Here is a 109,208-nt window from a genome sequence, read left to right on the forward strand (position 1 = left end):
CGGTCCCGCAGGGTCACTCCATTTGTAGTCCTCCCCTGCCCCGTACCTCCCTATTCAGACGAACCCAAATGCTCTTTCCTCCGCCGCCCATTTCAGCAACTGTTGTTCCTTCAGGGCTAAGTTCTGTTAAACTTGTTTCCCCTACAGCCTGGGAGGGGCCCGACTGCAGGTTCTTCTCCTCAGGTGTCAACTCTGCCCTGCTCCACCCTTATATAGCTTTTTCCTTATCAATCCTTTTACCTTCCTCCATATGTCCCCACTTTGACTTAGTTTAATATCCAGCAGTACCCCTGGAACCAGGAAGGAGGGAGGAGGTAAATATTGGTGATTACCTCTTACACTAGGCAGCATGTCCCATTTAAAAAACAAAACTAAAGCCGGGCACGGTGGCTCAGGCCTGTAATCCCAGCACTTTGGGAGGCCAAGGCGGGTGGATCACGAGGTCAGGAGTTCAAGACCAACCTGGCCAAGACGGTGAACCCCCGTCTCTACTAAAAATACAAAATATTAGCCGGGCATGGTGGCGGGCGCCTGTAATCTCAGCTACTCGGGAGGCTGAGGCAGAGAATTTCTTGAACCCAGGAGGCGGAGGTTGCAGTGAGCCGAGATCGCGCCACTGCACTCCAGCCTGGAGGACAGAGTGAGACTCCGTCTAGGACCTTTATAAGACAAATTAGGCCTCAGAAGTTTTCTGGGGGCTGCAGCTTGCCTTCCTTCCCATCCTCCATCTCCTTGACTTCCACTAGAGGCCAATTCAGAATGTCTAGGGGTGGGGAGCGGGAGCTCATTTAAAAAGTATTTCCAGGCGGGGCGCGGTGGCTCATGCCTGTAATCCCAGCACTTTGGGAGGCCGAGGTGGGCGGATCACTGGAGGTCAGGAGTTCGAGACCAGCCATGGCCAAGATGGTGAAACCCCGTCTCTACTAAAAATACAAAAATTAGCTGGGTGTAGTGGTGCGTGCCTGTAATCCCAGCTTCTTGGGAGGCTGAGGCAGGAGAATCACTTGAACCCGGGAGGCGGAGGTTGCAGTGAGCCAAGATCATGCCACTGCACTCCAGCCTGTATGATAGAGCAAGACTCAGTCTCAAAATAAGTAAATAAAAAGTATTTGCATACAATACACAGTTATTGCAAGTGTTCTGACACTGTGGTCTTAAACCCTTGCTCTCCTTTCACCAGTTGTGCTTCAGACCCTGCAGGGTCTAACATCTTGTCCTTAACCTTGTTACGATTAGACCATTAGACGAGAGAGTGTGGGAAGAAGCGTCTACAAACTAATGGGATACGTTGGTCTTGACTGAACTACCTTAGGAGTGGTCTCTGCAGCTTCCAGAGGCTGCTCAATAAACCCTTCTGCAGGAGGGAAACCTAAAGTGGCCCCTGTTCACTACCAACCCTAGGCCCCCTTCCCACCCCCAGACATCCTGCCTCAGCACTGGGGTTGACAGGAAGTGAAACTCAATTGTCTGCTTAGTAGACCTGCCTGGGACCCAACCCTGGGCCCCGGATGTGGCCCCCCACCCTGAGGAGGAACGGGGCAAAAAAGGCCGGGGAGAACAGGCTGTTGTTTTTTCCTTTCCCTTTGTTCATTGCGGTTTCTTTCTTTCTGATTTTTATGATGTGGTTGATAAAGAAATGAGCACCTGGAACTGTAGGCATTAAACGCCTCCTTAGATGTTTCTTGGCTTTTCTTCCCCCACCCACACCCCCCAGTAACTGACTTGGGGTATGATGGAGCATAGATCCTAAAGAAGACACAAAGAAGTCTAGAGTAAGACTGATTCCACCTTATTCCTTATTCGAGAGAGATAGCATTACAGCCCACTTTGAAGTACCAAAAACTATCTTAAAAGGAGTGTCTTCAACTTTATTTAGGAACATATCTAAAGACGATAGAGTGAGAAACACAGGTAATACGTAGGGTGGCATTACTTTACGCATTATTTGCAAGGCAAGCTGAGTGCCTTAGAGATTAATATCGTTCCAAGATTTCTAAATGAAAGATCCAGGGACAGAAAACTGATAGGCAGAGGTGTCAGGGGACCTATTCTTATATTGTATGTTTGTTTAAAGTAGCTCAGAGTGGAGAGGCTTTACACACATTGCACCACTCATTGGTATAGTCCCTAAACGGGACTATATTTTTGCTTGTATTGCAGAACTAAGTACAGGACTTGGTGTATAAAAGGCCTTCAGAAAAGTTTGTTTACTATGACTAAGGAGGTCATAGAGGAAGGAGAGATGAAGCTTTGCTAACAGTGAAGAGAATACTGTAAAGACAAAGGATGGGGAGTGTCAAGGGCCTTGTCTTCTTTTTTTTTTTTTTTTTTTGAGACAGAGTTTCGCTCGTGTTGCCCAGACTGGAGTGCAGTGGCATGATCTCAGCTCACCGCAACCTCCACCTCCCGGGTTGAAGTGATTCTCCTGCCTCAGCCTCCCAAGTAGCTGGGACTACAGGCACGTGCCACCACGCCCGGCTAATTTTTTGTATTTTTAGCAGAGACAGGTTTTCACCGTGTTAGCCAGGATTGTCTCGATCTCCTGACCTCATGATCCGCCTGCCTCAGCCTCCCAAAGTGCTGGGATTACAGGTGTGAGCCACTGCGCCCGGCTTTTGGCCCTTGTCTTTTTATGATTGGGGGTGAGAGGGTGAGACCTGGAGGGGCACAGGAGCAAGAGACCCTCTTCAACCTATGCCCGAAATCTCCAGTTTAGATACAACAACAATACTCCCAAACCCTATTACTCAGCAGCTATATTTCTGGCAAATGTGGAGGAGTCTGTTCCAACAAGCCTGTCTTGAAACAATCAAGAACTGCTTAGATACCCCTGTTTCCACTAGAGGGCCTCATGTATTAATTCCCTTTCCTCTCCAACTCCCACCAAAAATATGTCTATATCAGGTGTGTGTATGTATGCATCCACAATACCCACACATGCATATACCCTTCTAGTCAGAGGTCTCCCCTCCCCCTTCTTCCCACCCCCAGGTGTAAGAAGGAGATTCCAGGAACTTAAGGCTTTGTTACTCTGCCCCATTTTCAATGAAAGGTAGGAGGGAGTTAGACAGGGGTTAGGGCGGGGCCAGTAAGCAGGATGCCTGGGTCTCCAGTTCCTGCCAGTAAGTCCCTAGGCCTCCATCTCTCTCCCTTGCTGTACCACCTTCACCACCAGCCATGCGACCCCAAGAGCCTTAATGACTCTAGAAGAGACTCCAGGCAGGAGAAGCTGAAAGGACCTTTGACTCCCTACTTTTGGCCAGGGCCTTCTGTGCTACCTGCCAAGGCCAGCAGGTAAAGTGGGAGGATGAGGGTGTGGAGAAAGGGTGGATACAGACCAGAGTGCAAATCTCCACCCTAGAATTAAGGAGAGGACATGAGTCTTGACAGGAGGTGTTCTTAGACTGGAGAAAATAAGTCTAAAAGGGAGGAGAGGAACGTGGAGAAGGTGGGCAGATTGTCTCAAGCAGGGTGGAGCCCGGGACAGGAGAGAGGTGTTTGGTCAGGTTGTGGGGTCTGGGACTCTGGCCTTGCCCCCGTGGGATCTCCTGAGTGTGAAGTCAGTGGTGGATGGAAGGGAAGTTCAGGATGGCAGCAATCAGAAGAGAGTGAGACTAGTTGGTTGGGTGCCCAGCTGCCGAGCTGTTCTGCTAGCGGCCCGCCCGGTATCTTGGCCTCCCAGGTTTGGGGTGAAGGGAGAGGCTGTGAGTGATTAGAAAGAGAAAATAGAAGCAGAGCTGCCGCCGGCGCGGGAAGAAGATGAGGAGCGCAGCAAATGGAGAAAATGTGTCCAAAGCCCAGGACATATTCAAGGGAGGGAGGAGCAGGTTATGGTGAACTGGAAACCTACAAACGGGCCTCTCCAACTTCGAAGTTCCCAGAGTTGGGGGCGCCGGGTGCGGGCGCGGCGGGCAGGCTGGGGTGGGGGGCGGGCAGCTGTGTCGTCAGGAGCGGGGCGGCCCCGCTGCGGCCGCGTCTGCCTGGCCCGTCCCCTCCAGCCCAGCTCGGGCTCCAGCTCCAGCGCCGGCGCTTCAGCTACGACCGCGAGCCCTCCCAAGCAAGGTAGAGACCCCGCGAGCCCCCCAGCGCCCCGCCCTCCCCCATTGGAACAGGACAGGGGTAGGGAGGGCCAGGACCCACGGGCTGCGTTCGTGGTGCTCGGTCGGGAAGGAGGAAGCGTGACAGCTGGAGCGGGTATCGAGAAGGGTCTGCGCTGGGACGCGGGGGTGCAGCGGGAGGGCTGGGCCAGAACCTGGGGGGTAACGTCTCCCAGGCCTTCCCTCCATCCCTCCAGCTCATTCGGAGGGATGGTCAAGCCTGGTTCCTGGGACCCGACTCTGAGGGAAGTGCTTTTCGGAACCTCCACACTGCCGCACGGGTGGAGAAGGGTTCTTGTTTGGCCTCCAGGTCTCCAACTTCCCACCCCCATCCTCTCCCCACCTGTCACTGGGAAGTTTCTGAAAATACCTGAGTCTGAATCTCACTTTTCACCTTTAGATAGGAGAAATAAGCCTTCCTGAGGAAGAAAGGCAAATATATTATTGGGCATCTCTTCAGCCTCAGCACAGACAAGCCCACATCCCCCAACCATGCCAGTATCGTAACTTCCTCCTGTACTACGCAATGACACCCTCTACACACACACACATGCACACACACACACAACCCCCTCAGCCAGGCAGCACTGCAGTCTTCAGTGTTTGTGGAGGCTTAATAAGTTTTGAGGCTTCAAGCAAATCATTCCCTCTTGGGGGCTACCTACTAGCAGCAGCGGTCCAGGAGAGGAGGAGGATACAGTCTATGATATGATTAAGGAATTCAGAAGTCCAGGTAATCAATCTTGGGCCCTCAAATTCGGAGCTCCTGCCCCCTGGGGCAGCCTCAATATTCTGGGGACATAGCTATTTCCTGAGTAATGGTCGACTTAAAAGACTTGGAATGTGAGCAATGAATGCTTAAGTGAAAAAAGGAAACTTTAAATATTAACACAGGCTTTGGAAATAATATTTATCTCTTGGTTAAAATTTTAGTATTTGATGTTTAAAATTAGATCCAGAGACCCATGAGCTCTAAGATTTAGTGGAATCTACTAAGGATAGGTGTCTAGAGTCTGTGCCCTTAAGAGAGTAATTCTCTCTCTATGCCTTAATTTCCTCCTCTGTAAAATACAAGGGTTGGTGACTCTAAGCTCTGTGGATGTTCTAAGATTCTCTGCCTCCAAGTCAACTTCTTTCTTTCTCACCCCAAGTGGGTAGGGGTGGGCAGGGAAACCAGAGGAGGGAAGGGAAGGGTGAGTCACAAATAGCTGGCAGGCTGGCAGCAGACCCCACCCTCCCAGCCCTGGCATTTGCCTAGACTAGCCCAGGTTATAGCCTCAGGGTTGGGAGGGACCTGGAGGAAAAAAGTGGACTTGTTCCAGGTCTTTAAGTTCCCAGGATCCCATAGTTTGCTGCCCTTCAGCTCCAGGGATAGCTAAATTTTCAGTAAGAGAGGTCAAGAGAACCACTGACAAGATCCCAGGAGCACTCATGTCGAAGATTCCAGCCCAGGGGTGTCCTTGAACGCTGAGAGTCTAGTTCTAGCTACCTCATCATCCTCCCAGAGGCAAAGTTCACGGTCCTGATACTACATGTTTGCACCTGACAGATATATTAATAACAAGGGGTAAGATGTACAACTGGGCTTCACTGATGCTGGAAGTCCCTGAAATTTATGCCTTCCTGGTTCAAAGACATCGGTTTTCCTAATCTCCAGAAATGTTTCTCTAGGTACTACCCTTGTGTAAGAATGATAATAGCTGATGATCATTGAGTTCCTATTCTGTGCCATGATGTTTGCTAAGTACATTGCATATATCATCTTATTTAATGCCCACATTTCAACTGATTTCTGTAGGTGCCCACTTTACTAATGAGAAAACTGAGGCTCAGGGAGATGAAATGACCTCTCAAAGAGCTAGGATTCTGATCCTTGCCTGTCCAATTTGCAAGTCCATTCTCTTAACTTCTACTCTATACTACTTCTCCAGGTTTAAGACCTGTGGAGCTAGAAGGGAGCAAGAAAGAGTTAGATCATTGTAAAAAGAGAGGCAGAGAAGAAGCCTGTCCTCTCTCCTATGCACTGTAACTTGTTTGCTCCCTCCCTGTCACTTTCTCCCTCAGATTCCATTTCCTAGAACTTTGGAGTCATCTTAGAATTCCCAGAGGTAATCAGAGAGGCCAATTAAGCTATAGAGGCCCCATTAGGCATAAGACTATTAGTATTCATTAGATCTGTTGGCAGCAGAAGTTGGACTACAGTCATTGAAAAGTGCCAGATGGGTAGAGTCCTTTCTCTAGGATGTCAGTATCCCAGAACCTTCTTCTGAGTGTTCCCAGAGAGCTGCTGGAACAGGAATGGTGTGCTGCATAAAAGTAGGCAGCAGAGATGTCCCAAGGGTAGAGGCTGCAGAGAAGGTTCTTGCATCATCAGAAAGGAAAGGGGCTGGGCTGTTCTTGAACACCCAAACTGCTTCCCTAACCCAACAAGCCCTAAATTAGTGGGTGGAGATCAGGGTGTTTGATGGGGTAGTCAATGAGTGCTTTTCAGGATCATTCATTCATTCATTTAACAAATATTTATTTAGCACCTATTCTATGTACCACAAATTATCTCCTTTCCTCTGACTGTCAGGTGGACACTCTGGCATCCCATTCCCATGTAACCATATTTGGATTAATAGCCCCAAATTATGAATCCCCAGCTTTACACAATCACTTGTACAACCACTATTGAGCACCCACTACAAACTGGGAAGGGTGTCCCGCAGACAGAACAGTAAGTCTCATCACTCTGAGCGGGGGAGAGCTTGGCATGCCTGACGAACAGAAAGGAGTGCAGTTAAACCAGAGGGCCCGCTGTGAGGAGATAGTGGAACAAGTGGAGGGCAGAGTAACAAGCAGAGGCACTACCACATGGCCTTGGGCTGGAGCCTTGGATTTTCCATCTATCAACTGCCTTAGGAAATCCAAGCTTCTCTGAGCTCCAGTTTCCTCATCTGTAGAATGGTTATGCCAACAGTTTCCTATGTCTCAGGATTTGATTCTAATTGTTAATACAATAATAACTAGCATTTCTTGTAGGCCTTCTAAATGTCAGGCATTATACAAGCCACTTTTCATATATTGCTTTACTTAAGCCACACAACTGTGAAAAATGGGTTCTCATTCTCCCCATTTTACAGATATAACTTCTCCAAGTCACATAGTGGTATCAGAGCTAAGAATGGGACCCAAATATGACCAATCCTAGTTCTGTTCCAAAACCCTGCTGTGTTATATTCACATAAGATATATTATTATCATTATTGAATCAAGGCAAGTCACTCACTGCACCTTGGTTCCTGGGTCCAGTAGCCAAAACTTAGGGCTCCCTAAGCACTGCTGACCTAGCGGAGTGGAAGGAAGTTCCCAGTAGTCGAGACACTAGCACTCGGCTCCACTGTCCCGGGACTGGGAAACACTAGATCTGTTGGCAGCAGAAGTTGGACTATAGTCATTGAAAACTGCCAGATGGGTGAGTCCTTTCTCTAGGATGTCAGTATCCCAGAACCCTCTTCTGAGGAAGAGACTCTGTGGATACCCAGAGTCTCTTCCCCTGCCTCTTCCCTACCCCGCGCCTAGGTCCCCATCCTTCCCTAGTGGAGCTCCGCGGAACGCAGTCCAGGCGGGGCCGGGTCTAGGGACCTTGCCAGAGCTGGTTCTATGTCGCGCGTCAGAAGCGCTAGAGGTCGTTGCGGGGCGTGGGTGGCTCGGGGAGTGGGTGGCTGAGCGGAGCTGGGGTCCCGGGCCAGAGGCGGAACAAAATGGGGTCATGGCCAGGAAGACGCGCTAACGCAGTAAGAGTCACCCAGAGGGCGGGAACTGCCGAGGACCCGAGACGGGAGAGAGCGCAGGCTGGGGAGAGTCTGCAGAGATTGACGATGGCGGGAGGAAACGCCGAAACAGACAAGGGACACACCCACAGAAACATATATAGACTGAGAAAGCCGGGTGCGGTTGGGAAGGTGAGGGTAGTCAGATGAATCAAGATAGGTTGGGGGAGAAGGAGAAGGATCCAGAAATGGAGAGACAAGATGAGTCAGAGAAACAGAGACAGAGGACAGACATTGTCAGGGAGGGTAGAGGCACAGGGAAGAGGGACACAGGGAAAGGAAGATATTTAGGGAGGGACTAGGAGAGAAGGAAAGAACAAAAATAATAGTGGGAGTAGAGACAGAATGAAACAGACAGAAGAAAAGACACCCAGACAGCTGGCTTTTCCCACTGTACAGTCTGTCACCTTTCCCCAGGCCTACCCTCTGAAGAGGTCCAAGCAACGGAAGTACTACTACGAAGCTGCCTTTGTGGCCATCCTTGAGAAAAACAGACAGATGGCCAAGGAGAGGGGCCTAATAAGCCCCAGTGATTTTGCCCAGCTGCAAAAATACATGGAATGTGAGTCTTCCTGTCAGGCCTTCAGTTCTAGAGACCCTGCCCCAGAGAATCCCTCCTCCCCCTCATTACACCTCCTGCCCTCCAGCTTCCTCAGTGGGTTTGAGCAGTGTGCTGCTTAGATGTGCCCCTGACTGGGAACGGGAGGAGCGGGAGATGGGGAGATGCGCAAGGTCTCGGCTCTCTACCCACCTTCGCTGTACCTGGACTGCTTGCTCCAGCTCTCAGAGAAGAGGAGTAAAGAGTGGTACTGTTTTGGGGATCTGAAATATTTTTTCCTCTGTATTTCTTTGTTTCTTCTTGGAATTTCTTCATGTTATTTGACTCTTTTTTCCTGCTGGATTTCTCTGGCAGGAGAACTCAGCTGGACTAATAATGCTGTTCTCTTACTCTCTCCACACCCTAGACTCCACCAAAAAGGTCAGTGATGTCCTAAAGCTCTTCGAGGATGGTGAGATGGCTAAATATGTCCAAGGAGATGTGAGTGGCAGCGGGGAAATTCTCTCCTTGATCAACTCTTCCCATCTTTGTTTTTGATCCCCAATTTCCAGGAATTATTCTGGACCTGTCCCTCGCTGTCCCCTCTAGAGATACCCTAGTGTCCATTGTCACTCCGACTATTGCTTTAGGACAAAACAGGAGATTCTATTAACTCAGGACTTAATCAAAGAAACCATACTCCTGCCTCAGATGCTTCTCAGCTCTGCACTTATTATCCCTGTCCCCACTACTCCCAATTCTTCAGCCCCAGCTCCGACCTTGCAGACTCCCTGGGATAATGCTCACTCTCATTATAGGCCATTGGGTACGAGGGATTCCAGCAATTCCTGAAAATCTATCTGGAAGTGGATAATGTTCCCAGACACCTAAGCCTGGCACTGTTTCAATCCTTTAAGACTGATCACTGCTTAAATGAGGCAAATGTGACAAAAGGTATGGTCAAGCAGGTAGGACTGGGCTGAGCCTCTGGAAGAAAAATCAAACTTACGGATTTGGGGATGAGAATTGACTTGAGTCACATGTTGTGCAGGTTGGGGGAAATTGGTGGAGAATAGTCAGGCTGGTCTAGGAGCTAAGGGGAGGAAAGGTAAAGGGGAGAGGTAAGCTGAGGGCAGTGGCTCACACCTGTAGTCCCAGCACTTTGGGAGGCTGAGGTGGGAGGATTGCTTGAGGCCAGGAGTTCAAAGTGCAGTGAGCAGTAATCATGCCACTGCACTCCAGCCTCAGTGACAGAGCGAGACCTTGTCTCTTAAAAAAATTAGTAAATTTTTTTTTTTTTTTTAAAAAGGAAGAGGTGGAACAGACAAAGGATAAAACATGAGCCAAAGTGAAGGGAGCCCTGACTTCTGATCTGCTTTTTTGTAACCAGATGTGGTGTGTCTCAATGATGTTTCCTGCTACTTTTCCCTTCTGGAGGGTGGTCGGCCAGAAGACAAGTTAGAATGTGAGTTGCCCTTCTGGAGTGAGGTGGTGGGGCAGTGAAGGGAGAGAGAGGTGTTTCCCAGCCTCCTTTCCCTTATTCCTTCAGGATTCCTAAAGGCTGACAGGTCTAGACAAAGGTGGGGCCAGAGAATGAGCCCATTTCCTCTGTTCTTCCAGACTATTTATACCTAATACCCTTCACCATAGTCACCCCAGTACCCATGTCTTGTACATTCCCATGTAGGCAGCCTAGGATGTCCTTGGGATATGGATTGTATATTGTCTCCCCTGACACATTCACTGAGGGGGATTCCATGCTTGTTTTCCCTTCCTTTTTGTCTCTTTCTCAGTCCCATCCCAGGCTCTAGGCTTCTCACCCAAAAGCTCTCTCCCTGTCTCTTTGTTTCCCCCATATTCTGGTATGAATTCTTTGAGTATCTCTCACAAACTGACCCTGGCCCCCCAAAACACCCCACAGTCACCTTCAAGCTGTACGACACGGACAGAAATGGGATCCTGGACAGCTCAGTGAGTTGGGGACCCTGTATGCTGGGCAAGGGAATATGTGTTCATTTGTCTGCACCCTCCTGCCCCTACTTTTCCAGGGTCTTAAGAAACAGAAGAGGATGGGGGGAGAGGTTGAGTCCTGTAGGACTAAATTTGAAAGTAAGTCCCAAGCTCTTGACCCCTCAAAGAGAATGCTGGAGACATGAATTGGGTCTGCCTTACAAGCATACAAACACATTTATTTACTTGGCAGACGTACCTGAGAATGAGAGGTGTGAATCTGGTGTGGAACCCCGAAACACTGATTTCTGGAAAAGAATTTGGATGGTGATAGTAAGGGGGATATGACTGCGGCTCTTGCCTTTTTTGCTCCAGGAAGTGGACAAAATTATCCTACAGATGATGCGAGTGGCTGAATACCTGGATTGGGATGTGTCTGAGCTGAGGCCGGTAAGGCAGCTCTTCCTTCTTGTCCCTTCTTGTATCTTCTTCCCTAATGAGTCCTGCATCTGCCTTACCTCATCTCTGACAGGCAACCTGGTTCCCTTGGCTAAGATGACTGGGCTGGGTATCCTAAGAGGCAGTGGAGAGGTGTTGGGTCTGAAGACCCACTCACACTGAAAGTCCCTTTCCACTCTGTGCTCAGATCCTTCAGGAGATGATGAAAGAGATTGACTATGATGGTAGTGGCTCTGTCTCTCAAGCTGAGTGGGTCCGGGCTGGGGCCACCACTGTGCCACTGCTAGTGCTGCTGGGTCTGGAGATGGTGAGTGGAGAGACTTTGGAGGATGAGTAAGACAGCCTTGGGTTATGCTTGCCAGGATTGGTCCTGTAAGGGCTTTGACACTCCCTAGCATCTACTGTGCCTCCCTAGACTCTGAAGGACGATGGACAGCACATGTGGAGGCCTAAGAGGTTCCCCAGGCCAGTTTACTGCAATCTGTGCGAGTCAAGCATTGGTCTTGGCAAACAGGGGCTGAGCTGTAACCGTGAGTAATGGGACCTGGGAGGTAGGGGAAGAGGGTCAGCGCAGCTATCTGTGGAAGCTTGGCTGTCTGAACTTAGAAAGACCTAGGTTTGAATCCTGGGCTCTGCCACTGACTAGTTATGTGACCTTGGGAAAGCCACATCACTTCTTTAAGCCTTAGTTTCCTCAACTGAAAATGAGGTAATTGTGAGCATTAAAAAAGTTGGTGCAAGAAAAGTGCTTCAGATGGTGCATGCACATACTATATCATACAATAAAAAAATATCTAGTATGATTACTATTGCTGTTAGACCTGAGCCTCCCAAGCATCATCCAGCTCAGTTCCTGCCTGGCATATGGATGGTGTGGGGCAGGTATGGGGTAGCAGCTGATCTTTTAGGAGGAAGAGTAAGGAAAAGGCATGGCTTTTGGAAGCGGGCACTTCACCCCAAACTTTTATTCTGGTACACCCTGAAGCAAGGGATCACATATCTGATCCTGCCTCACCCCCAGGTAAGAAGGAAATAGGGGGAGGGGCTCAGCTAAGCCTCCCAACTTCTTCCTTCTCCCTCAGTCTGTAAGTACACTGTTCACGACCAGTGTGCCATGAAAGCCCTGCCTTGTGAAGTCAGCACCTATGCCAAGTCTCGGAAGGACATTGGTGTGAGTGACCTCAAGCCCCTGCTCCCAACATCACCTCCATCCTGGCCCTGGCCCTCGGCCCATTGCTGCCCTCAGCTCCTCCCTCCCCTAGGTCCTGCTCAGACCCTCCCAGACAAGGGACTGCCTTTCTCCCCAAGGTCCAATCACATGTGTGGGTGCGAGGAGGCTGTGAGTCCGGGCGCTGCGACCGCTGTCAGAAAAAGATCCGGATCTACCACAGTCTAACCGGGCTGCATTGTGTATGGTGCCACCTAGAGGTCAGTTTGGGAGCCATCCCTCCTGGCTGCGTCTTAGGGCCCCGCAGAGCTGCCCTCTCCACGGGCCTCCCAGCCACACCTCACTTACAGCCACAGTTGCCCCAGGGGCTCTTTCCAGCCCAGACTGCCAGGTTGAGAGGAGACAGGGTTCCCTTCGTGATCTCTCTGTGCCCACCTCGTCTTTCAGATCCACGATGACTGCCTGCAAGCTGTGGGCCATGAGTGTGACTGTGGGCTGCTCCGAGATCACATCCTGCCTCCATCTTCCATCTATCCTAGTGTCCTGGTGAGACCCTCCGCTGCAGTGGGGAAGGGACAGGAGTGCCTCCCCGATTTCCCACACTCACTGAGTGGCATTTAGAATAGAGAGCTCATACTTTTAGGATTCAAGTCAGACCCCTCTGTTTAGGGATTCGTGCACAATACAGCTTTCCTTCCCTCTGCTTTCTTTCCCTCCCAGGCCTCTGGACCGGATCGTAAAAATAGCAAAACAAGCCAGAAGACCATGGATGATTTAAATTTGAGCACCTCTGAGGCTCTGCGGGTACAGGGCTAAGAGTCTGGGGCTTCATGATGGGGGCCGATTTTTCACTGGATCCCTCATGGGTGGGAATGAAGTGGGAGTGCCTGGTGGGGGGCGGTTGATGCTCACTCTCCAGAAACTCCACCATGGTGGGGGAGGGAAGGGGAGGGAAACAGGAGGGAGGAGGAAAATATCTTGGTGGAATGCCAGCCCTCTGCCCCTGTCTCCAGGGCCCACCTTAACTCTGACAAAATCCTGCTTTCTTTATCCTTACTTTCTTCCCCCAATGCAGATTGACCCTGTTCCTAACACTCACCCACTTCTTGTCTTTGTCAATCCTAAGAGTGGCGGGAAGCAGGGGCAGAGGTGAGGAGAGATATATTGGGCCTTCTAAGATGAGAGGGAGGGCCTGCCTGCAGCACTTGGAAGGTGGAAGGGGATGTGTGTGTCTGGAGGGGCATACCTTGAGGAACACATCAAGAGGGTGAGGTTCAGAAGATCACCCCCTACCCCCGCGCCTGCCATGAGCTTTTCTTTTTCCCACACACAGGGTGCTCTGGAAGTTCCAGTATATATTAAACCCTCGACAGGTGTTCAACCTCCTGAAGGATGGTCCTGAGATAGGGTGAGCACAGGTTAGGGGCTGTATCACAGTGTTTTCGTTGGTCTGTGTATCTGTATATGTTAGGAGAGTGCAGGAAAGAGCGCAGTTGGGAGAGGAGGGCTAGAGATCCCCAAGAGGCCAGAATTCGGAATGTTTCCTTCCCTAGGATCACTGGGTATCCCATCCTCCGAGCTCTCTGGCCCATCTCTATACTGCTCTCCAAGAATGAAGATACCAATTTTTCCCTAACCACTGAGGAGTGGCTATAACTTTCCCCATTGTTCTTTTCTCTGACCTTCATAGAAACTCAAGTCTTTTGACAAAAAGGAGGAGGGTCCTAAGGAATGAGAGACAAGAAGCAATGTGCCTGCCCAGGAGTTGGGTAACCTCAGTCCTGTTATCCTTCATCTTCTCTCTCCCCTTTGTCTCAGGCTCCGATTGTTCAAGGATGTTCCTGATGGCCGGATTTTGGTGTGTGGTGGAGATGGCACAGTAGGCTGGATTCTAGAGACCATTGGTCAGTGCAGGGAGGGGCTCTAGGAAGAGACTGGAGTCGTAGTCTTGCAGAGCTAACTCACTCCATCCTTCTCTTCACCTGCCTCCGCAGACAAAGCTAACTTGCCGGTTTTGCCTCCTGTTGCTGTGTTGCCCCTGGGTACTGGAAATGATCTGGCTCGATGCCTAAGATGGGGAGGAGGTAAGTGGTTAGAAATTGTTTTGCTGTAGGATGTGGGGAGTTGTGTAGGATGGGAAAGGCACTTGGAGAAGAAACTAGGCATCTGGTATAGAAAGAGGATTGGGGAAGAAGAGGGGCACAGACAGGTGGTTACAAAAGTGGAATGTCCAAAAAGAAGACAGCTTTGGAAGAAGCAGGGACCACATTCTGAACCTAGAAGGGTCAAGGGTGATAGTCCCCTTTCCTGTAAATATTTTTATGTTTCTCCCAACCAACTCTTATGGCTCAGAGAATCAAGGAATATGGGGGTGGGGAACAATGTGAGAATAAGGAAGGTTGTATCAGCTAAGCCAGATGCTGACTGATGGAGCTAGCAGGGAGCTTGGTCATGTCTCATTCACTCATTCAAACAATTAACCAGGTAGTCATTAATTAATTCACTATGACTTTTTTCCGAGTATTGCAATAGTCTCCTAACTGCTCTCCCCTTTCTAATCTCTTGTGCCTTTCAAACAGAAAGAGTTTGAGGGATAGCATTGGTAGATAAAGAGGTCAGTGTAGGGCAGATTGTGTTTGAGGAATCTTGGAGTTGAGGTTATTGGGTTCAGAGTCCAGCTCTAAGATCTTGCTGGAGATCTTATGGAATAGAGATCTGCTAAGGGCAGCGGAAGGCATTCTAGATGGAGGAAGTAGTGTAAGGCCAGAGGAGCCACCAAACAACATGGTGGTGCATTGGGGGAACTGTAAGTCATTCATCATGATTGGGACATAGGGTGCAAGGTGGAAAACGTGGAGAGGGAAGACTAGTTGAGCAGAGTCCAGATTATGGAGGGTTATGAATACTGTGCCGGGGAGTTTTAAATTTTATCCTGCCAGAGATTGCAAGCTGACAGCCCACAGTAATTATTTTGTGTTGTTTTGTATTGGTTGCCTTGCAGTGTTTTCAATTTCTTTGTACTTGATTATTTCTTTTTTTTTTTTGAGACGGAGTCTCGCTCTGTCGCCCGGGCTGGAGTGCAGTGGCCGGATCTCAGCTCACTGCAAGCTCCGCCTCCGGGGTTTACGCCATTCTCCTGCCTCAGCCTCCCGAGTAGCTGGGACTACAGGCGCCCGCCATCTCGCCCGGCTAGTTTTTTGTATTTTTTAGTAGAGACGGGGTTTCACTGTGTTCGCCAGGATGGTCTCGATCTCTTGACCTCGTGATCCACCCATCTCGGCCTCCCAAAGTGCTGGGATTACAGGCTTGAGCCACCGCGCCCGGCCGTACTTGATTATTTCTAAGTGGGACATGTATTCTTCAGTTTGTCACAATCCCGTTGGCTCCCTGCTAGTCCCTTATTCACTGTACCTTTCTTTTTTTTTTTTTTTTTTTTTTTTTTTTTTTTTTTTTTTCCTTAAGATGGAGTCTCGCTCTGTTGCCCAGGCTGGAGTGCAGTGGTGCCACCTCAGCTCACTGCATGCAACCTCTGCCTCCCAGGTTCAAGTGATTCTCCTGTCTCAGCCTCCCGAGTAGCTGGGATTACAGGTGTGCACCATCATGCCCAGCTAATTTTTGTATTTTTTAGTAGAGACGAGGTTTCACCATGTTGGCCAGGCTGGTCTCAAACTCCTGACCTCAAGTGATCCGCCCACCTAGGCCTCCCAAAGTGTTGGCATTACAGGCATGAGCCACCACGCCCAACCCACTTTACCATTCATGTCACTCAGGTATTTGAGTGTGCAATCCTTGCACTATGGGCGAACTCTTTTTTTTCTTTTCTTTTTTTTTTAACCCAATCAAACAAGCAGCAGTCAGAGGGAACTCGATGTCAAGTAAAAGATGTAACTAAAAGAAAAATTAGGAAGAAAGATCTCTGAGCGCTTATTATAATTTAAGTTTTATATGTAGACATATAACCAATTCTTTGACCAATTTTCAGATCCTCAACATCTGACTTTTTCATTTATAATATTAGACATTTTGAAATTACATGTTTTATGTCTTCCCTGTATTCTGCAAACAAGAATCAAGTTAGCATAACCAAGCAAACAAGTTAGCAGAAAACATTGCAGTTTTCTGGTAACTCAACCTGAATCAGGACAATAAGGACATAAGTATAGCACTAATGAAAATGTATGTTGGGCTGGGCACAGTGGTTCCTTCCTGTAATCCCAACACTTTAGGAGGCTGAGATCAGAAGATCACTTTAAGCCAGGAGCTGGAGACCAGCCTGGACAACAAAGTGAGACCAAGTCTCTACAAAATATTTTTAAAAAAATTAACTGGGCATGGTGGCACATGCCTGTAGTCCCAACAACTCAGGAGGTAGAGACTGGAGGATTCCTTGAGCACAGGAGTTTCAGGTTGCAATGAGCTATGATTGGGCCACTGCACTCAATCCTGAGTGACACAGTAAGAACCCATCTCTAAAAATAAGCAAACACACAAATAAATAGCCAGGCATGGTGGTGCATGCCTATAGTCCCAGCTGAGGTTGAGGTGGGAGGATTGCTTCAGCTAAAAAGATCAAGGTTGTAGTGAGCCATGATTGCACCACTGCACTCCAGCCTGGGCAACAGTGTGAGACTTTAAACTTAAAAATAAGAAGGAAAACATGTTGACACTGAAAAAATCATGAGGTTTGAAGAGAGGGGATTGAAAACAGTATCACTATGGGAGCTCTGTGGAAGATGGATTGTAGGAAGGAGACTCTGTGGAAGATGGATTGTAGGAAATTACCTGTTTTGCAGTAGTCCAGACAAGAGATGATGAACACAGAAGCCAAGGCAGCAGCAGTGGAGTTAATGAGGTAGAAGCCACAGCTCTGGATAACTGACAGGTTGTGGAGGAGGAGGTAGAGACAAGTCTAGGACATTTCCTAGGTTTGTGGACTCAGCAGATGGGGGTGGCATTTATTTATTCATTTATTCATTTATTTATTTATTTATTTTGAGACAGAGTCTTGCTCTCTTGCCTAGACTGGAGTGCAGTGGCACAATCTCAGCTCACTGCAACCTCCACCTCCCAGGTTCCGACGATTCTCCTGCCTCAGCCTCCTGAGTAGCTGGGATTACAGGCGTCCACCACCACATCCAGCTAATTTTTGTATTTTAAGTGGAGATGAGATTTCACCATGCTGGCCAGGCTGGTCTCGAACTTCTGACCTCAGGTGATCCACCTGCCTCTGACTCCCAAAGTGCTGGGATTATATGCATAAGCCACCGCACCCAGCCTCGGGGTGGATTTATTAAGATAGGAAATACAGGAGGAAGATCAGTTTAAGGAAGAAAAATTCAGTTTGGGGCAGGTGGAGATGTTATGGTGGGTGGTTAGAAATACGTATCAGGAATTTAGGAGAGAAGTCAAATATTTTAGGAGATACGTGTTTAAGAGTCCTCTGCGCCTAGGTGGTAATTGACATTCTGAGAGTAGCTGCGATTACCCAGGCAAAGAGGTAAGAGAAGGTGAACAAGGACAGCAAGATCCTGGTAAACACCCTATTTAACAGTTGAGCAGAGGAAGAGGAGTTATTAAAGGAGTCTGCATTAGTGTCCCATTGCTGCTGTCACTAATTACCACAAACAGCAGCTTAAAGCAACACAAATTTATTATCTTACAGTTCTGGATGACAGAAGTCCAAAATGGGTCTCACTAGGCTAAAATCAAGGTGTTAGCAGAGCTGAGTTCTTTTCTAGAGGCTCTAGGGAAGAATCCTTTGCTTTTTCTAGTTTCAACAAGCTATCTGCATTCCTCGGCTCAAGGTCCCCCTTCCAACCAGTGAGTGGTCTTATCACCCCAACCCCTGCTTCCATGGTCACATCTCCTTTTACAACTCTTTTCTCCTGCCTTCCTCTTTCACTTATAAGGACCCCTGTGATTATGCTGGTACCACCCGGACAATCCAGTATGATCTCCCATCTGAAAATCCTCGTTTCTTTGTTTGTTTGTTTGTTTGTTTGTTTGTTTTTAGACAGAGTCTACCTCTGTTGCCCAGGCTGGAGTGCAGTGGCACAATCTTGGCTCATTGCAACCTTGGCCTCCCTGGTTCAAGCGATTCTCATGTCTCAGCCTCCCAGGTAGCTGGGATTACAAGCCTGTGCCAACACGCCTGCTAATTTTTGTATTTTTAGTAGAGACAGGTTTTACTGTGTTGCCCATGCTGGTCTCGAACTCCTGACCTCAAGTGAACTGCCTGCCTCAGCCTCCCACAGCCTCCCAAAGTGCTGGGATTACAGGTGTGAGCCACTGCGCCTGGCCTATGGAGACATTTTTAAAACCTTTTTTCTCCCCTGACTACAATTATAATACACGCTGGTGGTAAAAAAAAATAGCTCAAACATTTCATATATATGTGCCAAGAAAGTGAAAGCTCCCTATAATCTATGCCCTACAGTTTTGGGGGCTGTTCCTCCATGTTTTACTTCCTAGACACAAACTAACATATATTTAAACAATGAGATCATTTTATAGATGTTTTTCTTCTTTTTCTAACTTAACAGTTCATATTGGTTATCATTATATTTCTATACAGTCAGGTTTGCTTCATCCATTTTAGGACTGAATAGTGTTCCATTGTGTGAATGTGTAATCATTTATAAACAGTTCCCTATTGGTAGCATTCAGTTTTTTAATCTTACAAACCATGGTGCAGTGAACACTCATACATCTATCTCTGCGCACAGATATGAACATTTCTCTAGGAGAGATTTCTAGAAGTAGAATTGCTGACTTGGAGAATATGAACATTTTTATTTTATTTTATTTATTTTTTTGAGACAGAGTTCCACTCTTGTTGCCCAGGCTGGAGTGCAATAACACAATCTTGGCTCACTGCAACCTCTACCTCCTGGTTCAAGCGATTCTTGTGCCTCAGCCTCCCCAGTAGCTGGGACTAAAGGCATGCGCCACCATACCTGGCTAATTTTTTGTATTTTCAGTAGAGATGAGGTTTCACCATGTTGGTCAGGCTGATCTCGAACTTTGACCTCAGGTGATCCTCCTGCTTTGGCCTCCCAAAGTCCTGGGATTACAAGTGTGAGCCACCACACCCAGCCAAAAATAAATATATATATATATATATATATATATATATATATATATATATTTTTTTTTTTTTAGGCAGAGTCTCGCTCTGTTGCCCAGGCTGGAGTGCAGTGGCGCGATCTCGGCTCACTACAAGCTCTGCCTCCCGGGTTCACACCATTCTCCTGCCTCAGCCTCCCGAGTAACCGGGACTACAGGCGCCAGCCGCCATGCCCGGCTAATTCTTTTGTATTTTTAGTAGAGATGACATTTCACCATCTTGGCCAGGCTGATCTTGAAGTCCTGACCTCATGATCCACCCGCCTCGGCCTCCCAAAGTGCTGGGATTACAGGCGTGAGCCACCGCGTCTGGCCTGAAAATAACTATTAATAGTAAAATGTTCATGCCGGACGTGGTGGCTCATGCCTGTAATCCCAGCACTTTGGGAGGCCAAGGTGGGTGGATCATGAGGTCAGGACTTCAAGACCAGCCTGGCCAAGATGGTGAAACGTCATCTCTACTAAAAATACAAAAATTAGCTGGGTGTGGTGGCAGGCACCTGTAATCCCAGCTACTCAGGAGGCTGAGGCAGGAGAAACATGGAGGTTGCAATGAGCTGAGATCATGCCGCTGCACTCCAGCCTTGGTGACAAACCTAGACTCCATCTTGGGAAAAAACCAACAATGGTATTTTCTTTTTAAAAAACTATTCAAATAGCCGAACATAGTGGCTCACACCTGTAATCCCAGCACTTTGGGAGGCCAAGGCTGGAGGATCACTTGAGCCCAGGAGTTTCAGACCATCCTGGGCTCCATAGTGAGACCTCATCTTTATGAAAAATAAAATAATTAGCCAGGCATGGTGGCACAAGCTTGTGGTTCCAGATACTCAGGAGGCTGAGGCAGGAGGATAGTTTGAGCCTGGCAGGTTGAGGCTGCAGTGAGCCAGTGCACTCCAGCTTGGGCAAGAGAGCAAGATCCCGTCTCAGAAAAAAAAAAAAAATTACACAAATAGGCTGGGGGAGGTGGCTCACGCCTGTAATCCCAGCACTTTGAGAGGCCGAGGTGGGCGGGTCACGAGGTCAGGAGATCAAGACCATCCTGGCTAACATGGTGAAACCCCGTCTCTACTAAAAATACAAAAAATTAGTCAGGTATGGTGGCACACGCCTGCAATCCCAGCTACTTGGGAGGCTGAGCAGGAGCATAGCTTGAATCAGAGAGGCGGAGGTTGCAGTGAGCCGAGATCATGCCACTGCACTCCAGCCTGGGCAACAGAGCTGGACTCTATCTCAAAAAAAAAAACTGACATAAATAATCAGTATGTTGTCACCATAAAGATTTAAAGACTCCCCACAAAATTCCATGTACCTCCTCAGAGATAAACACTGTTTCCTATTTACACTCATTTTTCTGTTTTTACATGCATGCGCACACACACACACACACACACGTATGCATAAACACACAACTTTTTTTTTTTTTTTTTTTTTTTTGAGACGGAGTCTCACTCTGTCACCCAGGCTGGAGTACAGTGGCGCAATCTCAGCTCACTGCAACGTCTGCCTCCCAGGTTCAAGCGATTCTCCCTGCCTCAGCCTCCTGAGTAGCTGGGATTACAGGCGCCCAACACCATGCCCAGCTAATTTTTGTATTTTTAATAGAGACAGGGTTTCACCATGTTGGCCAGGCTGATCTCGAACTCCTGACCTTAGGTGATCTGCCCACCTCGGCCTCCCAAATTGCTGGGATTACAGGCGTGAGCCATTGCACCCAGCAAATATTATGTTTTGATAAAATCCAATAACATTTTGATAAAAATTGCCAAAATGCTTTCCAAAAATGAATTATCAAGTCATGCCGTAGCTAACAGCAAATGAGAATGCCAATTTATTCATAAACTCATTAGCACTTGGTTTTCTGAATCTCCTTATACTTTGCCAACCTGATAGGCAACAAAAGTTAGCTAATTGTTTTAATTATGGTTCTTGAAATTGTTAGTAATACTGAGCACCTTTCCTATGCATATTGGCCATTTGTATTTTTTCTTCTATTATAGACTTGTTTGTATTATTTGCCCATTTTTCCTTTTTTGTTTTTTGTTTCTTTCTTTGTTTTGAGATAGTCTTGCTCTGCTGCCCATGCTGGAGTACAGTGGTGAGATCACAGCTCACCACAACCTCAAACTCCTAGGCTTATGCAATCCTCCCACCTCAGAGTAGCCAGGACTGCAGTCACATGCCACCACACCTGGCTAATTTTTTTTTTTGAGAGAGTTTCACTCTTGTTGCCGAGGCTGGAGTGCAGTGGCGTGATCTCGGCTCACTGCAACCTCCGCCTCCTGGGTTCAAGCGATTCTCCTGCCTCAGCCTCCCAAGTAGCTGGGATTACAGGTGTCTGCCACCACGCCTTGCTAATTTTTTGTATTTTTAGTAGAGTTGGGGTTTCACCATGTTGGCCAGGCTGGTCTGAAACTCCTGACCTCGTGATCTGCCTGCCTCAGCCTCCCAAAATGCCGGGATTACAGGCGTGAGTCATCACGCCCAGCCTACATCTAGCTAATTTTTTTTTTTTTTTTTGAGACAAAGTCTCGTTCTGTCACCCAGGCTGGGGTGCAGTGGCACGATCTCGGCTCACTGCAAGCTCTGCCTCCTGGGTTCACGCCGTTCTCCTGCCTCAACCTCCTGAGTAGCTGGGACTACAGGCACTTGCCATCACACCTGGCTAATTTTTTGTATTTTTAGTAGAGATAAAATTTCATCATGTTAGCCAGGATGGTCTTGATCTCCTGACCTCGTGATCCGCCCGCCTCAGCCTCCCAAAGTGCTGGGATTACAGGTGTGAGCCACCAACACCTGGCTAATTTTTATATTTTTTGTAGAGATGAGGTTTTCCCATGTTGTCCAGGATGGTCTCGAACTCCTGGCCTCAAGTGATCACCTGCCTCAGCCTCCCAAAGTGCTGGGGCTACAGGAGTGAACCACTGCGCCTGGCCTTGTTTGTTTTCTGAGATGGGGGTCTCACTATGTTGACCAGGCTGGTCTCGAACTCCTGGGTTCGAGCAATCCTCCTGCCATGTAGCTGGGATTATAGGCACTACCATGTCCATCTAGTTTTAAATTTTAACATAATTATATTTATCTATCTTTTTCTTTTGGGCTTCTAGTGTTGTGTCCATTCAAAGATTATAAAAACATTTACTAATGTTTTCTTCTAGTACAAATTCTGGCCGGGCGCAGGTAGCCTATAATCCCAGCACTTTGGGAGGTTTGGGGTATGGATGGTCACGTCGTGCAGGTAGCGAGCATAGAACCCAGTAGGTAGTTTTTCATTCTGCTCCTCCCTTTCCCCAGCACCATTTATTGAATAATCTATCTTTTCCCCATTTATTTGAAATCACATCACATACTAAATTTCCATATATACTTGAGTCTATTTGGGGGCTCTCTATTCTTTACTATTGAACCTTTTATTCCATTCACTCTGCCTGTATAACACCGTTTACACATGGTTGCTTTATACTGTGGTCTGTCTGAATGGGGAGTGAAAGCATCAGGGGTCGAGTGTGAGAGAGGATTATCCCTATTTGTCACCCATCTTTTTCAGCATTCCCCTAGCTATTCTCTCCAACCTTCCAGATGACTGTTGGTGCCATCTTTGCATATCCACACACATTGGAAACATTCACCCTCCACACAGTATAGAGGAAAGGTCCATAGGAGCTGTGACCATGCACTCTGCCCTGTCACTGGCTAGGGCTGGGAGGCTCTGCAGAAACAGGGCAGAAGGCCCCTGGGAATTTGTGGAGCTGGGAGCTGAGAAGAGGCCTCTCTGGGACCCAGAGCTCAGTGCTAACCTATCTTCTCCACTCCTAGGATATGAAGGACAGAATCTGGCAAAGATCCTCAAGGATTTAGAGACGAGTAAAGTGGTACATATGGATCGATGGTCCGTGGAGGTGATACCTCAACAAACCGAAGAAAAGAGTGACCCCGTCCCCTTTCAAATCATCAATAACTACTTCTCCATTGGTGTGGTCAGTGGAATGGGGCTTGGGGAGAAGGAAGAAAGCGGGGGCCAAGCAGTCAGAGGCTGGAGGAGAGCAGAAAGGGAGGGGGGAGGTTAAGTGACCTGTGACACAGGGAAATCGGGAGTGCAGTACAGTGGTGTGAGTTGCAAGAGAAGATCTTGGGACACGCTATGGGGAGCAACATGGGGACTTGGGAGAGAGGCGAGACGGGGAGGGAGATAGCGAGCTCTGTACTGACCTTCATGTCCTGAACTCTCCAGGATGCCTCTATTGCTCATCGATTCCACATCATGCGAGAGAAATATCCTGAGAAGTTCAACAGCAGGTGAGGGAAAGGAGAGGGGGGTGTGGGCATACAGTGTCAGGAGCCAGGTTGTGACCAAGTTTGACTCAGATTGCTTAGAAGAGCAGTGGCACCTCTAGGAAATCCCCTAACCAAAGCTACCCTTGTTCCCCATGGGACTAAAGTTAGGAGGTTGATGCCCTTCCCTGTCACTTACCACCCCCACCAGCACTGTGTAACCTGTCCCTCCCTACTGGGCCTTGTGTTGGGGCTGACACAGAATGAAGAACAAGCTATGGTACTTCGAATTTGCCACATCTGAATCCATCTTCTCAACATGCAAAAAGCTGGAGGAGTCTTTGACAGTTGAGGTGTGTGTAATAAGATTCAACCCTACATCCTTTTCAGCTTCTTAATAGCCAAGTTTCTCCCTCCATGGCACCCTTAGGAACTTCCCATATTCTTGAACCTATACTTCTTTGACCTGCCAGCTCTCCTACTCCAATTCTCCAAGTCCTCAAGATACACTAGTCCCAATTTTCATCCCTTGCACATCTCCAAATCCTGCCTCCCCCAGTTTGTCATCTGGTGGAGGGAGTGATCACATCTATGATTATGCCATGAGGTGAGGATCTGTACCCTCCCTAACTGGGACTGTGCCCCTCCCCTCAGATATGTGGGAAACCGCTGGATCTGAGCAACCTGTCCCTAGAAGGCATCGCAGTGCTAAACATCCCTAGCATGCATGGTGGCTCCAACCTCTGGGGTGATACCAGGAAACCCCATGGGGATATCTATGGGATCAACCAGGCCTTAGGTGCTACAGCTAAAGTCATCACCGACCCTGATATCCTGAAAACCTGTGTACCAGGTGAGAGGAGCAGCCTTGGGAGCTGAGTGGGCAGGACCAAGGGAAAGTGTGACTCCCTATGGGGATACTCTATTTGTGTAAAACTTAACTCCCTACTTCCTCCCCAGACCTAAGTGACAAGAGACTGGAAGTAGTCGGGCTGGAGGGTGCAATTGAGATGGGCCAAATCTATACCAAGCTCAAGAATGCGGGACGTCGGCTGGCCAAGTGCTCTGAGATCACCTTCCAGTAAGGAAGACTCCACCAGGGTCCCTGAGGGAAGGTGTGGGGCTGGGGCAGCAGAAGGGTCATGGGAATGGTGGGGAGGAACTTTACTAGATCTCCCTCAGTGACAGAAGGTCTCAAAGTCAACCTGAGAAGCAGAGTTTTGGTATTCAATTAGTAAGGAAATCACCAATGTTCCTTGGTCTCCCATAGCACCACAAAAACCCTTCCCATGCAAATTGATGGAGAACCCTGGATGCAGACGCCCTGTACAGTGAGTATTGACGATCCCAGCCAAAAACTAAACCCTTGGACTCCATGGATCCTAAATCCCCATTCCACAGCTTCTTTACACCCTTCTAATGCCTGAACTTCCCCTGCACATCATTCATTCTAAACCTTGATTTCTCAGCCCCTGGTTTCCCTATTGTGGCCTCTCTAGGAACCTAGAAACCCACCCCAAACCCCACAGATTTCCCTCCAAATCTCTGAAGCCACAGCCCCAAAGCATCAGGTCCTGCCTCTGAATGTGCTCCCTTCCCTTCCAGATCAAGATCACCCACAAGAACCAGATGCCCATGCTCATGGGCCCACCCCCCCGCTCTACCAATTTCTTTGGCTTCTTGAGCTAAAGGGGACACCCTTGGCCTCCAAGCCAGCCGTGAACCCACCTCCCTATTCCTGGACTCTACTCCTGAGGCTCTGTACATTGCTGCCACACGCTCCTGCCAGCTTGGGGGAGTGTTCCTTCACCCTTACAGTATTTATTATCCTGCACCACCTCACTGTTCCCCCTGCGCACACACATACACACACCCCAAAACACATACATTGAAAGTGCCTCATCTGAATAAAATGACTTGTGTTTCCCCTTTGGGATCTGCTAAGTAAGTGGTACACATCCTTCTTTTATACCTTCACTCCTTAAATGACATAGATTCTCCCAAGAAGCGACCAAAAAACCAGCATCAGGCTCTGAGTATTTATTTCGGTTAATAGTAGTCTCCCAGGGAAGACTGGGGGAAATATAGGTGTTTCTGTCAACCCAGGAAAATCACAGCATCATATGAGAGTACTCAGACCTCCTGCCCACTGAGGAGTGGGCTGTTCTCACCAATGGGGCAAGAGCGGAAGATGCGGGGTAGACGCAGCCAGTGACTGCTGCTATGCGGCAGCTGGGGAATGGAGAAGGCTTGCTTCATAAGTCTGCGCCTGATATTGGGAGAAGGGGTAAACTGGTTAGCAATGGACAAAAGCAGCTTGTCTGTGTGCTTCTCCAAAGAAGGGAACACACCTATATCCCAGTCTGCTTAGCCTTGATCCTAGCTCCCTCCCCTTCTCCTCAACTCCAGGGTTTACCCTCTCTTATTTCTGTGGTAACCTCTGTCCATTCCTCCCTCACCCCATAAGCTTCCCTGCCTGAGGATCATGCCACCCCAGGCCTGGGGGATCTGCCCTTCTTGCAGGTAGAAAACTCAGTTTACCCCAGGCTGGGCATGGTGGCTCACTCCTGTAATCCCAGCACTTTGGGAGGCCGAGGCAGGCAAATCACGAGGAGGTCAGGAGTTTGAGACCAGCCTGGCCAACATGGTGAAACCCTGTCTCTACTAAAAATACAAAAATTAGCCAGGTGTGGTGGCAGGTGCCTGAAATCCCAGCTACTTGGGAGGCTGAAGGAGGAGAATCGCTTGAAACTGGAAGGTGGAGGTTGCAGTGAGCCGAGATTATGCCACTATACTCCAGCCTGGGCAAAAAGAGTGAAACTCCGTCTCAAAAAAAAAAAGAAAAAGAAAAAGAAAACTCAGTTTACCCAAACTGCCCCCACTCTTCACATTATTAACAACAGTCACGAATATCAATTATTGCACTCTTGCTTCAGAGCCAGGTGCTTTACTCATTGTTTCTAATCTTTACAGCAGCTCCACAGGGCAAGTATTAGTTTACCTACTTTTCAGAGGCTTAGACAGGTTAAGCTACTTCCCCAGGTCCCACAAACAAGACTGCAGCCCAGGTCTGGCCAACGTACAAGACTAGGCTCTTTCCTGGACACCATGCTTCCTTAAAGGGAGAGATGGTTTCTTCTCCCTTGAGGAGGAGTGACTAGTGCTAACAAGGGATAAGGGGGTCTGAGCTGTGTGATTAGGCTCTTACCTATATATCAGAGATGCAAGGACCACAGCCATCAACACCAGCAAGATACCCACGAACAGGGGAGCCTGCCCAAGGCCTGCTTCTTGACCTGTGAGAAGAATCCCAGGCACTGCTTCACTCAGTGTCTGCTCCTTGCCAGCTACCCTCTATCCACTCCCTTCGTCATCTTAGCTCTTGTCCAAGGACCTACCAGGCATGATAAGCTGGGTGCTGACCACTGCCAGGCTGTTGGCATCAGCCAGAGACACATTGAGGCAGTATGTCCCCAAGCCACCCTTCAGTATCTGGTACAGAACCAGCTGGCAGGCTGGGCTGGGTGGCACAGGCTGGCACAGCTGCTGGGCAGGGGGCTGGCACCCTGGCGATGAGATCTCCATGCAGGCTTCCGTGGGCAGCCTGGAAGAGGTGTCACAATATATAAGGGAATCTGGGAAGGGACACTAAATGCCAGAGAGCAGAGAAACAGTCAACCCAAGAGTTATCAGCACACTAGTGGGACACTCACCCGCCTTGGCAGGACACAGTCAGCTCAAATGCATCTCCCTCACTGGATGGCACAACCTGCAGGATCTCAGCACTTTCAATACCCTCTGCAGAGTTGCAAGATTATCAAGTTAGGATTCCTCTACCTGGCCTCCCCAAAAGCCCATAGACAGGAAAGCCCCAGGGCTGCTCCACCAATCTCATCCCTGTGCTTTCAAATGAGGACTCTGGCATTTGGGTATTCTTCCTATGTAGGTGAGTAATTCCTCCCAAGGTGTGCTTCCACTGACCAGCCCTAGGCAGCACATAGCTGCCTCCATCAGCCCCCAAAGTAGGCAGGACTCACGGACGATGTCCAGGGTGACAGAAAAGGAACCATATCGATACAGAACACAGTCCAGGGGGACTTGTCTCTTCTCCAGCCTTAAGGTAGCCGTACCATCCAGCAGGGGGCCCAGGGAACCTGGCAGGAGAGGATTGAGGAGGCAAGATCAAGAGACAGATGACTCATCTGGAGGCAGAGGCCAAGCAGGCATTTTTTCAGGTTGAACCAGAGTTACTGGATTCTGGAGTCACTGGCTTGGAATCAGATAAGACCTGGGAAACTTTATTCTATAGGTAAGGAAACTGAAGCCTAGAAGAAGAAAATGACTCCTCCAGAATCACAGTTAGGGGTGGCACTGGAGTTTTAAAAAATTCTCAAATGTTTATCACATCTCACACTATGCCAGGTCCTAGGCTAGACATTCAACATGTGTTAACTCATTCAAGCATCACTATTTCATTCCTCCCTTTTTGCTTTGGGATGGGAATCCAGGGTTGGGAAATGGAAGGATCAGGATCTCGGAATCTGGGAAGGATTTCCGTGCAATTATGCTTGAACAGAAAATGAGCTATAAATATTATGTAAATGATCACAGTCTGTTCCCTGGTCTCGCCAACCATTCTCAGCAGTAGAGAAAGCAACAAGCTCTTCTCTCATGGCCTAGGGGAAGACTTTGGTTTCCTGAACTCCAGATCTATTCCGTGTCATTAATAGAGACTGGAGGGCTTTATAGCCAGGCCAGTGAGAGCTCTGAGGGGACCATAGTGCTAAGCAAAGGATTAGGTAATGTCTGAGTCCTGGGTAAGACTTACAGAGTAGAGTAGGGTACCCCACCTCCATGAACCTCATTCACACTGGTCCTCTTACCTGTAATACTTTCCGTAGACATGATTGAGCTGGTATCTGGACCCTCAGGCTCAGGGGTAGGTAGCTCTCCAGCTGTGGTCTCCACCCACTCTGTAGTTGTTACCTGTGCAGCTGTGGTTCCAGAAGGCACTACAATTGACACCTCTGCAGGTGTCATACCTATAGCCTCTGGAGTTGACATCTCTGCCAGTGTGGTACCCATGACCTCTGAAACTGGCACCTTCTCAGGTGTCGTACCTGTGATCTCTGCAGTTGGCATCTGCACAGGTGTAGTGCTTATGACTTCAGTGGTTGGCACCTGCACAGATGTGGTTCCAGAGGGCTGTGTAGTTGGCACCTGACCAGGTGTAGTACCCACGACTTCTGTAGTAGGCCCTCGGCCAGCTGTGGTGTCAGGGGCCTCTGCAGTTGGCCTGTGCCCATCTGTGGTGCCTGGAACTGGGGAGGAGCCACAGGAGGTAAGAGGAATGGCAGCTTGCAGGACCACCTGGGCAGTGACTGGGCCAGGCTCCAGATAAGTATGAGTGACCACAAGTGCCCGAGAGATCAGCGTTCCACTACTGTCTCCAAAGTCCCAGGTGTAGGAGAGGTCAGCTTCAGCCAGATAGCCACTGGGGTCATGGAGCTGGAGGGCAAAAGTCAGAGGCTGATTTCTCAGGAAGTGCTTGTTCCCTCCATCCAAGGCCCGCAGCTGGGACACGCTCACGGAGAAAGGCACCTGGTCTGGGATTGGAGCCAGAAAAGGTGAGAACTAGGCCTGAGCCACAACTTCTCCCTTCACAGCCACACTCTCCAACCCCAAGCTGACTGGCTGGCCCTTCACTGGCACTAAGCCTCACATTTCTCTGCCTAGGTCTTCCTGGCCCTTCTACTTTAAGTTTGCACAGCATTTCACCTTTCCCCTTTCCAGTCCCTCCAAGCCTCCCTGCCTTCTCTTGCCCTGTGACTGGCCTTGCCCCTTCCTAAACCCTTACCAGTAATGGTGAAGGCCGAGCTGGAATGAGCAAGAGGCACATAGCTCCGGGATCCCCGGCGATGGTAGACAGTCACTTCCATGGTGTGTGTGCCCAGCATTGCTCTGCCTGTTCCAATGCTCAGCCCAGACACTGGGCCCCCTAGAACTTGCCAGTATTGGCCTGAAGTTTTTGGAATGAAAAGAAAGGAAGAAGAGATTACTGGTCAAAGGGGACTGAGGGACAGGCTTAGAAACAGGGCACTGGAGATGGGAGGTCAGGAGGTATGATTACTTCTGAGGGTGTTTGGAAGGCTGTGATATGGGGGGACAGGGAAGGGGTCCTAATGAGGCATTCCATGGGGTAGGACTATAATTGAGGAAAAGCTGCCAGAAAGAATTATGATAGAGTTCAAGGGGGCTAGGTGCTATGGAAGAGAAAAGATGTAAGAGGAAAATGAAGATTAGAGAAAATCACAGAAGTTAAGGTGGAAGGGGCGGGCAAAAGAAAGGTGATCAGGTACAAAGAAGTAAACACAAGTGTAGATGACAGGCTGAGAAGGGAGTCCCTCACCCCAGGTCTTCCAGACGTAAACAAAGCTTCTCTTCTGAGACCAAGGACCAGATGGGCAAGGTCCACCATCAGGGAAGATGCAGGCATCGTCAGTTTCCTGGGGATACACTGGCTGTCCTCCCCACACCTGGCTCCCTGAAAGGTAAATACAGAGTCACTCTCAAACCCTGGCATTCTTTTTTATATACCAAAACCCCTAAAATTGTTCCCAGGGTATCAGAGAGGGGCTCTGGGAATATTCCCTAGCTAGAAAGTACATTCTCCATGGTATAACCATTTCAGGTGGCAGTCGGGGGCTAAGGGTGTGGAAACTACATTTTTCTTTTGGAGACAGGGTCTTCCTCTGATGCCTAGGCTGGAGTGCAGTGGTGTGATCACAGCTCACTGCAGTGTCAACCTCCCAGAGTCAAGCAATCCTCCTGAGTAGCTGGGACTACAGGTATGCACCACCATACCCAGCTAATTTTATTTTGTTGTAGAGACATGGTCTTGCTATGTTGCCAGGGCTGGTCTTGAACTCCTGGGCTTAAGCAATCCTCCCGCCTCAGCCTCCCGAAGTGCTGGGTTTATAGGCATGCACCACTGTGCCTGGCCGGAAGCTATAATTTAATTGGCCAGGTGTGGTGTCTCATGGCTGTAAACCCAGCACTTTGGGAAGCTGAGGTGGGAGGATTGCTTGAGGCAAGGAATTCAAGACCAGCCTGATCAACATAGCGAGACCCTGTCTCTACAAAATACATTTTTTAAAAAGTAGCCAGGTGTGGTGGTATGCACCTGTAGTTCCAGCTACGCCAGGGGCTGAGGAAGGAGGATCACTTGAGCCCAGGAGGTTGAGGCTGCAATTAGCTATGATTGCACCACTGTACTCCAGCCTGGGAGAGAGAGAAGGACCCTGACTCTAAAATAAATAAATAAAATAAGAAGAAAGAAAGAAAACAAAAAGAAGATATATGTGTATGTGTATATATGTATATACATAGCCACATATCAAAATATTTAGAGTGATTTGCTCTAGCTAGTGGAATAAAAATAACAGCACTGGGGGCCAGGCGCAGTGGCTCATGCCTGTAATCCTAGCACTTTGGGAGGCTGAAGCGGTTAAATCACCTGAGGTCAGGAGTTCGAGACCAGCCTGGCCAACGTGGTAAAACCCTGTCTCTACTAAAGATACAAAAATTAGCCAGGCGTGCTGGTGGGAGCCTGTAATCCCAGCTACCCAGGAGGCTGAGGCAGGAGAATTGGTGGAACCTGGGAGGTGAAGGCTGCAGTGAGCCAAGATTGCACCACTGCACTCCAGCCTGAGCAACAGAGCGAGACTCTGTCTCAAAAATAAATACATAAATAAATAACAGCACTAGATAACATTTATTTAGCCTTTACTGTAGGCTGCAGCAGACACTACATTAAATACTTTACACATATTATCACATTCTAATCCTTACAACAATCCTTTTTTCTTCGGAAATGGAAACACAATGAGGTGGGCAGATCACTTGAGTTCAGGAGTTTGAGACCAGCCTGGGTAACACGGTGAAACCCCATCTCTACTTAAAATATAAAAGAATTAGCCAGGCATGGTGGCATGCGCCTGTACCAGCTACTCAGGAGGCTACCCCCAGCTACTCAGGAGACTAAGGAGGGAGGATCACTTGAACCCAGTAGGCGGAGGTTGCAGTGAGCTGAGATCCTACCACTGCACTCTAGCCTGAGTGACACAGCCAGACTCTGTCTCAAAGAACAAAAAAAAAAAAAAAAGGAAACACAAAACAAGTAACTTGCCCAAGGTCACATATCAAGGACAAGTTTAAATATAGGTCTGTTCAACTTCTAGGTCCCCTGAATTCTGCTGTCCTCCACTTTAGGGACTCTAATTTTCTTTTCTTTTTGCTTTCTGAGACAGGGTCTCACTCTGTCACCCAGGCTGAAGTGCAGTGGCGTGATCATGCAGTTTCGACCTCCCAGGCTCATGATCCTCCCACCTGAGACTCCTGAGTAGCAGGGACTACAGCTGTAATTTTCTTTTCTTTTTGCTTTCTCTGTTTTTTTTTTTTTTTTTTTTTTTTTTGAGATGGAGTCTTGCTCTGTCGCCCAGGCTGGAGTGCAGCGGCGCAACCTTGGCTTACTGCAAGCTCCGCCTCCTGGGTTCACACCATTCTCCTGCCTCAGCCTCCCCAATAGCTGGGACTACAGGCGCCTGCTACCATGCCTGGCTAGTTTTTTTTGGATTTTTAGTAGAGATGGGGTTTCACCGTGTTAGCCAGGATGGTCTCGATCTCCTGACCTCGTGATCTGCCTGCCTTGGCCTCCCGAAGTGCTGCAATTACAGGTGTGAACCACCGCGCCCGGCCTTCTCTGTGTTTTTAAATTTTAACTACAATGAGTATGTATTACATTTATAACTTGTTTTAAAAAGTAGAGGAGGAGGCTGGGCGTGGTGGCTCACACCTGTAATCCCAGCACTTTGGGAGGCCGAGGCAGGCGGATCACAAGGTCAGGAGATCAAGACCATCGTGGCTAACACGGTGAAACCCCGTCTCTACTAAAAATACAAAAAAAAGTAGCCGGACATGGTGGTGGGCGCCTGTAGTCCCAGCTACTCGGGAGGCTGAGGCAGGAGGATGGTGTGAACCTGGGAGGTGGAGCTTGCAGTGAGCCGAGATCACACCACTGCACTCCAATCTGGGTGACAGAGTGAGACTCCGTCTCGAAAACAAAAACAAAAACAAAAAAGTAGAGGAGGAAGGGGCATTCCCTGAGCTCACTGGGCATACCAGGGAACCTGAGCCCTAGGAATAAGGACCTAGAATAGAGAAGTACTCACCATTGATGATGGTATTGTTGACCCAGATAACCTGCCCATCTGGCAATACCTTTTGGCTTCCAGGGAAGTTCAAGGCAATAGAGAAGGAGGCATTTGCACCAATCAGCGTAGGCCCATCATTACTGACCTTGAGAGACACTTGACCACCTGGGAAGGAAAGCTACATTAGCTGGGAGTCCTGGGCTTCCCCTCCCTGTATATGTTTCCCCTCCTTTTCTTCCCAAGCTACACTCAGTGCAGGTCATCTTGCTTTTTTCCTCATCCCATTCCTACCATGCCCTCCCCTGGAACTTCGAAGTTCCTACCTCTCCAGCAGTCAAGTCTCTGGGCTTCTGTCCACTCTGGATACAGCTGCCTGTTCCAGGCTTTGGTTCTGAGTTGCCTTGAGACACCAAGCCAGTCCTGGTTTCTGGGTCCTAAAAGGAATGTGCCATGAAGGGCCCTAGGATCCTTTCAGTCCCTTCTCAGGGATAATACTCTATTCATGTCACCCAATTCGTTCTCACATTCGAAGTGCTTTTTTTTTGGGGGGGGATGGAGTTTCACTCTTATTGCCCAGGCTGGAGTGCAATGGCACGATCTCAGCTCATTGCAACCTCTGCCTCCCAGGTTCAAGCAATTCTCCTGCCTCAGCCTCCTGAGTAGTTGGGATTACAGGCATGTGCCACCACGCCCGGCTAATTTTGTATTTTTAGTAGAGATAGGGTTTCTCCATGTTGGTCAGGCTGGTCTCGAACTCCCGACCTTAGGTGATCTCCCTGCCTCGGCCTCCCAAAGTGCTGGGATTACAGGCATGAGCCACTGCGCCTGGCCAAAGTGCATTTTTAAAACTCATTTATTCGGCTGGGCATGGTGGTTCACACCTGTAATCCCAGCACTTTGGGAGGCTGAGGTGGGCAGATCACGAGGTCAAGAGATCAAGACTATCCTGACCAACATGGTAAAACTCTGTTTCTACTAAAAATATAAAAATTAGCCGGGTGTGGTGGTGTGCGTCTGTAGTTCCAGCTACTCGGGAGGCTAAGGCAGGAGAATCGCTTGAATCCGGGAGGTGGAGGTTGCAATGAGCCGAGATTGCCCCAATGTACTCCAGCCTGGCGACAGAGTAAGACTTCATCTCAAAAAAAAAAAAAAAACCCAAAAACAAAAACACCCGTATTTACTTATTATTATTATTATTATTATTATTATTATTATTATTATTTGAGATGAAGTCTTGCTCTACCCCTAGGCTGGAATACAGTGGCGTGATCTTGGCTCATTACAGCCTCCGCTTTCTGGGTTCAAGCAATTCTCGTTCCTCAGCCTCCCAAGTAGCTGGGACTGCAGGCGCCCATCACCACACCCGGCTAATTTTTGTATTTTTAGTTTTGCCATGTTTCATGCTTTCGCCATTTGGCCAGGCTTGTCTCGAACTCCTGACCTCAAGTGATCCATCTGCTTTGGCCTCCCAAAGTGCTGGGATTATAGGTGTGAGCCACTGTGCCTGACCTATTTTGTTTTAAATCAATATATAATTCACATGCCATAAAATTTACTTTTAGCCAGGCACTGTGACTCACGCTTATAATCCCAGCACTTTGAGAGGCCAAGGCAGGTGGATCACAAGGTCAGGAGTTCAAGACTAGCCTGGCCAAGTGAAACCCTGTCTCTACTAAAAATACAAAAATTAGTTGGGCGTGGTGGCAGGCACCTGTAGTTCCAGCTACTAAGGAGGCTGAGGCAGGAGAATTGCTTGAACCCGGGAGACGGAGGTGGAAGTGAGCCGAGATCACGCCACTGCACTCCAGCCTGGGCGACAGAGCAAGATTCCGTCTCAAAAAAAAAAATTTACTTTTGAATATGATCAAATTTGTGTTTTAGAAAGATCATGATGGCAAGCAGTGAGGAGGATGGATTAGAGGCTGGCAGAGATTGGGCATGGGGACAGGGTAGACAAAATTATTGTAACTGACCAAGAGAAGTCTGAGAAGAAAAGGATATGCTGGACCTCCATCTGCCCTACCCAGGTCCAACAACTATCGACACCTTGCCACATTTGCTTTGTTTATCCTTACTAGTTGTTGTTTTTGTTTTGGCTAAAGTATGTAAAAGCAAATCCCAAACATTGTATTAACCCTACAAATTTAAAAAATATGAGTATTTTCTTGCATAAGTACAATGTCATTTCATGCTAGACAAAATTATCAAACTCAGTCCATATAAAATTTCATTAATATCTAGAAAAATGTCTTATGATTTTTAAAATCAGGATCTGAAATATAAGCACAATCTTTTTTTAAGAGCCTTGGGTGGGTGGGTGTGAACAGACTCTTTCCAGGATACATTAAGGAATGTAGTAAAAGAAAAAGACTTGAAACTGCAGCACAGCGAGGAAAGTCAGATCAAGAACTTCCTAGAAATCTGTGAGACTAAGCATCTAGGGAGAAAGCGGGGCTGGGATATAATGCATATATTTCAGCACAGCAGAAACTACTTTCACCCCATTTTCCCCTTTCCTGCAGAAACCTCTCTCCCCTCCCCTCCTATCTGTATATATTTCAGGACAGCAAAAACTACCCTCACCCCATTTTTCCCTTTCCTGCAGAAACTTCCTTCCCTTTCCCCTTTTCTTTCCCCTTTCCTTTTCCTTTTCCTTTCCTTTTGATACAGGGTTTTGCTCTCTCACCCTGAGTGCAGTGGCACATTCATCACTCACTGCACCCTCAAACTCCTGGGCTGAAGCCATCTTCCTGATTAGCCTCCCAAGTAGCTAGGACCACAGGTGCTCACTACCAGGCCCAGATAATATATTTTTTTTTCTTTTTGAGACAGAGTTTTGCTCTTGTTGCCCAGGCTGGAAGGCTGGAGTGCAATGGCGCGATCTCGGTTTACTACAACCTCCGCGTCCTGGGTTCAAGCGATTCTCCTGCCTCAGCCTCCTGAGTGGCTGGGATTACAGGCATGCGCCACCATGCCCAGCTAATTTTGTATTTTTAGTAGAGACTGGGTTTCTCTATGTTGATCGGGCTGGTCTCAAACTCCCAACTTCAGGTGATCCACCTGCCTTGGCCTTCCAAAGTGCTAGGATTACAGGCATGAGCCACCATGCCCGGCCTAGGCCTGGCTAATTTTTTTACTTTTTGTAGAGACAGGGTCTCACTATGTTGCTCAGGCTGGTCTTGAACTCCTGGGCTCAAGCAATCCTATGGCCACAGCCTCCCAAAGTGCTAGGATTACAGGTGTGAGCCTCCTCATTTCCTTTCTTTTTTATTTTTTTGAGACAGAGTCTTGCTCTTTTGCCCAGGCTGGAATGCAGTGGTGTGATCTCAGCTCACTTCAACCTCTGCCTCCCAGGTTCAAGTGATTCTCGTGCCTCAGCCTCCCAAGTAGCTGGGATTATAGGGGCGCACCACCATGCCCACCTAATTTTTGTATTTTTAGTAGAGATGGGGTTTCGCCATATTTGCCAGGCTGGTCTGACCTCAAGTGATCCAACCACCTCAGCCTCCCAAAGTGCTAGGATTACAGGCATGAGTTACTGTGCCAGGCCTCATCCCCTTTCTTTTCTTTTTTTTTTCCGAGACGAAGACTCGCTGTGTCACCCAGGCTGGAGTACAGTAGTGTGATCTTGGCTCACTGCAACTTCCACCTTCTGGGTTCCAGTGATTCTCCTGCCACAGCCTCCCGAGTAGCTGGAACTACAGGCATGTGCCACCATGCCCAGCTGATTTTTGTACTTTTAGTAGAGACGGGGTTTCACCATATTGGCGAAGCTGGTCTCGAACTCCTGACCTCGTGATCCACCCACTTCGGCCTCCCAAAGTGCTGGGATTACAGGCGTGAGCCACCACGCCCGGCCTCATCCCCTTTGTAATGTGTGCTGTAACCCTAGTTGATTCTGCTGGGGGAGGATCTGGAATCATCTCATTGAGCATCCCACCACTAGAGTAAGATAAGTCATAAGATACCCCATTCATTCTCCACTTCCAACTCTCCTCAGAGCAGCACGGGACATTCCAGACCCTCTCACCACCTCACCCCCTCCCCTTGCTCCTGTCACGAGGCCCAATCCCCCAGAGCCCTTTCATGTGATGCTCAGCTGAGACCCCTCTGCCTATCTCTCCCAGCCCCAGAACAAAAGGTCTGGGCTGTGTTCACCCGTACCCATCCCAAGGGGAGAGGATTGTATCTCCTTAGTCTTCTTACCCAATACTACATTCTCTGACTCCCCACTTTAAATCTCCTACCCCAAGAGACATTTCTTAAAAGAGTCTCCCGCACATTTCACCCCTTTGGAGCCCCTGCTCCAGCTCACTGCCAAGGAAGCCTCAGAATCAGTGCCACAGAGACCTTCTATTCTTCTGCCCCTCCAAGCATATGAGATTATTTTCAGGCTCAATCCCAAATCTCCATGTAGGGAGGGAGCCCAGGTGCCCACATTCTCACTAAATCAAATGAGTGGGAGACGCCTGAAATATTGCCGCTATCTCCCATTAGGAGGAGAGAAACCAGAGCAGGGGGAATTCATCCCCAAGTTCACACCTGCTTATGTCCATATATCCACACATACCTTTTGTAGCCCCCACAGCCAGCAAAGCACCTATCATAGCCAAATGAAGAAGCCATCTTTTTAGCACCAGATCCATTGTGTTCTTCCCTCCAGCAACCAAAGGCACTGGGGGGACTGGGATAGGCCCCTATATAAGAAAAGGGTGCTCATTTGCATAGCCCTTCCTCTTCTCCCTCAGAGAAGGCCTGGGAGGGGCCAGAGAAGAGGAAGAAGGAAAAACTGACAAAGGGATCCTGGTCCCTAGACATTGCTTTCCCATCCTGCTACTCAATGGCAGTTTCTGGTTTCACTGGGTCACTCTCATATACTCCCGGGCAAGGGCTGACTGAAAGGCAGCTGCATAACACATACCAGACACAACAGTTCATCATGGGAGAGTGAATTAAACCAGGAACTTCTCAAAAAAACAGAAACAGAAGCCTGCATCCCAAAACACAGACAGCGTCGGGGTAGGCTATGAGGCAGAGGCAATGACTCCTCTGAGGCCCAGGAATTCTTTACAACGAGATTCCTAGTTTCCTGCTTTTCAAAGGAGGCTCCTGGGCCAGGTGGAATTTAACCTTAGGTCGATACATATTTTTCCCAGGAGTGGTGAAAATAGTGAGTTAGAAATCAAGAAATCCCTACAGACTAGAGACACAGGTAGGAAACTTGGACCCAAAGTAGGTACTTGGGAAGACTGTTCAGCCGCCCCACCGAGAAAGAAATTTGTCTAGCCCCCGAAGAACCAAACTTGCCTGGGGCGGGGTCATTTGCGGGGAGGAGCGCTGCACTCGCCCCCCGGCTCTGACGTTGACCAATAGAAATGCCTGGGGGCGGAGCCAGGGAAACGCGGGAAGCAGGGGCGGGGCTTCTGGTGGCGGTCGGGAACTCGGGGGGAGGCGGCAACATTGTTTCAAGTTGGCCAAATTGACAAGAGCGAGAGGTATACTGCGTTCCATCCCGACCCGGGGGCACGATACTGGGCCCTGTTTCCCCCTCCTCGGCCCCCGAGAGCCAGGGTCCGCCTTCTGCAGGGTTCCCAGGCCCCCACTCCAGGGCCGGGCTGACCCGACTCGCTGGCGCTTCATGGAGAACTTCCAAAAGGTGGAAAAGATCGGAGAGGGCACGTACGGAGTTGTGTACAAAGCCAGAAACAAGTTGACGGGAGAAGTGGTGGCGCTTAAGAAAATCCGCCTGGACACGTGAGTGGCCTCTGTACCCGGGACTCCTAACTGGGGACCTCCTTGACTGTCCCCCCCCAATCCCCCACGGGCGGGTAGCCGTCCAGGGACCGGAAGACAACAGGGACGGACTTCTTTAGAAGTGGAGAGGTGGGTTGGGGGCCAGTAGAAGGTGGAGTGTATACTTATACTCCCTGGGGAGAGTATAGGATGGTGTGGAATCCATGGAAAACTTTCTTCCCAAACTGAGCCGGATCGTGCCCCCAAATGTGCGAACACAGAGACTCGGGGAGAGAAAGGAGGCCTCTGAGATGAGGTCCAAGACTCTCCATGGAGTGGAGTTATGTGGGAACGGGCGAGGAGCGCCTTTCTGAATGAAGAGCTCTCCTCACTGCCCCACCCTCACCTTAGAATTCTCTCCTCTTTCCAAAGAATGGCAGTTGAACCTCACTGGCCCCTCTGGAGAGACTGGGGACTAGTCCTGCTTTTTTTTTTTTTCCCCCCATTACAGCCTCCCTGCTTCACCTTCACCAGACGGCTTTACTTACCTACCCCTGGGAAAAGACAAGATAATGACCTTAATATGTGCAAAAGCCACACCCTGACTACCCAAGAATTAGCTCTTTCCAGCACCCTTTCTTTTCTCTGACTTTCCTAGGGGGTGCTGGGTGGTGTCTCCTTGGGGGAAAGAAATGACTAGGTGGGGGAAAAAGGAATATTTGTAACCATATTCCCGTCTCTGCTTTCCCAACCTCTCCAAGTGAGACTGAGGGTGTGCCCAGTACTGCCATCCGAGAGATCTCTCTGCTTAAGGAGCTTAACCATCCTAATATTGTCAAGTGAGTATGTGTCTGAGAGGCAATCCAGCTGGAAAGGAGGATGAGTTGTCTGTACAGTGTGGGCTTTTCTCTCTCTCGCACCTCCATTTCCTCAAACTTTACTTCTCTAGGCTGCTGGATGTCATTCACACAGAAAATAAACTCTACCTGGTTTTTGAATTTCTGCACCAAGATCTCAAGAAATTCATGGATGCCTCTGCTCTCACTGGCATTCCTCTTCCCCTCATCAAGGTAATGCTTCTCATCAGCTCCTCCCATCATGGGCATGTCTTGGGGTTCTGGTGGCAGGCAATTCAGGGTGATATTTTATGATCTTGGCCTCCTTCTGAGCCCTCATCTCCTACACACACACACTCCCCTTCTTTTTGTGTCTCCTTCCCTGCTCATTATATTCATTAACCCTAGGGTTGGACTGAACAATCAAAGTTGAAACTCTAGTGAGTCAACCTAGCAACTCAGGTGGGAGGTCAGATGAAACTCAGATAAATGGGATTTGAGAGCACTTGGTAAATTCCTCCAAAAAGCCCTTCTGTTTGGTGGAAGAACCAGCTAGTAAGTCTCTATTGTCTATTTTAGGGCTGGATTCTTCACTCCCAGAGCTACTTTATTAACAAACATTTGTTCAATGCACAGCATGTAGAAAAGGGAAGCAAAATTGAGTAAGACTTGGTCCTTATCCTCTCTGGGCTGACAGTCCATTGGGAGAAATAGCTTGTAAATATGTAACTATAATCCAACATATAAAGGCTTTAGTAGAGTTTTGGGGTCACAGAGCAAACCCAGTCTGCTCACTGTGATGGAGAAACACAGTCCTCTCTTTCTTCTTTGTCAGAGCTATCTGTTCCAGCTGCTCCAGGGCCTAGCTTTCTGCCATTCTCATCGGGTCCTCCACCGAGACCTTAAGCCTCAGAATCTGCTTATTAACACAGAGGGGGCTATCAAGCTAGCAGACTTTGGACTAGCCAGAGCTTTTGGAGTCCCTGTTCGTACTTACACCCATGAGGTGAGTCCCTTTATGCCTTTCTTCTCTGAGCTTCCCAAGAGGTGTTAACTAGGGTATTCACAAATTTACTAAAAATATCTGGCTAACAGTTTCTTACTAGGTAGAAATAATCTCTTGACATCTTCAAGAGTCTTAGGGCATGCATGGAATTCATACTGTGTTGCTAACTGGGCTCACGCCTGTAATACCAGTACTTTGGGAGGCTGAAGTGGGAGGATCACTTGAGCCCAGGAGTTCGAGACCATCATGGGCAACATAGCGAGACCCCATCTCTACAAATCTACAAAAAGAAAAAATTTCGAAATCAAATTATGACCATTTGTCTCAAGTTTTTCCAGGAAGATCTCAAATTGGGGGTTCAGAAAATATGGTCTCCAGAACTATGGACTGGAAATCAGTGAGAGGGGAAAGAGGGAGGGAAGGAAACTGCTTGTTAAGAGGCCATGAGTTAGCAGAGTAGTGTTGGGGAACTGAGATGTGGGAATCTCCATACCCTATAAACCACTCCACCTCTCCCTATTCCTGTCCCTCAGGTGGTGACCCTGTGGTACCGAGCTCCTGAAATCCTCCTGGGCTGCAAATACTACTCCACAGCCGTGGACATCTGGAGCCTGGGCTGCATCTTTGCTGAGATGGTATGGAGGCTTGCCCAAGTTCACCCAGCCCCCTCCTCCCCACATTCAAGAACAACAGAACTGTTTCTTGGCCCAGACCTATGGCCCTTCTATCACAGGGGTCTGTCTCTAAAGTAGCACCAAGGGGAATGGTGGGAAAGGATGCAACTGTTGCCCCAATATCAACCACAATGTTAGGATATCCTCAAACAGCCTTAGTACCTAGTATACTTCTCTTATCCCTGAAATGACATAAAGCATTTCTGCAGCCATTTTAGCTGAGTCTGCATATATTTGGGAGAATGATTCCATTTAGTGCCTCTTTTATTTCAGGCCTTCATTTCAAGGCTTGTAGACCTTATTGTGTGGTGCCAGCAATGTAGTAAAGACAATTGTGGTCACTTTATCCACACCCTTCATTTAAATTGCAGATTTAGGCAGAGTGCAGTGGCTCACACCTATAGTCCCAGCACTGTGGGAAGCTGAGGTATAGGTGGATCACCTGAGGTCAGGAGTTCGAGACCAGCCTGGCCAAAATGGTGAAACCCCATCTGTACTAAAAAAACAAAAATTAGCCAGGTGTGGTGGCACACACCTGTAATCCCAGCTACTTGGGAGGCCAAGGCAGGAGAATCGCTTGAACCCAGGAGATGGAGGTTGCAGTGAGCCAAGATCGCACCACTGCACTCCAGCCTGGGCGACAGAACGAGATTCCATCTCAAAAAAAAAAAAAAAGAAGATTTAGATCATGTCCCCCTTCAACCTCTGGCTTTTCAGATTGAAGGATCCTTGAGGCCTGGCTTTATGTAGAAGCTCCTATCTCCTTTAATACAACAGTGCAGTGCAGTAGGCTGAGGCTTCAAATCAGCAATATGTTTTATTGTCTTTTATCTGGGTTGTAACCAACAGCTTAAAGACCATTAGCCTGTACATATGTAATGTGCATTTATCCCCCAGTGCATTACCTTACAATTGTCCATATTCCTCTCTCAATTCATCCAAAAATATTTGTTAAGCACCTAGTGGGTAGCCAGCACCATGCTAGGTACTGTGGGGAACACAGAAGAAATGGAAGACAGAGCCTCTGCCCGCTGTGCTCCTATCTAGAAGTGGCTGCATCACAAGGTTGGGGGATGACTGCAGTGTCTACCCCATACCCCGTGAGTGGCTTGGGATCCCTTTGCTACATGTCAGTGGCATCGCAGACATTCAGCCCCTCCCAGACCCACCCAGCCTTGGGGATCTGCAAAGCCATGGTTGGGGGAAGGAAGGAGGGGGCGAGGAGACAGATGAAGGGACTTCATTGTCTCAGGTTCTGTGTGACTGACCCCATGAAAGGCCCTGGGGAGGGAGTCATGGGGCCCTGCTGACCTTCTACTGTCTGTGGGAACTCCTTTGTATAGAGGAGAGTTTTGACTGACTTCAACATAGGTCTTGGTATTTTCTCTTTCCCCATTTTCAGGTGACTCGCCGGGCCCTATTCCCTGGAGATTCTGAGATTGACCAGCTCTTCCGGATCTTTCGGACTCTGGGGACCCCAGATGAGGTGGTGTGGCCAGGAGTTACTTCTATGCCTGATTACAAGCCAAGTTTCCCCAAGTGGGCCCGGCAAGATTTTAGTAAAGTTGTACCTCCCCTGGATGAAGATGGACGGAGCTTGTTATCGGTGAGAGTGGGCACCTGTTTTCCCTCATTCATTTCTCCCAGGGAAGGGCTTTTCCAGGATGAAGGAAGGATGAGACCCTGAAATCTGGGCCTCAGTATTTTGTTTCCCTGGTTCCTGCTCTCCCTGTTGGCACACTGATTCAGCTATGGGAGGATGGAAGTAAGAATTCCGCCTTGGGTAGAAGGAGTTCTGGTTTCCTGATTTCTGGGAACATCTGCTGCCCATTTAGTCCACTATCACATGATTGAAGTCAACATACATCTCTCCCTCTAGCAAATGCTGCACTACGATCCTAACAAGCGGATTTCGGCCAAGGCAGCCCTGGCTCACCCTTTCTTCCAGGATGTGACCAAGCCAGTACCCCATCTTCGACTCTGATAGCCTTCTCGAAGCCTCCAGCCCTAATCTCACCCTCTGCTCCAGTGTGGGCTTGACCTGGCTTGGCCTTGGGCTATTTGGACTCAGGTGGGCCCTCTGATCTTGCCTTAAACACTCACCTTCTAGTCTTGGCCAGCCAACTCTGGGAATACAGGGGTGAAAGGGAGGAACCAGTGAAAATGAAAGGAAGTTTCAGTATTAGATGCACTTAAGTTAGCCTCCACCACCCTTTCCCCCTTCTCTTAGTTACTGCTGAAGAGGGTTGCTATTAAAAAAAAAAAAAAAGAAAAAAAAAAAAAGCCTTCCTACATGTTAGATTTGCCGTACCAATCTCTGAATGCCCCGTAATTATTATTTCCAGTGTTTGAGATGACCAGGATCCCAAGCCTCCTGCTGCCGCAATGTTTGTAAAGGCCAAATGATAGCAGGGGGCTAAGTTGGAACTTTTGAGAACCAAGTCAAACAAAACCACTGGGAGGAGTCTATTTTAAAGAATTCGGTTGAAAAAATAGATCCAATCAGTTTATACCCTAGTTAGTGTTCTGCCTCACCTAATAGGCTGGGAGACTCAAGACTCAGCCTGGGTGGGGCTGCAGAAAAATGATTGGCCCCAGTCCCCTTGTTTGTCCCTTCTACAGGCATGAGGAATTTGGGAGGCCCTGGGACAGGGATTGTGCTTCATTCCAATCTATTGCTTCACCATGGCCTTATGAGGCAGGTGAGAGATGTTTGAATTTTTCTCTTCCTTTTAGTATTCTTAGTTCTTCAGTTGCCAGGGATCCCTGATCCCGTTTTCCTCTGAAGTCCACCTCCTACCCCATAGGAGTTGGAAATTAGGGTTTAGGCATCATTTTGAGAGTACTGACACTTTTTCAGGGCTGTGATTGAGTGAGGGCATGGGCAAAAATATTTCTTTAAAAGAAGGATGAACAATTATATTTATATTTCAGGTTATATCCCATAGGAAGGTTGGCTTTTTTTTTTTTTTTTTTGGTTAGAGTGGGTGGATTTGTTGCCATGTGCACCTTCGGGTTTTGTAATGACAGTGCTTAAAAAAAAAAAAGCATTTTTTTTTGTTTATGATTTGTTTCTGTCACCCTTGTCCTTGAGTGCTCTTGCTATTAACGTTATTTGTAATTTAGTTTGTAGTTCATTAAAAAAATGTGCCTAGTTTTATAGTTCATCTCTTTCCTATTTACTGAAAGAATGGTGAGAAACAGAATATGAATATGTATATGTGATCATTGATTTCGGACCCCTTTTCCTAATCTCTCTGTGCATGGCCACCCACCCCACCCCATTTTGGCTAGTGCTGACAGTGAACAAAGTGGTTATTATCGTTCCTATTTATGGCTGGGGAAACTGAAGTCTATATACTTCCTACTTTCTCCACACACCAGCAAACTTCCTTTCCCCCAGCCAACATACCACACACACACAACACACCACATACACACCATATATGCACACACACACACCCCCATGCACATACATAGCGGCAGGAAAAGGGCTCCCGGGGAATTTGCCTCTCGACACTGCATTTCCCAGTAAGCCCGCCCTTTTTCCTTTCTGTTTCATATCACAAACAGCAAAGTTTTCCAAAGATTATTTTATTTACATTTACATACGATTCTGAAAAAGCGTCTCCAAGCTACCACTTCTTGTAGTTGCCATTGTCTCACTCCAACAAAAAACATCTCAGACCGCCCGCCGGCCACCCCAAATACTCCTGTCCCCTGAAGCCTCACTAAAGGGAGGAAGCGCTGATGTCAGGGTTACTTAAATTCCCAGGCTCCGGATCCCTAGAAGAGGTATTTCCCTTTACGCCCGCGAATTTGTCATAGAAGGCGGGGCACTAGAGCCAGCCCCGGCCAAGTCCAGGGGGAGGGGCGAAGGTCAATAGAGGCCTTCCTAAGGCTCCTGTCAACCCCTCGCCTGCCAGTCAAGTCCCGTATTTTCGTAGTACTGGTTAAAGTTTCACTTTGACCCGCCTCCTTCACTCACCTGATTAGATGTTTATGAGTCAAAAGGCGGGGTCATGGGGTGTCGAGATTTTATTGGTGGATACATACGCCTGTCGGCACTGTACCGCCCCCTGTCTTCAGGAGCTTGCTCTTTAATGGCTCCTTACCTCGTCCATCTTCGAGGTTTCTCCCTTGCTATTGGTTTGTGGCCCCGCCTGTCGAGTCCCTTGCTCGTACTTGTTGGTGACAGCGCCCAAAGAGACCCGCCTTTCTCCAGAGGATTGGTGGATGAGTGCACATATAGCCCACCCCCCGATGGTAGGCGGGTAATCGAGCTATTGGCTGGAACCCCCGCCCCAGGGCGAGGAGGAGAAGGAGGGGCAGGAGGGTTTGGTTGAGCTGCAGCTGTTTGTCTGTTCGACACAGGCTTGGGGCCGACGGGGGAGACGGAGCCCCAGGTACCGAGCTGATGGACCCCAAAGGGCAGGGGCGGAAGCGCCCAGGAGATGAGAGCAACCTGGCCTGAGAGCGGAGGCGGGTGTGGTCCTAAGCGAGGGGTTAGAGTGGCCCACCGGAGAGGGGAGCAGGGGGCCGGGCTCCGGCAGGCCTAATGGGGGCGCTGAGGAGGGGACTGGGCGGGCTGGGACCCCGAAGTTGGTGAGTCGGGAAGGCGGCTGGCTGTGGCGGCGGCCAGGCCGAGGGCCGGGCGCTGGAGGCTCGGTGCTTGAGTGAGGGGAGGGGCAGGCCTCATTAAGCAGCGCTGAAGAGGGAGGAGCTGGGGAAAGGGACAGGGCAGCGGGTGAGGTAAGCCCATTTGCTGGGAGGTGAGGAGGGGTCAGACCTGTCGCCCGAGCCCCGGGGGTGACTTGAGCTGGGTCTCTCCAGAGAGGTTCATTGGAAGGGCCTGAGAAGGGTTCTTAGTTGGAAAGAAGCGTTCTTTTCAGGGAAAGTGCCTATTGTAAAAAGAACTGAGGGTGCTATGGTGTTGAGCTGAGAGAGATTTGGGTTCAGTGAGGGAGAACTGGGGAAAATGAAGAAGGCTGTATTAATCTAGAAGACTAAGGTAGTTGAAGTAATGGAAGCAGGGCCTGAATCAGTTATGGGAGCTTCTGGGAATGCTGAAGGGTGGGCTGGAGGCTCTGGGTCTTGGGAGTACACACTCTTTTGTTCCCTTTAGTATTTAGATGTGGTAATTTGAAGCTTTTTAAAACTCCCAGGGTAGGGATGAAGATCAAAGTAATTTTTTTTTTTTCCATGACTGTTGGCTGCTCCAAACTCAGCCCCTACACTTTCTCTTGGCTTCATAACTGGTCTATATTGCGGTCTGTTTCTTAACTTACTGTTTCCTGTCCTATGAAAGAGCCAAGAGTTGGATTGGGGGCATGTTTTGTCCACTTCTTTCCCACTTAATAATGTGGTCTATAGTGAATACCGTGTCTCCTAGAACTGAGAATCTATTTCATTATCTACATGGGAAAAGGGCTTAGAGATCCTCAGCCATCAGGAAATCTTCTGATTATAGTTGGTGAAACTTTTGTGGGACTTAGACTTGACTTGGGTATTTCCCAGGCAGGTAATGGAGTTAACAGGTCCGAAACTATGAGGTGATATCACTGAGGAAGAGATTTGGGGAAGAGTGAGAAATTCCATTTCAAAAGCTTGGCATCACCCCTTGTTCTTTGTCTACTTCAAAAGCCCAGATTTCTGTGCTGTTAAAAAGTTGGGTAAACTATGAAGTATCTGGGGAAGATGGTGAGTAGAGAAAAAGATACAGAGGTGCAGTAGCCCACGTCTGTAATCCCAGCACTTTGGGAGGCTGAGACAGGAGGATCACTTGAGCCCAGGAGTTCGAGGGTACAGTGAGCCACGATCTTGCCACTGCACTCCAGCCTAGGCGACAGAATGAGACCCTGTCTCCAAAAACAAAAAAAAAAAAGAAGAGTGGAGTACCCTCCTCCCTGCATACTTTTAATGGTCTGCTAGCCTTCTTAGTCCCTCATAGATTGGAGCCTATTGGATTTTCCCTTACTGTGCTTCCTCCTTTTCCCCTTCTCTACCAATATATTTTATCACTACATTTCTTTTTTTTTGAGACGGAGTCTTACTCTCTCGCCAGGCTTGAGTGCAGTGGTGCAATCTCGGCTCACTGCAACCTCCACCTCCCAGGTTCAAGAGATTCTCCTGCCTCAGCCTCCCAAGTAGCTGGGACTACAGGCGCGCACCACCACGCCCAGCTCATTTTTGTATTTTTAGTAGAGACGGGGTTTTACCATGTTGGCCAGGATGATCTCAATCTCTTGACCTCATGATCTGCCCGCCTCGGTCTCCCAGAGTGCTGGGATTACAGGCATGAGCCACTGCACCCGGCCATCACTACATTTCTTAATTACAAAAATAATATGTTCATATTTTAAAATATGGAAGCTGTTCAGCAGTTTAAGAAGTATAAATCCTCCCGTACATACCTTACTCATATTTCATTTAGGAAGGTCAAGGATCAGAGACAGCAAATCAGACTTATCTTGCTTTGCTTTGGGGGATGTGCCACAAAAGGCAGTTCTGTTTTCATGTTCTCACCAAACTCTAGTCTTATTCTTTCTACAGTTTTCCCTTCTGGGATGATACTCTGTTATTTATTGCGTTCCTTTCACAGTTCATTTTGTCTTCTACCAAGTCCAACAAGCAGAGGGCTGTACTGTGTGTTATTCACCTTCAGTACACACACACACACACACACACACACACACACCCCAAGTTATGTGCTGGGTGTCCTAGGAAATGCCCAAAGAGATGGAACAAAACTTTATGGGGAGAAAGGATCATTTTGTTTGGGACAATTGTTGTCATCTCTGCTAAAGAAAGGAATTTCAGAGCCTTATCTCAAATTCATGGTCTCTGGATGTTCATGGTCTCTGCATGTTCACATTACTTGACTATCTCTTTCTTATCCATGATGATGATGGTTCTCCTAAGAGCCCCCTGTATTTGTCTTTCTTTTCTTTTCTTCTATTTTTAGAGACAGAGTCTTGCTCTGTCGCTCAGGCTGGAGTACAGTGTGTGTCTTTCTGTGGGGATCCAAGAAGCTCCAAGCTTATCTGGATTTGAAATCGGTTTTCCTCTAAATCTCAAGAGTCAGAGTACAGCTGGGGCATTTCATATTACCATCTTTTTTTTTTTTTTTTTTTGAGACGAGTCTCGCTCTGTCACCCAGGCTGGAGTACAGTGGTACGATCTCGGCTCACTGCAAGCTCCGCCTCCCAGGTTCACACCATTCTCCTGCCTCAGCCTCCCAAGTAGCTGGGACTACAAGCGCCTGCCACCACGCCCGGCTGATTTTTTGTATTTTTATTAGAGGCAAGGGTTTCACCGTGTTAGCCAGGATGGTCTCGATCTCCTGACTTCGTGATCTGTCCGCCTCGTGCTCTCAAAGTGCTGGGATTACAGGCGTGAGCCACCACGCCCGGCCAACTACCACCTTATTAATTGAATTTGTCCTTACTAGCTTTAAAAGCCCTCTGTTGTACCCAGCCTTTGTATAGTGCCCATCGGAAACCTCAGTTGTTTCCCCCAAGGAACTTTCTTACCTATCCTAGAGACAGTGTGTAGGGGTGTGTGTGTGTGTGTTTTTAGATTTTCACTCTTGTCACCCAGGCTGGAGTGCAATGGCATGATCTCGGCTCACTGCAACATCTGCTTCCTAGGTTCAAGCGATTTTCCTGCCTCGGCCTCTGGAGTAGCTGGGATTACAGGTGTGCGCCACCACGACCAGCTAATTTTTGTATTATTAGTAGAGACGGGATTTTGCCATGCCAGGCTAGACTCAAACTCCTGACCTCAGGTGATCCATGCGCCTCAGCCTCCCAAAGTGCTGGGATTACAGGAGTGAGCCACTGCGCCTGGCCGTGTGTGTGTGTGTGTGTGTGTGTGTGTTTTAATCCTATCTAATTTTTCCAACAGTTTTTTGTGTCTTAAGAGGGAGTTTAGGAGTAGAATTATCAATAAGGAATTTCATACATAGACCTGGATTTGCAAAAATATATTTGGAGAAGAGAACTTTCCCATTGCCCTTCAAGTCAAATTTTAAAAAGACCTTACATCTTTTTAAAATTTTTTCTTGGACAATCCGTACTGCATAACATACCTTGTATACTTCTCTTACTTTAACTGGAAGCAAATATTGCTCATTGATATGAATTTTACTTCTGAGAAGCAGGCAAAGGGTAGAAGAAGCAAGCATATAGATTGCTCCCTAATCCTAAAGCATTTCAGATTGGAAGGTAACCAAAGTGTGAGACAGTGAACTTACAATAAGGAAATGCAGCAGCCCTCTTTGAGGAAGGATACCATAAAACCCTACATGTTATACTCCCACTTCCCACAAGTCTTTTGGGAAAGATTTAGTCATTGACTGAACAGTCACTGAACTGAAGAAGGAGCTACCCAGGTGAACAAAGTGTGTGTACATTTCTGGGCAAGGTTGTAGCTTTTGTTCGGGGACAGTGGGTACATTTTCAGAGTGTCTCCTGGTTCTGTGGTGTTAATGGCTCCTTTTTTTAAACTTGTGTTTCTCAAGTCAGGAATTAATAGACAGTGGCCCAAAACTTTTGACCATTCAGCATCAACTGAAAATTTAGCGAACTTTGTTTTTAGCTACAGTTGCCTCAGTGTAGGGCCACATATTGGGTGTGATTAGGCCATCTGAGGCATAGTAACGGGTGACAGGAAAAGCAGTTAGCCCATGTGAGTTGCAATAGTACCTTGTGGGCAAGATCCCAAGGGGGCCCTCCATCCAAGGGAGATCACAGAGGGGTCAGGGAGAGAATTGATTCTCTGAGGCCTATTAAAAACATTCCCAAATGGGGCCATGTGCGGTGGCACACGACTGTAATCCCAGCACTTTGAGAGGCTGAGGCGGGTGGATCACGAGGTCAGGAGATCAAGACCATCCTGGCTAACACAGTGAAACCCTGTCTCAACTAAACAAAATATAAAAAATTAGCTGGGCATGGTGACGGGCGCCTGTAGTCCCAGCTACTCAGGAGGCTGAGGCAGGAGAATGGCGTGAACCTGGGAGGCAGAGCTTGTAGTGAGCCAAGATTGCACCACTGCACTCCAGCCTGGGCGACAAGAGTGAGACTCCGTCTCAGGAAAAAAAAAAAAAAATCCCAAATGGAATTGAATAAGATCTGTCCAGATGGTACAGAAAAGGAGGAGTTGTTTGGGGGAGAGAAGTAGAATTACTTAGCCTTAATTTAGGGAGCATTTAATGAGTACCTACTAGGGATCAGGCAGCATGCTGTGCTCTGAAGAAACTCCCTCTTTTAAAGAAGTTCATTGGCCAGGCGCGGTGGCTCACGCCTGTAATCCCAGCACTTTGGGAGGCCGAGGCGGGCGGATCACGAGGTCAGGAAATCGAGACCATCCTGGCTAACACGGTGAAACCCCGTCTCTACTGAAAATACAAAAAACTAGCCGGGCGAGATGGCGGACGCCTGTAGTCCCAGCTACTCGGGAGGCTGAGGCAGGAGAATGGCGTGAACTCGGGAGGCGGAGCTTGCAGTGAGCCTAGATCGCGCCACTGCACTCCAGCCTGGGCGACAGAGCAAGACTCTGTCTCAAAAAAAAAAAAAAAAAAAGAAGTTCATAGTGTAGCAGAGCAGACAGATACAATTCATATACTGTGATAATGTGACACATACTATTATAGAAATACAGCAGTCTTTATTTATTTTTTTTTTTTGAGACAGAGTCTTGCTTTGTTGCCCAAGCTGGTGTGCAGTGGCTCAATCTGTGCTCACTGCAACCTCCGCCTCCCGGGTTCAAGCAATTCTCATGTCTCAGCCTCCTGGGTAACTGGGATTACAAGCCTGTGCCAACATGCCCAGCTAAGTTTTGTATTTTTAGTACAGATGGGGTTTCACCATGTTGACCAGGCTGGTCTCGAACTCCTGACCTCCAGTAATCCACCTGCGTTGGCCTCTCACAGTGCTGGGATTACAGGCGTGCACCACCATGCCTGGCCAGAAATACAGTCTTAATACTGTGGGACCCTACGGGCCTCTAGAGAATGATTGATTCTGTGGGGGAGAGGGTGATTATGTAATTTCACTGAAGTAACATTTGAGCTTGGTCTTATGAGATATATAGAATTTTGATAGGCAGACAAGTAGGGATGGGCATTCCAATCTTACCTAGGTCAATAATAGGGAGTTTGTACTACCATGTTGATAAAAGGTAAGTATGCTTTTTGCCTCTTGGAGAAATATAAGGGAAAAGGTGGGGGATGTGGAAGGAATCTCATTTAATCCAGTGACTCATTGGGTAACATTGGATCAACAAAATGAAGAGCTGAGCCAAGTGGTAGAACTCTCGTTTCAAGATTTTGGTGACTTGGGTTTAAACAAAGTTGGAGAGGGAGATGAAGGTATTTACTGGTTTCTGCTCTATCTTCCCTACTTAGTAAACCTCTCACATTAATTGCAGGGCCCACCAAATCTTGCAAAAGTTACTACTTGTTTTCTTACTGCCTCCCATTGAATTACTTCTATTTGAACTGTCCTGGCAAGGGCTGGTCAAAGACCTTCTAGAAAAGAGTAGTGATGAATTAATTCTTACGTCAGAAGGATATGGGACTGGATCCCAGTTACCAGGGAAGACCTGGGTCTTCTTAATTTGTTTTTAGTCCCAAAGCAAGTAGTTACCTAAACTGAATAGAGGCAGGAACTCTATCCAGTCTAAGCTCTTGATCCTGTCGTGGTGTTCTCTTCACAGTTCAGCATTTCCTGCTTCCTTAAAAAGTATAGTGGTTCCCAGCACTTTGGGAGGCCAAGGCGGGTGGATCACGAGGTCAGGAGATCGAGACCATCCTGGCTAACACGGTGAAACCCCGTCTCTACTAAAAATACAAAAAATTAGTCAGGCGTGGTGGCGGGCGCCTGTAGTCCCAGCTACTTGGGAGGCTGAGGTAGGAGAATGGCGTGAACCCAGGAGGCGGAGCTTGCAGTGAGCCGAGATCGCACCGCTGCATTCCATCTCAAAAAAAAAAAAAAAGCCGGGCGCGGTGGCTCAAGCCTGTAATCCCAGCACTTTGGGAGGCCGAGATGGGCGGATCACGAGGTCAGGAGATCGAGACCATCCTGGCTAACACGGTGAAACCCCGTCTCTACTAAAAAATACAAAAAATTAGCCGGGCGAGGTGGCGGGCGCCTGTAGTCCCAGCTACTCTGGAGGCTGAGGCCGGAGAATGGCGTGAACCCGGGAGGCGGAGCTTGCAGTGAGCTGAGATCCGGCCACTGCACTCCAGCCTGGGCTACAGAGCGAGACTCCGTCTCAAAAAAAAAAAAAAAAAAAAAAAAAAAAAAAAAAAAGTATAGTGGTATAAAAGAGGGAGGAGTACCTGACTAGGAGTCCTACATTTAGTACTTAGCAGTTGGCTGTATGGTAACACTTGACAAGTTGACTAATTTTATTTTATTATTTATTTATTTATTTTTGAGACAGAATTTTGTTCTGTGTCCAGGCTGGAGTGCAGTCTCGTGATCTCGGCTCACTGCTACATCTGCCTCCCAGGTTCAAGCGATTCTCGTGCCTCAGCCTCCTGAGTAGCTGGGATTACAGGCGCGCACCACCACACCCAGCTAATTTTTGTAGTTTTAGTAGAGACAGGTTTTCACCATGTTGGCCAGGCTGGTCTCGAACTCCTGACCTCAGGTGATCCGCCCGCCTTGCCCTCCCAAAGTGCTAGGATTACAGGCGTAAGCCACCGTGCCTAGCCCAAATTGACTAATTTTGTGTGTCTCAGTTTCCTCACCTGTAAAATACAGAGACTGGACTAAATGACATCTAGACTGGCTCTGATCTGCCTGACTGACCTTAAGGCTGACAACTGGTACTGGGTTGGACTCCAGTGGCTATATATACCGAGAACTCTGTCTCCGTTGATAGGTGATAGACTTCTGGAGGCTTCATAAGTATTTGGTTTAGGGACTCAAAGCTAACAAGTGGAAGGGGGCTTGAGGAATGGAGTGTTATTCTAGCTGACACTGCTAAGACACCTTTACTGTTATGCCTACTTTGCTGCACTGCTTGGGAGAGCTGCCCACATTAAAGAACATCCTCCATCCCCATCTCCTGCCCCCAGTGGGCTAACCCATGGTCAGGCCTCAATCCTCCCTAGTTAATGGGTCTTTTTTTGGTTTGTTTTTGAGATGGAGTCTTGCTCCGTCGCCCAGGCTGGAGTGCAGTGGCGCAGTCTCGACCCACTGCAGCCTCCGCCTCCCAGGTTCAAGCAGTTCTCCTGCTTCAGCATCCCAAGTAGCTGGGATTACAGGCATCAGCCACCACACCTGGCTAATTTTTGTGTTTTTAATAGAGACAGGGTTTTACCATGTTGGCCAGATTGGTGTTGAACTCCTGACCTCAGGTGATCCACCCAACTTGGCCTCCCAAAGTGCTGGGATTACAGGCATGAGTCACTGCACCCAGCAGAGCTGCACTTCTAAGGGCAGTTAAATCTGATTTCTTCTCTTCTGAGCTGAAAAGGTTGAAAGGAAGAAAAACCTGCCCCGTCTCCCTTTTTTTTTTTTTTTGCCTCAGGTTTGAAGGTAATAATTATCATACCACTTGACTGGTTTACCAAAAAAAAAAAAAAAAAAAAATTGTGGGAAAAAAATCCGAATAGGAAATAAATCAGTTGAATTTTATATGTATTATTTCATTTCTGTACCACCTGTCTTTTGAGAGTCCAGCTATTATATTTTTTAAATGATACCCTTATAAACATGATGAGATTAAAGGTCAAAGCTTAGAGGTGGCCCGTTAATTGCTGTGAACAGGGAAGAAGGCAGGACATATTCTTTCTTTTTCCAGAGGTGGGGTCTTGTTACATTGCCCAGGCTGGTCTCAAACTCCTGGGCTCAAGTGGTCCTCCTGCCTTGGCCTCCCAAAATGCTGGGATTACAGACATGAACCACAATGTCCAGCCACAACATATTCTTAAGGCTACATATTAGGGTGGGAGGTAGTCTTTTCTAAGTTAGTAGTTACTGATCTCTGAGAATCCAGGGTTGCTTAGTAGCAAGAAAGCTTGCTGACCACATCTGGGCTCCGGCTTGACTTCCCATCTCTGGGAGTTAGTGACAGGGACTTTGCAACTTAAGCGTGTCTGCAACTGTTTCCTGTCTTTACACTCCCCCAGAGCTCAAGTGATATGTTTAGCTATGAGAATTCAGTCCATTCTAACTCCCACATTTTCATATATTGTAGAGTAGTAACATTGAGGCTTAATATTCTACCCCTTGGATCACATGCTTTGAAATACATAAAAATGTGATGAGGGAGTAAGTTGAAAAAACTAGTAACTTTTTCTGTTGTTTCTTGAGAGTACAGCATATATATGTCACCTGAAGGAAACTTGATCAGCTTATCATCTGTCCTTTTTTTAATTATTATTATGTCACCTGTCTTCATTTATTTATTTATTTATTTTGAGAGATGGAGTCTTGGTCTGTTGCTCAGGCTGGAGTGCAGTGGCGTAATCTCAGCTCACTGCAACCTCCGCCTTCTGGGTTCAAGCGATTCTCCTGCCTCAGCTTCCCAAGTAGCTGGGACTACAAGCATGTGCTGCCTTGGCCAGCTAATTTTTGTATTTTTTAGTAGAGACGGGGTTTCACTATATGTTGGCCAGGCTGCTTTTTTACTCGTGACCTCAGGTGATCTGCCCGCCTTGGCCTCTCAAAGTGCTGGGATTACAGGCATAAGCCACTGCGCCCGGCCTATTCATTTATTTTTTGAGACAAGGTCTCACTTTGTGGCCCATGTTGGAATGCAGTGGCATAATCACAGCTCACTGCATCCTCAACCTCCTGGGCTCAAGTGATCCTCCCACCTCAGCCTCCTGAGTAGCCAGGATGACAGGCATGTGCCACCATGCCTGGCTAATTTTTTTTTTTTTTTTTAGAGACAAGGTCTCACTATGTTGCCGACACTTGTCTTGAACTCCTTGCCTCAAGCAATCCTCCCACCTCAGCCTTCCAAAATGCTGGTATTACAGGTGTGAGCCACCAAGCCGGGCTGTGTTTACCTTTTTAAAGTTTGCCATTCTGCTGGTCTGTCCTCTTTTCCTACGAGACAGTGTGTATGAATACCACGTAAATATGGGGTGCTTTAGAAGTAATTCATCCTCACAGATGCCTTAAGCAGCAAGTTTCTTAAATGTACACAGAACTTTGGAAGTGAATTCAAATTCTGCTCTTTGCCACTTTCACCAATTCCATTCGCCCACAAAGATCCTTATAAATGGGGAAGCTCCCAGCACTTTGGGAGGCTGAGGCGGGTGGATCACTTGAGGTTGGGAGTTCGAGACCAGCCTGACCAACATGGAGAAACCCCATCTCTACTAAAAATACAAAATTAGCCAGGCGTGGTGGTACATGCCTGTAATCCCAGCTACTCGGGAAGCTGAGGCAGGAGAATCACTTGAACCCGGGAGGCGGAGGTTGCGGTGAGCCGAGATCATGCCATTGCACTCCAGCCTGGACAACAAGAGCGAAACTGTCTCAAAAAAAGAAGAAGGGGTAAGCTGAGGATCAGAAAAACAAATGGAGTGAGTAGCCTAAGATCACAGTGGGTTGTGGCAAAGCAGAGAACAGAACTCGATCTTGCCTGATTCCAGAAACTTTAGCAACTCTGCAGGACTGCTTCTGTCTAGGTTGGCTCTCCCCACTTTCATGATAGCTCTGTAACTTTAGTAGCAGGGTTGGAGAATTCTCTGATCCCTGGAAAGCCCATCATTCGGTCCTCATCTGAATTTCATCCAGAAGTGCTTGAGTAGTAACCATAACTATAGACTGTCCAGAAACTAAACTTATTTCCGTCCCTACTAACCCATCTTTCAGTGTCAGGCCTCTCCAAAGCAGTGTTTATAAAACTCTTCTTTTTTTTTTTTTTTTTTTTGAGACGGAGTCTCGCTGTGTCGCCCAGGCTGGAGTGCAGTGGCCGGATCTCAGCTCACTGCAAGCTCCGCCTCCCGGGTTTTTACGCCATTCTCCTGCCTCAGCCTCCCGAGTAGCCGGGACTACAGGCGCCCGCCACCTCGCCCGGCTAGTTTTTCGTATTTTTTAGTAGAGACGGGGTTTCACCGTGTTAGCCAGGATGGTCTCGAACTCCTGACCTCGTGATCCGCCCGTCTCGGCCTCCCAAAGTGCTGGGATTACAGGCTTGAGCCACCGCGCCCGGCCTATAAAACTTTTTTTTTAAAATGATAACTCGGCCGGGCGCGGTGGCTCAAGCCTGTAATCCCAGCACTTTGGGAGGCCGAGATGGGCGGATCACGAGGTCAGGAGATCGAGATCATCCTGGCTAACACAGTGAAACCCCGTCTCTGCTAAAAAATACAAAAAACTAGCCGGGTGAAGTGGCGGGCGCCTGTAGTCCCAGCTACTCGGGAGGCTGAGGCAGGAGAATGGCGTGAACCCGGCAGGCAGAGCTTGCAGTGAGCTGAGATCCGGCCACTGCACTCCAGCCTGGGCTACAGAGCGAGACTCTGTCTCAAAAAAAAAAAAAAAAAAAATGTTATAATTAAAGATACTCATTTAAATTGAATAAATTTAGCTTTATGAAAAATTTGCTGTATCATCTTTATTTTGATCCTTTCGTCATAGGCCATTGAAAACTTAATCATAAAATGGTACATGTATATCTGGATTTTTAGGACTGACTGACCAAGGGGACTACAGAATACCCAGTAGAATCAAAGTAATTGTCATGTTCCTCTGTATTAATGTAGTCTACTTTGGGACCTTGAATTCTCACCTCTCATTCCTTTGCTAACTTCCTCTTTACTCTTTAGTTCTGTCTCCTTTTTGTTTTTCAGAGACAGGGTCTTCTTCTGTCACCCATGCTGGAGTGCAGTGGTGCAATCAGCTCACTACAACCTTCACCTCCTGGGCTCCAGTGATTCTGTCACCACAGCCTCTGCTCACTGCAACCTCCACCTCACAGGTTCAAGCAATTCACCTGCCTCAGCCTCCCGAGTAGCTGGGACTACAGGCATATGCCACCACATCCAGCTAATTTTTGTATTTTCATTAGAGACAGGGTTTCACCATGTTTACCAGGCTGGTCTCAAACTCCTGACCTCCTGATGCGCCCGCCTTGGACTCCCAAAGTGCTGGGATTACAGGTGTGAGCCACTGTGCCCGCCTTTTTTTTTTTTTCGAGACGGAGTCTAGCTCTGTCACCGAGGCTGGAGTGCAGTGGCGCAGCCTCAGCTCAGTGCACCCTCTACCTTCTGGGTTTAAGCAATTCTCCTGCCTCAGCCTCTGGAGTAGCTGGGATTACAGGTATGCAGTACCACACCCAGCTAATTTTTTTTGTTTCTTTAGTGTAGACGGGGTTTCACCATGTTGGCCAGGCAGGTCTCAAACTTCTGACCTTAAGTTATCCACCCACCTCAGCCTCCCACAGTGCTGGGATTATAGGCATGAGCCACTGTACCCAGCCTGTGGCTGCTTTTTAGGAATATATTGATAACAACTAATATTGAGATATATTTTAATAGCTATTAGCACTATGCTAAACACATCTTTCACTTTGTAGCTATGAGGATGGTATTTTTTCCATTTTACAAAGGTAGAAGGTAAGGCTTAGGTAGAGAAATTCTCTTTATGTCATATTAGTAATGATTAGTAGCTTAATATTTAGCACTTAGTATATATCAAATACTTAAAATACTTAAGTTATTTATATGCATTATCTCATTTAATCCTTACAACACCCTTTTGAAGTAGGTGCTTGTAAGGCTGTTACCTCATTTTACAGATGAGGAAATGAATGCACACATATATTTAGTGACTTGCCCAAGGTTCATAGCCAATAAGTAGAACTGGAAAACAATCCGGAGAATTGGACTCCAGAGCCTGTATTCCTCTGCATTGCCTCCTGTATGATTTTCTGTCTTTACTATCTAGTAAGTGGGATTACTGAAATTTTTAAACCCCAGTTTAACTCCAGACCCACTAATCGTGGTGACAAAATAATGTTTCCCCACATATGCCACAGAGTATAATGTCTGTGAAGTCACTAGGATCTGCTTTGGAAAAGCGAAAGATCAATTTGAACAAGCAAAGTACAACTCTCAAGCAGTGCTTAGGTTTGGGAGAGAGGTTTTTGCATGCTCTGCCCATGCTAACTCCCCTTTGAATTTCATAGCTCCTTTCTGCTCAGAGTCAGGATGATGAAATGTATTCAGATTTAGACAATTAGAATCTCAAAGTCCCAACTCTTCTCTCTGTTCCCTGCCCCACCAGCAGCTTTCTTAGCCCTCTTAGAAGATAGAGGAGTTGATTCAGTGTATTCTTTCATCAAATATTGATCGCTTGCAGACTTATCCCTTATACCATCCTCTGGAGACTCCTGCATGTCTTTAGAAGGTATACCTTTCTCTGCCTCTAATTTGGAGGGCTACAGCTGTTTGGCCCCTTTGGTGTGGAGGGTAATCTAATCCCTAGGCACCAGCAAGACAGCTGCAGGTTGAGAGTAGGTCAAGCTTACTGACTCTTGATAGGCTTTCAGATTTGGAAAGATGGGAGAAACAAAGTGAAAAAAGTTGTTAATGAAACAAGGAGTTGATAATGAATGTGATCTGTTGGTTGTATTTCTCTCCTTCAACCAAAAATGAGAAAGGATAGATTTTCTGGCAATGGGACCCTGGTTAGATCTTTAGAAATGTCTTATCAGGGAGACCAGTCATATATAAAAGATGTATCAGCATCTACCCTTCTGCCCTTAGGAGGGGTGACTCTTATCCCACACCCCTAGAGTGAATCTCTCATTTTGACAGAGAGCTAAAGAAAAAGGAAAAGAAGGCCAGGCATGGTGGCTCACGCCTGTAATCCCAGCACTTTGGGAGGCCAAGGCGGGCGGATCACCCGAGGTTGGGAGTTCAAGACTAGCCTGACCAACATGGAGAAACCCCATCTTTACTAAAAATACAAAATTAGCCAGGCGTGGTGGTGTGTGCCTGTAATCCCAGCTACTCGGGAGGCTGAGGTGGGAGAATTGCTTGAACCTGTGAGGCAGAGGTTGTGGTAAGCCAAGATCATGCCACTGCGCACCAGCCTGGGCAACAAGAGTGACGTCTCAAAAAAAAAAAAAAAAAAAAAGGAAAAGAAGAGCACAGCACCAGGATGCCAAGGAGATACTGGGGATCTAGGGTACCTGTGGGTGGATCTGGATATTCTTCAGGCCAACTAAAGGCTGATCACTTTGTGTAACTCAAACAAAATCCTTGAAGATATGGTGGGGAATTACTGGGGAATTAAAAACTCTCAGTTTTCAGTCTCTCTATTTCAGTTCCCTTGGCAGTTAGAGATTATGTGGTAGGGCAGACTCCAGAAGCAGTTCTTATTTTGCTGTTCCCAACTCTTACCACTGAGGGTCAGCTGCCTGGGACCTTCTCAGAGGTATAACCTGTCAATAGCAGATGACTGCAAGAGCTAAGTCCTCATAGGAGCAAGGAGATGAAGAGATTCTATCCTCCTCTGAAAAGCTATTGCAGCTTCAATGGATGTATGTCTAATTCACTTTTTTTTTCTTGCAGGAGTGTTGAAGCCTGGAAATCCCCTCCCCTTCCCCCCCCCTTTACAGCATTCCCCTCCCTCCACCCTTTCCCACTCTGATAATCTGGCCATGACTAGCAGAAGCACAGCTAGGCCCAATGGGCAACCCCAGGCCAGCAAAATTTGCCAGTTCAAATTGGTGCTGCTGGGAGAATCTGCAGTGGGAAAGTCAAGCCTGGTGTTACGTTTTGTCAAAGGGCAGTTCCATGAGTACCAGGAGAGCACCATTGGAGGTGAGTGTCTCAGGGTAAGAGGAGATTGAATGTTTGGTAAGGGTTTTGTCTTTTTTTTTTTTGATGGAGTCTGTTGCCCAGGCTGCAGTGCAGTGGCACAATCTTGGCTCACTGTAACCTCTGTCTCCCAGGTTCAAGCGATTCTCATGCCTCAGCCTCCCAAGTAACTGGGATTACAGGTGCACACCATGGCGCCTGGCTAATTTTTGTATTTTTAGTGGAGAGAGGGTTTCACCGTGTTGGCCAGGGTGGTCTCAAACTCCTGACCTCAGGTGATCTGCCTGCCTCGGCCTCCCAAAGTGCTGGGATTACAGGCGTGAGCCACCGCGCCTGGCTGGTAAGGCTTTTGAAACGAGATCTAAGACCTGATTATGGAGCTGGCCCTCTTAGTTGCATTCTTTTCCCCAGAAATGGAAACCCTTTATAAAAACAGAAGCCGGGCCCAGTGGCCCACCACTTTGGGAGGCCAAGGTGGGTGGATCACCTGAGGTCAGGAGTTTGAGACCAGCCTGCCCAACATGGCGAAATCCTGTCTCTACTAAAAATACAAAAAATTAGCCGGGCATGTTTGCGGTTGCCTGTAATCCCAGCTACTTGGGAGGCTGAGGCAGGAGAATCACTTGAACCCGCGAAATGGAGGTTGCAGTGAGCCAAGATTGCGCCACTGTACTCCACCCTGGGCAACAAAAGTGAAACTCTATCTCAAAAAAAAAAAAAAAAAAATTGCGGTAAAATAGGCTGGGCATGGTGGCTCACACCTATAATCCCAGCATTTAGGAGGCCGAGACAGGCGGATCACTTGAGGCCAGGAGTTCTAGACCAGCCTGGCCAACATGGTGAAACCCTGTATCTACTAAAAATACAAAAATTAGCTGAGCGTGGTGGCACGTGCCTATAATTCCAGCTACTCAGGAGGCTGAGGTAGGAGAATTGCTTGAACCCAGGAGGTGGGGGTTGCAATGAGCCAAGATTGCGCCATTGCACTCCAGCCTGGGTGACTAGAGCGAAAATCCGTCTCAAAACAACAACAACAACAACAACAACAAAAATTAGCTGGGCATGGTTGCACATGCCTGTAATTCCAGCTACTTGGGAGGCTGAGGCAGGAGACTCGCTTGAACCCGAGGCGGAGGTTGCAGTGAGCCAAAATTGCGCCCGTGCATTTTACCCTAGGCAAAGGAGCGAGACTGTGTTTCAAAAAACAAATCTGGTAAAATAGAGGCTGGAACTAATGCAAAACACAAAGGGTGTCTGTCTTTCTCATCTTTGCTACCTTTTCCCTGCTACTACCCCAAAATAGGGTGCTAATTCAATAAAGGATCTTTTATGAGAACCTCCATATTATTCCCTCCCCTTGTTATTTTTATTTATTTATTTATTTGTTTTTGAGATTGAGTCTCCCTCTGTTGCCCAGACTGGAGTGCAGTGGTGCAATCTTGGCTCACTGCAACTTCCGCCTCCCAGGTTCAAGTGATTCTTGTGCCTCAGCCTCCTGAGCAGCGGGGATTATAGGCACGCACCACCACACCCGGCTAACTTTTGTACTTTTAATAGAGACAGGGTTTTGCCATGTTGGCCAGGCTGGTCTCGAGCACCTGACCTCAAGTGATCCACCCGCCTCGGCCTCCCCAAAGTGCTGGGATTACAGGCATGAGCCACCATGCCCGGCTGCTTTCCCCTTTTTTTTAGTCTTCTTCAAAATGTATTCCTGGACCTGCAGCAGATTAGATGAAAAAGTAACAGCCAAATAATATTAATAATGATGGGACTTGCCACCAAGCTTTAAAATCTTCTAATTAATTATTATTTTTTTTGGATACTGAGTCTCACCCTGTTGCCCAGGCTGGAGTGCAGTGGTGCAGTGGTTGCCCACTGCAACTTCCACTTCCCCAGTTCAAGCAATTCTGCTGCCTCAGCCTCCCGAGTAGCTGGGATTACAGGTGTCCACTACCATGACTGGTTAACTTTTGTGTTTTTAGTAGAGGCGGGGTTTCACCATCTTGACCAGGCTGGTCTCGAACTCCTGACCTCAAGCCATCCGCCTGCCTTGGCCTCCCAAAGTGCTGGGGTTACAGACGTGAGCCACTGCGCCCAGCCAATCCTCTAATTAATTCTTTTGTTTGTTTTTTGAGACAGAGTTCCGCTCTTGTTGACCAGGCTGGAGTGCAGTAGCGCCATGTTGGCTCACTGCAACCTCCACCTCCCAAGTTCAAGCAATTCTCTGGCCTCAGCCTCCTGAGTAGCTGGGATTCCAGGTGCCCACCACCACGGCTGGCTAATTTTTGTATTTTTAGTAGAGATGTGGTTTCGCCATGTTGGTCAGACTGGTCTCAAACTCCTGACCTCAGGTGATCTACCCGCCTCGGCCTCCCAAAGTGCTGGGATTACAGCCGTGAGCCACTGTGACTGGCCCAATATTCTAATTAATTCTTGACGTGACTTTTATCTGAAGCTATTGTGTCTGTCATTTGTTATTCTCCTATTTTGGTTAGAAGAAAGATTACGCTTATAAGTGCCAGTTCTTCTATCCCTCTTAGTTTATGATGTACCCCCATTCCTTAGCCAGTGACATTTCTGGCAGGAAGGACTTAGTCAAGGGCAGTCTTAATCCTGGTTCCAAGACTTAAATGTAAGGAGAACTCGAAATCTTTTCCTGTAGCTGAGTATACTGGGTGGTGACTGGTCTTAGTGTGAGGGCAATTATATTTTAAAGGGGAGTGGGATGTTCACATTCATCCTCCCACTTACAGCATCTTCCCCTCCATTCTCTCATCCATAGCGGCCTTCCTTACCCAGTCCGTTTGTCTAGATGACACAACAGTCAAGTTTGAGATCTGGGACACAGCTGGGCAGGAGCGATATCACAGCTTAGCCCCTATGTACTACAGGGGTGCCCAAGCTGCAATCGTGGTTTACGACATTACTAATCAGGTAAGTGAGCAAAGAAGACTGTCCTTGCTGGCCGGGCATGGTGGCTCCTGCCTGTAATCCTGGCACTTTAGATGGCCAAGGCAGGTGGATCATGAGGTCAAGATATTGAGACCATCCTGGCCAACATGGTGAAACCCTGTCTCTACTAAAATGACAAAAATTAGTTGGGCGTGGTGGTGCATGCCTGTACTCAGGAGGCTGAGGCAGGAGAATCTCTTGAATCCAGGAGGTGGAGGTTGCAGTGAGCTGAGATCGAGCCACTGCACTCCAGCCTGGGCGACGGAGCAAAACTCCGTCGACGGAGCAAAAAAAAAAAAAAAAAAAAAAAAAGAGGGTCCTTGCTTATGTTTAGAGGAGTTAGATTGGGGCAGGGGGCAGGGGGTAGGGGGCAGAAAACGGGTTCTTGAAATAGCAAATAAGAGTACAAATTATGCTTGCAAGTGCTAAGAAGATAGATAATGAATTATCAGAGACCTGTGGTTTCAGTGAGGGAAGACCACCTAGAAAAGGTGAATTTTGAGACTCACTTTAAAAGGTGATGGATATGGATTGGCAGTCATTCCAGCCTACTCATTCTCTTCATGTTTTCCTAGGAAACCTTTGCCCGAGCAAAGACATGGGTGAAGGAACTACAGCGACAGGCCAGTCCTAGCATCGTTATTGCCCTGGCAGGGAACAAAGCTGACCTGGCTAACAAGCGTATGGTGGAGTATGAAGTAAGATGGCCCATGGAGTTCCTCTCTTAACACTTCCTCTGTTTCTGGGACCTTTTTTTCTCCAAACCAGCCCTCTCTGAATTCAAACATCAACTGAGGACATTCATTGTCTCATTCCCCAGTTCTACACCAAGTTAAATACAGCAACACTGTGACCCTAATCACAGCCAGGAGATTTTTAGAGGAGTCAGGAGAAAATTCCAGAGCAGAGGGTTAGGGAAGTACCAGCTGTGGGGGTACCAGTGTGAAAACGGGAAGGAGGGAGCAATTAAATTTGAGGTAAGGGGCTATTCAAGTGTCAGAATCCAAAAGCCCCCAACTAACTTACCCTTTCCCCTATAATTAAGCTTTCTGACATTTGTGTGTTGGATTGAGTGGACATGGGGTCATCTTGAGGGAGTTGTCATTAAATTATGCATCTGGGCTAGCTGGCTCGAAGGGGTATTAATTAAGGGGAGGGAACCTAGGATTTTGCCTAGCTGTTGTGCTAGGGAGTGGAAAGGCAATACTCATTCCCACCCTATATTCTGAGCACCAATACCCCCCACTCCTTGCAGGAGGCCCAGGCATATGCAGATGACAATAGCTTATTGTTCATGGAGACTTCAGCCAAGACGGCTATGAACGTGAATGATCTCTTCCTGGCAATAGGTAAGGTCAGAACATCCTGAGATCTTCCTTTTTCCCCTCATTTATAGGCAAAATTATAGCTAACCCAAATCAAGGATAGGTGTAAGTATCTCCTTTTGCAAAAACTTTAGGTATGGAAATATCTTAACTTTCTGTTGTGACCTCCATCCTTGGCTGCAGCTTTAGCTCCCTTGTCTTCAATGTGTAAGTTTGCTGGCTGGGCATGGTGGCTCGGGGCCGGGCACCATGACTCATGCCTGTAATCCCAGCATTTTGGGAGGCTGAGGCGGGCGGATCACGAGGTCAAGAGATAGAGACCATCCTGGCCAACGTGGTGAAACACTGTCTCTACTAAAAATACAAAAATTAGCTGGGTGTGGTGGCGCACACCTGTAGTCCCAGCTACTTGGGAGGCTGAGCCAGGAGAATCACTTGAACCTGGGAGGTGGAGGTTGCAGTGAGCTGAGATTGTGCCACTGCACTCCAGCCTGGCAATAGAGCAAGACTTCGTCTCAAAAAAAAAAAAAAAAAAAAAAAAAAAGTTTGCCAACAGTGAACCCTCCCATCTTCAGAACATTCTTTTAATCTCCCAAATTCTCCCTTTCCCCAACTCAGTAGCCATTTTTGGGGGGTGGGGGCAGAGGGGTAGGGAAGTAAAGTCTACCATACTTTGTTCTCTTCTCTTTTTATCTGTAGCTAAGAAGTTGCCAAAGAGTGAACCCCAGAATCTGGGAGGTACAGCATGCCGAAGCCGGGGTGTGGATCTCCATGAACAGTCCCAGCAGAACAAGAGCCAGTGTTGTAGCAACTGAGGGGGTGGCTAGCAGCAAACAAGTATGGAGCTAGCACGAGAGCTAAGAAATAACCTCCATCCCTACCCCTCAGCACACAGCCCCTACGGTAACAGCACACTGAGCCCTGGCTCCCAAGGGCTGCCTCCTGACAGCTCCGTCATGGCACTTTTTAACGCTTCAGCAACCAACACCAGGCAGCTGTTGCCACTGGCCTCCTACCCCCTACTCTGGGGCTTGGGGGTCAACTCCCCCCAGGACTTACCTTCCAAAACAAACTTTCTTCACTTTGTATTATAGGTACAAGACAGCGACTTACTTATCTTTTCTCCTCCTCCTTAGTGTTCCTCCCCATTTTTTCAGAAAACACTTCTGACTCCTGTCCCTTCCCCTTCTGCTTTTGGTCAATCCCTGTTCTTGATCCTCTTTTCTCCTCTCCCCAGGATGCAGAAAGTGGTGAACCCAGGAGCTGAGGAAGGAGGTTTCCAGTTCATTTACATTAAGGGCCCTGGGGGAGAATAAAGCTCAGAGCAGGAGGGAGTAAGGAAACATTTCCTTTTTGTTTTTATTTGGTTGGAGTTTTTCATATTTGAAAACATTGTGGTATCCATGAGTTGGCCTTGTGGAGGGTGTTCCTAGGCAGAGGTGAGAATGAGGAGGCAAGCTCTCAGGCACCAGGCAGGAGGTGCCTTGTAAGCAAACTGGGCGGAGGTGGAGGTTCAGTGTCATCTGTGGCTCTGTAACTCTTCAAAGGCCAAGTTTCCCCTCACGCAGCCTCTTAGGTAGTGTTTCCCCTATCATGGGGATTGGACCCCAGAGTCCTCCAAAGAATCTTCACTGGTTGCCTGCATCTTTGGCTCTGCTGTGATCTGATTGGAGGAGGGACAGTTTCTGGTACCCATCCTCTGATTTATACATATGCATTTTTTTCCCTCTGGCCTTTAGATGGCCTCAGCCCCAGCCACCATATGCCCCTGCAGTTTGCACTTTAATTGATGGTAGTTCAGTTGGGGTACTTATTTTATGGAAGTTTTGATTGATTTACTTCCCCTCCCACCTTCTTAATTCAATGAAATCTGAGGTTAATACGAGGTTTGAGGAGAGGTTATAGATAAAAGTACCAGCGGCAGCTACTCAAGTCCTATCTCCACTGTTAGCTTCCTCCAACTCTAATTCTTAACCTATATTCTTGCCAACCTAGCTATTGAGTATAGGTTTGCCTTTCCTGGAGAATTAACTGAGCAACTGGGGAGAGTCTCAGGATAGCACAGGCCAAGGTAGGGAAATAAAAATGAGGTCAGGCAAAAGGGAGAAGTTTTCTCTCCTTTCCCAGGTTTCACACTCAATTTGATATCCATTACCATGTCTTTTCTACTTCCTTGTAAATAGGTATGATCTTTATTCCCACTGTACAGTCTGTTCTATCCTCTGCCTCCCATCAGGCCCTGTTTCTTTTCCCTTTTGTTAATATCTTGAATTTAGTCCCTCCATCTTTAATCTCCCCATCCCTCCCCACCATGCAACCAGTGGTTTAATCCATGTACCACTAGGGGCTAGTACCACAGAGGCCTCCTGTGGTGCCCTCATATCATACCACCTGTTCCTGTGGACAGGGAATGACCAGCACTGAAGGTACCTTACAACTGGCTCATATTATCAGAGGACCTTGGTCCTTTCTGAATCTCTAGTCTCTCTTCATATCCCTTATCAGGTGTTTTAAGATGTCTCTGAGAAGCCATCAAGGCAAAAGAGAACTTTAAGTTCCTTGTTCCAGCCTAGAGTTTTGGGAAAGAAAGAAAGAGAAAGGAAAGGTCACAGTGACCTAGGATTGGAACCTTTTTGCTGTTCTGGCTTGCAGACTACCTTCTATCCCACAACAGCTGAGAAATCTGTGAAGCTGAGATTCTGAAGGACCCAGCTTAGTTTCTTCCACTTAGGCCTCAATTCCCTTCCTTTTCCAGGGGCAGCCTTAGTTCCCATGGCCCTGAAACACACACATTTCCCCCTTCCTTTCCCAGAAGCCACTGACCCCCCCAAAGCACCCAGTGCATCTGTTTTACAAGTGGAAGAACTAGGATGGCTTTCTAAAGTCTCCTAGAAATGAAGTTCTTTCTCTGTGCAGCTTTACCCCATGGAGCAGAGTGAAGATGTTTCATTGTCTTGGGGCTGGGAAACCACTTCCCCAGGCTTCTCCCTCCCCCACCCCCATAGGAAAAGGATTTGGCCTTAGCTTCTGGGCCTATCGGCTGCCTTCCCTCTACTTCCTACCACCTCTTCTGCCTTCCTTTGAGCTCTGTTGGGCTTGGGGATCTTAGTTTATTTTTTTGTATTATTTCCCAGCTCATTTTTTTCTTCTGGTCAGTTTTTTTAAGGGGGGGTGTTTTGGTTTTTTGTTTTTGTTTCGCTTCTAAGAAAGCATTTGCCTTTCTTCCTCTCCCAACATAACAATCGTGGTAACAGAATGCGACTGCTGATTTACCGATGTATTTAATGTAAGTAAAAAAAGGAAAAAAAGAAAAGGGCATTGGAGTGTTGCTTGCTTTTTTTTTTTTTTTTTTTCTGTTTGTCAGGTACTAGGAATTTGGAAGAAAGGATACCCGGTAATGTTTTACTGAATCAGAAACACACCTTGCCCTGCATCTTGATACATCCTTATTCCCTTTAATCTTTTCTTAAACATCTAGTTTAGAAAATAGCCCTTCTATTGCTATTTAATCACTCCTATTCTAAGGCCACTAGATTGTTCATCAAATCAAACCCTATTATATCTTTTTAGGTCCTCATAATGGAATGTATATGTGTAGGGTGTGGTCTATGGATCTTTGGGCCCACTGATGAGATTGGAGGGGGGGTGCTATTTGAAGTAGTATACAAAAATGTATGTGCTTTTTTTGTTTTGTTTTGTTTTGTTTGAGACGGAGTCTCTGTCGCTAGGCTGGAGTGCAGTGGTGTGATCTTGGTTCCCAGCAATCTCCACCTCCCGAGTTCAAGTGATTCTCCTGCCTCAGCTTCCTGATCCCTGAGTAGCTGGGATTACAGGCACGCACCAACACACCCAGCTAATTTTTGTATTTTTAGTAGAGACGGGGTTTCACCACGTTGGTCAGGCTGGTCTCGAACTCCTGACCTCATGATCCATCCACCTTGGCCTCCCAAAGTGCTGGGATTATGGGCGTGAGCCACTGACCCTGGCCGTATGTGCATATTTCTAGGATCCATTTCTATATGTTTCTCAAAGGGGTCCATGGCCTAAAGGTTGAAAAACATCACTGAATTAGTTTTTTTGGTTCATCTTGTAGCTTCTGCCTCAACGGGAAAATTTCCCTTGGATCTGCTCTTGACTCCTAGTGTACTTCAGACCCTTCAGTCCATCACAGTCTAAAGGTTGAGGGAAGGGGGATGAAATAGAATTATGTGTGGTTGCCGGAGGCTTTAAATTCCAAAGAATCTGAAGGAGGATAGGAAAGAGGACTGGTGCCAGACAAAGCTGGCATTCTAGGCCTGTCTCTGTCAACTTACCAACTGTGGCCTTGATCAAGTTAGTGCTTTCTGCCTCGTTTCTTCATCTGTAAAATAAAAGCTGAAGATTAAGGTCAATTATGTAAAGCATGTGTGTAACACAAAAGTAGACGACACTATTAGGAAGGAGGCTTTTAGATAATCCCTAACTGACTTCTCTATATCTTCCTTTGGCTGAGACTTTTTTTTCTAGGTTGAAGCTTGTTCTCTCTCTCTCTCTCTCTCTCTCTCTCTCTCTATATATATATATATATATATATATTTTTTTTTTTTTTTTTTTTTTTTAACAACTGGTAGAATAGTAGGATAGGTTGGGCATCAGCCTCTTCCAATGATTTGATTGTATACAGATTGAAATCCTTTCTATTTCCAAACACTTAAGAGCCAAAGCCAACTTTTCACTGTCGGTTCCCTTACCTTATATCTCTTAGTAATAACCCACACCTCCGTTCCCTGATTCCTGGTAAAAGCTCTAGTTGGAGAGAGGAAAGGAAAGGAAATGATCTTTCAAAATTAAAGGTGAACACCTTCACTTAAACTAATTAAAATTGTATCTCCACCCCCTGGCCTGTAGAGGGCAGTGTAAGGATACATTTGTCCGGGTTAGGGGACTAGGTTTGATAAATTTTGTCCCGCATCAAATGACAAAAGGGTAATAGAAAATGTATTATATTTGTGCCCCTTACTTTGAGATAAGAGACTACAACCTTCATACTTCGGGGTGTTAAGCTGCCATTGCTCTTGTTAAGAGGCAGTTTGTTTTAGAGATAGGGTCTTGCTCTGTTGTCCAGGCAGGAGTGCAGTGCCGCGATCTTGGCTCAGTGCAACCTCGAACTCCTGGGCTTAAGCGATCCTCCCGCCTCAGCCTGCCGAGTACTGGGACTACGGGCGCGTACCACCAAGGGGCGATTATTATTTTTTTTTTTTCTATGCAAAATAAAAGATGGCTATTCAGCGTTGTTGGTTCATTTTTGTTGGGGGAGAAATTCGACTAGCCCAAGGAATCTCAAATTCTTGGAACCACTATTTTTGGCATTTCTGTTCTCATTCCTGGAATATAAGAATTGAGCGACTGACCTTGCTTTCTCTAAAAGATAAACAGGGTGGTTGTAGTTGCAACAGGGTAGATAGAGGTATGTACCCTGGGGTTAATTAAAGTGGAGATGACAGCCGGAAGAAACTGGACTGGATCCCGAGGCCTCCTCCAGGGAGGGGCGGTAGGGGCGACTCAAAATCTCCCACCTCTCAGCCCAACTTTTGGATTCCTCGTCACCTTCCACACTGCCCGAGCTCCGGACATACAGCCCCGGTGCACGAGGGTCCCATTCTTTGCACACCAGGGGTATAATGGACTCTGGACTGTTGCGAGAGTGACAGCAAAAAGCCAGCCTCTTCTCCGAAGCTTCTTGGCAACCTGCCTGTCTCGGCTCCAGGAGGCGGGTTTCAGCCAATGGCTGAGCCACTCGCTTCCAACCAATGGCTGAGGGGTTGAGCTGAGGGGAATGAGTGGTCCCTTACTGCAGCGGGACGCAACGGCGCTGGCCCCGCCCCTCGAGAACTCGCTGAGAGCTGGGCTGGTAAAATTGCATTACTGAGGACACTGGACTCGGTAAGGAGGCTGGGGGTGGGAAAGAAGCTGGGGAGGAAGGGCTGCTGAGCTGGGCAGCGGAGGGGGCATTGGTGTCCAGCTGTGCTCCGAACCTCGAGGGCAACAAAACTATCAGTACCTGCCTCCACTCTCTCTGTCTGGGTGCTCTTGAGATCGCGGGGTGTTGCCACAAGACCCTTTTGTGCCTGGATGTCGGACGTATCTTCCTACCTAATGTGCCCGTGGGGAGTGAGGGGTCATCACCTGCACCAACGGGTGGCATTTCTGTATTACAGCAAAAGGCTGTCCCTCCCAAACCTGGGATTCTGGGTTGACTGAGTTCACCTACGAGTCAGCACTACCTGCACTGCTCTGGTCTAGTACAAACAGGCTGCTGGCATTGAGGTAGGTGGCAGAGAGAGTAAGGGTCCCTTGGCCTAGGGGCAAGGTGAAGACTGCTCCTATTCCCATCTCTAGGTTTCTTCGCCTCCCTACCCACGACCCACCCACCCCGACACATTGGTCTCCAGCATCTCATCAGCAGTTTAGACATTTCTCACTACTCCTCACTCCGGCCCTGCTGGGTCAGTGCTCTCTGTTCAGCAATGTGAGGAAGAAACTGTTACCGGGCAGAAGGCAGAAAAATTACTTTCCTTCTTCAGCCTGCCCCTGACACTCTGGCCAATAATTCCTCAATTTGCTGAGCTCACTACAGTGGCATAGACAAGATTGAGGTGGTCCGGGACCCTGGGTTGGGGTCCAGTTCCTAGCTGGGTTCAATTTAATTTTTTTAGGGTAAATGGGGGGAGAGTTGGGGACTGAAAGGCCTTCAAAGACAATGTTATTATAGTAGTCTCCCCTTATCCAAGGTTGTGTTTTCCTGAGTTTCAGTTAGCCATGGTCAACCGCTTGGAAAATAGGTGAACACAGTTCAATAAGATATTTTGAGGCTGGGAGTGGTGGCTCATGCCTGTAATAATCCCAGGACTTTGTGAGGCCAAGTTTGAAGGATCACTTGAACCCAGGAGTTTGAGACCAGCCTGGGCAACATAGTAAGACCTCATCTCTACAAAAAAAAAAAAAAAAAAAAAAAGCCATGCATGGTGGCTCATGCCTGTGGTCCCAGCTACTCAGGAGGTTGAGGCAGGAGGATGGCTTGAGCCCAGAAGTTTGAGGCTGTAATGAGCTGAGATCACACCACTGCACTCCAGCCTGGGCAACAGAGCGAGACCCTGTCGGGGGCAGGGGAGGGTAGGGGAAGCCAGACAGTGGCTTATGCCTGTAAACCCAGCACTTTGGGGGCTGAGGCAGCAAGAGGCCAGGAGTTCAAGACCAGCCCTGACAACATAGTGAGACTCCCATGTCTACAGAAAAATTAGCCAGGCTTGGTGACACACGCTTGTAGTCCCAGCTAGTGGGGAGGCTGAGGCAGGAGGATGGCTTGAGCCCAGGAGGTTGAAGCTGCAGTGAGCCATGATTGACACTTGCTCCATCACCCAGGCTTTTTTTTTTTTTTTTTTTTTTTTTTTTTTTTTTTTTTGAGACCAGGTCTCACCCTATTGCCCAGGCTGGAGTACGGTGGTGCCATCATGACTCATTGCAGTCTCGACCTCCTGGGCTCAAGCCATCCTCTCATCTCAGCACTCCTCTCCTCACCACCCCAGTAACTGAGACTACAGACAGGCATCACCATGCCCAACTAATTTGTTTTTTTTTTCTAGAGACACAGTCTCACTATGTTGCCCAAGCTGGTCTTGAACTCCTGGGGTCAAGTGATCCTCCTTCCGTGGCCTCCCAAAATGTTGGGATTATAGGCATGAGCCACCATGCCTGGCCAAAAAAAAATGTATTTTGAGAGAGAGACCACATTCATATAACTTTTTTTGTGTTTTTTTTTTCGAGACAGGGTCTTGCTCTGTTGCCCAAGCTGAAGTGCAGTGGCACAGTCACCTCACTGTAACCTCAAACTTCTGGGCTTAGATCTTCTCACCTCAGCCTCCAGAGTAGATGGGACCACAGATGCACTCCACCATGCCCAACTAACTTTTTATTTTTTGTAGGGACGGGGTCTCCAACTCCTGGCCTCTAGCAGTCCTCCTGCCTAGGTCTCCCAAAGTGCTAGGATTATAAGGGTGAGCCACCACACCCAGCCCTTTTAGTACAGTATAATGTTATAATTTTTCTATTTTGTTATTGTTGTTAATCTCTTTTTTTTTTTTTTTTTTTTTTTGAGACGGAGTCTCTCTCTGTTGCCCAGGCTGGAGTGCAGTGGCGTGATCTCAGCTCACTGCAACCTCCACCTCCCAGGTTCAAGCAATTCTCCTGCCTCGGCTTCCCAAGTAACTGGGGTTTACAGGCACATGTCATCACACTCAGCTTATTTTTGTATTTTTTGTAGAGACGGGGTTTCCCCATGCTGGCCAGGCTGTCTCGAACTCCTGACCTCAGGTGATTTGCCCACCTCGGCCTCCCAAAGTGCTGGAATTACAGACGTGAGCCACTGCGCCAGCCACTGTTGTTAATCTCTTACTGTGGGTAATTTAGTAATTAAACTATAAGAGGTATGTATGTATGGGGGAAAAAACAGTAATATAGGGTTTGGTACAATCTGTGGTTTCAGACATCTACTGGGGGTCATAGAACATATCCCCAGTAGATAAGGGGGTACTACTGTACTTGTTGACTCTTCATGTTAGCTCTGCTAGGCAGGTATCATTTCAGAGATGAGGAAGCAAGTTCAGAACAGCTTGGAGTCTTGCTCAGGAAATCGGTATGGTTAATGAATAGCAAGATCCAGTTTCACAAACCCAAGGCATTTTGCCCCCAGAATCTGGGCTCCTTCACCCAATTAGGCTGCCACTACTTTTTTTTTTTCTTTATTTTTTTTAATCCCTGTTTAAGTCAGTCTGACCCACAGTCATCCTCTGCTGACTTCAGAAATAATAATCTGGCCAGTAGACATTTGGCTTCGGTCCTTTAGGCCGTTTGCCCCAGGCATTGTTCTCTATGGTGGATGAAGTTCAGAATGGAAGATGGGAGAGAGGTGATTCTGATTCTAGAAGCACCCATCCCTCCTACCCCATTCCCCACCCACATTACCTGTCATCCTGTCAGCACAGTCTGTCTCTGAAGTGCTCCAAGTTTTTTCTAAGGGCCCATTTGTACTCCCACTTTCAGGACTCCCCATTTGCCCAGAAAGCTCCTTGCTGACCTTCTCTGTGTCTTCCTCCCACCCATTCCCTTAGGCTTCCCTAATATCCCCTCCCAGGGTCTCCCTATCTTGGTCCCAGAATCTTCCTTCTACAGGTCTGCTACAATGCTGCTGCTGCACAGAGCTGTGGTCCTCAGGCTCCAACAGGCCTGCAGGTAAGCCAGCCCATCCCAGGACTTGCCTCCTAGCCCCTACCTCCCACCCTTAGTTGTCTTTTACAATGTCATACCTTGCAAATAAGATAGTTGAGAGAGTGTGTCCAGGGAGGAGAGAGAAAGCCAGATCCCACTTTTCCCACCTATCCCTGGAGAAACTAAGTTCCAACTGAAGGAACCAATGGCCAACCAAGGAGAAAGAAGTAGACCCCAGGCCTTCACTGACCCTTTCATATGACCATATGTGCTACTAAGACCTCTCTCTCTTCCAGACTCAAATCAATCCCCTCAAGGATCTACATTCAGGCCTGCTCCACAAATGATTCATTTCGGCCCCAGTACCCCAGCCTTACCTTCTCTGGTGATAACTCCAGCACCCGGGGATGGAAAGTCATGGGAACCCTATTAGGTCTCGGTGCAGTGTTGGCCTATCAGGACCATCGGTGCAGGGTAAGTAAGGAAGGTGCTTCATTGTCAGAACAGACTGGGCGTAGTGGCTCACGCCTGTTATCCCTGCCAACTACAGGAGGCCAAGGTGGGTGGATCACTTGAGGTCAGCAGTTTGAGACCAGCCTGGGCAACATGGCAAAACCCCATCTCTAGTAAAAATACAAAAATTAGCCAGGTGTAGTGGTGCACGCCTGTAATCTCAGCTACTTGAGAGGCTGAGACACAAGAATTGCTTAAACCCAGGAGGCTAAGTCTGCAGTGAGCCAAGATCAAGATCGGGCCACTGCACTCCAGCCTGGGTGACAGAGTGAGACTCCATCTCAAAAAAAAAAAAAATTGTCAGAATAAAGGAATCAGTCCTAGTAAACTCCACCCGCAACCCAGGCCGTGACCTGTGTTCTTGCAGTTACAACAGAGTCCACAGTGACAGTCTTCATGCACAGTGGAGATGAAATATGCTAATCTGCTACCTTCACTTCCCAGTGGCCAACACTGTGGGTTGGGTCAGGGTGAGCTAGAGTGATTTCTTCTTTTTTTGTTTTTTTTTTTGAGATGGAGTTTCGCTCTTGTTGCCTAGGCTGGAGTGCAATGGCATGATGTCAGCTCACCGCAACCTCCACCTCCCGGGTTCAAGTGATTCTCTTGCCTCAACCTCCCGAGTAGCTGGGATTATAGGCATGCGCCACTATGCCCGGCTAATTTTGTATTTTTAGTAGAGACAGGGTTTATCCATGTTGGTCAGGCTGGTCTCCAACTCCCGACCTTAAGTGATCCGCTCGCCTCAGCCTCCCAAAGTGCTGGGATTACAGTCGTGAGTCACCAGGCCCGGCCGAGTGATTTCTTCTTAACAGTTTCTTCCCTTTTATCTTACTCCTTCCCTGCCGACAGGCTGCTCAGGAGTCAACACGCATATACACTAAGGAGGAAGTAAGTTCCCACACCAGCCCTGAGACTGGGATCTGGGTGACTCTGGGCTCTGAGGTCTTTGATGTCACAGAATTTGTGGACCTACATCCAGGGGGGCCTTCAAAGCTGATGCTAGCAGCTGGGGGTCCCCTAGAGCCCTTCTGGGCCCTCTATGCTGTTCACAACCAGTCCCACGTGCGTGAGTTACTGGCTCAGTACAAGATTGGGGAGCTGAACCCTGAAGACAAAGTAGCCCCCACCGTGGAGACCTCTGACCCTTATGCTGATGATCCTGTACGTCACCCAGCCCTGAAGGTCAACAGCCAGCGCCCCTTTAATGCAGAGCCCCCGCCTGAGCTGCTGACAGAAAACTACATCACACCCAACCCTATTTTCTTCACCCGGAACCATCTGCCTGTACCTAACCTGGATCCAGACACCTATCGCTTACATATAGTAGGAGCACCTGGGGGTCAGTCACTGTCCCTTTCCCTGGATGACTTGCACAACTTTCCCAAGTACGAGATCACAGTCACTCTGCAGTGTGCCGGCAACCGGCGCTCTGAGATGACTCAGGTCAAAGAAGTAAAAGGTCTGGAGTGGAGGACAGGAGCCATCAGCACTGCACGTTGGGCTGGGGCACGGCTTTGTGATGTGTTAGCCCAGGCTGGCCACCAACTCTGTGAAACTGAGGCCCACGTCTGCTTTGAGGGACTGGACTCAGACCCTACTGGGACTGCCTATGGAGCATCCATCCCTCTGGCTCGGGCCATGGACCCTGAAGCTGAGGTCCTGCTGGCATATGAGATGAATGGGCAGCCTCTGCCACGTGACCACGGCTTCCCTGTGCGTGTGGTGGTTCCTGGAGTGGTGGGTGCCCGCCATGTCAAATGGCTGGGCAGAGTGAGTGTGCAGCCAGAGGAAAGTTACAGCCACTGGCAACGGCGGGATTACAAAGGCTTCTCTCCATCTGTGGACTGGGACACTGTAGATTTTGACTCTGCTCCATCCATTCAGGAACTTCCTGTCCAGTCGGCCATCACAGAGCCCCGGGATGGAGAGACTGTAGAATCAGGGGAGGTGACCATCAAGGGTTATGCATGGAGTGGTGGTGGCAGAGCTGTGATCCGGGTGGATGTGTCTCTGGATGGGGGCCTAACCTGGCAGGTGGCTAAGCTGGATGGAGAGGAACAGCGCCCCAGGAAGGCCTGGGCATGGCGTCTGTGGCAGTTGCAAGCCCCTGTGCCAGCTGGACAAAAGGAACTGAACATTGTTTGTAAGGCTGTGGATGATGGCTACAATGTGCAGCCAGACACTGTGGCCCCAATCTGGAACCTGCGAGGTGTCCTCAGCAATGCCTGGCATCGTGTCCATGTCTTTGTCGCCCCATGAGCATGGAAAAGAGCCACCTCAACCCCTTTCCCCACCCATTAGCCTCACTGCTTCAGAAAAATCTTTCCCACCCCTCAACTTCTTGGATCACAACTCTGGCTTCCTAAGCCATACCCAAGTACACATATAGCACATTTCACCCAGGGCCCCTCCCTCTTTGGACACTATGTTACATATCCCTCTTGGCCTTTGAACCTGTGCCAGGAAATGTGAGCTGTTACAGCAAGGGGCTAGAAGTGAGATAAGTAATTCTGGAGACAAGCACTATTTTGTTTTCGTACCCCACCTCCATTTCTCATGCCTACTGCCATCAAGGCCTTGTTTTACTTTTCTTTTTGGATTCTTCAGAGAAATGTGTGTGGCATGTGTAAGAAAAGTGTATATACTATTATCTCTCCAGGTTGCAAAGTTGTGAGGAGAGCAAAGGGCACAACCATCTCCCTTTACAGTTCTACTTTTCTAATAAATAGTCTGTTTAAGATCATGACTCTTGGGCCTGGGGAGTGAGCCTATTGCAGGAGGGAGGATGCATTTGTACTGGGATGTATAATGAGATTAGTCCAAAACAAACAAAACTTGGGAGGAAGACAGAGGAAGTAGGCTTGTAGGTTAAGAAGTGTGGCTTCTGGCTGGGCACAGTGGCTCATGCCTGTAATCCCAGCACTTTGGGAGGCCGAGGCGGGTGGATCACTTGAGGTCATGAGTTTGAGACCAGCTTGGCCAATGTGGCAAAACCCAGTCTCTACCAAAAATACAAAAATTAGCTGGGTGTGGTGGCGGGCGCCTGTAATCCCAACTACTTGGGAGGCTGAGGCAGGAGAATCTCTTGAACCAAGGATGCGGAGGTTGCAGTGAGCCGAGATCACACTACACCCCAACCTGGGCGACAGAGCAAGATTCCGTCTCAAAAAAAAAAAAGGGGAGAGGGGGCTTCCTTCTCTGAGGTCTGGCAGTATCTGCAGGGACACCTAGGTGATTGACTTCAGGATACCATGAAGAGAGGAGAGGTGACAAAAACATGTATCCTCCAACCCCTCTCCCCAACAATTCCAATGCACTTGGCAGGAAAGGCAAAGGGTGCTAGGAGTTTAAAATCAATATTGTCTTAGGAGGCTGTGAAAGCAAAATAAATCTCGGGGCCCCAGAATCACTGAGCTAAAGGGAAAAGTCAAGCTGGGAACTGATTAGGGTAAACCTGCCTCCCATTCAAAGTCATCCCTCTGCTCACTGAGATAAATGCATATCTGATTGCCTTCTTTGAGAGGAATACAACCATTTGCCTTTCTTTTTTTTTTTTTTTTGTAGAGACGGAGTCTCGCTCTGTCACCCAGGCTGGAGTGCAGGAGTGCGGTGGCGCGCTCTCCACTCACTGCAACCTCAGCCTCCGGAATTCAAGCAATTCTCCTGTCTCAGTGTCCCAAGTAACTGGAACTACAGGCACACACCACCACGCCGGGCTAATTTCTTTTGTATTTTAGTAGAGATGGGTTTCACCATGTTGCCCAGGCTGGTCTTGAACTCCTGAGCTCAGGCAATCAGTCTGCCTCCCAAAGTGCTAGGATTACAGGCCTGAGCCACCAAACCCGGCTTTTTTTTTTTTTTTTTTTTTTTTTGAGACGGAGTCTCGCTCTGTCGCCGGGGCTGGAGCGCAGTGGCCGGATCTCAGCTCACTGCAAGCTCCGCCTCCCGGGTTTACGCCATTCTCCTGCCTCAGCCTCCCGAGTAGCTGGGACTACAGGCGCCCGCCACCTCGCCCGGCTAGTTTTTTGTATTTTTTTAGTAGAGACGGGGTTTCACCGTGTTAGCCAGGATGGTCTCGATCTCCTGACCTCGTGATCCGCCCGTCTCGGCCTCCCAAAGTGCTGGGATTACAGGCTTGAGCCACCGCGCCCGGCCTTTTTTTTTTTTTTTTGAGACAAAATCTCACTCTGTTGCTCAGGCTGAAGTGCAGTGGCCCAATCTCAGCTCACTGCAACCTCCTCCCGGCTTCAAGCGATTCTCCTGCCTCCGTCTCCCAAGTAGCTGGGACTACAGGCGCCTGCCACCACGCCCGGCTAGTTTTTTATTTTTAGTAGAGACGGGGATTTCACAATGTTGGCCAGGCTGGTCTTGAGCTCCTGACCTCAGGTGATCTGCCCGCCTCGGTCTCCCAAAGTGCTGGGATTACAGGCGTGAGCCACTACGCCTGGCCCCATTTGCCTCTTATCTACCTAGGACCTGGAAGCCTCCTCCCAGTTTTGAATTGTCCCGCCTTTACATATATTGATTGATGTCTCTCGTCTCCCTCAAATGTATAACACCAAGCTCTGCTCCAATCACCTAGGGCACATGTCGTCAGGATCTCCTGAGGCTGTGTTAGGGGCGTGCGTCCTTAACTTCGGCAAAATAAACTTCCTAAATTGAGACCTGTCTCAGATTTTTGGGATTCACAAGGTACAGAGGGAAAACTTGGCTCTAGGGCCTGACGTGCCAGGCCACATAGGGTGTCCAGTGTGTGCTTAGATTGCAAACTGGGTGCAGATTAAAGGCTAGTTTTTAGGTTACCTTCGGCAGGCGATGGCGCCTTTCGGACTTGAATCTTTCGGCGCTCGGCTACTCTCCCCTAGCTCCTCTCCCTTTTTCCCCCAGCAGTCTCCCGGGCTTGGGGACGCTCGGTGTTCGGCCACGCCGCCTGTCGCCTGGTAGTGGGACCGGAAGTTGTTAGGGGGAGGGGGACGGCTGTGATGGGGGGGGATATATGGGGGGGCAGGTCCCTTCTCAGGTGAAGCTGCTGATGGAGATGGAGCCGCCGCCGCCGCCGCCGCCTCTCAGCGCCCGGGTCCTGGCTCCGGCCCGGCGACTGCCGCCGCCTCAGTGACCCCACTCCCCCCGCACTGGGCCGCCCGGGCCAGAGTGGGGGACCCCCGCCCCCCCCGCCTCCCTTTTCCCCAACACCGTCCCCTCTCCCCCACCCCTCACAGCCTGCGCGCGCGCGCGGAGACGCCTCAGGTGAGTGAGGGGCGGGGCTTGGGGGGGGTTAAAGCGAGGGCGGGGCTTCGGTGGCCGGGGGCGGGGCCTGAGGGGCTCGGGCGTGAAGGAGCTGGGAGACGTGGGCGGGGGAAGGGGCCAGGCTGAGAGAGGGGCGCGCGTTGGGCTGGGGCCCGAGGGGTGGAACATGGCCGGGGGAGTTTGGCCCGAGGCCCCAGTATTAAGAGGGAGGTAGCAGGGACTTGGGGTCCTAAAAAGGCGGGAGACAGATCACCGCAGGGGTCTGAGGACTGGCTGGAGCTGGCAGCCGCGGGGCTCCTCCGTGGGGATGTGGTTTGGGTATACAGCAGGACAGAGAGGAGAAAGGAGCAGCAGAGAGGGTATCTGAACAAAACAAGAGAGGGACCCGGGTATTGGGTCGAGGAATGCTGAAGACAGGAGTCTGGGGATAAAGACGTAGGCCTAGGTGAGAAGATCTGGGAGGCAATGAGCATATTGGGAGAAACATGTAGAGAAGAAACTTAGCATGGAGTGAGAAGTGCACAGTGTAGGGTGAGAGGTGTAGGGAACTTGGGAAGCAAGGCTGGAAAGGAAGAGATTCACTGCCTAAGAGCCCTAAGAAAGAAATGCAACGGAGGAAACCCCAGGGCAGACATCCAGATGGGAGCTGCAAACTTGGGAAGCAGGCTGCCTGCTTCCTGTGTACCAAAACAGCCCTCCCTGTACCTCCTCACACAAATCCCATTTTCTTACCCCTTGGCTGCTAGAGTTGTAGGTTCTCGCTTTTTAAATTTTCTATATTATTTATGTGCCTTTAAAAAAATTATGATTAGGGCCGGGCGCGGTGGCTCAAGCCTGTAATCCCAGCACTTTGGGAGGCCGAGACGGGCGGATCACGAGGTCACAAGATCAAGACCATCCTGGCTAACACGGTGAAACCCCGTCTCTACTAAAAAAAAATACAAAAAACTAGCCGGGCGAGGTGGCAGGCGCCTGTAGTCCCAGCTACTCGGGAGGCTGAGGCAGGAGAATGGCGTGAACCCAGGAGGCGGAGCTTGCACTGAGCACTCCAGCCTGGGCGACTGAGCAAGACTCCATCTCAAAAAAAAAAAAAAAAGAAAAAAATTATGATTAGTCCTGTCTGGGAGCAGTAGAATGTTTAACGGAACGTGGACCTTTAGATATGTTCATGAAATATTGTACCCCAATCCCCCTCCAAGGTCAAGAACTTATGAACTCTGCTTCCAGAAATTTTTTTTTTTTTTTTTTTGAGACCGAGTGTCGCTCTTGTTGCCCAGGCTTGAGTGCAATGGCGCAATCTTGGCTCACTGCAACCTCCATCTCCCGGGTTCAAGCGATTCTCCTGCCTCAGCCTCCCAAGTAACTGGGATTACAGGCGCCCGCCACCTCCCCTGGCTAATTTTTTGTATTTTTAGTAGAGATGAGGTTTCACCAAGTTGGCCAGGCTGGTCTCGAACTTCTGACCTCAGGTGATCCACCCGTCTTGGCCTCCCAAAGTGCTGGGATTACAGGCATGAGTCACCATGCCTGGCCAGAAAATTTTTTGCATACCTTATTTCGCCCCATTTCCTTCTCTCATGAACAAAACTATCTCGTGTTGTGACTCTTATCAACCCTTGCTTATATGTCTAGTAGTTCCTACTGTGCCTGTCTCCCCGGCCTGTGCCCTCAAAGCATCAATGGTGGGCATGGTATGTTCCTGACATGCTCACATGTCAGCTTTAGGTGTTCCAACATCATAGTCAACCAGATGACCATTGAAGCCTGTCTCCCCTTACTGATACTTGCTCACTTTGCCTGGGTGAAGATACATGTTCTTATCCTTAAGGAAGCATGAAAATGTTGTCTGACTACCTAGAATATTTCCACTTAAGATAACTCAGATTCTGAGGATAAGGCCAGATAAAAGGCCAAATCAGACAATCTTTGAAAGCATAGTGTTTCCTTTGGTTGGGGCACCAGCTGGTAATCCCTCACCTCCTCATGGACCTGCCAGTAGATCCGTGAATCATGCTCCATCATTTGCAGGAGGACTTCAGCTTTCCCTACTAACAGCCTAAAGCCAGAGAATCCAGACAGCCCCTTGGATCATGAGAACAGTCAGATGAGTAGCTCCTGAGATAAAAATAAAATCTTAAAAGAAGAAAATAGCTTTACCATTGGGAAGCAAGAGAAGTTTCACTGGAGCTTCTGGGGTGGGCTTCAGGATGGTGAGAGCTGCCCTCATTTTGGCAGCTTCAGAATTATACCTTGCCCTAGTCAATAGAAGTTCATGTCTCAAACACAAAATATAATGTCTTTGTTGCCCACTGAGTGCAGTTAGTTAGTTGAATTGTAGCTTTTGGGCAATCCCCTTCCTCTGAGTAGGTTAAGGGTAAGGCATATTTCAGGACTTGGCTCAGAAATAAGTCCTGACTTTTTTCCAGTGAAAATGCAACTGAAAGTCTCTTTATATCCTCTTAGTTTGAAATCTGCAGCTTGAACTTCCCAGCATGGGAGAAACTTATCCCACCTTTCACCCTACCCCCCACACACAGCAGTATCCACAAAGGAATTATTTTTTTCCCCAACTGGCCACCTCTCTCTGTCTCTACACACAAACACACACACACACACACACACCCCCCAAAGAAAAAGAAAGATAGGTATTTCTAGCCTCATTTTACTCTGTAGGAACAAATAAGAGTGTGGGACCCTGTGAGTGTGGACAATACCACAGGCAGAGGGACTCCCTTTCTTTATTGGTCTGTTGACTCTGCTGAAGAAAGCTTTGAATTCCAGGCTTTGATTTGCTTCCTCTTCTTAAAAGAGTTATGAACTCTGTTCTGGAAACAGAGAGATAGGTTCAAAGTTTATCAGACAAAAGCATCTAAGACAGGGTAGTGCTGATATGAATGCTGATATGAATGACCTGGTCCAGCTGGGGATAGGATCCACATTGTAGGCTCTGATGCAATACATATGCTGGGGTAGTCCTCAAGCTAAGAGGCCGTTTCTACTTTAAAGAGACTTAATGACCATCTAGTTTGGGGTTTTCCTCAGGTCCATTATCTCTGAAAAGAGACATAGGAGGAAGAGGATTATTTATCCTCCCATTCATAAGCCTGTGTTTCCTGTTCAAGGATTTAGGTCACCAAGACGCAGACCCAAAAACCATTCATTTAATAACCCAAGAAAGAAGGCAAGCAGGGTGGCCCAAATCTTCCAACTGGGGCAAGATTTAATAAAGTGTTCCAGTAGAAAGAACCCTCTAATGGTAACTTGGGCTCTACATGTCCTACTTCTGTTGTTAACCAGATGGGTGACTCTGGGCTTAGTTTCTTCTGTTAAAAACCAGGAAATTGTAGGTCATCTCTCAACTCCATTTCAGCTCCAGGATTCCTCAGGTCCTGGAGTACCCCTGTCCTAGACCCTCCACATGAAGAAGAGAGGCTTACCAAATTGGATTGTCAGAGCAAAACTATTAGCAGTGGAGCCTGAAAACATCTTTCTGGCCCAGACAACAGTGAGCTTTTTTGATCAGCATGTATTAGGGACTTTTGGCTACAATTGCAATCAAAGGCAATTGTTCCTGTCTCTTCTACATTTTTTTGCTACTGTACCCTAGTCAGAATAGTTCATTGAGACTTCCCTGTAATTTCAAACTTCACTTGAGAGCACTAACCCTGTTTTGGGCATCTTTGGCTTTAAAACTGATTATTATAAGACTCAAATTGAATTTCCCTGCTCTACTTTCTCCACCCCTGCCCAAACATACCACTGAACAGCAGTGACTTTGTGAGGACTTTCTATTAACAGAGAGCTATACTTCGGGGTATACCCAAAAACCCCAAAAAGTATCATCTCCTGTGTATCATATCTAGTGATTTAAAGTGTTTAGTTTGGCCCTTTCCCTTCGTTCCTTATGTCCTGAAATGAGACATGGGAGGGATAGGATTGTTTCTTCTCCCACTCATAAACCTTAGCCTTCTCTCTCTTCTGCAGTCTACATGGGGAGGACAGAGAAGCGCAAAGAACAAGAGAAAAGATGCATCCATCTGAGATCTAAAAGGAGACAATGAGGTGATATTTTCCCCCTGCCCAGGTGTTGTGTTTTCAGCTCTTACCCCTTTTTATTTTAGAGACTGGCCATTCCTAGGATGACCTGGGAATTCATCCCCTCTGCACTGCTCCCCAAGAACTTGGATAATGAAGCTGAGCTGTCTTCAACTGTATTATATGTAGACAGAAGGTCACCATCTACAGCCTGGTGAAAAATGAGTCAGATCTTTCCACTGTAAAGACAAACACATGAGCTGAGCTAAGATTGGTGGGTTTCCTTCAGAGAGCACTAGGTTGACCCTAAAGATTATTTCAGAGCTGCAAATTGCTTGATGTCTAGATCTTTTTCCTGGAAAGGGGCTTGCAGACAATGGCTAATTCCATACCTTTCCCTGGCCCCTTTGCCTCTTCTTCCTCCTCAATTATGCAAAGCTTTTGATAGAGAGCAGAGCCAGCTATGTGATTCCAACATGTTTTTGCTCAGATTTCATTCAGTTCAGGAAGGCACAGATAGTAGAGGATGATGCTGTGGGTTTGCTCTACTTGTAGCACCTGAATGGCTCACACCCAAGGCACATGGGAAGTTCTGTCTTTTTAATAACCACTGGTCTCCACCTGAGAACCCAGGTACTAAGGGAAAATGGAGAAAAATTTTCCACTTCTGCCTGTTATAGTTTGGGAATAATAACACAAACATGGTATGGATCCTTGCCATTCTCTCTACCTTCACCCTCTTTCCCAACAATATTCTGCTCATGACCTTTTACCCCCTAGGCCACAATAAGCATGTGTTAAATGACACTTCTTTTTTTTTTTGAGATGGAGTTTCGCTCTTGTTGCCCAGTCTGGAGTGCAATGGCCTGATCTCGGCCGGCTGCAACCTCTACCTCCAGGGTTCAAGTGATTCTCCTGCCTCAACCTCCCAAGTAGCTGGGATTATAGGCATGCACCACCACCCCCAGCTAATTTTGTATTCTTAGTAGAGACGAGGTTTCTTCATGTTGGTCACGCTGGTCTCAAACTCCCGACCACAGGTGATCCGCCCACCTTGGCCTCCCAAAGTGCTGGGATTACTGGCGTGAGCCACCACACCTGGCCTAAATGACTTTTTTTTTTTTTTTTTGAGATGGAGTCTCACACTTTCACCTAGGCTAGAGTGCAGTGGTGCGATCTCCGCTCACTGCAAGCTCCACCTCCCAGGTTCACGCCATTCTCCTGCCTTAGCCTCCCAAGTAGCTGGGATTACAGGCGCCCACCACCACGCCCAGCTGATTTTTTTGTATGTTTAGTAGAGACGGGGTTTCACTGTGTTAGCCAGGATGGTCTTCATCTCTTGACCTCGTGATCCGCCTGCCTCGGCCTCCCAAAGTGCTAGGATTACAGGCGTGAGCCACCGCGCCTGGCCTAAATGACTTTTTTTTTAAGGTCTCACTATGTTGACCAGGCTGGCCTACAACTCCTAGACTCAAGCAGTCCTCTTGCCTTGGCCTCCCAAAGTGCTGGGATTACAGGTATGGACCACCATGCCTGGCCTAAATTCCAGTTTTGAAGTGTTACTGGATTAGACAGGATTCTTTAGAGTATTTGAAGAGTTTTAATCACTTGTGATGTCCGTCTTATTTCAGGCTTTTGGAGCCACCACATAGAGAAAACCTCACTTTCTCACATTTTTATCACCAATACTTAGAGCCGTGAGAATGTTTCTGGGGAAAGGGGGGTGGTAGCTGATACCTGATCTCCTCTTGGAAATCAGACTCTGGATTCGTCCTCACTGCTGCCTGTCAGGGAGCCTGGTGGGAAATCTTCTGTCTGGAAAGGATGCCCATTCCTGTTCAAATGTGTTATCATGTTGGTGGGAGAAAGCCAGGGTCAGGGAGGACTCTTGTTTATGCCAAGTGGATTCAAACAAATGGGGAAGAGCTAGGCACAGTGGCACATGCACCTGTATTCCCAACTACTCATGAGGCTGAGGAAGGATTGCTTGAGGCCAGGAGTTTGAGGCTGTAGTGTGCTGTGATTGTGCCCGTGGACAGCCACTGCACTCCAGCCCAGACAACATAGTGAGATCCCATCTCTAGTAAATATAATAAATAAGAACAGGGAAGAAAATTTGTGTCTCCAGAGGTTACAATGACCAGCGTTTCCTCCCTCCTCACAGAGATATTCCTTTTGAATTGGAACACTGATTGTTTCTAGTTGCTTTGTATTCAGCTCAGAGCTCAATTTACAGTACATATGTGTCTACCCCCCCATCACTGAATGACAGTTATGTTGCTTTATTTATTTATTTATTTTGTGACAGAGTCTCACTCTGTCACCCAGGCTGGAGTGCAATGGCGTGATCTCGGCTCACTCCAACCTCTGTCTCCAGGGTTCAAACAATTCTTATGCCTCAGCCTCCCAAGCAGCTGGGACTACAGGCGCGTACCACCAAGCCCAGCTAATTTTTGTAGTTTTATTAAAGACGGGGTTTCACCACGTTGGCCAGGCTGATCTTGAACTCCTGACCTCAAGTGATCCGCCTGCCTCAGCCTCCCAAAGTGCCGGGATTACAGGTGTGAGCCACCGCCCCCGGCCGACAGTTATGTTGCTTTAAAGCCAATCTCCTTCCAAGATCTTTGATCTAAAACTGTCTCATGTAACTAACTTCCCTCTCCTTATACCTCCTCCTCTTGCAATGTGTCTCCAATTGGCACTGCCTAATTTGACCCAGTTCCTCTAAGGAGATACTAAGATCTGCCTGGCTGGTTAGGCAGGGGAGGAGGTGCTTTGAGGGGTAGAGAGTAGGAAGGCTGGGCGGGATGTGCTGCAGGGAGACTTGAGCAAAGAGTAAAGTACATCTACTGATTTGCTCCTGGTTTGCACAGAAAACCAGGACTGAGAACAGCAGAGTTTCAATCCAATACCCTCTCACTTCCAGGGTTACCAACTTGGTACAACTTGGTATTAAAACCAGCGCGGTGGCTCACGCCTGTAATCCCAACGCTTTGGGAGGCTGAGGAGGGCAGATCACCTGAGGTCAGGGGTTCGAGACCAGCCTGGCCAACCTGGCAAAACCCCATCTCTACTAAAAATACAAAAATTAGCTGGGCGTGTTGGCGCACACCTGTAATCCCAGCTACTCAGGAGGCTGAGGCAGGAGAATCACTTGAACCCGGGATGCAGAGGTTGCAGTGAGCCGAGATCATGCCACTGCACTCCAGCCTGAGTGACAGATTGAGACTCCGTCTCAAAAAGAAAAAGAAAAAAAGAAACAAAAACCCAGCTGGAGGCAGCTAAGTACTGATTTTGCCCAAGATGTGTCACAGAGCACATGTTAAGAGCAATTAAGCAGGAAAACTCAGCTTGCTGTTAGAAAGAAAGTCCAACTCAGAAAACAACTCCTTCAGACCCTTCTGGAAATTGTTTTGGGGCCATTTGGGCAGAAGTCGAAGAATGAGATACACTTCCTGAGCCAGTGCTAGCTGAATGCTATGCTTCACCTGTTCTGCCCACCTAGTGCTTGTCTAGCCCTTCATTCATGGAGGCATTAGGCATACTGCATGCACACACATACACACACACACAAAAAAAATACGAGCATATTTCTTCCTGTAGAGCCAGCTCGACTTGTTCTTCCTTTTAAAGTAACAGACCCCACTCCCACAGGGATCACACCAAAGGAAAAGATGCCTTACCTGATGTTAGAACCAGGGAAAAGAATTAGCCAAGTGTGGTTGTCCATGCCAGTAGTCCCAACTACTCAGAAGGCTGAGGCAGGAGAATTGCTTGAACCTGAGAGCCAAACTCATGCCACTGCACTCCAGCCTGGGCAACACAGTGAGACTCCATCTCAAAAACAAAACAAAAACAGGGAAAAGCAAGAAAACCCATGAAAGCCTTGAGTAGCCTGGCTTTTGAAAGATTTAATAGAAGGAGGACACCTCAGAGAGGCAGGCAACTTGTGTTCTTGTTCTTGTTCTATTCTCACCATGAACCCTGGGACAAGTAACTTCACTGCTCTCAGCCTCAGTTTCTCTCAGTTTCTCTAAGCAGAAAACAGGAAAATCCTGCTCACTCTTGCCTCTCCTGCATGGGGAGGTGTGTGAGGGAAATTTCAAGTGGCACTTTGGGGTTTTTTTGTTTTGTTTTGTTTCGTTTTGTTTTGTTTGAGACAATGTCTTGCTCTTGTCGCCCAGGCTGGAGTGCAATGGCACAATCTCAGCTCACTGCAACCCCCGTCTCCCGGGTTCAAGCAATTCTCCTGCCTCAGCCTCCCGAGTAGCTGGGATTACAGGTGCACCCCACCACGCCCGGCTAATTTTTGTATTTTAGTCGAGATGGGGTTTTGCCATGTTGGCCAGGCTGGTCTCGAACTGCTGACCTCATGATCCGCCCACCTCAGCTTCCCAAAGTGCTGGAATTACAGGTGTGAGCCACCACACCCAGCTTCAAGTGGCACTTTGAACTTTGCATTCTTTTTTTTTTTTTTTTGAGATGGAGTCTCCCTTTGTCGCCCAGGCTGGAGTGCAGTGGCGTGATCTCTGCTCACTGCAACCTACACCTCCCGGTTCAAGCAATTCTGCTCAGCCTCCCGAGTAGCTGGGATTATAGGTGTGCACCAACACGCCCAGCTAATTTTTTTGTATTTTTAGTAGAGATGGGGTTTCACCATGATGGTCAGGCTGGTCTCGAACTCCTGACCTGAGGTGATCCACCCACCTCGCCCTCTCAAAGAGCTGGGATTATAGGCGTGGGCCGCCACGCCCAGCTCAAGCTTTCCATTCATTTTGAAAAGCCCCAAAGGGCAATTATGAATCTAACGATTTGGAAACGAAAGGGGCCCTCAATACCAGACTGCCCTCCTTTATCTTTTGATCTCTATCTCAAGTTGCATGGCTAGTTCCAGAGAGTATGAGTTCTCTAATAACTGTGGACTTGGACTCTTCTAATCATTGTTCCTAAGGGACCCTTCAAGGAACCACTTATTATTGTGGCTTGTTCTAGTGGTCTGGTCCCAAAGTTCAGTCCATCCCAGGAAGGATGTCAAGAAAAGAGGGTTAATAAACTTAGAGAATTTTTTTCTCTATGCCCTGGCTTCTTAGGGAAATAGGGTTGATACTAGGAATCTCTCTGACAAAATGTAAGAGAGAATTGCTTTGTGAAGTGAAGGTAAGCCCATGTTTCAGGTTTTCTCATGAGCCTTTAAAAGGAGTCTCTCAACTCCAGACAAGAACTGGGTGGGGGGCAGGAAAACAGATACTTTCCTCTGTGTGCCTTCCTGCACCCCCTCACCCCCACCCTCACCTCTCTCAATATACCATTACAAGCAAACCAAATTTTTATCCGTCTGCCTCAGTGAGATCCTTCAAAAAGACCAAGAATCCCCACAGCAACTCAGACTGTTCCCTTGCCCCATTCTTGCTTCTGCCTCTGCCTCAGGGCATTTAGTTTTCATCAGATGAGTGGGGGATGCAATTTTTATTTATTTATTTATTTTTTTATTTTATTTTATTTTGTTTTGTTTTATTTTTTGTGACCGGGTCTCACTCTGTTGCCCAGACTGGAGTACAGTGGCAGGATCTCGGTACACCACAACCTCCACCTCCTAGGCTCAAGTGATTCTCCTGCCTCAGCCTCCCAAGTACCTGGGATTACAGACTCACACCATCGCCCAGCTAATTTTGTTTTGATTTGTTTTTTTAAGAGACGGAGTTTTGCTCTTGTTGCCCAGGCTGGAGTGCAATGGTGTGATCTCGGGTCACTGCAACCTCCGCCTCCCGGGTTCAAGTGATTCTCCTGCCTCAGCCTCCCGAGTAGCTGGGATTACAGGCATGCACCACCACGCCTGGCTAATTTTTTTTGTATTTTTAGTAGAGATGGGATTTCTCCATGTTGGTCAGGCTGGTCTCAAACTCCTGACCTGAGGTGATCTGCCCGCCTCAGCCTCCCAAAGTGCTGGGATTACAGGTGTGAGCCACCAGGCTGGCCGCAATTTTGGATGTATGTAAATTTCCACCAGATAGATTTTTTTTCTCTCCTCCCACAGGCTCCTAAAGAGATAATTCATTGCAACAAATTATCACTTTTAAGTGTTCTCAGTTACTGATTGTTTAATACTCTACTGCCAATTACTGCTTGCCTTCCCTCAAATAGACTTTAACCTTCATTTTAAATTCAGACTCCCCCCACTTCCTTTTTTAAAATAAGCATAGCAGAGTAATTGATGAGAGGGTGGGGATAACCATTTACAGGTTTAATTTGTTTATCACACCTTCAGTAGAGGACTTATCACTGAACCCTGAGTGGGCTGCTCTTCTCCATCTTCTACTTTTCCTGTCACCATCCCTCACACAACATACTCCCAGACAGAATCCCTTGAATGACTGAACCCAGCTTCTTATTACTACCCCATCTTTAACTGAGGTATAGAGCCTCTGAGGGGCTGTTTCTTTGCCTCCTCAGGGCTGAGGTGTAACCTCCACCTACATACATGGTCTAATCTCAGAATCAAGGACCACTCTGGATTAAGATAGTGTCTCCACCTCAGAGGCTGGGGAGGCCTGCAGAAGTTGTAAATTGGAGGAAATAGTGGGGTTTGTAAATCAGGTACATTGTCTTTCATCAGGACAAAGTGTAAGGTTTTTCTTGGAGACAGGGTCTCACTTGGTTACCCAGGCTGGAGTGTAGCGGTAAGATCATAGCTCACTGCAGCCTCCACCTCCAGGCTCAAGTGATCCTCTCACCTCAACCTCCTGAATATCTGGGACTACAGGCACATGCCACGATGCATAATTTGTTTTTATATTTTGTAGAGATGGGATCTCCCTATATTGCCCAGGCTGGTCTCAAATCCCTGGGCTCAAGCGATCCTCCCACCTTCTTCCCAAAGCAGGAGGATTACAGGCATTGAGCCACAGTGCCTGGCTAAGGTTTTTCTTCTTTAGGATGGTATCAGACCATGCTTAAGTGCTCCTTTAGGTTTCTTGCTAACTCAAGAATGTTAAAGAGAAGCCTCCTCCCTTCCCAGAGCTATCTTCTAATAGCAGCTATTTTCTCTTTCAACAGAATCTCTTTAAAATGGACATAGAAGACTGCAATGGCCGCTCCTATATGTCTGGTATGCCTTCTGTGTGTTCTGTTTGTTAGGGGCTGGAAGCAGACGCTCTCTTGTAGAGCAGAGCAGAGAGCCTTCAGCCTAGGCACATAGCCTCTAAATGTCCTAGTTACACAGCTAACTCTCATGCTTGGTGGCCGTTGGTAGTGTGCAATTATTTTGGTGATCTTACATTCCCTAAATAGTAATTCTCTTTTCCAGACTTCTTGGGGGATGGAGGAAGGGAATAGGAGGGGAATATGAGCGGACATCATTAGAAGAATAATTTGAAGCAAATAGATGGAAAGAAGACGTGGTTCCTTCTCCTTTGCTCTGAAGTCACCAGCCAAACATGAAATCCTGTTCTATCCAGATAGAGTGGCACAAGGTTTCAAACCTCAAAGGCCTGCGAGGGCCAGGTGGTCGTGTGAATGAGTGAAGTAAAGTTAGGATAATAAGCAGAAAAGAATGGTGGGGGCTGTCATGAAGTAGAGAACATATGTCCCACTTAAAAGGACAGCAGCTTTCAGTGTCCACTAGAACTTGTCATGCAGGAATGTGTATCTAGTGTGGCCAAAACTTCTAAATGTTTAGGAGAAATCAGAAATCCAAATTTTTATACGAAATGTCTCCATTTTAAAATAATGACTCAAGGCTGGGCACGGTGGCTCACGCCTGTAATCCCAGCACTTTGGGAGACAGGCAGATCACCTGAGGTCAGGAGTTCAAGACCAGCCTGGGCAACATGGTGAAACCCCATCTCTACTAAAAATACAAAAATTAGGCCAGGCACAGTGGCTCACACCTATAATCCCAGCACTTTGGGAAGCCAAGGTGGGCAGATCACGAGGTCAAGAGATCGGGACCATCCTGGCCAACATGGTGAAACCCTCTCTCTACTAAAAATACAAAAATTAGCTGGGCATGGTGGTGCATGCCTGTAGTCCCAGCTACTCAGAAGGCTGAGGCAGGAGAACCCGGGAGGCGGAGGTTGCAGTGAGCCAAGATCATGCCACTGCACTTCAGCCTGGCGACAGAGTGAGACTCCATCTCAAAAAAAAAAAAAAAAAAGAAATAATAGAAACCAAAACTCGGTTTTGATGTGATGAGTATCCCTATCAGAAACCCAAGCATCATTGTGGAAATGACCTATAGCTTATTTTTTACTCTAAAGTAGGACCAATGAAGGAATTATTGGCATGCACTAAAGGAGATAGCAAGATGGGTCAGACACACATATGAGAGTCATTGGCAACACCCGGGTAATGTAAGGTAAGATGTTGACTCTGGCCCCTTTCTTGTTTAAGGAGGGAAGGAGTTGGAATGGGTAAAGGCATTCAATACCTGCCACATGCTTGACAGAATGACAGGGATCAGGCAGACTCGTTTAATTGGAAGAGACTTTATTAGAACAAAAGTCATGGCGCTTGTGAGGAGCGAGCCAGTCCTCCTACCTCCTGCTCAGTTAAGCCTATTCAGAAAACCACTACTGAGCAACAAGTACACTCGGGACCCTGCTTTAGTGCTGGGGAACACTCAGATGGATAAAATCCAGTCCCTGCCATAAAGCAGGCAAATGAGAAACTACAAATCCCGTGGAGCTCTTTTCAAACCTGTTTATGGAGAATACTGGATACTCGTGGAAAACTGAAGTGATTTGCTTCACCATGCTATGAAACCAAGTTTTCCCTGCTTTCAGCAGATTGGCATTTCCTAGATAAGAAGTGGCCTTTGCACAGGATGGTTTCTGAATGGAAGTGGAGGCCAGGAACTCCTCCTCTGTACTTTGAGAATTCTAGATGTCAGCAGCTACCTTAGAAAGGGAAAGGGGAAAGTCAAAGTAGGGCTACCATTAGCTCTGAAAAGTACCCCTCTTAGGACTGGGCAAAGCTGTGCTCATCACTGACCCATCTCTCCTGGAAGAGTCATATGGAAGCAGAGGGAAAGGCTGCAGCACGCAGCCCTCCTGAAGCACACTGCGAACCTCCACAGGCCCCCACAGTTCTTCTGTTCCACACCAGGTGACCTTCCCTCATCAGGCCACTTGATGAAAAGGGTATCTCTCCTGTTCTTCCAAGAGATTTGAATTCCTCACAGAACATGATTTAGAAAATCCATCTTTTCTCCCCTTTTCTCTTTTTAAAGCTGCAGATCATTCCCTTCTGGGGCAGGGAAAAGGGGGAGATAAGCAGGAGTCTATTAATTTACGGCACAGATAACCACCCCCTCCATTTTCCTATCTTTCAAGGGAAACAGAGTTGCTCAAACCCAGCTCATGCCATTAATTGACTGAGCAGTGCTTGCCCCGTTTCCTGAGACTGTTAAATGTTTAAGAGAACTTTGGTAGAAAGGGATTCAGGGGTAGGCAACCCAAAGTTTCACAGCCCCTCCCACCCCCAAATTCTTGGAATCAGAAAATGTAGTCTTCCAAAGTAGGTCAGTTTGTCAGTGAGCAGCTCCTCTGAAAGGGAAGGGAGCAGAGGCCTTGTCCTGATAGAGGGTGGATTCATCCAGGGCTTTCGGCTGCTGGGGCCCCAGGGGCACAGGAGGGAGGGGAAGTGGGGAGACCATACCAGCCTTTTTGCGTGGGATCTGAAAGGTCTCAGGGCCACGCAGCAACACTAGCCTGACACCAGACTGCTGGGCCCTCTCGCCGCTGGAAAGGAGGAGGCTGTCAGTCCCCAGATCTAGAGAGCAACCTTCCTCCTGGAGGAGGAGGGAAAGAGTTTGGTGGGGGAGGGGCTTTCTGCCGATCTGAGAGCCTTGAAGCTGTCCGTGTCCTGGGCCCCATGACCTCTGGGGCCTTGGCTTCCCCAGCTGGCAGAGGATTGGGCCTTCCCTGGGGCCCCCCTTTCTCCCTCCCACCCGCAGGCCCATCCATCTCTCTCTCTCTCTCTCTCTCTCTCTCTCTCTCTCTCTCGCTCTCTCGCACACACTCTTGCCTCTCTCAGGCATTTGTTGTGCAGTTCCTCTTTGTCTGCTGGGCACGAGGGGCAACGGCATCTGCCTTTCCCTCCCTGTGCACACACCCACCACCCACCCCCTGCACTGTCTTGGAAAAGGGATGCTGTAGCCTAGCATCTCCCCCACCATATACACATATACGTTCTCTCCAGCCCCCTCCCCAAGCACATCCAAGCGTGCTCTCCCCTCTCCCTCTCTCCCTCTCTCTCTCTCTCTCTCTCTCACACACACACACACACACACACACTCAACACACATACACCCTGGGCTGAGCTGCTCTTGCTGGCTACAGCCGTGGGCCTCTGCTCACCGTGCCGCTGCTGCTGCCTGCGAAATGACGGCGGTTCCCCTCACTTCCAGGAATCCACGCTTCCTGGAAGGTGAGTGGCTGGGCTCACCCCTGCCTGCCACTGAGACGCAGACATGCATACACCACCCGCACTCCCTCGCCGTTTCCAAGGCGGCGGCCGCGTTCGCACCCCAGGGTCTCACCGGCAAGGGAAGGATAATGTAAGTTCAGGCAGAAGGCGGCTAGTGGAGGGAGGAAGGGGGGTGCTGGGGCTAGGGAGCCAATTCAGTAACTACTCCCAAGCCTGAGGAGATGGAGAGGATGGGGGCTGTGTGTGTGTATGTGTGTGTGTGTGTGTGCGCGCGTGTGTGTATGTGTGTAGCGGGGGAGGGGGCGTTCCTCCTTATACTTGCGGAGGATGGGAAAGGGTGTTTGGTGTTGCTAAGCAAAGACGGCGACTTGGACAGTGGGAGCCTGTGGTGACATCTTGATTAGGCCTTGGGGATAGAGGTAGAGCTGCCTGGGGTGAAATACCGAGACAGGCCTGGGTGGGAAGGGGTAGTGGAGAAAATCAAGGTAAGGAAGAGGAGCCTTGGCAAGCAGATGCCTCAGCCTCGAACAGAGATCTGAGGGGCCTCAGCCTCCTCCCCACAAAAGAGCTGAGGATGGGCGTCTTTCTTTGCTCTTCTGCCCACTATTCCCTCCTAGCAGGCTAGGATCCTGCCACCCTGGAGCCCATGGTCAAGAAAGGGAAAGCAGTTATGATGAAGTCCCTTGCAGAGAAGTGTGGAGGTTCTCCAAGCTCATGGCTATTCCCTAGATGTAGCCACTATGTAAAGGTCTCAAGGAAAGGCAGCAGGAGTGGAGGGCTGACCTCCTTTAACATGTGAAACACCTTTAGCTTGTGGCCTGTTTCCCAGTTCCTTTCTCTCCCTCCTACTTTTCAGCCTTTACCTACCTCCCAGTTCCTCGGATGTGAACCTCATGATTTGGCTTTCCCCTCTGGGGGTTCAGCCAATCTATGATGACTTTGAGCAAGAACATTTCTCAGAGACCTAAGAGCAGCCTTAATTCTTGGCTTTGACAGTCTGGGATTTCTTGGGAGTCCCAGACTTTTGAAATTCCCATACTGGGGTTTCTGGGGCTGAGAGAGGAACTGCTAAACTTCCTAAATCTTATTCTAGCCCCTTCACCCTAGCTAGAATTCAAAATCCTTGGTGCCCACGAAAGCCTTTCTGACTCCTGAAACAGATTCATTACACATATATATTAGCCCCGTGAAAGTAGACTTGAGCCTGATTTTCCCCTTACCTTAATCTTTTTTTTGTTTTTGTTTTGTTTTGTTTTGTTTGTTTGTTTTTTGAGACGGAGTCTCGCTCTGTCGCCTGGGCTGGAGTGCAGTGGCGCGATCTCAGCTCACTGCAAGCTCCGCATCCCGGGTTCCCGCCATTCTCCTGCCTCAGCCTCCCGAGTAGCTGGGACTACAGGCGCCCGCCACCTCGCCCGGCTAATTTTTTTGTATTTTTTTAGTAGAGACGGGGTTTCACCGTGTCAGCCAGGATGGTCTCGATCTCCTGAACTCGTGATCCACCCGTCTCGGCCTCCCAAAGTGCTGGGATTACAGGCTTGAGCCACCACGCCCGGCCCCTTACCTTAATCTTAGGGAGGGCAATAGCATCAAAGAGCCTCTTGAATTACTGGTATGACTCCTGCTCCTCTTCCTGCTTCTGGGCCTTAATTGGGAAAGCCACAAAGGATACTTTCCCCTCAGTGTTTCTAAGTGTACCTTTAAATATATTTTCCTCCATATAGCAAGTCCCTGGCCTCAAGAGGCAGCCTCAGCTGAATAAGCTGGGACCAGCGATGGATTTCCAACAAGTTCACTCATCCTTTTAGGGTCAAGGCTTCAAAACTAAGTGCCCTGTTCTTCCCTGATTAGTAACATCAAGTGATTTAGGGCAAGTCAGCACTAATAAAGGGAATAAGAAGATACCCTTTTCAGCCCTTCTAACCCTAGTAAACCCTACACTTAGTTGAAAGGACATATTTAAAACTGGCTCTGAGTCTACAAATCTCAACCCACAATCCTGAGATGCTCACTTCATGATATGTGTGTGGTGCCAATTTTAGGCAACATTTTCAGGTAACCATGGCTCACCTAAAGATCCCCAGCTGGGAAAACTCCGCTTCAAGCCATAAGGCTTTTTCTATAGATAGTGAACAAATTTCCTCAGGCTTTGACGGGATAAATGGGGAAAATGGGACTTTAGGAGAGGATATGAATGAGAAATGGTCCCAAAGTCCTGAGTGGTTGTTTTCTTCCCACTGACCAAAGCTGGAGAGGGATCCCTCAGGAGGGTGTGTTCCGGATTTCTTGCCTCAGGCCCAAGACTCCAACCATTTTATAATGGAATCTTTATTTTGTGAAAGTAAGTATGTACATAGCTGGGCAATTGGGTAAAGTACTAATAGGTGGACTTCAGGGATGAATTTTAGGCTTCCTCTCTCTCTCTTGCACTCTCTCTTTCTCTTTCTCTCTCTCTCTCTTCCATATTTAGGCCTGTGTGCACACATCCATGCATGTTCATGTTAGCAGATAATGTAGAAGGCTACCAGTATGTTTATCCCAATAGGTATGTTCTCTTTATATGTATCTACATATGTGCTGTGTCTCTGTGTGTGTTTATCTACATGTATTTTTATTTCACCTATGTATTTGTGCAGAAGATTGGGGGGAGGAGGGATTTTTTTTAGAAAGACATTCATATCTTTCTTTAGGTATGTTATCTGATTTCAAAAAACATTATGAAAGCCTCAAAAAGCATTTTTACAAAGCAATTTATCAAAAAATTAAAACAAATATACTGAGAATAAATTGATCACTTAACAGTCAGTGGACATCAAATAGTAAACATGTGATTGGAATCAGATCAATAGGAGACTTTCTGGAGTAATCAAATTTTTGCTGAATTTAGAAAGTCTAAGGGGCCCAATTCTTCCCTACTAAGATGGTGACCCCCAATTGGCTGGGTAGGTGGTGGTGAAGGACATGGACACTTATTGTCTATGATGCTAGTTCCACACTAGCAGCTATGTAACCTTAGACAAGTAACATAACCTCTTTTGTACCTCAGTTGCCTCATCTGAAAAAATCATGATATTAGCACCTACTTCATATAGTTGTTGTGAAGATTAAATGAAATTATTCAGGCCGGGCGCGGTGGCTCAACCCTGTAATCCCAGCACTTTGGGAGGCCGAGACGGGCGGATCACAAGGTCAGGAGATCAAGACCATCCTGGCTAACACGGTGAAACCCCGTCTCTACTAAAAAATACAAAAAACTAGCTGGGCTTGGTGGCGGCGCCTGTAGTCCCAGCTACTCGGGAGGCTGAGGCAGGAGAATGGCGTGAACCCGGGAGGCAGAGCTTGCAGTGAGCCGAAATCGCGCCACTGCACTCCAGCCTGGGCGACAGAGCGAGACTCTGTCTCAAAAAAACAAACAAAAAAAAGAAATTATTCATTTCAAGTGCATAGAATAAAGCCTGGCACATAGTAAGTATTCAATTAATATCATTAGCTGCTGTGATGATTACTAATATTATCATTAGATTCAGGGACAATTCCAGTTGCCTTTCCTGCAGATCCTGAACCTGGCTGGGGGCTCCAGAGAGGACCAGTAGGGAAGAAGGTCTGTCCTGAACATCTGTCCCTTCTGCAGCCCCCATTTTTCTCTCCGCCCTGGCACGCCCAGCCCCAGCCCGGCTTCCTGTGGACGTCAGGCAGTGATGCTCTTCCCCTCAGGCCTAGATAAAGGTAGGGTAGGCAAGGCCCAGCCACTGAGCTCACGGAAGGCAGCACCAGGCATCCAGACTGGCGGGGGCGCAAGGTATGGTGCCCAGCATACAACACTGCCTTGTACATGGCTATGAAGGAAATATTTGTGAAATTTAACTGAATTTTTTTAAAAGATTAGGCAATGGACAGTAGATAACTCCAGCTCCAGCTTTACCTGCCCTCTTGTTCTCTCCTCCAAGGTAGCGGGGACTCATCTCTGGAGAAGGAGTTCCTCGGGGCCCCAGTGGGGCCCTCGGTGAGCACCCCCAACAGCCAGCACTCTTCTCCCAGCCGCTCACTCAGCGGTAAGTGTAACCTCCTACCACCTCCTGGCAGTAGGCACACCCTTTTGCGTTTGGCCTTCAGTTCACCTTCCACTGGCAACCATTTCCCCGTCGTCACCTCCTACTGGCCTCCTGCTTAGTCTGTAAGAGCAATAAGGAGACCAGTGTCTAGGGTTTTTCTGGCTTCTGAAAGGACAGTGAATAGTCACTGGCAGACTAGGGTGGAATTAAAAGAGGTATAGGTGGGATTAAGGTAAAGGTTTCAAAGAGAAATTATGGAATTAGAGAAGCAGGTAGATAGAAATGGTCATCAGGTGCAGTTAGATAGGAAATAGAGAGTAGAAGGACCTCCCCATCTCCCCACAGCCCATTCTCCTACCCAGACAGGGTCCCCATGACTGCTCCTCCCCAGCTGGCCCTAGATCTGTGACATTCTCTAAATGGTTGGAATAGCCAGGAATGTAGGTCGGAGCTAGAGCCAAAGCCTTCTCCTCAATGGTTCCTCCTTCCTTTATCCCTCCTGCCCTGCCTCAGAGTTTTATGGAGGTGGAGAGGGTAGAGGGGTTCAGTCTAATGGGGTGGGAGGGAACTGTAAGCACGTCTGTCTTCCAGTTTTGCTCTTTGGCCTGTTGTTCCCCTTCACTCTTCCTAGGTCCGTTTTCCCGCCACTCTTAACTTGCTGGCTTCCTGCCCAGGGCCAAGCCAGACATCTTTCTTAATGACAAGAGAGTAGAGAAAAAAGCTCCCCTTAGTCGCCTCCTCTCCTCAGTGACAGAAGACATCCTATGTACCCCCAACTTTTTACTTTTTGAGACAGAGTCTTGCTCTGTCGCCCAGGCTGGAGTGCAGTGGTGCGATCTCGGCTCACTGCAACCTCTGCCTCCCGAATTCAAGCAGTTCTCCTGCCTCAGCCTCCAAAGTAGCTGGGATTACAGGCATACACAACCATGCCTGGCTAATTTTTGTATTTTTAGTAAAGACAGTGTTTCACCATGTTGGCCAGGCTGCTCTCAAACGCCTGACCTCAAAAGAATCCACCGCCTCCGCCTCCCAAAGTGCTGGGATTACAGGCGTGAGCCACCACACCTGGCCCAACTTTTTTCTCTTGAAGCCTATTTGCCTGGTGGGTGGGAGAAAAAGTTGTCTCAGATTCCAGCAGGATTCTGGTAGCAGCAGCAGGGATACTAGGGTGTTAGTTCCATTTAAGGCTTGAATGTCTCAGGGCCTAAAGACACCCTCTTAAACTTTAAGAGTGCCATTCTGGGCCGGGCGCAGTGGCTCACACCTGTAATCCCAGCACTTGGGAGGCCAAGGTGGGCAGATCACCTGAGGTTGGGAGTTTGAGACCATCCTGACCAACACGGAGAAACCCCATCTCTACTAAAAATACAAAATTAGCTGGGCATGGTGGCGCATGCCTGTAATCCCAGCTACTTGGGAGGCTGAGGCAGGAGAATCACTTGAATCCAGGAGGCAGAGGTTGCAGTGAGCCGAGATTGCGCCATTGCACTCCAGCCTGGACAACAAGAGCGAAACTCCATCTCAAAAAAAAAAAAAAAAAAGAGTGCCATTCTGGCCTGGGAGCAGCTTCCCCCTTTGCCTCTCTCTATTCTAAACACCATCCCACCCCTCAGCCAACTCCATCAAGGTGGAGATGTACAGCGATGAGGAGTCGAGCAGACTGCTGGGGCCAGATGAGCGGCTCCTGGAAAAGGACGACAGTGTGATTGTGGAAGATTCATTGTCTGAGCCCTTGGGCTACTGTGATGGGAGTGGGCCAGAGCCTCACTCCCCTGGGGGCATCCGGCTGCCTAATGGCAAGCTCAAGTGTGACGTTTGCGGCATGGTCTGTATTGGACCCAACGTGCTCATGGTGCACAAGCGCAGCCACACTGGTAAGTAAGCCAGAGGGTCTCTGGGAGGAGCTCCCAGGGTGGGGTTGAGAGGCAGGGGCAGTGCTGGGACAACAGCAGGGATGGGGCTGGAGGAGGCCATGCAGGGAGTGGGTAGCCTCAGAAAGGGAAGGGTCTCACCCAGCACATTTTCTAGCTGACAAAACGAGGCAGGGTGGGGGTGGGTGCAGAATTTAGTTCCCCTCAATACCTGTAGTTTCCTGGCACTTTCCTCAACTGCTGTTATAAAGAAAAGCTGATATTTTTCTCAGTATATGAGGGAGGGGAAAGTGTAAACTCAAGAATGAGCCAGTGGTCCAATAGGGGTTAGACTCCTGGGTATTCTTTGGGCCCTCTCAAAAAAAAACAAAACCGGAAAACAAAAGCCTTCTCTTCTCAGCTTCCTCAGGCCTTGGGCTCCTAGGGCAGAGTGGGCCCTGTGGGGCTCAGTTTTTGGTAACAGTCTTTTGGCCTCGTGTTCCAGGCCCCTCTCCCTGCCATACACTTCTAATCCACACCTTCCCCACAGTAAGACCCAAGGGATCCCCAAGGGATCTTGATAAAGCAGGGTTTGTGTGCATTGCACTTCTGCCAGTCAGCAATGTGTTTAGAGCACCTTCCCTTGGGCAAGGTAGGACAGAGGGTGGGTCGACAGGTTCAGCCTTCCAAGTTCCTCACATGCAGTCCTCTGGGATTTGTTCTTTCACTTGCAGGTGAAAGGCCCTTCCATTGCAACCAGTGTGGTGCCTCCTTCACCCAGAAGGGGAACCTGCTGCGCCACATCAAGCTGCATTCCGGGGAGAAGCCCTTTAAATGTCCCTTCTGCAACTATGCCTGCCGCCGGCGTGATGCACTCACTGGTCACCTCCGCACACACTCAGGTCAGTGACTGTCCAGTGGGATGAGAGAATGAGGCTCCAACACACCCAGTATGTAGAGCTCAGTGACTTCTCTCGTATTTGGGGAGTTACGGTGTCTGTCATTGAGGAGGGGAGAGTATTTACAGAGCAGATAGGGCCCCCTGCCTCTCTCACCCATCCTCTGGGCAGCAAGGCCTCATGGGAAATTTGGGAGACACCTTGATGGGGTATTTTACATCCACCATATTCTGTGACTTGCAGCAAAAGGAATAGGGGCAATGTTCTTGGCTGTTAACAGTCACCCTTCCCTGACTTTTGTTTGTTTTTTGTTTTTTCAAGATGGGGTCTCACGCTGTTGCCCAGACTGGAGTGTAGTGGCGCAATTTTGGCTCACTGCAGACTTGATCTCCTGAGCTCAAGCCATCCTCCCACCTCAGCTTCCTGAGTAGGTGGGACCACACATGCCACCACACCCAGCTAATTTTTGTATTTTTTCTTAGAGACAGGATCTCCCTATGCTGCCCAGGCTTGTCTTGAACTCTTGATCTCAAGCAATCGGCCTGCCTCAGCCTCCCAAAGTACTGGGATTACAGGCGTGGCATAAGCCACTGTGCCTGGCCTTCCCTGACTTTTGTATTTTAGATTGTTGATGCTACAATCCATGCCCTATCACCCCCAACATCTAAGCCCCTGGGAGATCCCTCCTCTCACTCCCATCTGCCCCAGGCCCCACACCTGTCGTCATCTTCACCCTCCTTCCTCCCACACCACCAGAGGTCTTGGGCAACCAGTCTATCCTCTCCTTTACTTCCTACTGGCTCCTGGAAATATCCATGGGCCTCTCAAATTGCAAAAAAGGGAGCCTAGGACTTCCAAATAGGAAAAGAGTATCCTATTTCTGTTCCCTATCCCAAGAGGTTGTCACCTTCCCAGAGGCAAGAGAAAGTCCAGAGGGTGCCTAGAGATCAATGTTTGGAACAGTGCTGGGAAACTGGATTAACAAGGTTTTCTAGCCCAGTCAAGACTGTTTGAATCAATATCTGTCTGAATCAGCTGGACAGATAGCACTTTTTAGGCATTTTACTAAGCTTTAGGCTTTTGGCTTGGACTTGGGAAGAGGCCAGGAGCTGAGCTGGCAAGAAGGAGGGAGCTCAAGATTGGGAAAAGGCAGGAAGAATGGAAGGGGGAAAGAATTAGTAGGGTCTGTCCTTGGAAACTTTCCTGGCTATTTTTCTCTTTTCTTAAACTCTCCTGAGCCAGGATTTAAAGGGACAGAGCAATCATTTCACCACCTTCTACTTTCTCCATCCACTTACCTTGTTTCAGGTTCTCCCACCTTGTAATTGGGACCTCTTTATCTCTATGTATGTGGAGAAACAGGGAGAAAGATCATCGTTGATTCATGCTTTATATCTACAGAGCATGTCACTTATGTTTCTTCATGTGACCCTCATAACAATTCCAAGGTAGATGTGATTATCCCCATTTTGTTGACAAGGGAAATGAAGCTGTTGGGGGGAAAATGAGTTGCGGGTCACATAGCTATTCTGCAGCCTAGCTGGAACCCCATCAAGCTCCGGTGCCAGAAACATGTACTCCTTTTCCTCATAAAAGGGGCTGCTCCTCCTGCTGGTTTGGAACAAGGATGGCTTTGCACCTAGAATTCTTACCAACTATGCTGTGAGGTCAACTGGGTAGATTTTGGATTTTGATCTGTAGATTATTAACAACAGAAGCAGACACAGATATACTGTCAGGTCCCATCTCTGTGAAGTGCTTTCTGTTGCAACCCCTATTATAAGAAAAAAGAGACTGGATGCATGTTCTCACTCATGTGGGAGCTAAAACTGTCGATCCCATAGAAGTATGGAGTAGGCTGGGCGCAGTGGCTCACGTCTATAATCCCAGCACTCGGGGAAGCCAAGGCGGGTGGATTGCTTGAGCCCAGGAGTTTGAGACCAACCAGGGCAACGTAGTGAGACTCTGTCTCTGTTACAAACAAAAAGTTAGCCAGGTGTGGTGGCACACACCTGTAGTCCCAGCTACTAAGGACGCTGAGACAGGGAGGATCACTTGAACCTGGGAGGTCAAGACTACAGTGACCTGTGATCATGTCTTTGTACTCCAGCCTGGGTGACAGAGTGAGACCCCTTCTTGGGGGGAAAAAAAAAGGCCAGGCACGGTGGCCCATGCCTGTAATCCCAGCACTTTGGGAGGCCGAGGCGGGTGGATCACCTGAGGTCAGGAGTTCGAGACCAGCCTGACCAACATGGAGAAACCCCGTTTCTACTAAAAATACAAAATTAGCCAGGGATGGTGGCGCATGCCTGTATTCATCGCTACTCGGGAGGCTGAGACAGGAAAATCACTTCAGCCCAGGAGGCAGAGGTTGTAGTGAGCCAAGATCGTGCCACTGCACTCCAGCCTGGGCAACAAGGGCAAAACTCCATCTCAAAAAAAAAAAAAAAAAGTAGAGAGTAGAACAGTGGTTACCAGAGGCTGACTGAGAAGGGTTGGGAGTGGGTGGACAGGGAGAGGCTGGTTAATGGGTAGAAGATTACAGTTAGATAGGAGGAATAAGTTGTAGTGTTCTACACCATAGTAGAATGACTGTAGTTAACATTAATTTATTGTATATTTCAAAATAGCTAGCAGAGATGATTTTGAATGTTCCCAACACAAAGAAATGATAAATGTTTGCCGGGCACGGTGGCTCACGCCTGTAATCCCAGCACTTTGGGAGGCCAAGGCAGATGGATCATGAGGTCAGGAGATCGAGACCATCCTGGCTAACACGGTGAAAACCTGTCTCTACTGAAAATGTAAAAAATTAGCTGGGCATGGTGTCAGGAGCCTGTAGTCCCAGCTACTCGGGAGGCTGAGGCAGGAGAATGGCGTGAACCCAGGAGGTGGAGGTTGCAGTGAACCGAGATTGTGCCACTGCACTCCAGCCTGGGCGACAGAGTGAGACTCTGTCTCCAAGAAAAAGAAGAAAAAAAGATAAATGTTTGAGGTGACAGATATGCCAGTTACCCCAATTTGATCATTACACATCGTGTACATGTATGAAAATATCATATGTATCTCATAAGCATGTATAATTATTATGTATCAATTATCAATTAAAATTTGAAAAATAAGAAAGCAGTTGGAGGATCATTCCTCTCCCAGATGTTAAACCGTTTCCCCAAGGGTCTTTGGGTGGACAGGGACCATGGTGTTCATTTCTTTTTTTTTTTTTTGAGACGGAGTCTCTATCTGTCGCCCAGGCTGGAGTACAGTGGTGCGATCTCGACTCACTGCAACCTCCGCCTCCCGGGTTCACTCCATTCTCCTGCCGAGTAGCTGGGACTACAGGCGCCTGCCATAATGCCCGGCTTAATTTTTTGTGTTTTTGGTAGAGATGGGGTTTCACCATGTTAGCCAGGATGTTCTCAATCTCCTGACCTCGTGATCCGCCCGCCTTGGCCTCCCAAAGTACTGGGATTCATGGTGTTCATTTCATCCCTAAAATACAAGGGTTTACAGAGCCTGAGTAAAATGAAGTAGGTTGATTTAGTCAAGGCCCAGTTTTGGCATGGCAGGGTTAAGGGTGAACAGTAATTACCAACTTCCTAGAGATACCTTCTCCTGTCTCCCTGCTCAATAGCAGCAAGATACATCAAATATACAATACCTTGTTTCTCTTCTCTCACAAATATGTCTTAAGAGTTATCTTTAAATAAAGTACCACTCTGTTTTCCAATTTTTTTTTCTTCGGTAGAAACAAGATCTTTATAACCTGTTCTTTTATTATAAGCACACAAACAAAACAACCCAAATTTGGTGTTCTCTTTTTTTTACTCTTGTTTATTTTATTCTCTGTTCTTTTATTCCTTTTCTCTTTTCAGAATTACTCCATCAGTGATGGGCTTTCTAGAGCTCTCTTGGTATCTCAGTGTAGAGAGACAGAAAGACAAAATAATCAGTAAACCAGGCTAGGGCTGGAGGTCAAAATACAAGTAAAGGTCAATGAAAACTGCCCCCTCCCCACATTGGCAGATCTAAGGGCTCTCATTTCTGTCATGCCAGCCCACCAGTTTCCCCCAAACCAAAGCAGATAGTTCATAAAAAGCAAAAAATCCCCTTGTCTGATAAACAGCACTTACATCCGCCTGCCAAATGGAAAGGTTAAACCACAGTCTGGGCCCCAGTCTCTGAGATCCTGCAGTGGGGCCTGCCTGCCTGCTAGGGATGATCCCCTACAAAGTCCCTGGGTCCTCACTGCTTTTGAGCAGCAATTTGGCCATGTTGAACAAGCCCACCACCAGTCTGAAGCCACATGCTCTAGGATTCCCTTGCTCCCATAACTGCACATTATCCCTCATCATCAAATATGGTTCATCTGTTCATGGTTGCAGCTGAAGTTGGGGAATGAAAGACAAGCAGAAGAACTCAGTTTAGCAACATCCTTTCCTCCCCATGCCAGTGTATACTTGCTCTTGGCTGAATCTGCAGAGCCAGGGCACAGCGAGAAGTAGCTCTGATGCCATCTTTCCGCTCTCTTCCAGTCTCCTCTCCCACAGTGGGTAAGCCCTACAAGTGTAACTACTGTGGCCGGAGCTACAAACAGCAGAGTACCCTGGAGGAGCACAAGGAGCGGTGCCATAACTACCTACAGAGTCTCAGCACTGAAGCCCAAGCTTTGGCTGGCCAACCAGGTAGAGCTGTTGATGTACTACTGGGGAGTTAAAAGGGGATGGTGAGAGGGAGTGCTGGACAAGGGTGACTCCAGTATCTCCCGCACTGAGGGATGAAGTCTGTGGAACAGGGGATGGTTATCCCAGTAAATCTGCCAAACACCCCATTCTAGGTACCCCAGTTGGTGCAGAGCCTTGTCTGTGGTGGGTGCTTTAGGGAGATCGAGAGGTAGGGGAAGTTTGGGTCTATATCCTTGGCCTAATGGGAGAGAGAGAACACAAGAAGTAACCAAGGGCCAGATATGTATGATTGTCCCCAAATGATCTGAAATGTTGCTGGAGTGAGCTTAAGGTAGGGTAAACAGAGCCCAGTTTCCCAGGCATCTGGTATGACCTTCCTTGGTTACTGACCTGCTGGTTTTCTCCAGAGAAAGGCTGTGGGGCCAATGCCACCCCTACTCAACTGCTACTACTTGTCCTCACCTCCTTCCCACTAGGTGATGAAATACGTGACCTGGAGATGGTGCCAGACTCCATGCTGCACTCATCCTCTGAGCGGCCAACTTTCATTGATCGTCTGGCCAACAGCCTCACCAAACGCAAGCGTTCCACACCCCAGAAGTTTGTAGGTAAGAGTCCAGTTGGAAAGAGGTATCAGCTTTAAGCCACAGCTCAAATAAATCTGAGCTGTGTGGTCTGGAGATTTGGTTTAGGGAAAGAAAGCAGTCTGGTGGGCCGGGCGCGGTGGCTCACACCTGTAATCTCAGCACTCTGGGAGGCCGAGGCTGGCAGATCACGAGGTCAGGAGATTGAGGCCATCCTGGTTAACATGGTGAAACCCTGTCTCTACTAAAAATACAAAAAATTAGCCGGGCGTGGTGGCAGGCACCTGTAGTCCCAGCTACTCGGGAGGCTGAGGCAGGAGAATGGTGTGGACCCGGGAGGTGGAGCTTGCAGTGAGCCAAGATCGCGCCACTGCACTCCAGCCTGGGCGACAGAGCGAGACTCCGTCTCAAAAAAAAAAAAAAAGGAAAGAAAGCAGTCTGGTGGCCTCTGTTACTCAAAATCTATCCTCAGGACAGGAGGAAAGTAAAGAGGGAGGATGTACTCAAAGAGAGTAGAGAAGGGTTGGCACTGAAGACTTGTGGTGGTTTTAAGGCACAGGGTTGAGGGATCGGGCTGTCTCAGTTTTTTTTTGAGACGGAGTCTCGCTCTGTTAGCCAGGATGGTCTCGATCTCCTGACCTCGTGATCCACCCACCTCAGCCTCCCAAAGTGCTGGGATTACAGGCGTGAGCCACGGCACCCAGCCCAGGCTGTCTCAGTTTTTAAGAATAACAAGAACTTCAGTCTGTGTGGACCCTTAGAGAGTCAGAGAGAGGAAATAAGTATGTGGTTCCCCCTATCCCCAGCACTAGTCATTAGCTCTCTAAGGACCTGGAGCTTTATGGAGAGTAAGAAAATGAAGTATTATAAATCAGTGGCCTGGGACTGAGTCCTTCTCTAAGATTACAGCCTAGAGTCAGGGAGCAGTCCCCCAAAGGACCTGACCCTGGGAAAGTAAATGCAGCATAGTAAATAATGTTACACCCAGCCCTGCAGGTAGGAAAACAAAGAATCCTGAGGAGAGTGTAGGAATTCTCCAAACCCAGCCCTGCTGAGTTCCTCTTCTCCACAGGCGAAAAGCAGATGCGCTTCAGCCTCTCAGACCTCCCCTATGACGTGAACTCGGGTGGCTATGAAAAGGATGTGGAGTTGGTGGCACACCACAGCCTGGAACCTGGCTTTGGAAGTTCCCTGGCCTTTGTGGGTGCAGAGCATCTGCGTCCCCTCCGCCTTCCACCCACCAATTGCATCTCAGAACTCACGCCTGTCATCAGCTCTGTCTACACCCAGATGCAGCCCCTCCCTGGTCGACTGGAGCTTCCAGGATCCCGAGAAGCAGGTGAGGGACCTGAGGACCTGGCCGATGGAGGTCCCCTCCTCTACCGGGCCCGAGGCCCCCTGACTGACCCTGGGGCATCCCCCAGCAATGGCTGCCAGGACTCCACAGACACAGAAAGCAACCACGAAGATCGGGTTGCAGGGGTGGTATCCCTCCCTCAGGGTCCCCCACCCCAGCCACCTCCCACCATTGTGGTGGGCCGGCACAGTCCTGCCTACGCCAAAGAGGACCCCAAGCCACAGGAGGGATTATTGCGGGGCACCCCAGGCCCCTCCAAGGAAGTGCTTCGGGTGGTGGGCGAGAGTGGTGAGCCTGTGAAGGCCTTCAAGTGTGAGCACTGCCGTATCCTCTTCCTGGACCACGTCATGTTCACTATCCACATGGGCTGCCATGGCTTCAGAGACCCTTTCGAGTGCAACATCTGTGGTTATCACAGCCAGGACCGGTACGAATTCTCTTCCCACATTGTCCGGGGGGAGCATAAGGTGGGCTAGCAACCTCTCCCTCTCCCCTCAGTCCACCACTCCACTGCCCTGCCTACAGGCATCGATCCCTGTCCCCACCATTTCCCAAGGAGTTTTGCTTTGTAGCCCTCACTACTGGCTACCTGACCTCACGCCTGACCCTGACCCCTCCTCACCTATTCTCCTCCTCTATCCTGACCGATTTAAGCATTGTGATGAAACAGGTCTTTTGCTTATGTTTTTCCTTTTTCTCTTCTCTCATCCCAGCATACTATTTATTAATTAGTTGATTTATTTTTGCCTTTTTTTTTTTTTAACTTATATCAGTCACTTGCCACTCCCCCACCCTCCTGTCCACAGCTCCTTTCCACTTTAGGTCAATTTTTCTCTCTTAGATCTTCCAGCAGCCCCAGGGGTAGGAAGCTCCTCTTAGTACTAAGAGACTTCAAGCTTCTTGCTTTAAGTCCTCACCCTTTACATTATCTAATTCTTCAGTTTTGATGCTGATTTACCTCCCCCCAGCCCTACCTTAGCTCTGTGGCATTATATCTCCTCTCTGGGACTCTTCAACCTGGTACTCCATACCTCTTGTGCCCTCTCACTTTAGGCAGCTTGCACTATTCTTGAATGAATGAAGAATTATTTCCTCACTTGGAAGTAGGAGGGGCTGAAGAAATTCTCCCCAGGCACTGTGGGACTGAGGGTCCTCTTGATGTTCCCCTAGTAATATGAGTTCTCAAAGCCTACATTCAGGATCTCCCTCTAGGATGTGACAGATCTGGTCCCTATCCTTGAACTACCCCTCCACACGCTCTAGTCCCTTCAACCTACCGGTCTATTCAGTGGTGGCTTTTCTCTCCTTGGAGTGCCCCAATTTTATATTCTCAGGGGCCAAGGCTAGGTCTATAACCCTCTGTCTCTGACACATTGGGAGCCTCAGGTGCCTAATTGGGAACCAGGGCATGGGAAAGGGGTGGGTCAAAATTCTTCTCTTTCTCCTCCACCTCTCAAACTTCTTCACTATAGTGACCTTCCTAGGCTCTCAGGGGCTCCTTCAGTCCCCATCCTATGAGAAACTAGTGGGTTGCTGCCTGATGACAAGGGGTTATCTCAGCCCCTCAGTCATGCTGCCTTCTGCTGCTCCCTCCCAGCAGGGTTCACCCTCTCATTCCCGGGCTCCTGGGCCCTGTTCTTAGGATCAGTGGCAGGGAGAAACGGGTATCTCTTTTCTCTCTTCTAATTTTCAGTATAACCAAAAATTATCCCAGCATGAGCATGGGCATGTGCCCTTCACCCCATTCCACCCTTGTTCCAGCAAGACTGGGATGGGTACAACTGAAATGGGGTCATCCTTTACTACCCCCTTCTACACTCAGCTCCCAAACACAGGGTAGGAGAGGGTACTCCTGGCTACTGCAGAGACCCCTGGCTATTTGAGTAACCAAGGATTAGTGAGAAGGGGCAGAAGGAGATACAACTCCACTGCAAGTGGAGGTCTCTTTCTACAAGAGTTTTCTGCCCGAGGCCACAGCCATCCCACTCTCTGCTTCCTTGAGATTCAAACCAAAGGCTGTTTTTCTATGTTTAAAGAAAAAAAAAAAGTAAAAACCAAACACAACACCTCACAAGTTGTAACTCTTGGTCCTTCTCTCTCTCCTTTTCTCTTCCCTTCCTTCCCCTTCCATCTTTCTTTCCACATGTCCTTTCCTTATTGGCTCTTTTACCTCCTACTTTTCTCACTCCCTATCAGGGATATTTTTTGGGGGATGGTAAAGGGTGGGCTAAGGAACAGATCCTGAGATTAGGGCCTTAAGGGCTCTGAGAGGAGTCTACCTTACCTTCTTATGGGAAGGGAGACCCTAAAAAACTTTCTCCTCTTTGTCCTCCTTTTTCTCCCCCACTCTGAGATTTCCGCAAGAG

The 109,208-nt window shown here is 48.3% G+C and overlaps 6 protein-coding genes and 1 long non-coding RNA gene across 60 annotated transcripts; 5 read left to right on the forward strand and 2 right to left on the reverse strand.

The window, feature by feature from the left end:
• Window positions 1–3,111: 3,111 nt before the first annotated feature.
• On the forward strand, window positions 3,112–29,702 carry DGKA (diacylglycerol kinase alpha). Of its 26 annotated transcripts, none has more exons than XM_074007078.1 (25): window positions 3,112–3,294; window positions 3,683–4,062; window positions 8,330–8,474; window positions 8,878–8,951; window positions 9,269–9,404; window positions 9,841–9,915; window positions 10,372–10,421; window positions 10,776–10,850; window positions 11,047–11,166; window positions 11,275–11,389; window positions 11,942–12,030; window positions 12,168–12,287; window positions 12,475–12,573; window positions 12,748–12,831; window positions 13,103–13,176; window positions 13,361–13,435; window positions 13,846–13,931; window positions 14,022–14,111; window positions 22,969–23,129; window positions 23,384–23,448; window positions 23,687–23,777; window positions 24,079–24,277; window positions 24,385–24,505; window positions 24,695–24,755; window positions 28,991–29,702. In XM_074007078.1, the coding sequence occupies exons 3-25, from the start codon at window positions 8,411–8,413 to the stop codon at window positions 29,060–29,062; spliced, it is 2,196 nt and encodes a 731-aa protein (XP_073863179.1). In that variant the 5' UTR covers window positions 3,112–3,294; window positions 3,683–4,062; window positions 8,330–8,410; the 3' UTR covers window positions 29,063–29,702. The 26 variants fall into 26 exon arrangements, 22 of the variants coding, with proteins under 22 accessions (XP_073863179.1, XP_015286497.1, XP_073863185.1 ...); XM_015431011.3 differs by lacking the exon at window positions 28,991–29,702 and adding an exon at window positions 25,030–25,368; XR_012420333.1 differs by lacking the exons at window positions 3,683–4,062; window positions 28,991–29,702 and adding an exon at window positions 25,030–25,368 and having other exon boundaries at window positions 10,372–10,559; window positions 23,636–23,777.
• PMEL (premelanosome protein) lies at window positions 25,450–37,313 on the reverse strand. 2 transcript variants are annotated; one of them, XM_015431014.3, is made up of 11 exons: window positions 37,207–37,313; window positions 32,960–33,070; window positions 32,655–32,801; window positions 29,834–29,968; window positions 29,282–29,443; window positions 28,308–29,030; window positions 27,462–27,578; window positions 27,138–27,222; window positions 26,823–27,028; window positions 26,633–26,720; window positions 25,450–25,693 (listed from the first exon to the last, which is right to left on the reverse strand). In XM_015431014.3, exons 1-11 carry the CDS (start codon window positions 37,280–37,282, stop codon window positions 25,558–25,560), a joined length of 1,986 nt encoding a protein of 661 aa, XP_015286500.3. In that variant the 5' UTR covers window positions 37,283–37,313; the 3' UTR covers window positions 25,450–25,557. The 2 variants fall into 2 exon arrangements, with proteins under 2 accessions (XP_015286500.3, XP_015286499.3); XM_015431013.3 differs by having other exon boundaries at window positions 26,633–26,741.
• Window positions 37,314–38,061: 748 nt separating this feature from the next.
• Window positions 38,062–44,043, forward strand: CDK2 (cyclin dependent kinase 2). Of its 4 annotated transcripts, XM_005571148.5 has the most exons (8): window positions 38,062–38,390; window positions 39,131–39,208; window positions 39,319–39,439; window positions 40,041–40,211; window positions 40,745–40,846; window positions 41,842–41,985; window positions 42,288–42,491; window positions 42,765–44,043. In XM_005571148.5, the coding sequence occupies exons 1-8, from the start codon at window positions 38,275–38,277 to the stop codon at window positions 42,867–42,869; spliced, it is 1,041 nt and encodes a 346-aa protein (XP_005571205.1). In that variant the 5' UTR covers window positions 38,062–38,274; the 3' UTR covers window positions 42,870–44,043. The 4 variants fall into 4 exon arrangements, with proteins under 4 accessions (XP_005571205.1, XP_005571206.1, XP_045221371.1 ...); XM_005571149.5 differs by lacking the exon at window positions 41,842–41,985; XM_045365436.3 differs by lacking the exon at window positions 39,131–39,208.
• Window positions 44,044–45,225: 1,182 nt separating this feature from the next.
• Window positions 45,226–67,271, forward strand: RAB5B (RAB5B, member RAS oncogene family). 3 transcript variants are annotated; one of them, XM_065524378.2, is made up of 7 exons: window positions 45,226–45,291; window positions 56,706–56,833; window positions 59,433–59,684; window positions 62,464–62,615; window positions 63,209–63,331; window positions 63,889–63,982; window positions 64,658–67,271. In XM_065524378.2, the coding sequence occupies exons 3-7, from the start codon at window positions 59,522–59,524 to the stop codon at window positions 64,771–64,773; spliced, it is 648 nt and encodes a 215-aa protein (XP_065380450.1). In that variant the 5' UTR covers window positions 45,226–45,291; window positions 56,706–56,833; window positions 59,433–59,521; the 3' UTR covers window positions 64,774–67,271. The 3 variants fall into 3 exon arrangements, with proteins under 3 accessions (XP_065380450.1, XP_065380449.1, XP_045221373.1); XM_065524377.2 differs by lacking the exon at window positions 56,706–56,833 and having other exon boundaries at window positions 45,226–45,371; XM_045365438.3 differs by lacking the exon at window positions 56,706–56,833.
• Window positions 67,272–69,817: 2,546 nt separating this feature from the next.
• On the forward strand, window positions 69,818–76,457 carry SUOX (sulfite oxidase). Of its 13 annotated transcripts, none has more exons than XM_065524370.1 (6): window positions 69,818–69,880; window positions 70,156–70,264; window positions 72,258–72,420; window positions 73,105–73,225; window positions 73,498–73,675; window positions 74,564–76,457. In XM_065524370.1, the coding sequence occupies exons 4-6, from the start codon at window positions 73,176–73,178 to the stop codon at window positions 75,971–75,973; spliced, it is 1,638 nt and encodes a 545-aa protein (XP_065380442.1). In that variant the 5' UTR covers window positions 69,818–69,880; window positions 70,156–70,264; window positions 72,258–72,420; window positions 73,105–73,175; the 3' UTR covers window positions 75,974–76,457. The 13 variants fall into 13 exon arrangements, with proteins under 13 accessions (XP_065380442.1, XP_005571219.3, XP_045221369.2 ...); XM_005571162.4 differs by having other exon boundaries at window positions 73,166–73,225; XM_045365434.2 differs by having other exon boundaries at window positions 72,258–72,307; window positions 73,166–73,225.
• A 2,199-nt stretch (window positions 76,458–78,656) lies between these two features.
• Window positions 78,657–108,896, forward strand: IKZF4 (IKAROS family zinc finger 4). Of its 11 annotated transcripts, none has more exons than XM_005571167.5 (12): window positions 78,657–78,961; window positions 82,946–83,023; window positions 90,050–90,101; window positions 91,252–91,349; window positions 93,402–93,551; window positions 95,666–95,759; window positions 97,366–97,470; window positions 99,084–99,344; window positions 100,055–100,222; window positions 104,752–104,901; window positions 105,378–105,509; window positions 106,558–108,896. In XM_005571167.5, the coding sequence occupies exons 5-12, from the start codon at window positions 93,465–93,467 to the stop codon at window positions 107,316–107,318; spliced, it is 1,758 nt and encodes a 585-aa protein (XP_005571224.1). In that variant the 5' UTR covers window positions 78,657–78,961; window positions 82,946–83,023; window positions 90,050–90,101; window positions 91,252–91,349; window positions 93,402–93,464; the 3' UTR covers window positions 107,319–108,896. The 11 variants fall into 11 exon arrangements, with proteins under 11 accessions (XP_005571224.1, XP_045221374.1, XP_073863188.1 ...); XM_045365439.3 differs by having other exon boundaries at window positions 91,255–91,349; XM_074007087.1 differs by lacking the exon at window positions 95,666–95,759.
• On the reverse strand, window positions 91,464–93,708 carry LOC135966248 (uncharacterized). Its single transcript, XR_012420338.1, has 4 exons — window positions 93,352–93,708; window positions 92,651–92,783; window positions 91,985–92,239; window positions 91,464–91,886 (listed from the first exon to the last, which is right to left on the reverse strand). It is a non-coding gene; the product is annotated as an uncharacterized lncRNA (long non-coding RNA).
• Window positions 108,897–109,208: the final 312 nt, after the last annotated feature.

This window comes from Macaca fascicularis, chromosome 11 (assembly GCF_037993035.2).
Source record: "Macaca fascicularis isolate 582-1 chromosome 11, T2T-MFA8v1.1".
NCBI lineage: Eukaryota > Metazoa > Chordata > Mammalia > Primates > Cercopithecidae > Macaca > Macaca fascicularis.

Bases quoted from the DNA above. Each gene is read 5' to 3' on its own strand.
- DGKA (XM_045365428.2), top strand. From the start codon at position 8,411: ATGGCCAAGGAGAGGGGCCTAATAAGCCCCAGTGATTTTGCCCAGCTG. The intron at 9,405-9,840 runs GTATGGTCAAGC...TTTTGTAACCAG, and splicing joins TGAGGCAAATGTGACAAAAG to ATGTGGTGTGTCTCAATGAT. The intron at 13,177-13,360 runs GTGAGGAGAGAT...TCCCACACACAG, and splicing joins GGCGGGAAGCAGGGGCAGAG to GGTGCTCTGGAAGTTCCAGT.
- PMEL (XM_015431013.3), bottom strand. From the start codon at position 37,282: ATGGATCTGGTGCTAAAAAGATGGCTTCTTCATTTGGCTATGATAGGT. The intron at 29,031-29,281 runs GTAAGGGTTTAG...CTCCAATCCCAG, and splicing joins CTCGGCCTTCACCATTACTG to ACCAGGTGCCTTTCTCCGTG. The intron at 25,694-26,632 runs GTAAGAGCCTAA...TCCCAATATCAG, and splicing joins CTTGCATCTCTGATATATAG to GCGCAGACTTATGAAGCAAG.
- CDK2 (XM_005571148.5), top strand. From the start codon at position 38,275: ATGGAGAACTTCCAAAAGGTGGAAAAGATCGGAGAGGGCACGTACGGA. The intron at 40,847-41,841 runs GTATGGAGGCTT...ATATTTGTTAAG, and splicing joins GCTGCATCTTTGCTGAGATG to CACCTAGTGGGTAGCCAGCA. The intron at 41,986-42,287 runs GTGAGTGGCTTG...CCCCATTTTCAG, and splicing joins CAGTGTCTACCCCATACCCC to GTGACTCGCCGGGCCCTATT.
- RAB5B (XM_065524377.2), top strand. From the start codon at position 59,522: ATGACTAGCAGAAGCACAGCTAGGCCCAATGGGCAACCCCAGGCCAGC. The intron at 59,685-62,463 runs GTGAGTGTCTCA...TCTCATCCATAG, and splicing joins CCAGGAGAGCACCATTGGAG to CGGCCTTCCTTACCCAGTCC. The intron at 63,332-63,888 runs GTAAGATGGCCC...CACTCCTTGCAG, and splicing joins AGCGTATGGTGGAGTATGAA to GAGGCCCAGGCATATGCAGA.
- SUOX (XM_045365434.2), top strand. From the start codon at position 72,273: ATGCTGGCCAGGCTGTCTCGAACTCCTGACCTCAG. The intron at 73,226-73,497 runs GTAAGCCAGCCC...TCTCTCTTCCAG, and splicing joins AGGCTCCAACAGGCCTGCAG to ACTCAAATCAATCCCCTCAA. The intron at 73,676-74,563 runs GTAAGTAAGGAA...CCCTGCCGACAG, and splicing joins ATCAGGACCATCGGTGCAGG to GCTGCTCAGGAGTCAACACG.
- IKZF4 (XM_005571167.5), top strand. From the start codon at position 93,465: ATGCATACACCACCCGCACTCCCTCGCCGTTTCCAAGGCGGCGGCCGC. The intron at 97,471-99,083 runs GTAAGTGTAACC...CCCACCCCTCAG, and splicing joins TCCCAGCCGCTCACTCAGCG to CCAACTCCATCAAGGTGGAG. The intron at 100,223-104,751 runs GTCAGTGACTGT...GCTCTCTTCCAG, and splicing joins TCACCTCCGCACACACTCAG to TCTCCTCTCCCACAGTGGGT.